The sequence below is a fragment of the Panthera onca genome, chromosome D4 (assembly GCF_046562875.1).
Source record: "Panthera onca isolate mPanOnc1 chromosome D4, mPanOnc1 haplotype 2, whole genome shotgun sequence".
In the NCBI taxonomy this organism is placed as follows: Eukaryota; Metazoa; Chordata; class Mammalia; order Carnivora; family Felidae; genus Panthera; species Panthera onca.
The window spans coordinates 58153901-58292244 of NC_138351.1; the positions used below are offsets into that span (position 1 = coordinate 58153901).

Below are 138344 nucleotides of genomic sequence, written 5' to 3' on the forward strand. Positions count from 1 at the left end.
TGAAATCTGGCTTCTTATAGCATCTCATTTTCCCCCTTAGTTCTGCTCTTTGAAATGATATGGAAGAAATCGACTTGTTTTTCAGTGCGGCACTCTTTAAAGATTTGAAAAGCGTTTGTTTTTTGTTAGCTGTTTGTCTAAGCTTTTTTCTTTAGCACTGTCTAATAGAACTTTCTGTGATGATAGAAATGTTCTCTACCTGTCTTGGCTAATCAGTAGCCACTAGTCACATGTGGCTTTTGAGCACTTGAAATATGGCTAGTGTGAGGAATGGAATTTTAAATTTTAATTTTTTTTTTTAACGTTTATTTACTTTTGAGACAGAGAGAGACAGAGCATGAACGGGGGAGGGTCAGAGAGAGAGAGGGAGACACAGAATCTGAAACAGGCTCCAGGCTCTGAGCTGTCAGCACAGAGCCCGACGCGGGGCTCGAACTCACTAGCCGTGAGATCATGACCTGAGCTGAAGTCCGATGCTTAACCGACTGAGCCACCCAGGCGCCCCTGGAATTTTAAATTTTAATTAATTTAAATGTAAATAGCCATATGAGGTGAGTGGCTGTTGTGTTAGTACAGCTCTAAACTCAGAGTTAGTATGTTGTCATATGGCTGTCTTTTGGCTACTCCATAAATCTTATGGTCATTTCAAAAAATGGTAAAAATGTGTGTAACTGGGCTCTTGGTCTGCCTAAAGGCCAGTCTTCTATGTTGTCACAGCTGAGAAACAACACAAACCCAAAGCCTTGATGAGTAATGTCAGTTTTTATTGAAGGGGTAAAAGATGAAGGTTAGAATCTCATCTCTCATATACCAAAAGCAATGCTTAAGAAAAAATTTCTCAGGGCGCCTGGGTGGCTTAGTTGGTTAAGCGTCCAACTCTTGATTTCAGCTCAGGTCACAATCTCACGTTTGTGAGATCAAGCCCTGCCCTGCGTCAGGCTCTGTTGCTGACAGCACAGTGTGGAACCTGCTTGGGATTCTTTCCCTCTTCCCCTCTGTCTGCCCCTCCCCTGCTTGTGCTTGCTCGCTCTCAAATAAACATTAAAAAAAAAAAGGGGAAGGGGGAGAAATCTGCATTTAATCTCTTCCCCAAAGAGGAAGAGTCCCTGAGGTCCCTCTCCCTCAAGTGGCTAACAAATCTCTCCCTTCTCTTCTCCCTTCTTTCCCCAAAACATATTTTCTCCTCCTCTTTGAACCTTACTCCTCTATTCTCTTTGAGTACCACCCTCTTCTCCTTTGAGGAGAGTTCTTAGCTGTGCTCCTCTTCAACTTCCCTTCCCTTCCCTTTTAGTATGTCTGCTTGGGAAAATCAAGCAACTTTCCCCCTACCTATCTTTCTAGGGGCAGGACTCGGGAATGAGAGATTAGGGCTATAGTGTCATAAATAATTTTTCTTTTCCTTTCTCACATAATTCCTGACCTCCTCCTAGGAGTCCTCCTGTTTTCTTATCATTGCTGAAGAGTTTCTATGTAGCATTCTTTTACATAAGAATCTCTGTTGTCTTCTTTCATTCCATGTCTATGCTTGACACATACTAATAAAGCTCCTTCTTCACAGTTCCTTTACCCATTTTCCTTTTTCTTTTTTCTTTCCTTCTTTCCTTCCTTCTTTCTTTTTTCTTCTTTTTAAAAGTATTTTTAATGTTTATTTATTTTTGAGACAGAGAGAGACAGAGCATGAGTAGGGGAGGGGCAGAGAGAATGGGAGACACAGAATCCGAAGCAGGCTCCAGGCTCCCAGCTGTCAGCACAGAGCCCAATGCAGGGCTCAAACTTGTCAACTGCAAGATCATGACCTGAGCCAAAGTCAGACACTCAACCGACTGAGCCACCCAGGTGCCTCCCCTCTTTTTTTTGACTTATGTTATTTTTAATAGATTTATCTTCTCTTTACCTGTCTTCTACATAGGGAGGGGCTGTATCCATTGAGGGAATGGCATTCCTTTCCCACTCTTGTCACCCAATGCCTTGTCCTCCCTTGATTTTTTCTTTGGCTTACCATCATTGTCCATACCTACCTCCGTCTCCTCCAATCTCCTCTTTATCCATATCTTTAATAACATTTACTATTTTTTAAAATGATTTTGGGGGTCTCATTTTTTCCAGAGGTCCTCACACAATTCTCTGTGCCGTGACCTAAAACTGTGTATGTAGCATTGATTTCTGTGGTTTGGAGGTGATGGGGTTGAGGGGCAGAATATCCTCAACCATGGCGCTGATGTTTTGGACTGGATAATCCTTTATTGTTGGGGGGCAATCCTGTGAACTGTGGGTTGTTTAGCAGCATCCCTGACCTCCACTGTGACCACCAGAAATATTTCCAGACATTGCCACATGTCCCCCTGGAGGGCAAAATCCACCACTACCCTCCCTGCCTATGTTGAGAACTACTATGCTGTAATATGGGCTTTCTGAAATGGATAGGTGGTTGTACTTTTTCTCTCCAGCTGCCAATTTGTTTGCTTAGCCTGGGTTTTCAAAAGTGCGGTCTTTGTCTTACTTGGTAGGAGGTAGCTTCTTAAAATTGCAGGTTTCTGAGCTCATCCTAGACCTATTGAATCGGAAACTCCATTGGAAGTGGAATCTGTAAATCTGATTTTTACAAGACGCTACCCCCTCTTCTCCCCTAACCAGGTAATTCTTTTGCCCTAGGCTTGACCCTCCTGTGGCATAACTGCTGCATTACCCACATTTTTTTCCTGCAAATCTTGCTGGTGCTCCAGCTTTGCTTCCGCTCTTGGCCCCATGATGCCAACACAAATAAGGAGGCCTCAGGTTACCAGGACAACTGGAGCACAGGAAACCGTAAAGACTCTGAGCTCCTACAAGCATCATGGACTGTGGCTATGCTGGCTTGATTTCTCTTGGGGGCTCAGTCATACTTTCTATTCCCCATTCCCAAACTACCCAGACTGGCAGATACCCAGGCCCAATCCACAGATCCTAATTATACAGACTGGGTGGTGGAATCTACAATCGGTGGAATGGAGAAGGGTAAATGAAGCTCTGTTACTCACACCATTGATATTCCGTGTCATGTTGGTGGTAATTGAATTTTTATACTGGTGAGAATTATATTCACCTGAGAGTTGATGTGATGACAGGCTTTGGAATCAGGATGCATAATACTATTTCTATTATTTATAGTTGCTTCAGTGAACCTTGAGTCTTGAATCTTTTTGGATCCCTGGATAGAGGTTTTCACAATTAGCTTTGGGTCAAAAGATTTAGCAATCTGATAAACTGAGAACAGCTAACGTTTAGCAAGAAAAGAATAGTTACCAGATAATGAGTTTGAGTTCTATTTACATTTCATTATAAAGCTAGTCTTTGTTTTAAGGTAGATCATCTGGTTTGATTAAGTCTCTAAAGCCATGAATAAATGAAAATTTGCTTGCACATTTGGGCACTTAGATGCCTAGAAAATGTTGAATTGATCCAGAGCTGGAGCAGGCCACCTCCATGGAGCATCATGGCAGGTGAGAGCAAGAGGAAATAAAGGGTGATAAGGTTGACTTGATAGCTCTTTTCAAATAGTTGAAGGATTCTCCTGTGGAGGAGGGGTCAGATTTACTTGCTTTAGTTCCAGAAGGTAGAATAAGCACCTTTATTTCAGATGACAGTGATAGAGGGACAGACTTTGGTTCAGTAAGGAAGAATGTTTGATTAATTGGCTGACCTCAGACTGGAATGAGCTGAACGGTTAGTGAATTATTTGTGATGGTATTGTTTATATGGAGGTTAGAGTACTGATTGCACAAGGTTTGGATGAGATTTGGGACGTTAAATTGAGTTTGGCCTGGAAGAAAAGCAGGCAAATTTATTGGAGGTCAATTTACCCTTTCTATTACATGATTCTGTGGCAACTCTTAAAGTCATTACTGTTTTCCTAGGCACCTCTGCCAAGTTTACCCCCCTGAGTCATTGAATATTAGAGTTGGTAGTAGAGTCTTTAGAAATTTCTCAAATGTTCTCTAGTCCTCTGGAGATATCTCAAGAATGTCACAGAGGTGGCTGAGAGAAGTGAGATGAAGGACAGCTGAGGCTCTGAGCCTTTTCCCAAGGCTTTAGCCAGAAGAGTCTTGCCTTTTTTCCCCCCAGAAAAAAAAAAGGGGGAGGGGGGTTCTACTGGAAAAAAATTGTAAAAGCCCTGATATCCTAAGTTCTTCATTTTACTGACAGAGAAACTAAGATACGGAGCAGAGAAGTGTCTTGCCAGAAGTCACACAGCCAATACATTTCAGGGTTGGAATTCAAATTTAGCTCTTCTAATTCCAGGCTTCAAATCTACTAGTCTAACTTCTTATAATTCAGTAATAAGTTTCTCTCCATTTCTCTGGCTCCACTATAAGCCAGAATTTTATTTCTTCAGATCTATCCCCTGTTAGCTGCTGAACAGGTCTCTCTGCTACCCAATCTCTCCTTCTTCTGGTCTATATTATATTCACAGCTGCCATGTTATACTTCTTGAAGCATTGTCTTTATCATGAGATTTCCCTGCTGAAGAACCTTCTCTGTATTGCCTAGAAGGACTTTTCAGCCTGACACATTGTTAGTATTCTTTAGGATCCTTATTGTTCAACTAGCTGAACTTTTGCCCAAGTCCATCCTGTTATGGGTAATTAAAGGGCTATATAGAATAGTGAGATTAACTGAGTCCCACCCTACTTATAGACACCACTTTTGGCAGGATTTTTGTGTGGAGAGTTTTAATCAGGCATGATGAAAAGATACAAAAGAAATAGAAGATTACAGCTCGTAAACGGCAAGTTGCACAACAATATGTATAATACCCAATTTATGTGACACATACAGTTATTTGTTTACAAACAATGAGATGTATAGAAAGCATCTGGAAGAAAATACACCAAACTGATAACAGAAATTTTTTTTAGTTTAATTTTTGAGAGACAGGGTAAGCAGGGGAGGGGCAGAGAGAGAGGGAGACAGAGAATCCCAAGCGGGCTCTGTACTGCCAGCGCGGAGCCTGATGGGGGACTGTGAGATCATTACCTGAGCTGAAACGAAGTTAGGCGCTCAATCAACTAAGTAAGCCACCAAGGCACCCCTATAACAGACATTGACTCTAAGGAGGGAGATTGAAAAACAATGGTGGAGAGCATAGGAAGAGGGGACTTAAAAGATTTATTTCTCCATTGAGGAGAGCCTCACAGGATGGAAGGGAGACCTAAGGAACCAGGCTTGGAACTGACAGAGAAAGAACTGCTCGACTATCTTGCTTGGTTTCAATGGAGGGAGGGAAAACTTGATTTTACTCTCCCAACAAACATGTACATAGAACGGGGGAGTTAATTGTCTGAAATGACATCAGAGTACTCTTAGGAAGTGAGCATGGATGCTGTGAACTAGAAATGACAAATGTCCACTGAATTCATCACCCCTACCCTCATTTCTTTTTTTTTTTTTTTTAAGTTTAGTTTGAGAGAGAGAGCACAAGTGGGGACGAACAGAGACAGAGAGAATCCAAAGCAGGCTCCACACTGTCAGCGCAGAGCATGATGTGGGGCTTGAATTCATGAACTGCAAGATCATAACCTGAGCCGGAATCAAGAGTCAGACTGTCTCGTAACCAACTGAGCCACCCAGGTGCCCCTCTCCACCTGCCCCCTCATTTGTTGGGGGGTGCCCCCTCCGCTTTCTTCTAAGCACAGGAAGGACACAAAGCAAAAATACAACCTGCCACTTCCCTCCCTACCTGCTCTATCTTGCAGTCTCTCATCCTCTTAACTCAATGCACCTCAGTCCCTAGTAAATGTTAAAACCACACCACAGGACTTGAACTAAGCCAGTAAAGAAAGGTCTAAGATGGAGGTGTAGATAAAAAATAGCTTTGGGGCACCTGGGTGACTCAGTTGGTTAAGTGTCCAACTTTGGCTCAGGCATGATCTCATGGTTTGTGGGTTCGAGCCCCACATTGGGCTCTGCACTGACAGCTTGGAGTCTGGAGCCTACTTCAGATTCTGTCTCTCTTTCTCTCTGCCTCACCCTGATTGTGCTGTCTCTCTCAAAAATAAATAAATAAACATAAAAAAATAGCTTTCTTCAGCTGTTATCCTTGCTTAGGCCTGATTTTTTATTTTTTATTTTTAATGAAATCTATTTTATTCCATTCATTCATTCATTCATTTAGAGAGAGGGCACAAGTGAGCAAGGGCAGAGAGAGAATCCCAGGAGGGACAGGCCTGATTTTTATTTTTATTTTTTTAAGTAAATCTGATTTTATTTTATTTTATTTTTTATTATTTATTTATTTAGAGGGCACAAGTGAGCAAGGGGCAGAGAGAGAGAGAGAGAGAATCCTAGGAGGGACAAAGAAGCAGGGCTCACTCAAAGAGGGACTCGTGCTCACCCAAAGTAGGGCTCGAGCTCACCTGATATGGGACTCAAAACTCATGAACTGTGAGATCATGTCCTGAGCCAAAGTCAGATGCTTATTGACTGAGCTACCCGGCACCCTAAGCCTGATTTTTCTTATTATTATTATCAAAAAACATTTTTTAATGTTTATTTTTGAGAGAAACAGCCCATGTGGGGGAGGGGCAGGGAGAGAGGGAGACACAGAATCTGAAGCAGGCTCCAGGCTCTGAGCTGTCAGCACAGAGTGGGGCTCAAATCCATGGACCATGAGATCATGACCTGAGTCAAAGTTGGAAGCTTAACCGACTGAGCCACCCAGACACCCCACCCTAAGCCTGATTTTTAAAAAATTAAACTAGGTTCATCAGGAGAGGATGTGCAAATTCACTAACTTCTGTGAATTAGAAAACAAATTCTAAGGTACTGCATTTCCACTGGACAGAACCCATTTCTCTGGTGTGTTTCAGAAGGCTGACCGGTAAAGGATAATTCTATACTATATATGGGCTGCTAAACCTCTGTAATGATTTGCTGGCCAGCCACTGTTGGTAATAAAAAAGACTTTAACTCCTTAACTGTTGCAAAATAATTATTTTTTCAACTTTACAGAAATATAATTTACAAGCAAGATGATGTATGTGTTTTCAAGTGTACAACGTAGATGTTTGCACTTATATAATCATCTTCCCAGACACTATAGTCATTTCTGTTACCCCCCGACACACACACACAAAGTCCCCCGTTACCCTTTGCGGTCTCCCCTCACCCCACCCCAGACATCCACTGATTATATTTCTATCACTGTAGATTAGTTTTACCTATTGTAGAGGTTGATATAAATGGAATCATACAGTATGTGTCCTGTTCTTAGCTTCTTTAATTCGGCATTACGTTTTTCATATCCATTCATGTTTTTGTGTATGTCAGTAATTTATCCCTTTTTATTGCTGAGTAGTATTTCATTGTTGGATATGCCACAATTACTTCCCCAGCATTTAATGATATTGAGTTTGTCCATTCATCTGCTGATGGACATTTAGGTTGCTTTCTACTTTTTAAAAAAAGTTTATTCATTTTGGGAGAGAGAAGGAGAAAGTGTGCGTGTGCGCGCATGCATACGTGTGCAAGTTAAGGGGGGACAGAGAGAGAAGAAGAGAGAGAATCCCAAGAAGGCTTTGTGCTGTCAGCACGGAGCTGACAGAGGGCTCAATTTCACCAGTTATGAGATCATGACCTGAGCCAAAAATCAGGAGTCGGGGGCGTAACTGACTGAGCCACCCAGGCACCCCTAGTATTGTCAGTGTTTAAAATCATTCTATTAAAAAATTTTTTTGATGTTTGTTTATTTTTGAGAGAATGTGTGTGCAAATGGGGGAGGGGCAGAGAGAGAGAGAGACAGAATGTAAAGCAGGCTCCGTGCTGTCAGTGCAGAGCCCAACATGGGGCTCAAACTCACAAACTGTGAGATCATGACCTGAGCCGAGGTCGGATGCTCAACCAATGGAGCCACCCAGGGGTTCCAAGGTTTGTAGTGATATCTCATTGTGGTTTTAATTTGCTTTTCCCTGGCAATTAATGATACTGGGCATCTTTTCATGTGCTTATTTGCCACCAGTATCTCATATTTGGTGAAGTCTATTTAAATCTTTTGCCTATTTAAAAAATTGGAATGTTGGTCTTATTGCTGTAAGAGTTCTTTATATATTCAAAATACAAGTGAGTATATGAATTGTGAGTATAGGTGAGTATATGAATTGAAAATATTCCCCCTGGTGAGTGACTTGCCATTTTTCCTTGTGTCTTTTGAACAGCAGAAGTTTTAAATTTTGGTGAAGGCTGATTTCTTACTTTTTTTTTTTCTTTTACAGTTAGTGCTCTTTGTGCCCTGCACAAGAAATCTTTGCTTACAACAAAGTCACAGATTTTCTCCTGTGTTTTCTTCTATATCTAGAAATCTTATAGTTTTAACTTTTATACCTAGGTCTTTTTTGTGCTAATTATCCATTTCGATCACTTCTTTAGCTTTTCTTCCCTGCATAACAAATACAGTAAGAAAGGAAGAATCTGAAATAAAGGTGATTACCTCTCAGAAAAGGATGTATTGTAGAATAGATTTTAAACATTTGTTGTGTGTACTGTTGTCTTCATGCAATATTCATTAATTTTTTATGTTTATTTTTGAGAGAGAGTGCATGCTTGCACGTGTGCGCACGAGTGGGGAAGGGACAGAGAGAGAGACAGAGGATCTGAAGTGGGCTCCATCCAGCTGCGTGCTGGCAGCACAGAGCCCGATGTGGGGCTCAAACTCACGAAATCATAGTAAGTGATCTCATGCTCCTGTCACTATTGAGATATAGTGATCAGACTTTGGTTTATACAAAACAGTTTGGTTTTGTCTCTAATCCTGTTTTTGGTAATATCTTTTTGCCAAAAGAGTTTGCTGTTAGTATCATCACGGAACTCCTAGTTCTCTTTCCTGATAACCAGAGAACTAGATATCTCCTATAACTAACCGATCATATGTTCCTTAAAGCCAGTCATACTTTATTTGTGTTAATGATACCACCATTCTACAAGCCACCTCAAGTATCAGTAATAAGTGTTATTTACTATTAACATTAATAAACTAGTACAAATGTTAATAACCAAATAACAAGTGGTGTTAATTCAGAGCAGGATGAGATCACTATGGCTGAGGATAACCTTCATAGAAGAAGTAAGGATTGAACTAGTTCTGAAAGATGAGTAAGATTTTGATATATACAAACAGGGCAGATTGATTTGGATTAATGGATTTGAGGAAGACGAGAGTAAGGATCAGTACATGCGTCATTCATGGTGTGACTCCCCTGTCTGTTTATAGTGGACATCATTAATCCATCATGGAACTCATTCTTGCTGGTAAAACTGGAACTAGATAGTAGGAAGAGAAATGTAGACATTAAATGGAGAGATATTGTAAAAGAGGCATCGGTGAGACTTTGTGAAAATGTCTGACCTAGGAGGTCAAGATATGGGGCATTTCCCAGGTGCAGTAGGGAAGTCCTCGGTGCAGAGACTATGAAGGGCTTCTGTTGCATCTGTGCTGAATGTACAAGCATCTGAGGGGTGTGGTGTGATAAGCATCATAACCAGACTCAGAAAAATAGCGCCAGGGGAAGACAGTGCAATGTAATCCATCCATTGCTCTGGAGATCTGGGAAGCCAGAGGCCCACTCGCTCAAGGAGTCCCAACTTTTTCTTGCTGCTACAAAGTCCCCTTCCCCCTCATACGTCCAAATTCATCTCAGAGAAGTGGGAGAGAGGTGACTCTCTAAGAGACCAAGCAATCTTTATTCAAGAGAGTCTGAGCAGTACCTTAAAGATTAAATTATCAGATCTATTTTAAATGGGTTGGGCACTTCTGAAGGATGTGGTATCAGCAACTGTGAAGATGTATAAAACCTTCATGTGAATAGAGGGTGCCAGTCAAGTCATCCACTACCTTTGATGAGGTAAGGCAGGACTGCATGTGGAATGATGCAGGCCTGTGTACCTGTTGCCAAGAGGGGCTGATTGGGCCCATCTAAGTAGGTTAGGATAGATGACAGAGGCATGTGGCCTACCTGATCAGGTAGCTCAGTGCACTTAGCTTCAGGGGGACTGTTTATCCATGTCTACCTGTCTCAGCACCACCCGTGTCCCAATGCTGGCTACACTCACTCATTGCCAAGAAAAGCATATGGTTGAACAGCTTCAAGAGAATAGGTGTTAACTCTTCCTTAAATGTTTGGTAGAATTCCCTGGAAAGCCATCTGGCCCCGGACTCTTGTTTTTTTGGGGGAGATTTTTTATTACTAATTTGATTTCTTGACTGGTTATGGGTCTGTTCAAAGTTTCTATTTCTTCCTGTTTCAGTTTGGGAAGAAAAGCGTATGGTTGAAACACATCTGTTACCCCTGGCCTTGTCAAACCTGTGAGGACAGATTCTTGTAGTCTGCTATTTCCCGCAGCATCCCTCTTTTATCTCTCCTCATCCTAAGGAACCCATTTTGTTTTTAAGAACCCATTTTTTGAGGAGCCATCCAAATTATCTCGATTTTGTCATTTACTCATTTTTTAAATTTATTCTGATGTTGAGAGTCTGTTATACCATACATTGTCCTAAGCACTGAGGATACAGCATTTTGTAGAGAAAATGGAATAAACACAAATAAATATGTATAATTAGGTTTGAACAATATTAAGTTTAAAAAACATTACAGAGCGGGGGTGGCTGGGTGGCTCAGTCAGTTCAGCATCCAACTCCTAATTTGGGGTCAGGTCATGATCTCACAGTTCGTGAGATTGAGCCCCCAGTGTGGAGCCTGCTTGGGATTCTCTCTTCCTCCCTCCCTCTCTCTCAAAATACATAAATAAACATTTAAAAAATATTCTGGAGAAAGAACAGAATATTATTGGACTATACATATTTGGGGGGAGACCTTGTCTGTAAAGGAAGTGGTGATGTTTACACAGTGATCTTACTGATTTTGAGGTGATTGTGTGGAAGGTGGGAAGTGTTTCAGATAGAGGGAACAGTATGTGCAAAGGTGAGACAATGGAAAGGAATGAAAGAAGTTCAGGGTATCTGGAGCATGAAGAGGGGGTGGGATGTGAGGTGAGATGAGGCTGAAGAGGTAGGCAGGGGCCAGATCAAGGAGCACCTTGAAATCCATGATAAGGTGTTTATAGTTCATCCTTTAAAGGGGAGGCCAATTGTGCCTGGGTGGCTCGGTCGGTTGAGCATCCAACACTTAGTTTCAGCTCAGGTCATGATCTCATGGTTTGTGAGATCCAGCCCTTCGTTGGGCTCCTTGCTGACAGTGTGGAGCCTGCTTGGGATTCTCTCTCCCCCTCTCTCTCTGCCCCTCCCCTGCTCGCTCACTCTGTCTCTCTCTCAAAAATAAATAAGCTTAAAAAAAATTAAGGGGGAGGCAAGTCAAGGGTTTTATGCAGAGGAGTGACTTGGCCAGCACTACATTTTGGCTGTTTTATAGACAGATTGGAGAGGATCAACACTAGAGTCTGGGAGACAAGTTAAAGGGCAGTTACATTGGTTCAGGTGAAAGATGATAGTGGTTTGCACTATATAGAGTAGGACAGTGGAGAATTGCATGGATTTGAGGGCATATTTTGGAGGTGTATCCAGCAAGACTTAGATGTGGACAGTGAGGGAGATGAGAATTCAGGGATGACTGAGGTTTTGGGCTTCAGCATGTAGATGGATGATGGTGCCAGTTACTGAGCAAGAGAACTTTGGGGTGGGAAGATATTTTGGGGGGAAATCATGTGTCTGATTTTGGACATTGAATTTGAAGTGCTTGCAACTCCATCAAGTGAAGAGGTCCAGTAGGCAATTGAATATATTAATTTGGAGGTGATGGAAATGGATTGGCAATCCATGCTTGACACATAGAAATAGTTATTGGAGTTATGCATGGGTATAGATATAATTATTGAGAGAGCTGAGTGGAGAAAAAAAGAATACTTAGAATAAAGCCTCAAGGAATACCAATCAACCCAAGGGACAGGTAGAGAAGGAAGAGTCAGTAAGAGACAGCTGCCAGGTGGTTTGGGAGAAAGCTACAGTATGGTGTCACAGAAGGTGTACTATTACAGCCTATTGTAGAGAGATGTCAGAGTGTTTGGCTGGACTCCTGGTGCTGCTGAAGTTACCTATAATATTTGATAGGGTGGGTGGGCTACAGAGGATCAGAGGAGCAGACCTGGAGCTCCCAGACCACTAATAACATGGCAGCCTTCTGCCTGTCAAATCTGAAGAAACTTGGACTCTAGGAGGTAGCAGGTGTTGAGAGGATGGAGAAGACTCCCATAGAGATGTGATACCGTCAGAGCTCTGCCTTTAACCTGGTGAGGTTCAGCAAGATGCAAGTGAATCCCAGTCTGTGGACCTGAGCCATCCTCCAAATTTGGTTACAGTCTTACCACTTCCTAGCAGCTCACCCTTTTTTTCTGTCTCTGCCACTCTGATTCTAATGCCTAACTCATTCCCCTTGGTTCTTGATCTTTGGTTTACTTTGGCTAGCTCTCCCTTTCCGAGCAGTAACTCCCATATATACATACTTCTAATAACCCCTCTGCATGGCTGGCAAGCTGCAAAAGCTGACTCTTTATGTACCTAATAAGCAGTCACCACAGAGTATGGCCCAGGATTATAGGCCTAGGTATCTAGAGGTGTTAGTGACTCTAAGCCTTAGAATTTTTGTTTTCCTCAGTCATCTCCTTTTCTCCTGTTTTGCTTGTCTGAGCGTTATTATTAGCTAGATGTTAAGGCTGGTTCTACCCTTCAGTGAATTTTGGGTTCTATTGCTTTTATTCTGAGCTGGTGGTATCTGGGCCTAGCCTTGCTTGTGGTCTTAAGGGTTTTGATGACCTTTCCTATGGAGTAATATTCTGTGGAACTTCCTACCATGTGCTTTCTTTCTTTCCTTCCTGCCAGGATTAGTAAAAAATTAATTTAAAAATTCTGTCTTCCTATTCTAAAAGCCTGTAACCTCTTTGCTCTGGGTATTGGGTCTGAGGAATGTCTGTAGCCCTTAGCCTATTTCAGGACCTATGATTAACATACCCTGGGTCTAAATAATGCATTTGCAAGACTCCTGTGGGTTACAGTTTCATATAGGAGAAGCTTAAGAGCAGGAATCTGATTGGAAGGGGAGGGAGGCAGTTAGAAGATTTGTCTTGAAGCTGAGTCCACAAGAGTAATTTGATCAGCTGACTAGGACTGACTACCAGAAAAATAATAAAACAAAGATGTGATTGATAAAAATGTGTGCTTTCTTCATTTAAGTGAGTTTTATAAATGTGGAACCTTAAAAAAATTCTTCTGTTGGCCAATTAATTCACTTACTTAGTTTATTCCTTCTCCAAACAAAGGTATGCCATTAACCTGCGAATTTTAAATACCTGATTTGCTGACTTTTTTTTCTATTTATGTATTTTTATTTGGTTTACTTTACGAGGTGGGGGAAAGAGTTCACCGTCATTAATGCCAACAACTCTTCCTCAAATCCTCCAAGCAATCTTTTCCTTGGTGAGTTGTGTAAAATTCTAATCATTACTGTTGTGCAATGCTAAAATACCTTATATATGTAACAGTGACAGCACACATGCCCGCACCCAGTGAAACAAGGTCATGTTCCAGCAGAAATTATCTACATTGAGGTGACAGGTGATGATGCCATGACTAGGGGTGAACTCACCAAGGATATGAGCATAGAAAGAAGAATGCAGAAAGCTGAGGACCAGGGCGTGGGGAGAGGGGAGGAAGCTCACAGTTCAGAGGAGGAAGAGGACCTTCACCACAGTGAGAGATTAGTAGACACTGAGATGGGAGCATGACTAGGCAAATGAGCCGTGGCAAAAGTCATGAGAGTTTCAAGAGCAAGGTAGTGGTTAGCAGGAACTTCTCTGTGTTTCTCTTCATCCTAATTACCTTCTTTAAATGTTTATTTATTTTAGAGAGAGAGAGAGCACGAGTGGGGGAGGAGCAGAGAGAGAAGGTGACACAGAATCCAAAGCAGGCTCCAAACTGTCAACACAGAACCCAACACGGGGCTTAAACTCATGAACCACAAGATCATGACCTGAGCTGAAGTCGGACACTTAACCAATGGAGCCACCCAGGCACCCCAACCTCATCCTAGTCATTTATAAAAATCTTACACTAGATAATTAAATTCAAAATTATTTATTGATCTGTACATGAACTGTGGTAGCATTGTATAAAAGAGGCATTAAGTGTTTTGAATAAATAAACTGGTAATTTATACATAAAAACTCCATCAATTTTGACTGGTATATTTGTTAAATGCAAACTGCAGACCTATTTCAGTGGGATTTTAAAAAATCTTTTGGGAGGGGTGCACCTGGATGGCTCAGCTGGTTAAGCATTGGACTCTATCTCAGTTCAGGTCTTGATCTCAGGGTTGTGAGTTCACACCCCGGATTGGGCTCTGTGCTGGGCGTGAAGGCTACTTAAAAAACAAAACAAACAAAACAAATCTTTTGGTATCCTTTCATCTCTTACATCGTTAAAAAAAAAAATTTTCGGGGCGCCTGGGTGGCTCAGTCGGTTGAGCGTCTGACTTCAGCTCAGGTCATGATCTCACAGCTCGTGGGTTTGAACCCCGCATCGGGCTCTGTGCTGACAGCTCGGAGCCTGGAGCCTGTTTTGGATTCTGTGTCTTCCTCTCTCTCTGCCCCTAAGCCACTCGCATTCTGTCTCTGTCTCTCTCAAAAATAAATAAACATTAAAAAAAAAATTTTTTTAATCTCAATTTTTTTCTTAATTACAAAAGTAATACATATCATTGAAAATACAGTGATATATAAAATTCTAAACCATACTATCTCCAAGAGATAGCCATTCTCAGCATTTGATTTATATTGTTCCAGGTTTCTACTCTGTGTGTGTGTGTATGTGTGTGTGTGTGTGTATTTAATGAAACTGGGCTCATGACATAGATGTTTCAACTTTCTGTTTTCACTTACCTATGTGCAGTGAGCAGTGTTTGATATCATACATCTCTGAAACAGTGTTTAATGGACTGATTTTAATGTATACGTAACATAATTTAATTATTCAATGCCCTATTAGAAATTTAGATCTTTCCTGATTTTCTATTATTATAAACATTGCTATGTTGGGCATCTTTGAAACTAAAGCTATGATTTTTTTTTTAAGTTTATTTATTTATTTTGAGAGCGAGAACGCCAGCAAAGGAGGGGCAGAGAGAGAGGGAAAGAGAATCTCAAGCGGGCTCCACATTGTCAGCACAGAGCCCTACATGGGGCTTGATCCCACGAACTGTGAGATCATGACCTGAGCTGAAATCAGGAGTTGGATGCTTAACTGACGGAGCCATCCAGGCACCCCTGGGTAACATTTTTTTTGGTTGAATGTAGTTGTGACTCTGAAGTAGTCATATCCCAGCTCTGTCACTTACTGGGTAGTCTTAGGCAATTGGTTAATATCTCTAGGCCTCAGTGTCTTTACCAAATGGGAACTATAATAGTACCAGCCTTAGAGGACTGTTAGGCAGATTAAATGAGATACTAGATGCAAAGTTCAGGCCCAGTAGTTGGCATATGGCACAAAATAAATATTAGCAATAATTATTGGTGAGACTGATTTTTTTTTTTTTTGAGACTGATTTTCTTGAGTGACTCTCAAACTGATTGCAGGCAGCATCAAAAGTGAAGTTTCAAGGGACACCTGGGGTGCCTGGGTGGCTCAGTCGGTTAAGCGTCCAACTTTGGCTCAGGTCGTGATCTTGTGGCTTGTGAGTCCGAGCCCCACGTCAGGCTCTGTGCTGACAGCTCAGAGCCTGGAGCCTGCTTCAGATTCTATGTCTCCCTCTCTCTCTGCCCCATCCCACCAAAAAAATAATAAAAAGCATTAAAAAAAATTTTTTTTAAGTGGAGTTTCAGGAACAGTTTTTAAAGGCATCATTTTAGGAGTAATCATCTAGACTCTGAAGGATAGTGTTCTATCAACAAGTACTATAGGTGCCAAGGAGATCCAAAAATGAATAAAGCATGTCTTCTGTTTTCTTTTAAATGTTTAAAAAAAAATTTTTTTTTATGTTTATTCATTTTTGAAAGAGAGAGACAGAGCACAAGCAGGGAAGGGGCAGAGAGAGAGGGGGACACAGAATCAGAAGCAGGCTCCAGGCTCTGAGCTGTCAGCACGGAGCCCGACACGAGGCTCAAACTCACGAACCGCGAGATCATGACCTGAGCCAAAGTCAGATGCTCAACCGACTGAGCCACCCAGGCATCCCTGTCTTCTGTTTTCAAGAAGCTTACTGCCTGGCAGGAGGAATGAGATATACCCATATTGCTTGTATATGAAGCAGAAAGTGAAAGCCTCCATGGTAGAGATGGATGTAACACCATGAAGGTTCAAGTGAAAGGCAGTTCTCTACAGAAGGCAGAACTTGAACCAGACCTTGAAGTGTTAGGATTCGAATATGCGAAATATGGGATAGGAGTGGAGATTGTATTGTTGGCAGAAGGAATCAATCACCTAAGCCTGAAGACAAGTAAAGCTGGACATGGAAATGTAGGCATTAATAACCTTAGACACTAGCTGAAATCATAAAGTGGATAAATACATAATCATGTAGTCACAGATTTGGAAATGCAGAGATTTTAGCTTTTGCTTTTACAACTGACATTTCCCCCCGCTGATAGAAGAAAACTTAATGTTGTACTTTTCAAGTATATTTGGTTCAATTCAGTGTGTGTAAACTATGATTCATGATTTAGAACTCCCAGGTCAATTCAAAGCTCCATCTCTGGGCTTCCTGCCTGTTCCCTGCCTTTTGGTTCTGTCAGAATTTGTACACAGCTCGCTCCTCATAGGGGAGGTTTGTACTCTTGTTATTGGTCTCATCTTAGTGGTTTCCTCTCTCTGCAATGGCTTGTCATGCTCTTCCCTCCTGCACAGGTGGTTCTAAGAAGATGATGGCCAGTGGTGGTTTTGATGGATGATGATTTTGATGGATGTGTATTAGCTTTTACCATACATGATAACCCCTTGGAAACACATCCACCGTAAACCTCACCACCAGGAGGTGACCCCTGCATTCTCTTGCTCTTTCAGAGACTCTTAGGGTTGGCATACTAGTTCACCTTCACTTCTAAATCCCACAGCTCCTCTGGGCCCATGTGAACCTAAGAGTCCCTTTTCTCCACTCCTGGGTCCTCAGGAGACTCCGCCTTCAACACCCTGCACCCACACAGAAACACATGCACCATCACCAAGAGGCTGGCCGCTGGAGCTTTGGACCAGGCAGGCTGCACTGGATGACCCAAAGGGCAGACTAATTGTGTGCTTCCTGTACCAGCAAAGCAGGGCCACCAAATAGAGGCTAGGATTTTGATATATTTTTTAAAATGTGAAAGTAGTTACTTTGGAAAAAAATAAGGATTTATTATACTTCTTTACACTTGAGGGGTGCTTGGGTGGCTCAGTCGGTTAAGTGTCTGACTTTGATTTCAGCTCAGGTCATGATCTCACGATTGTCGAGTTTGAGCCCCACATTGGGCTCTGCACTGGCAGTGTGGAACCTGCTTGTGATTCTCTCTCCCTCTCCCTCTGCCCCTCCCCTGTTCATGCTCTCTCTCTCTCTCTCACTCTCTCTCTCTCTCTCAAAATAAATAAATAAACTTAAAAAAATACACTTACGTTGTAAGTGTAAAGGATTGATCTTATTTATTTTGGCATGGGGAAGGAATACCATAATCTTTCAGTGTTTTGGGTTTCTAAAGGCCTTAGTCTGGCCCTGTACAGGTCCATTCTTTAATCCCAGGTTTTAAGGAGAGATTCAGTTTGGTCCTTATCAACATCCCCTTCTCCATATGATCCGGAGGACAGGCAAGTAAGAAATCCATAATGTTCTCTTCTCTCTCTTTACCCCAAACTCTTTTTCTCTCCTGTGTTCTTTTGGTAAAAGTAGAAAATCAATCTGTCTCTGCACTTCTCTGCATAACTCATCTGGACTCACACTGATAGTCGTCAACTTTGAATTTAGCAGATTTTGGAATCGGTCTTTGGTCTTAATACTAGTAAATTATTTTTTAAATTTTGTATTTAATGTTTATTTTTGAGCAAGAGACGTAACATAAGTGGGGGAGGGGCAGAGAGAGAGAGGGAAACAGAGAATCCAGGCAGGCTTCAGGCTCTGAACTGTCAGAACAGACCCAGACATGGGGCTCAAACTCAGGAACAGTGAGATCATGACCTGAGCAGAAGTCAGATGCTCAACCGATGGAGCCACCCAGACACGCACTAGTAAATTCACTTTTGATTTAGTTGCCACATTTAGGGTCCAGCTGGGAAAATGGAAATCACTCTAAATGCTGAAACCAGAGGGAATTTCATCCAGAGAGTTAGCTATAAAAGTGAAGGAGGAGCTGAGAAACCATTCAAGGGAAGGTGAGGCAATCCGGAGATTAACAACAGCCAGACTTTGCTGTCATCCCTAGGTTGAAGGAACAAGGAGAGGAACCCCAGAGGCCAGGATAAGTTAGAAGCTGAAACTTTGGAGGGCCAGCCTAGGGCAGTTGGGGTCATTAGCATGACACAGCTTCTGTCAGAGGTGCTGGCCGAGACAGGGAGAAGGGGAAGAAAATTTTGGCTTCCGACTTCCTTCTGATTCCATCTTTTCTGCCAGTGCCTCTCGTTGACTGAATTCAGCAGGGGCTCAATGCTGAGGACTCAATGTGTGAGTGCCAGCCTCACTGGAAAGGGAGAGGAGTGGATCTGATAAGAAACAGTGCGGACTGACTGGGGTTGCTGGCACATCCATTCCTACTTCACATAATCACTTTGCCACATAAATGGGTGTCTGTCTCTTCCTAGTTAGTATACTTCTTAAGGGTGGGTGAGGCGGGGAACTGCATTCTGACATAACTGTATCTTTTGAGGGCCCCTCAATAAATATGTGTTATATTGAACTGAATTTAACAGTTTCTGAACTCTTTTTAGTTATGTGTCACTGACTGGCTCCTCTTCTCATTCTTTTCAATGAAGAGAGAAAAAATTTGAAAACCTTTGCACAATGTTATAAAACAAACATACTCATTGTTTTAAAACATTTCACCTTCCAGAATATGACCTCAAACTGCCGATGGTGGGGGCTAGTTCATTATTTGGGTAGGAAATATCCCTAGTAATTATCATAATAATTAACACTTATACAGTGTTTTATAATTTACAAAGTACAATTTACATGTATTTTCCTTATAAGTAGGTTTTGATCTGGGGATTCTGGAATTTGTTTATTTGACTCCTGTCAGTTTAGTGTTAAAGTTTAGATTTGAAAGAAAAACATCAGGAGTGCCTGGGTAGCTCAGTCAGTTGAGCGTCCAACTTCAGCTCAGGTCACGATCTCACAGGTCTTGAGTTCAAGCCCTGCGTCGGGCTCTGTGCTGACAGCTCAGAGCCTGGAGCCTGCTTCAGATTCTGCGTTTCCCTCTCTCTCTGCCCCTCCCCCACTCATGCTCTGTCTCTATCTCAGAAATAAATAAACATTTAAAAAAATATGTTAAAAAGGAAAACATCAGGTTCTTTTCTTTTGAAACTTAGATGTTGGGCAACCTTCTGTGCCCTTTTTGTTAGACAGTTTTATTCTCAGAGTCGATGAGAGATGTTCTCAGCTGTCATTTGGTGGGAGAGGCTGGCATCACGTTACCACTCCATTTTTCTCTTTCAGGGACGTAGCAGGTGTTTGAGGACAATGACTGACTCATCTACTCATATGGAGGTCTTGCAGTCATACATATCACACTTGTCTTTAGAGCCCTAGTCTCATCCGACTGTGTATGTATGTATGTCTGTGTTTTAATAATCAGCCTCAGTCCTCAAGGAATAGTCTAAATCAGCCTTACAGTTCATCTTGTCCGGTGTTTGGTCAGGATTTGCTTTGTGGAAAATCAAATTGTTTTCATGACTTTATTCTTGGTCCAGAGATACCCCAACCGATCTTAGCTTTGTTTTTATCACATTATATGTGAAATTATCTAAATCATGTTTGGAGAGGTTTGTTTTTGTTTTTTTGTTTTTTTGTTTTTTTTTTTTTGATACCCATTCCTTATAAAATATTCTAGTTCTAACTGGTCTGCTCATCTTGGATTATACTTTCTATAATGTTTCATTATTATCTTTTTGTCCCAAATTGCTGGTTTTCAGGAAAAGCCTCTTAGCTCTTATCTCAGTTCATGCAGACTGCTATAATAAACTACCTTAGCCTGGTGACTTATAACCAACAAAAATTTACTTCTCACAGTTGTGGAGGCTGGGAAGTCCAAGATCAAGGTGCCAGCAGATTCCATGTCTGGTGAGGACCTGCTTCCTCATAGACAGTGGTCTTTTTGTTGTGTCCTCACATGGGTGAAGGAGCTTTTTGGGGTCTATTTTATAAAGACACTAATCCCACTCATGAGGGCTTACTCTCATGACCTCATCACCTGCCAAAGACCCCACCTCCTAATGCCATCACCTTGGAAGTTAGGATTTCAACGTATGAATTTGGGAGGACACAAACATTTAGTCCGTAGCAGCTCTGATGTCACCATTCCACCCTCTAATATTTAAAAAATTCCTAGTGCAGTGATGAGGGACTTATCATGTGGGTTTACCTATTTAAGGAAATGCCATCTTTCTCTTTGATGTCCCATTGCCTTCCTTTAAAACATCCAAAATATCAAGCAACCTATATCAATATTATATTTTTTATACTTGTTTATGAATTTTCAAGTAAAATTTTTGAATAATACTTGCACATGTTACAAAGTTAAAGAAGTACAAAATGGTAGATAATGAAAAAAAATCTCGTACCCATCTTGTCCCTTAGATACCTCATTACCCATAGGGAGATAATCAGTGTTATTAATTTCTAGTCCCATATCTATATCTTAAGGCATAATTAAATACTTGGCCCTTTTTCTGAACTCCCTCAATTATTTGTTATATTTACTATATAGAAGGCTATATCATGGCATGATACTGAAAAATAAGTTGAATTGTGTTAAATAATCAGAATAGTTCGGATTAAAATGCATTTAGAGGGGCGTCTGGGTGGCTCAGTAGGTTAAGTATCCACCTTTGGCTGAGGTCATGATCTCACAGTTCATGAGTTCAAGCCCTGCATCTGGCTCATGGCTGTCAGTGCAGAGCCCGCTTTGGATCCTCTGTCCACCCCTCCCCCCCACCCCGCCCGCCTCTCCCCCCACCCCCCACTGACACTCTCTCTCTCTCTCTCTCAAAAATAACTAAACATTTAAAAGAGGCATTTAGAAAACTGGCATCTGGCATGGACTGCTTCTGGGTGTCTGCATGTCCCTAAATGTCTGACCTTTAGTATTTGCCTAAATACCACTCCTTCCTACACATACAAACAATGAACTGTTACCTCCTTGCTTGGCTTTCTCTTAGCCTAAAACTTGTTAGTCTGGGGTCCTTTGGCTCCTTCGGATATTTTAGAAGAGCTGGGATCCATGTGCCCCTGAAATGTTATGCAAACTTTTGTGTGATATATGTGTATGTGCCCTTTTTTTTTTTTTTTTTTAATTGGGGAGAAATTATCCATGGCTTTTATCTGATGTTCTATCCACAGTCTGATTCTGTCTTCTTTATTCCACCTAGACTTTTAATTTCTGGTTCTTTCGCTCAGAAGATGACCTTGCCTCCTCTTTTTGGAATGCAGGTGAGCTGCTTTTTTTCATATAAGCTTTGGTTCATTTCAGCATATTGTAGAAGATACTGAGTTGAATCGTTATTTTTGCCCAGAATTGGTGACTAGGGTCCAAAGATGGGGACAAAGAAACACTAAGTAACACTCGTTCTAGAGAGAGTTGCTAATAATTGGGGTCAGTCACCCTCTCCAGGGCTTACAGAGAGGTAGCAAATCTGGCCCTGGTACTTCCAACCACTAACTCTACCCATTCCTTATCACCCCACCTCATTCGCAGTCTATGTTAAGATATAAGATGACTCAAGCGAGGGAGTCATGAGCCCAACAGGGTGTACTTAGCCCTCCTTTTGCCCCCAAACTAAGCAAGAAGGTATCAAAGAGAGTCTACATAAAGGAGAGACTGATTTCTCATTTCCTGTTTAGATTATCTGTTTGGACAGTGGATTTGTTCAGCTCTGCATATATTTGAGAAGCCTGTATTCCTTCTGTTTGGCTTAGCAAGGATATATGCGTTTCTTGTGGTCAAAGGGACCCTGAAAAGGATAGCTGGGCTTCAGCCATCTTACTGGTAGCCCATTCAAGAAGTTAGAAAGCTTAAAGGAAGTGACTTGGAAGAGGATTATCTACATTAGGGCACAGCTCAGTGGAAAGGCCTCACAGGACTTTATAAACAACTCAGACAGGGACACCTGGGTGGCTCAGTCGGTTGGGTGGCTGACTTCGGCTTAGGGTCACGATCTCGGGGCTCGTGGGTTTGAGCCCCATGTCGGGCTCTGTGCTGACAGCTTGGAGCCTGGAGTCTGCTTGGGATTCTCTGTCTCCCTCTCTCTCTGCCCCTCCCCCACTCACACTCTGTCTCTCTCTCAAAAATAAATAAACATTAAAAACATTTTTTTTTAGAGAATTTAGACAAGCTCCCCATAAGAGATGTGGCAGTTTGCTCTCTGCCGAACAGGCTGGAATGGCCTGTCACCCACAGCCAGCAGTGGTTTGCAATAACTACCTTGTTTAGTGTTCCTCTCTGCTCTCCTCCTGGTTCCCAGCCCCTGAAGAGCTAGAACCTTTCTAGAGAACCTTCTAGAGAACTAGCAGAGGAGAAGGAGAAACCATAGAAGGGACCATACTGTCCTCCCAGCTTCAGGTTCCTTAAGCCACAGCTCAAGCTTGGGCTGGAAGAAGGGAGGAGATGAGTTCTCATTGGACCTGAGATGGGCTTTTAAGCCAGTTAGCTTGGATTGAGTTTTTACAAAACTGGAGGGGACAGAGAGTTATAGAATCTGTCCATGCTGTTGAGTGGGAAGGAGACATTTGTCATGGCACAGATCAAGACTGTGATAGGGTGGGAGGTTATGTTTCTGCCCAAATGAGTTCGGTGCTCAACAAAGAAGTTAAATTTACCTATCACTGGTTCCAGTGTTTATAATAATAATAATAATAATAATAATAATAATAATAATAATATAATAATAATCCAATATTAGACATGATGGAATTCTTTACCTCATGGTAAAGATGTAAAGTCTAGTGCGACAGATAAAAGTAACTACTCACTTTAAAAACAATGTAGTAAGGGTTATAAAAAGTGGCCTGCAAGGCTTCAAAGGTGAGTGGTTAGTCAGAAAGCAAGGGAAGAGAAGACCTTTTAGCCTGTTGGAAAAACCAACTTAGGGAACTACAAATAGTTGTAGATAGATGTTAGACATCTAGTTTAGGCACTGTGGCCATACAGGAGGCTGGAAAGAAAAGCTGGGGCCAGGTCCTGATACGCTAATGAGCTTGTTCTCTAACCTGTAGGCCAGCAGTTCTGAATGGCAGTGGTACTGCTTGTGGAGGGGCATTCTGGACATTTGTGGGACATTTTTCATTGCCATGGTGATGGGAGGTTTTGTAGTTGGGCCACAGATGCTAGACTGCAGTGTGAGAACAGATACACGTAATTAGGAATATTATTTTAAAGTAGGTATTTACTTTTCTACCTGTCCTGTTAGGTTATGTATTCCACAAGAGAAAGAATTTTATCTTGTCAGTCTTTATACTTCAACACTGGCAATAAATTTTGTTTGTCAAAAGCCCTGAATTCTGCATGATTTAGATCTCCTGAGTTCAATGTGATTCTCAAATGTTCCATCAAACACTTGTATAGGGTATCCTATGTAAATAATTCGGTCTGTTATTACTTATCCTAACACTAGTGTTTAATCTACTTTTTTTTTTCATGGAATGGCTTCTGATCTTCTCTTAAATCCTAATTTACTCATTCCTTATAATTAGATGCAAACATCTGAGTGCTTCCTTGAGTCTTCTATCATAGTTATATCCAACTATTTGTGTGTTAAAATACCTATTATTTTACCACCAGCTATTGTCTTTTATTTCTGTTTTATATTATAGTTAGGACATTTTATTGATGTTTTGAAATTATGTGTATAGATAGCTTACATTATCTATGAATTTCATTTTAGTTAGTAAAGGTGCTGTTATTTAAAATATTTATTAACAGAAGGGATGGGGCACCAGGGTGGCTCAGTCAGTTAAACTTACTTCAGCAGGTCATGATCTTGCGGCTCGTGAGTTTGAGGTTCTCATCAGGCTCTGTACTGAGAGCTCAGAGCCTGGAGCCTAGAGCCTGCTTTGGATTCTGTGTCTCCCTCACTCTGTCCCCCACTCACACTCTGTCTCTGTCTCTCTCAAAATAAATAAACATTAAAAAATTAAAAAAAAATTGTTAGCAGAAGGGAGACTAACATCTGGTAGGATTGGGAGTCACTATGTAACCATTGATTTTCAAATGTTATTTTATTTTATTGTTTTTTATTTAATTTAAAAAAGTGTTTAAAGTTTATTTATTTTGAGAGACAGAGAGAATGCGAGCAGGGGAGGAGCAGAGAGAGAGGGAGAATCTCAAGCAGGCTCCACACTATCAGTGCAGAGCCTTACAGGGGGCTTGATCGAGCTCATGAAACTATGAGATAATGACCTGAGCTGAAATCAATAGTTGGATGCTCAACTGGAGCGCCTTTGACTCAGATCATGATCTCACTGCTTGTGAGTTCGAGCCTTGCATCAGGCTTTCTGCTGACAGCTCAGAGCCTGGAGCCTGCTTTGGATTCTGTGTCTCCCTCTCTTTCTGCCCCTTCCCGCTCGCACTCTTTCTCTCTCTCTCTCCTTAAAAATAAATAAATATTTAAAAAAAAAAAGAGTTTAACATTCAACTGACTGAGCCACCCTTTAATTTGTTTAAGTAGCTCTATGCCCAATGTGGGGCTTGAACTCACAACCCTGAGATCAAGAGTCACACATTCTACAGACTGGGCCAGCCAGGCACCCTTCAAAGTGTTATTTTGAGCCACAGACCTCCAACTTTTCTTTGCTCATGAGCTCCCTAAAATAATAATAACCTACTCACACAATTTTTTAAGTTGAAATCTCATATTTATGATCCAAGCTTCTCTCTCTCTTTAAGTTTATTTATTTATTTTGAGAGAGAGAGAGAGGGAGAGAGAGAGGGAGACAGTGTGAGTGGGAGGGGGCAGGAGAGAGAGGGAGAGAGAGAATCCCAAGCACTGCCAGCACGGAGCCTGATGTGGGGCTCAAACCCACGAACTGCAAGATCATCACCTGAGCTGAAGTTGGATGCTTAACTGACTGAGCCACCCAGGTGACTTTATGTATTGTTAATAGGAGATAGAATATATTGATCATTTTATAAGTTGGAATAAACTGAGGATTGACAGTAATTGGAACAAATATTTCATGATGATTTGTAAGTAAGATTTGTAGCTATCTTATAAATAAAGCACACTAAATACTAAATAAGTTACTTAACTTTATCCATGGTTTTTATTTAGTGTATTTGAATTTTTTTAATGTTTATGTATTTATTTTTGAAAGAGAGAGAGGGAGACAGAGAATCTGAAGCATACTCCATGCTGTCAGCACAGAGCCCAATGCAGGGCTTGAACTCACGAACTGTGAGATCATGACTGAGCCAAAATCAAGAGTTGGACACAACCAACTGAGCCACCCAGGTGCCCCTAGCGTATCTGAATTTTTTGGTGGCCTGCAGAACTTTCCAGCTACTTTTTTTGGTTTAAGTCAAGTTATTAGTGTATAATTTATATACAGTAAAATCTAGCTATTTTAAGTGTATTCCAGTTACTTTTAAGACAAAATAGGTCACTAATGTATCCTCCTTTGTCTGTGCTGATTGTAGAGAATCCCAGCATGGGCTAAATGTGCCATTTCCAATGTTGTTATGCCCTTAACAGAAATATGTATATGGTGGGAAAAGGCAGGAAGCCCTATTAGTTTAAGGCACCTTGATTAATCTTTAAAAGTTTGCCTAGATCAATATCTTTATTTATATATCCCTTTGCTTGGTGTCCCAGCAGTTTTCACACCCTAGAACAATTCATCATAATTAGATTTGGCATGAGCGAGGGACATGCCTGTCTTTTATAAAGCAGGAGGATTGTGTAAGCACAAGGTCATTCTTTGGCAGGTCCGTTTTAGGAAGGAAGACGGCGATCTGGAAATGGATTCCTTGAAACCATCTTACCTACGTACACTGTGGAAGATCTGTGCTCCCCCTGTCTGAAGGGTAGAGGTTCAGAGGCAGCCCGGTCTGAGAAGGCACTGAGGGCAGGGGTCACTGGTTTCTGGGCCTGCCACTACTACTTCATCTGGGCAGCTGGGCTTCGCTTCCGTTTTACATTTGCATTTTTATTTGAAGAAGGGTTTTGCTGCTAAAAATAACAGTTTGAAAAACACATTTTCCATGGGGAACCATTTAAGGATTTTAAGCAGGGAAGTGACATAATTAGGTTTTTGTTTCAAAAGGCCACTTTGGCATCCGAACACATTGTGGAGGATGGCTTGGAGGGAGGTGAGACGGGAGGCCCAGAGACTTGTCACAGAGGCTGTTCAAACAGTCCAGAGGGAAAACTGTAACAGCCGGCAGCTCTGGGCTCCAACCCAGGGTGGGGGCATCCACTTTAGTTGGAGCTGGGGTTTCATGGGGCTTCCTCCCCATTCAGCTGCTTCTCACATTGACATTTTGCACCTGGCCTTTGCCTGTGTGACCCCTGCCTTAGGGTAACCTTTGACTCCTTCCTCTTCATCCTGTAGACCTAGGCTGCCACCAAGTCCTGCTGTTTCTTCCTTCATATTTTCTCATATGTGTTTCTCTCTCTCCATTACTATTCCATCATCCTAGATAAGGCACTTAGCATTTCATGCTCCAGTTTCTCCAGGAGCCTCAGAATGGTCTTCCTGCTTTTAGTCTGCCTACATTGCCGCAGCTAGCTACTTCTTTGTTTTTTCATGACATATTGCAGCCATGCACAGAAAAGAGTACAGTTTGGTCAGATCTTGCTTCACATTTCTCCTCCTCTTCCCAGTCTGTGGCTTCTCTGGGAAATTCTAAATAGAGCAAAAGATTTAAGAAGTGATGAATACATTTCCATTCTCTAGAAGCTGTTGTGATCATCTTTCCTTTGCTTCTTTTTATGTGACATATTTGTGGGTGAGGGAAAATAGGCCTCTTTTTCTCAGTGAAAGATTCTGTGAAAAAAACGTAGACTTAAAAAAAATTTTTTTTTATGTTTATTTATTTTTGAGAGACAAAGAGAGACACAGCACAAGTGGGGGAGGGGCAGAGAGAGAATGACACACAGAACCCAAAGCAGGCTCCAGGCTCTGAACTGTCAGCACAGAGCTGGACATGGGGCTCGAACTCACAAACCGGTGAGATCATGACCTGAGCCAAAGTCTGATGCTTAACCAACTGAGCCACCCAGGCGCCCCCCAAAAAAGTAGAATTTTAAATGGAGTGGAGAAGGAAATATAAAAGAGAATATTCTATCTGAGACTTTAGGCTATCAGATACTCCCAAGGGGTGGTAAGTAATTACCGGGGTTGGTAATAATGGTGAAGGGTGGTATTAGGAACATAGAGAAGCAGTAAATGTACCTGGGAAATAGGCTAAGTGAGGAAGAACAATGGACACCACTGGTCATGCATACATGTGCTGGTCTAGGCTTTGATGGAGCAGACTAGTAAAAAAAAAAGGTTCACCTGGAACTTGAATCATACGCAGTTGCTTCTCCTGACGATTCTTCAACTTCTTTTTAGGAATCCATAGAATTACCCATGGACTGTCTTTTCACAAAACCAGTATTTCTGGCCCTCAGGGTATGGTCCAGTTCAACTTTCCAAATACATACATAGACAGGTAAGTTAGAAGCAGGGATCTGATCTGAAAATATTTTAAATTTAAAACCTTTTTAACTTATAGAAGAAAATGATGTGTGAACTCAAAGTATAAACCTTTGACCTTTTAAACAATAATAGCTCCTCTTTGAGGATATTGAATATTATGAGAAGGTGAACTGGAGTTTGACCTGTTTTCAGGATTCTGTCTCTCCCACTGGGGCTAAAAGAAATAATGCAGAATTTTTATAAACTCTTTCTTTGCTTCAATATGTTTCATTGTGTTTCTCTTTTTACACTGCTTCCTCCTTTCCCTTTACTGAAATGCTGCATATGAAATGTATCTTTTCTGCCTTATTTTATCTTGCTTTCCGTGGCTGTTCCCTGCCCTCTGTTGGCAGGTTCCTTTGGACCTGTCTGTCTTGTGTGCAAGAGAGAATCACATATAGTTAAAGTTCTTTTTTTTGCAGGTCAGATCAGTCAAGCAGAGAGAAGACTGGAAGGTGTGTGGGTTTTTTTGTTTTTTTGTTTTGCTTTTTGTTTCGCTGGAATCCTGTAGGTCTGGAGGCATGGTCTGGTGGGGGGCAAACCTGAGGGTTCAGAGTTAGCTGTGAAACCAGGTAAATTGTAAAACTGGTCAGTGCTGAACTAGAAGTCAGTTTGGAGCATCAGGCCCTGCCATGGAGTGGATTAGCATGAGCCTGGATCCCATGGGTGGTCCCAGAACCCAGCAAGGGTCTTGAGCCTCCTTTGGCCTGAGTGTGATTGGAGGTAGGACTTCTTTCCACTAAGGAACAGGGCAGCTTGGGAACCACAGCGGCTTATAGCAGCTAGCTGATTTGATGCTCAACAGTTTAGTTCTGGGTCAGAAATGAGGTGTTTGGGCTGGCCCTATCCTAGAAGAAATGATAAGTGGTGTCTGTGAAGTAGTAGGAGGCCATACCAACCCTACAGAGAGAAAGATGGACCCTACTGCATGCTGCTCAGGCCAGGAGGGTCTTTAGATTTCTCAGGTTTTGTATGAATTACAGTGGGGTCACCAAATACAGCCCAAATCTTATTGTCCACATCAATGAGAGCAGTGATTGCTTGGATAATGGGAATATATAGATAACCAAAGTTCTCATTTACATAGTACTTTCAGCCTACCCTCAAAAAGAAAAAACAAACAAAAACCTTTTACTGGATGTTAATACGAAACTACATTAAGTAATTAACTTTTATTTTCCTGCCCTTTCCCACTTTCTAGTATTAGTGGCCAGTTGGAAGGAGGAAGGAAAGGGCAAGATGATTGAAAGTTTAACCCCTAACATAACTTACAGTTGTCATTAATATTCAGAATAATGACATATCATGTACTTGAACTTGTCTGGGAGTCTGGGCAACAGTGGTGTTGGTCATTACTGGGGTCTGTAGGTGTTCCAGAGAGAACTGTCTGGGTCTTTGGTGGCCATTACCCTATAAGCACAGCTTCATGTGGTAAGTTCATGAGTTAGCAGGGTATTTGTACAGAGCCCCATCTTTGAGAATATCTGTACAGTGCCTTACTTGGATTCCAGTCTCTACTATTAAAAAGCCATTTAGGGTTGGGGGGGGGGAGTGGTCTCCCTCTCTGGGACTTAGTTTTCTGTTGTTGTTATTATTATTATTTTTTAGTAGGCTGTATAGCCAACATGGGGCTTGAACTCAGAACACCTAGATCAAGAGTCCTATGCTCTACTGACTGAGCTGGCCTTGGATGCCAGTTTCCAGTTATCTTTAAATGAGGGAATTGAACAATATATTTGTAAGATTCCTCATGTCCCTGAAATTCACAGATTCTGGCAGATATTGTGTCATTTTGGATTTGTTTCCCTTATTAAGCTGTGTGTAGTTGCTTACAACATATTATTTGGTTGACATGGTCTGAAGTTAGAACCATGTCTTTTCAGGTTATCCCCTTTTGACTTTTTTATCCTTTGCTTTCTTGCTCAGATAGGACAAAATCCCTTTTTACTAGCCGTTGGGAGCTGGAATTGAAATTACCATCCCTCTGTGTTGAAGAAGTCCTAAGGCTGCTATTTCTACTGGACTTGGGACAAAAGATGTTGTCGGGGTCTTGCCTTTGACATGGATTCCAGCTACATGCTCCTCAAAGGTAAGGGCTGTATTATTCACCTTTTCTTGTATTCACCCTTACAGCTGTGCAAGTCAGCCAGTGTTCAATAAAGAAATATCATACCTAAGAATAAAATGGCATTGTCCTTCATTTCCCCCCGAAACCACTAGGTGTCGCCTTCATCGCAGAGAAAGTAGGCCCCTCCTCTCTCCCTGCACACCTACACCCCTCCCTCTACTCTAGGAGCGCTCAGCTTCTAGGCACGGTGATTTCTGGAGAAGAGGCTTGAAGGGGGAGAGAAACTGTGGCTCTCTGAAGGAGAATGGGTTTATATGTATCTCCTTTATGATAGTTTGAGAGAAACTCCCCAGGGTCCCATAGCAGTCCCCTCCCAGCAACCATGGTATCATCCCTCTTAAACTATTCTCAGGATCAGATTGGCACGCCAGATACAGAGTATCTGGGGATAGCCTTCTAGGCTGGAGGCTTAGGAGCAGGGTGGAACCCAAGGGGGATACAATGGGCTTGCATTGCTGGGGGAATGTTCTGCTCAGTCAGTCCATGAGCTGTTATCAGGTGCAATCCTGGGCTGTGCAGGGAGACAGAAGAGAAGAGGCTGTTCCTGGGCTGGGTCCCTGGAGCAGATGGTGTGGTAGAGGCCCAGTGGGCTATGGTGGGCCTCTGAAGACATGGGAGGGCACAGAAGGGAGCATGGGGAAGGAAGAGAGAGGGTGGGGGGCTGAGTTCTAAGGAAGAAGGAGACCCATGGACTTTGTAAGGACTCAGGAAAAACCAGGCATTGGAGCCCCTTGGTCCTGGAGGGGCCAGTCTTCCAGGTGGCAGGCACCTCTTCCTGGTGAAGGAGTGAGAGGTTCCTGGCAATGGGAAGGGTGCTATGGTTTACTAGGTGGAGGACTAGTGAGGATACCAAATATTTGGGGATTCCTGACTGCTTCCCGGAGACTGGAGTGTTGGAGGGACTCAGGGGAGTTAAGAGAGTGGACCCTAAGAACAGCGGGATACCAAGCGGGGAGAGGAGAAGTTCTGGGCTCCTGGCAATGTGCAAAATGGAGAGACAGTGGCGGGGTGGGTCAGGGGCTTGGGGGAGACAGGGCTGGGCCCGTAAAGTGAGAGGACGACCAGGAACCTCACCGGCCTGAGAGCCCCTGGCGCGGAGCCCCCGAGTTGTCACTGGGTGGGTTTGAGACCTGGGATGTCCCTGGGCGCCAGGGTAGGGGGTGGGGGGAGACAGCAGGCGCCAGAGGGTGGGGCCTGAGGGGGAGGAGGAGGGGCCGCGGGGGAGGGGGCGGGGAAGGCGCGGGGCGGGGGCGGGGGCGGGCGGCCTGCCCGGGGAGTCACACTCGGCCGCCGCCGCCGGCGCAGCGAGCGGAGACGGGCCGGGCCGCGGCGACCTGACCTGGACAAGCGGCGCGCCCGGGGGCCCAGGCGGGGGGCGGGAGGAAGCGCCCGGCAGCGCCGGCCGCCCGGGCCCAGGAGGAGCGGAGCAGAGAGGAGCTGGGACACGGGCGGGGCCGCCGCAGCTCCGGATGGGACCAGCGCCCTGGGCCCGTTAGTCCAAGCAGGAGCTTCAGGAGAAGCCTTCACTGGGAGATTTACCCCTGCCTTTCCCTCTGCTCCAGCCCAGGCCTCGCTTCGCTCCCCGCCCGCCCATGGTCCCGGTCCTTCCGCGGCGCGGGCCCCCTCCCACCTTACCCCCTTGGTCCTCCTTTTCGCAGCTCTCAGCCCTCCTAGCCCCTTCAGCTGTGAGGTCCCCTCAGGCCTTTCCTTTGTACCAGCCTCCCCCCCGCCCCCACCCCATCCCAGTCTCGGATCCCCTTTTCCTTCCCAGCTAAAGCTCAAGATTCATCAGGCTCCTTCGCCTCTCACTGTCCCCATCCCAGTCACAGGCCCCCTTGGTCCCTACCTTCTCCTGCCACCCTACTCAGCCCTCAGTCCTTGCCCCAGACCGGTGGACCCACTCCTTACCCAACCCCCGGGGCTTCTTCCCATCTCTCTTCACCCGTCCCCACCACTTTCTGTGTCGCAGCCTGCCTAGCTTCTCCTCACTTCTCTCCCTGGCCATCTTCCCCAGGTTCCAGGCTGGGTGGTGCTTGTGCCTCCTCCGTAGGCCAGAGTGGCACCAGGTTCTGGGGGTGGTGGGGCCGCTGCTTTCTCCCTATGGCACTGCCATCACTCCTGCTGTTGGTGGCAGCCCTGGCAGGTGGGGTGCGTCCTCCGGGGGCGCGGAACCTGACTCTGGCGGTGGTGCTGCCAGAACACAACCTGAGCTATGCCTGGGCCTGGCCACGGGTGGGTCCTGCTGTGGCACTAGCTGTGGAGGCGCTGGGCCGGGCACTGCCTGTGGACCTGAGGTTTGTCAGCTCGGAACTAGATGGCGCCTGCTCTGAGTACCTGGCACCGCTGCGCGCTGTGGACCTCAAGCTGTACCACGACCCCGATCTTCTGTTGGGTCCCGGTTGCGTGTACCCCGCTGCCTCTGTGGCCCGCTTTGCCTCACATTGGCGCCTTCCCCTGCTGACTGCGGGTGCTGTGGCCTCTGGTTTTGCAGCTAAGAATGAGCATTATCGTACTCTGGTGCGCACTGGCCCCTCTGCTCCCAAGCTGGGTGAGTTTGTAGTGACATTACACGGGCACTTCAATTGGACTGCCCGTGCTGCCTTGCTGTATCTGGATGCTCGCACAGATGACCGGCCTCACTACTTCACCATCGAGGGCGTCTTTGAGGCCCTGCAGGGCAGCAACCTCAGTGTGCAGCACCAGGTGTATGCCCGTGAGCCAGGGGGCCCTGAGCAGGCCACCCACTTCATCCGGGCCAACGGGCGCAGTGAGTGTGGCCCAGGCTATCTTAGGGTCAGGGGAGGAGGGTCGCTGTATCCCTGCAGCTCAGCACTGGGAAACTGTGGATGGAGGTGGGCACTGAGATGTATGTGGTGGTTGGGGTCAAGAAGCACATGTGGAGAGAGCACCTGTGAGAAGGCTAAGCCATTGTATTAAGGGAGCTTGTGGACAGCATAGGCAGATGTAAACAAGGAATAAGGTAGCATGAGAGGTGGAGCCTGTGTCAGAGAAGAAGGTGGGATTGGGGGGAAACTGACTTTCGGGAGCAATACGAGTGCCCTAGAGTACTGGATGTGGTTGATGGCCACTCCAGAATGAGTGTCATCTGTGAGCAGAGACTTCTCAGACGGGGCACCAAGACAGGGCAGAAAAATAGTAAGGACTCCATAAATGGGCTTTTGGATTCAGCGCATTTGTTGGGGAAAGACAGAGTAACTAACTGCCACTGACAGTAATTCTGAGCAGTCAGTGCCTTTGAGCCTAGGGAGAGGCAGGGCTGAATGGGGCAGTGAGGAGGGCTGGGTGGGGCGCAGCAGTCAGAGCTCTGGGAAGAGGAGGGGCTTAAAGGCTGATAGCTCCCTTCCTCTGGGGTCTGGAGTCAGACTCTGACCTCTGCCAGATGGTCCATAAAGCCCCAAGGCACTTATGACATAGACTCCAAGGGGGAGGGATGGGGAGCATATGTTGGGTGGTTGATAGGTTAGGGTACTTTCTTCCTTGCTGAAGATGGAAATGCAGATGGTTCAGAGAGGGGGCTGCCTGGGGACTGGGGACTTTCTCAGAATGCTCCTCTGTTTTATACTTGTTCCCAGTTGTGTATATCTGTGGCCCTCTGGAGATGCTGCATGAGATCCTGCTCCAGGCCCAGAGGGAGAACCTGACCAATGGGGATTATGTCTTCTTTTACCTGGACGTCTTTGGGGAGAGTCTTCGTGCAGGCCCCACACGCTCCACAGGCCGGCCCTGGCAGGACAATCGCACCCGGGAACAGGCCCAGGCCCTCAGAGAGGCCTTTCAGGTATCATGCGCCAAACGTGGAGGAGGGGGAAAGGAAACTTCTTTGGAGATTCTCTGTCATAAGACCCACAGAAACCCCAGAAACAGGACAGGAATTATGAGCTACAAGAGTGAAATTAACAGAGGCTTTTTGAGTCTTCTATCATTCTTCCTTACTTCCCCACTTTTGTGACTCTTTTCTCATTACTAAGGCTACCTCCCAAGATCCTGGAACATTCTCTTAAGTCCCACTAGTAGACTTTACTGTGAGGGAGAAAAGTTCAGGAAAAGACCTGGTCCTGGGCCCTGGGAGGACTTCCATCCTTTCTGAATAGGCGAGGTATGATTGAAGTACACTTAGATACAAATACGAGAAAGAATATGATTATGTGTCCTGGAACAGACACTAAGAACTTGGGGTTCAGATGAGGGAGAGTCAATGTGAGCTGGGTTTAGGAAAGCTTTTTTATAAAGATGAGAATCTTTTGTGACTTGAAAGATAGATGCCACAGTCCTAGTCTCAGCAGGAGAGAGGATCTAGGCAGTCTGAGCAAAGAGATAAAAGATAGAAATGGACATGTTTGGGAAACCAAGAAGATACTGACCTGACAAGAAAGAAGGGTTGGCTTGAAGCAGATGTAGGAAATAATGTTGCAAAGATATAATCAGATTAAGGAGAGCTCTGAAGCTAAAATTAAGGCGCTTGGACTTGGATGTGGGGTCCTTGATATTTTTTTGTGAAGAGAAATATAAAGACAGAATTCAGGTTGGATAAGAAGAGGAGGAGGTTAGAGGCAGTGAGATCACCTGTATTCGGGTCAAATGGAGTGAGGTGATATAGGCTTCAAGGACAGTGGCAGTAGTAGGAATGGAAAGAAATGAATTTAGGAAACAACTTGCAGGGGAAATTGACATGACTGTTCATTTCACTCCTCTGCTCAAAACTTTCAATGACTAAATTCCTACAGAATAAAGTCCTGACTCCTTATCATGACATTTCAGACCTTCTACAGTCTGTGTTCAGCCCAGGTTTTCAGTCTTGCCTCCTAGTGCCCCTCATGCCCAGTACTCCAGCCAACCAGACCTCTCTCAGTTCCCCAACCCCTGGGCCTCCCTGCCCCCTTGCCGTTGTGCTCTTTGCTCTATTTTTCTGGAATGTTCTTTCTTCCCTCATGCCAAATCTCTGCCCCTGCAAATCACACCCATGAATTGTTCCCTGACTCTTCCACCAATTTTTTCACTATCTCTCCTTTTTCTGAAAAAAGGATTTTAAGTGGCATATAGGGTAACTTTAAAGTCTTTTCAACCCTGGGATTCTCTGAGTCTAAAATTCAGTAGATCTTTACAAGGGCTGGACTTGGGTGGTCATCTTCTCTAATGAGTAAAATTTTGTGTGACTGTAATTGTATATTTAGTGGTATCTGTGAATGACATGTCTGGTATGAGTCTGTGACTGTACCTGGGCACTTGAACCTGGGCAGTGGCAGGACAGGTTTTGTTTATGGTGTCACTTTTGCCTAAAACAACCTTCTCACCTTTGTCTGGATAATGTGTGTGTATTCTTTAAGGCTCAGATCAGTTATTTTTCCTTTGAGGAAACAATCCTTGAATCCCCAGGTTGAACTGAATTTCCTATTCTTGTGCTTAACTCCATCTCCTATAGAGCTTAACCACATTATCAGTCAATGTTTGAGTCATTTGAATATTGGCTCATTCTATTAGTGTCTGTTGAGCACCTATTATGTCCCAATCACTGTGCTAGGTACTGGTATGCAGTGGAGAACATAACAGATGTAGCTCCTGCCTGGAGCTTACATTTAGTAGGAGAGACAGACATTAAATGAGCAAATAAATACAAACATAGGACAACTTGCGGTGAGTGTTACTAAAAACCCCGTAAAAAATAAAACCAGGGGGAAAAAAAAGCGCTTCTCATGAAAAGGGAATGGCAAGGGAATTGTACTCTAGCTAGTGTGGTCAAGGTAGATCTCTGTGGCTCTCCTGGATGGGAGGACTCCATAGCTTTATGGGCTGTATTCTTTTTTGTGGAAGGAATATCTCTTTCTTGTCTGAGAATTCCTACCAGTCAACGGGCCCCAGCACTTAGCTTGGGGGGAAATGAGATCTAGTCAGCTAACAGATAAATTAATTCTCAGTTCTCCCACTTACTGCAGGCATTATTCAGAAAAACAAAGAGGGATTTTGCTATGACACAAAAGAAGGGGAAATAGGCAGTCAAGAATATGCTGAGGGGGAAATCAAGGCTTTGGGGTGGGATGAGGGTAAGGGAGTAATGAAGTGTTTTCTAGAAAAACTACTCATGTTGTTCCAGTGCTGAAGCAGGGCAAGGGGTAAGGGAAGTGGGCAGTCAGCTCCAGTCAAGGATGAAAGAGCAGAGAGCCCTTAACCAGAGATAACTGGTCTACTGGGGGAGAGGCTCAAAAATTGAGTATATTGATATGATTTTTCTCGCCCATTGAGCTATAGCTACTGGCGGGCAAGGATCATGCTCATCTTTGTATTCCATATGCCTAGCACATACTTGTTGAAGTGAATTACCGGGTGTGTTGGGGAGAAGCGGGGACACGACTTAAGAATTCGTCTGCAGAGGAGTAGAGCCGCCAGGTACTATAAACCAAGATGATCAGCCAGGACAGAGAATACGTAGACACAATGGAGCTAAATAAGCAAATGACCAGGCTCTATGGTCCCAGGCTGTGCCTTTGAGGACTACAGGGTCAAACCTAGGCAGAAGTCGCAACCTAGGTGACCAGCATGAGATTGCATTAGAGGAGACACCAGCAGCTAGAATGGAAGTCAGGGCTAGACCGAGGGCCGCGTAAGGCAGAATCTCTTCTGGAGACAATTTTTTGTCTGTTTAAGCCACTGCTGACAGCGCCTCCTGATGTGGCCGAGGGGGCCTCAAACGTAGGCCTCAAGGCACACCGCCAGTGCCTAGGTGTACATCTGGCTTCACTCACAGCTAAACCTGGTTTTGGCAGCCTTTGCTTGTTTTTTTTTTTCTCACCTGGAGTCCGCTGAAAAAAGGGACACCATTATCTACCTCCCTTCACCTGCTTCTCTCTAGCCCCTGAGCAAGCATAGAAATTCTTTGGACATTCTTCTTCTTTCTTGCTCTTTTTTTTAGTAGCTAGTAACCACAGCAAAACAGTCTAGCATAGCAGTTTTCAAAATGTGGTCTTGGAACCCTGGGGGTCACTGAAATCCTCTTAGAAGGACCATGAGGTCAAAACTATTTAAGAAATAATACTAAGATGTTTATTTGCGTCCTCACTCTTATTCCTCCACGATTGCACAGTGGAGTTTTCCAGAGGCTACATGACACGTGCTGCTGTTATCACTCTGGCAGCTGTAGAAGGGGTAGTTGAATATTCTTGTGTTTTAAAAGTTTGTCAGTTTTAATTTCTAAAACATAAATATTGATAGATGTAATCCAAACAATCAAAAGCTCTTTGTGGTCCTCAGTAATTTTTAGTGGTATAAAGAGGTCATGAGATCAAAAAGTTTGAGAACTGCTAGTCTAGCAAACATAAACCTAGAGAATTATGATGTGTTTAAAAAGTGTTAAAAACCTGTTATCAGCCTTTGTATTGAAATATAATTTGTGTTAAGCATGATCTTTTGGGGCTCTTTCCCTGATTTTTTTTTACATCGTTTGTCAACAATATCCTACCCTTCTATTTTTCTTTTATTCTTGAAACAGGTGTTACTGAACAAACCCTCCCAACTCCACCTCAGCCCCCTTCTTTTAAATTTTGCCCGAGGGTGGGAGAGTATTACAAGTATGTGATCAAGGATCCAAATGCCCCAGTAAGAATAATTACATTATGAAGCAAAGTCTAGTCTAATGTAATGAATACATATTAGAAACTGAATTTATTATTTCCTACCTAGAATGAATTTATATATAATAAATCATATGTGATTTATCTAGTATCTCTATGTCCACATGTACTTTCAATGACAGGAATTAACAGAACTGGTAGAAGTCCGTAGATGTTATGTTCACAAAGTCACACTTCATAAAATACATTGATCTGAAGTCTTTCCCTGAGGTTGCGATGCCAATTTCCTATCTGAGACAAAGGCTAGTCTCAGTGATTGGGTAGGCCTGAGGTGTAGGCAGAGGCCAGTGTGTCCATCAGCTAAGGAAGGGAGAATGTGTAAGGTCGGTGGGAGTCACATGGGCACCCCAGTGAGAGACAGAGATGTGCTGACTTAAGGCCAGTGAGATGTGGGTGTGGCTGAGATCACATATGTCGTTTGCTCATCTGTGAAATGTGTGTGGGCATATGACTACATGTTTTCTCTGTGACACATGTCTATTACTTAGTGACATATAGGACCATGCCACTATGCAGGACAGTGTTGCTGATGGTAGGTGTTCCACACGTTAAATGAATGGGTCCACAACTTTTCACAGATGGAATCATTGTCTCCAAGTATTTCCCCCAGTTGTCATAGAACCTGAAATCTCTTTTATTTACTAGATGGAGGCACCGTTCCAAGTGGCCCAAATGAAAATATAAACACTTCTTTTTTGAAAATATAAACATTTAACTGATAACATTAACAGTGATTAAGACCTCAGAGAGGAGCTGTTTTATCAGTGTTGTCCTTGATAGTGAATAGGAAGGGACAGAGCGAGCAGCTGTGAGTGCTGTGGCAGCCTGGCAGGGAGGCTTGGCTGGTGGAGAGGCTTGGGGATGGAGTTGATTTCATCTATTTCCTAGTCTCCACCTTCCCAGAACCATGCACCTTTCATGGAGGAGTGCCACTCACCTCTTCCCAGATGTATTGAACATATTCCATACATATATCACACACACAGGGGCACACACAACACAGAGTTTAGTTTCCTCTCAGCCTTCAGACTCACCCGTGTATATTTCATATCATGTGTATTTCACCAAGTTTCCCTATCCTGCTTCCTCTCTTCCCCAATGCCTATCTTGAATCCTTTTCATTCTCCCCCATGTGCTGTTGGTACAGACAGTATTGGTGATCACATACCGAGAACCCCCAAATCCTGAGTATCAGGAATTCCAGAATCGTCTGCTGATAAGAGCCCGGGAAGATTTTGGTGTGGAGCTAGCCCCCTCCCTGGTAAGTAGATCTCTCTTTCCTGAGAGTCAGGCCAGGCTTTGAGGAAAGGCTCTTCTCCCTAACTCAGCATTAAGCCTTGGCCGTGGAGCCAGCCATACATGGGAACCGTCTGCTTTTATACAGGATTTTTCTTTCTGCCCTTTTGTCAAGTGAGGTAGGGCTGGCACTTTAGGAATGAGAGGAAGGAAGGAAGCAAACCAGAAGAGAGAAGAGGTAGAGGGAGACCCCAGAGATGGGAAAGGGGGCTGGGGAGGGGCCTGGCAGTTCATTTGGAGAGCACTGCTGAAGTTACCACCCCTAGATGAACCTCATTGCTGGCTGCTTCTATGATGGGATCCTGCTATATGCTGAAGTCCTGAACGAGACAATACAGGAAGGAGGCACCCGGGAAGATGGACTTCGAATAGTGGAGAAGATGCAGGGCCGAAGATACCACGGTAATGAAGGAGGCCAGGAGGAGACCAGAGGGCTGCTCTCAGGCCTGGGAGTGGAGTAGGCAGAAGAAAATACAAGATACGAGGGGCAGGAGGAAGTTAGTGGGGAGGTCAGAGAAGGTGGGCGTGTATTAAGAACAGGGGCAGGGAGGGACTCTAAGGAATTAGAGGAATCAGGGCATAGGAGAGGGGCATAGAGTAGATCTCAAAGTAAGGGCTACTCTTTTCTATCTTAGGTGTAACTGGACTGGTTGTTATGGACAAGAACAATGACCGAGAGACTGATTTTGTCCTGTGGGCCATGGGAGATCTGGATTCTGGGGACTTCCAGGTGATGGGGGAAGAAGCAGGGAGGAGAATGTGGGCCCTGAATATCCAGCTTTCAGAGGTTCAGTGGGGCAGAACCAAAGGTAGTAGAGGCAGGGACTTACTTTCTCTGCTGGAGCTGCATGCTGGGTAGGTGGGAAGTTGGGGGAGAAAAGCAGCCAAATAGCTGGGGTCTGGGAGAGAGGCTGGTGGGAGCAGGCCTGTGGGCCCAGTTTTCTCCTTCCTCACAGCCTGCAGCTCACTACTCAGGAGCCGAGAAGCAGATTTGGTGGACAGGACGGCCTATCCCCTGGGTGAAGGGGGCCCCCCCCTTGGACAATCCCCCCTGTGCCTTTGACTTGGACGACCCATCCTGTGATAAAAGTGGGTGTGTGCAGGGGTTGGGAGTAATTCTTCCTCCCCTCCCTCCCATTCTTTCACCTCCCCTCCCTAACTCCCCACCCTTAGCTCTGTTTTCCTTGACTTGTATACTGTATACCCCTTCCTCACTTCTTTCCCTCCAGAAATCTGTCTGCTTCTCACACCCTGAGCACCACCCCCGCCCCATCCACAGCTCCACATAGTCTTTCTCAGGGTCCCCTCTCTCCTTCAGCTCCGCTTTCAACTCTGGCGATTGTGGCACTGGGCACAGGAATCACCTTCATCATGTTTGGTGTCTCCAGCTTCCTCATTTTCCGGTGAGTTCTGGCCTTCCCACCGACCTGCTCCCTCCCTCCCACTGCCCAGGCTTTCTGGGGGTTAGTGGGTATCTTTCGTTTGATGGCTACCTCTTAGGCCTAACGTCTTCCTCTTTAGCCTTTCTTGTTAAGCTGTCTTTTAGCCTAGGTGTTGTTTTCCCACTTTTGGTTCTAGACTGGGTGTCCTAACTAGGGATTTTGAGTGGGGTTTTATAGGGGCAAAGGTGAATTTTCCGTGAATGCTACCATTTTAAGAAAGAACTTTTACCTTCAGCCTCTGTGTTTTCAAGTGAGCATAGGGCATGTATCCCCTATGTAGAGAATGCATCCTTCTGTCTCAGTCCTGCAGCGAGTCCCGCCTCAGGTATAAAAGTTGTAGCATCGGGAGCTTCGGGGAAGCCGCTGAAACCCCACTGTTGGCTTACGGGGTGGTAGGATTGGGCTTGCCAGTCAACTGAGATGTGCAGTCCTTACAGAAAGCTGATGCTGGAGAAGGAGCTGGCTAGCATGTTGTGGCGCATTCGCTGGGAAGAACTGCAATTTGGCAATTCAGAACGATATCATAAAGGTGCAGGCAGTCGCCTCACACTGTCGCTGGTGAGCCCTTGTCTCAGCTGTCCCTCTGCTTCCCTCTGAGTTCCTGTCCTTTCGTACCCTGGACCTTTCCCAGCACATTGGCCTGTAATGATAGCCCCTGCACTGCCACCATCATCTAATGTTCCTTTCATCCTTCCGCCTCCATGTTGCCCTTGGCCCCAGCGGGGATCCAGTTACGGCTCGCTCATGACAGCCCATGGGAAATACCAGATCTTTGCCAACACCGGTCACTTCAAGGTGAACAGTCATCCGCTTGTTCTGGTCCCCACCATTTCATCCTGTCTCATCCCCATCTATCACCTCTTCCCACAAATCTCTGCCCCTCATAACCTTCCTTCCTGTGTCCAGCTGAGCTCCTGGATGTCCACAGTTCTCCAGTATTTCCCAGCACCCAGGAACTAATTTCCCTTTTCCTCTTTCACTCCTGCCATCAGGGAAATGTTGTTGCCATCAAACACGTGAATAAGAAGCGCATTGAGCTGACCCGGCAGGTTCTGTTTGAACTCAAACATGTATGTAATGGTGTGTGGGTTCAGGGTTCAGGGTAAAAAGGGATGGAGAAGAGGAAAGGGGGAAGAAGAGAGGGGAATAGTAAAATTGGCTAGCAGGTCAAGGGGTTTATTTATAAGTGATTTTAAGTTGCAGGTACAATTAAGAGAAAGGCTCTCTCATGCAGTGGTAGATTTCTGTATCTCTTTGAATTCTCTCCCCCGCCCCCTCACCTTTTGTTGTTATTGTTGTTAGATGAGAGATGTTCAGTTCAACCATCTCACTCGCTTCATTGGTGCCTGCATTGACCCTCCCAACATTTGCATTGTCACCGAGTATTGTCCTCGTGGGAGTTTACAGGTAAGGGAAAGGTGGAGATTCTAGGGGCAGGGGAGAAAGGCCTGTGATAGCTAGTGCTACTAGGATAGTCACATAATCTGTTCCATGTCACTACCAGGATATTCTGGAAAATGACAGCATCAACTTGGACTGGATGTTTCGTTATTCGCTCATTAATGACCTTGTTAAGGTGAGTCTTCCCCACTCTTCCTTAAGAGTTCATCTGCTTTCAAATGCCTTTGTTTCTTGATCTTTGCTTTCAGCTTCTCCTTCCTAGTCCTCTAAAAGTCCCATTTTCTCCAGTTCCCCTTATATCTCTGGTTGGGCAATAATGGGTAAATAAAAGGTCTGGAGTTTTTAATTGGGGGAGATGTATTGGCCACAATGAGTCCTGTACTTGTAAAGAAGTTTCGTGTTCCTGCCCTAAATATCTCTAATCTCTTGCCATCATCTTTTTTTGTTTGTTTGTTTTTAAACCTCCACGAGCTTATATTAAGATTTCTTGGCAGGAAAAAAATGAATGAGGTCATCAAACATAGAATCATGTATTCTCTGACCAATATTTGGCATATCTGCTCTTTTGTTCAGAAAAACTGAAATCTTATAAAGAATGTTTACTAGTAAAACTAAGAGAAACCAAGGAAAATTATACTAAACCTGTAGTATCTTCCCATATATTAGGTTTTCGCTATTTTCAAGTGACCCAGAGACCCGTGGGTATAGAGAGGTATGAATTTGAATCTTGCATGAGTTGGACAGGTGTTTAGAGCAAGTGCTGCAGCCAGTGAGTCAGCCCAGTGGGTCACTTGTACTGCACCTGAAGCTGGCTTTGGCTTTTCTGTTTAATTCTCATGAGGTTATTTAGAATTTGTGTGTGTGTGTGTGAAAGTTTGCCATTAAATGAGATAAAATATTAGGTAAAGTTGATGTGTTGGCTGTGACATTAAATATAAGAAAAATATGACTTTTGAGAGAACAATAATTTGATGGAAAAGTGATTTAGAACAAAGCCAGAAGCCTGATTAATCCTTTCTGTATTCACAAATTTGGTGACTCCCAAAGGTTTTGTTGATATCGAAAGGAATAAAAAGGAGGAGTTCACAGAGACTGGAATTATGAATTGTTTATGTCCAGAGCTAAATATTTAGACACAGTTGTTTTGGTTAGCATATAGAACACTGCATCCTTTTTCTGTTCCACCTGAACTGACGTGGGTGGGCTCCTAGGGTTTCATTTTGGGAAGCATCACTCTGCCTTCTTAGGACCTGCCTAATGGTCCCTCATACGCAAAGGTTTTCTCCTGTCTGGCCCCATGGGGCCAGAAGTGTCTGGTTTCTGTGTTGGCTTGGCAGCTGTCTCCTACTTTTGTCCATTTTCCAGGGTTTTACTAATTTACTATTTTCTCCACTTTCTCTCTGGCCCTTACTTTCTTCCTCCATCCCGACTTGCCTGCCTACACATGGTTATATGTTAAAGTTGACAACTGGTTAGTCTTGGTACATCTAGGTACTCTGGATAGCTGAGTCTCTAGCCTTCCTAGGTTTTCCTAGTGGTGGCCGTACATTTGAGGCCATCATGGGTGTCAGTCACATCAGTCTTAGAGTTCACCCTCCTAGTTCTGTTCACTACTCAGAAGACTGCTCTTTCTAGGGTAAATAACTGATAGCTCCCCTTGTCCTTCCCCTTAAACATTTCTTGTCCCTGGTGCCTAGGTGCCAATATACCGTTTATGGTACCAGGAAGGGATAACTGTCCTATTCAGCCTGCTTCTTTGGGTAGAAACTGCAAAGGATGCCTTCCAAAAGTAGCTTATGGTTTTTATGGTCCCAAGATCTTCAGACAGCTAGCTAATGCCCATCTCAGAGAGAGGGGGTATCCTAAGCCATATATGATCCAAACCCATGACTTGATCTGTATCCTGCAGGGCATGGCCTTTCTCCATAACAGCATTATTGCATCCCACGGGAGTCTCAAGTCCTCCAACTGTGTGGTGGATAGTCGTTTTGTGCTCAAAATCACAGACTATGGCCTGGCCAGCTTCCGATCAACTGCTGAACCTGATGACAGCCACGCCCTCTATGCCAGTGAGGCCTTCCCCCACAACTCACTTTTATATAGCTCCTCTGGCCTTGATCATTTCCACCTAGGGAGGGTGGGAGAGGGAGATGGAATGACAGGAACATGGGGAGTATTATGGGCTCTTTTTGAGGACCTGGCCAGCCTGTTCCTTCTTTTTAGAGAAGCTGTGGACTGCCCCAGAACTGCTTGGTGGGAACCCGTTGCCAACCACAGGCATGCAGAAGGCTGATGTCTATAGCTTTGGGATCATCTTACAGGAGATAGCACTTCGCAGTGGTCCTTTCTACTTGGAGGGCCTGGACCTCAGCCCCAAAGGTGAGAGTCAATCTACTACCCACAGACTGCTCTACCTGGGGGACCCTGTTCTTCATCCAAACCCTTTATCACCCTCAGAGATTGTCCAGAAGGTCCGAAATGGTCAACGGCCATATTTCCGGCCGAGCATTGACCGGACCCAACTGAATGAAGAGTTGGTTTTGCTGATGGAGCGATGTTGGGCCCAAGAACCAGCTGAGCGGCCAGACTTTGGACAAATTAAGGGGTTCATTCGCCGCTTTAACAAGTGAGAGGGCACTTAGGGGGCAAGGGCTCCCCAGGGATAGAAGCCTCATCAGTCTTGGTGGATGAGGCGTGTGGGGCTGGTGGGGCCAAGAAGGTGGGTTGGGTAGGAAGTCCTGGGAGTCTTGAGAATCTGGGAGCAGGTACCATATTCTGGCCTCCCCCCAGGGAGGGCGGCACGAGCATACTGGACAACCTGCTGTTGCGCATGGAGCAGTATGCCAATAACCTGGAGAAGCTGGTGGAGGAGCGCACACAGGCCTATCTGGAGGAGAAACGCAAGGCTGAGGCTCTGCTCTACCAAATTCTACCCCAGTGAGAATTTGTCACCCTTCCCCAACCTTCCCTTGATATTCTACTCTGTTGAGTTCTGCCTGATCAAGCTCCTGAGAACTCACTTCCCAACTCTTAGAATGCTGCTTTGTTATATCTTGACACAGTGAGCCTTTCTGGCTTTACACAGTGTGTTTTCATTTTCTCTTCAAATGAGCTTTGCTGCCTTCTCTCTGCTATCCCTTCTTCTTAGGACACTGCTCTACCATGCCTTTGCACCGGCAAGTGTATGTAGAACAATCCCAACTTGAGACACTTAGTGCCCATCCCTGGGGTCCCCTTCCAACCCCCACCACTTAAATGCTTTACTTGAGCTAGTCTGTAATGTCTTCCCAGCCACCTTCCTCGTCTTCTACCAGGCTTAGCTTTCATAACTCCTCTTCTGCTCAACCATATACCCCTTTTCTCTCCCCCTCTCATCCTCTTTCTCTCAGTTTGGCTCATACTGCACCCTTGCTTCCTAGTTCAGTGGCAGAGCAGTTAAAACGGGGAGAGACTGTACAGGCTGAGGCCTTTGACAGTGTTACCATCTACTTCAGTGACATTGTTGGCTTCACAGCTTTGTCAGCAGAGAGCACCCCCATGCAGGTGAGAGCCAAGGGTGAGAAGTAGGGGGTGGGATAGGGATCTGGGGAACTTCACTGGGGCATAGGAATCCTTGATAATAGGGGAGATTCCTTTGTTCTGGAGTTCCCATATTTTGTTCTAGCTTATGGGTTAAGAATTCTTAGAAAGTTAGGCACAGGTCTCAGGGGCTCTACTTTCCCATCCCTGTTAGGTGGTGACACTTCTTAATGACCTGTATACCTGCTTTGATGCCATAATTGACAACTTTGACGTCTACAAGGTGAGAGCCAGGGCTACCCTCCTACCGAGACCCCTTTAAAACCCAGTCTCCCCAAATCCTACATACCTACCTGCTCCATTGGCAGTTTGCCCTCCTGGGTCTCCAGCACCCTAGTACTGGGTACCCTTTGTAGACAGACGAGGCTCTGGCACTCTAATTGTACATCCTAGTCTAATTTCTTGTGAATCCTCAAGCTGCCCTAATCGGAACCATCACAGGATCTAGAGCCTATCTGCCACTTTTTGCCTAGGGGTATAAATATTGTCTATCGTCTTTTCTCTTCCCTCCATTCTCTCCAGACATGGACGAATCATATGGGATGTAGGTACAGAATGACTTATGGGGCTGAGGAACCTTGTAAAAAATTTTGTTGAAGTCATTGAGTTGGCACGGCGTGGGCCTTATTTACTGTGCCTGGCAGTAAAAATCATCAGGATTTAGGTGTTGACTTTGTGACTGTGTGGCCTTGGGCAAGTAACTGTAAAGCTCCTTGAGCCTCAGGTATTTTACCTAGAAGATGGGAATAATAGATTTATTGTGGAAATGTCTAACATTACACCAACAATACATATGTGTTCCTGTCCCTTTATTTGGACTTATTCTACCACGTCTGTTATTACTGTGACAATAAACCCTTTACTCAGATTGACCAATTATGCACACTTTACCCCCATTTGCTTTATTTTTTAAAAATGTATCTATTGACCTAATTACTTTTTGAACCATTTGAGAGTAAGTTGCAGGCATAGTGCCCCTTTATCCCTAAACAGTTCAGTGTCTAGTTCCTAAAAACAGGACATTCTTTTGGATACCTTCAGTACAATTAACACAGCCAAGCGTCTGCTTTCTTACCTTGGACAGTTCAGGCTGTCTGAGGCCTATTTCACTGGGCCTGCCTGACCTCACCAGCCTCTGTGCTCTTCAGGTTAGGCCTGTTTCCTTGCTTCCCACCTCCTGACAGCAGAGCCTATTTGTTCACATCTTGTTGCAGACAGGGTATCCATTCCCTCAGCAAATGGTTACTGAGTGTTCACCAGGTACAGGGGTGGTTGTGGGAGGATTTAAAGACGCCCGGAAACTCTGCCCGCGCCCCACCCCTGATTCTCAGCACCACAGCACTCATTTTCCAGTCGATGCTCTGGCCTCCCAGGCTGCTGGGATGACTCATAGTGGTGTCCAGCTTGTCTCTTTCTGCTCTTACCCATTCCCACTGATACACATAGAGGTGACCTTTTAAACCCCATCTCAATCAGGTAGAAACGATTGGAGATGCCTACATGGTGGTGTCTGGTCTCCCAGGCCGAAATGGTCAACGTCATGCCCCGGAAATTGCTCGTATGGCTCTAGCACTACTGGATGCAGTTTCTTCCTTCCGCATCCGCCACCGACCCCATGACCAGCTGAGGCTACGCATAGGGGTCCACACGGGTAAGGCTGACTCTCACTCCGTCCCTTGTATCTGCTTTTCCCAGGCTCTCCCAACCTGTTTCTTTTCACAGGGCCCGTCTGTGCTGGGGTTGTTGGCCTGAAGATGCCCCGCTATTGTCTCTTTGGAGACACGGTGAACACTGCCTCCCGAATGGAGTCTAATGGTCAAGGTAAAACAGTAGCCCTCAACCCCAGCCTCAGCCTCAATTTGTGGTGCCCTTTTCTTCTTTTCAGAGTTCTTCCAAATCTCTCAGTCTGAGAGACCACAGTTCCTGACCGCCCCATTCTTGGGCATATTTTGGTTCTAGCGCATGTGCCCTGGGAAGACTGAGAGCCTCCTGAGGGGTGGTGGTTTGGTAAAGCTCTCTCCAGTACTGCCAACTCTTCTATTGTCTTTTCTTTGATTCATTTTTCCACCATCCCGGCACCCCATCCCACCCCAGCCCTGAAGATCCATGTCTCCTCTACCACCAAGGATGCCCTGGATGAGCTAGGATGCTTCCAGCTAGAGCTTCGGGGGGATGTGGAGATGAAGGTGATGGCAGGCCATGGGGGAGGGGTCATGGAAAGGGAGGATGAAAACAATTATGGGGATCATGGGGAAAAGACAGAGATAAAAAGAATAACATAGAAGAATCTGAATTATCTTCACTCCCCCACTTCCAGGGAAAAGGAAAGATGCGAACTTACTGGCTCCTAGGAGAGCGGAAAGGCCCTGCTGGGCTCCTGTAAACCCTACTTCTTCCTAAGTGAGACAATCTCCTGCTGCCGGTACCTGGGTGGGCAGCAGTCACCATCTCTCTACACACCGGAAATGGACACTGTCATGTAAGATGGAAACCAACGTGCACAAAAACCCTACTTTGTAAGGAAGTTGTTGCCCTTTGCAGCTCAGCCTTGTACATATACCTGCCTCCCTCTGGCCTGGTTCCCTTCTTCCCTACCTTCTGTAAATATCTGTATCTAAACCAGAATATTTTGGCCAAATATAAAACAACAAAAAATGTCATGGTGTCAGAGTCTGGGTTAGGGGCAAATCCAAGGAACATGGTTACTCACAGAATCACTGAATTAGCAGTCTCAGGATGAGAGAGGACCCTTTATGAGAAGCCTCTTCACCTAGTACAGACAGAATTCACTTCCTTTCCACCTCTCCAGTACAGACAGAAATCGATTCCATAGTCCATATCCCTCTTCCCTCCTCAACCCTTAGATAGTAGTTCCACCCATTCCACCTCCCTGTCCTCCTCCCTGACAGACAAGGGAAGATATTTCTCCCAGTTGGTGGGAATAATTCTCAGGTTCATAGGGCAAAGGCTGCCCCAGAGACAGAGGCACTGGTGTTGAGAAGCTGCAGTTCTTCCGGAATGGCGTGTCCAGAGTCTTGATGCTACTGACACCCTGGAGGAAGGCCAGAATGAGGACAGATCCCGCTCTGCGCCAAGCCAGAACAGAACAGCCTCTTCCCCCTCCTTGTTTTCCCCGACTCCTAACACCCTCACACACCGGTAGCTGTGGTGCCCTCTGTATCCAGAAGGTTTCAGGTTGCTCCCGACGGTAGTCGTGAGGCTGGAAGGGAAAGATACTGAAAAACTCTTGGTTTGAAGCTCCCTCTCTTAACCTCTGCTGCTCTCCCACAGCCCATTATAGCCCAGCCGTACAAGCGCGGTGGGATAAGTTCTCACCTTGGTTGGGGCAGGAGGCCCGGCTTGCACCAGCTCCTTTCGGTAGTCATGGTGTGTCACAGACTCGACCTCAAACTGCTTCCTTGTGGCTTCCTGCTCTGCCTGCACCTCTTTACTGTATAGTCCTGGGGGCATCAAAGCCATTCTTCCCTGATTTTTGTCTTCCCCGCCTCCCCTTTACCCTTCGCCCAGCCTCTCACCAGATCTGGTGGCGCAGGAGCATCTCCAGCATGGCTTCACGCTTTCCTGTAGGAGGGCAGGGAGTGGAGAGAGTGGGAGAGTCTGGTTAACAAGCAGGCCCAAAGAAACAAATGTGAGAAAAGAAGGAAAATCATGGGGCTTTACCCTTGTACCCATTAAACAATCCATAGTCCCACTAGAAATTCCTTCCTCTCTTTTATCTCTGATTGCTCATTCTGGCCCATTCTCTCATGCTTCACACCTCGAGTTGGCTGATAGCAGTTTCGTGGGGGCTGGTATGAGTCTTTCTGAGTGGTGCTGAAGGACATGGGTGACTGTAGCTGCAGGGTCAGCAGTCCCTGGTGTCCATGTCGGAAGAAGAAACTCTCAGAGCCATCCTGCATGCTTGGGACTTGATCCAGGTGGTTGGTGGCTCTCTGTGGGCCCCAAGTTGAGTGACCAGGATGTCCTTTATGGCACCCACCCTCATCATAAACTACTGCCTCCCCCAGGAAATTGGGGACAGTCTTCAGGAAAAGGGAGCAGGTCAAAACCTTAATACCTCCTCCTCCCAGTTGTAGAGAAGGCTGTGGCCCCGTGGCAATGTTTCACTGGGAACCTTACACTTCCCTTCAACCTCAGGGGTCTTCCAATGCCCTCGGGCACCAGGTTCTGAGACTTGCAAAAATTTCCAGGGTTGTTTCCGAGGTTCCCAGTGACAGTAGTGATTCCAGGAGGCATAATTAGGGACCATATCTGCTTGGGGGGTTCTGAAACTTGGAAGATTGTGGGGGCTGGGCTCACGGTCATGGCCACGGCCTGGACTAGGCCCAGAGTCAGTAGCAGGACCAGGGCCAGAATCAGGACCAGTGTCTTGACCAGAGCCATGGCAGGGACCAGAACTGGAGCCAAGAACAGGGCCAGGACTAGAGCTAAGGTCTTTTGTAGTACAGGGATCCTGAGCAATATGGGAAACATAGATAGGCTCAATGCCAAGTTTCCCATGGCCAATGCTGTGGGTAAAGCTGGCTTCAGTGCAGGGATCCCCCAGAAGACTGTCAGAGGAGTGGTTCATGAGAAGATTCGGCTCAGAGTGGCACGCTGGGGTCTTTGCAGATAACACAGTCGCTTTGTCGGTGGAGGAGGCTGCAGCTGCTGTAGTTGCGGCTGCCAGGGCCGATATAGGATGCCCATCCGAAGAAAATGGTTCTGAAGTGGACCCTAGTCCTTCAGTGCCAGGCTGTACATCTAAAGATCTGAAAGAAAGCGAATGCGACAAAGTTGTCAAAAGCGGTGTTAAGTCCGCTGACCTTTCTCGTCCCCTTACACCAGCCGCCAAAGCTGCCGCTCTCACCGACATCTCGATCCCTTGGTAGACTGCGCGGTCTCCATCTTCGGTCTCCAGCTACCGGGTTGCCATAGAGACGGCAAATAATTCCAGGAGACTGCGCAGGACTAGAGTTGGGCGGAAGTGTTGGGTGGGGGTGGAGACAAATTCTCTGCGGGGCGGAAGTCTTAAACCTGGGGAAGTCTAGGAAGTTTGCTTTCCGTTCAGACTCCGTTCCGCCTCAGCCCAGCTCTTAAGGTTCCGCTAGTCTAGGGTTCTGGCTTCTACACTTAAGCATGATTCTGAGGCTTTCTAAGGTGGTTCTTTGTGTTGGAGACAAGCACAGGGCTGTAGTATCAGTGTACTTGTGTAGGGGCAACAGTTAACTTACCCGCAGTTCATTCTAAAAAATGGGGTGGGGCAGGGAGTCTTTTAAAAGTTTAAGGTTTAAAATACATCAGACAACTAAAAAGCAAAATGGTGAGACATGGGGATCAAAGAGTGGCAGCCTTTTTTTTTTTTTTTTTTTGGTGTGATTACTTCTCCTTCAGTAAAAGACCCTCACGTTGGCCATCCTCCTCCCAGACCACCCTAGAACTTGTCTTGGCATCTGAATAAGGGCCAGGATTGAGTGTCTCACCCCTGGGTTTCAGTCTTTCCCTACTCATATAGGCTTATTTCTATTTCTATTTTTCTAGAAGCTTGACCCAGGTGGACCATTTGTCATGAGGACCCACAAATCTATAGGCAAATGCTTCTTTCACTACAGGATGGGCCTCCTTAATGTCTCTCACTCAGACCATAGTCAAGACCATAATCTTTTTTTTTTTTTTTTTTTTTTAAGATTGTATTTTTAAGTAATCTCCACACCCAACGTGGGGCTCGAACTCAAGCCCAAGATCAAGAGTTGCATGCTCCAACAACTGAGCCAGCCAGGTACCACAGGATCATTATCTTTAATGTTTTCTTTTCTATTTGTGAGATAAATCTTTATATATTTAAAACAGTGATCCAAAATTGAGGGAGAACAAGTTTATTAGCATCATAGGGTTCCTTTTCCCCCACCCTCCAAGAATCCAGGTCTCAGGTTCTTGGTCAGTTGGAAGGTTCAACCTGGAGGCCACTGGAGCTGTCGGCCCCCAAGTACATGAATGTGCAGATGATACACGGACTGTGAGCCCAGCTTCCCATCATTGATCACTGAAATGGAGCTTGGGGTTAGGGGGTCAGGATCACGGGAAAGGTCAAAGAATAAAGATCATATTGAAGGGTAGGGATGAGAATTCATAGGCAAGGGGCTCAATGGCCAAAAGTCACTCACCAAGTCGGTATCCATCTCCCAGCCCCTCAGCCTTTGCTGTCTTCTTAGCCACAAGGAGAAGATGTCCTAGAAGCTAGAGGGAAAGGGAGGGAGATGGGTGGCTTCATTCACAGGGAGCAAAACCTCTAGCTGAGTCCAGGGTTCCCCCCAAAGCCAAACCTTGGCTCTATTCTTCCCACCTGCTGGTCTTCTTCTTCAGCCTGGCTAATCCGAGGAATGGGCTTCTTAGGAATGACCAGGAAGTGCACAGGAGCCTGAGGGGCCACATCACGGAATACGAGACACTGGAAGCAGTGAAAGGCCAGAGGCCACTTCGTTACTTCAACAGGCTGATGGTACCTATTAAATTCCCAAGGGGATGGGTCCTAAGGGCACCCCACCTGCTGGTCCTCATACAAAATGTCAGCTGGGAGGCTTCGATCCAGGATCCGGGAGAAGATAGTTGGGGCTGCTCCCTGAGGAGCTGCCTGCTGGGCCTTCGACACTTCATTTCCATCGGTCACACCTGCAGCTCCTCGGACCTGAAGGCGGGTCACACATACCCAAGGGAGGGGGTTGACAATACCTCTCCCATATAGTCAGGAGCTGGCAGAGGCCAGGCTCTGATAATCATTAACTTCACCCTTCTAAGAACCTATTAGTGGCTCCCATCCTAAGGAAAATTTCCTCAATTTCAGAGTGTCAGCAGTAGAGAGTAGGGTCAGATAGTGCTAAGCCTGGTTAGATACAATACAGGATTCAGTACTGCAATTAATTCCTGTTCCTAAAGTGTCTAGTAAATTTAGCACTGTTCAGGAGAAAGGACACAGGATGAGAACTGGAAACTTAAGATTTGGTTCCTCTTTTATCACGGAATTACCTTAGATAAATCCCTCCTCTTGGCTTCAAATATAAAGTTTTCTGCATCATCTTTTAAGACCATTGGAGCTCTTTCCCTGTACTCAAGCCCTGTTACTAAGTTTCCACTTATTTCCATTACTTGTTATCTAATCTCTAAGGTATTTTACCTGTTTTATTCAGGTTTTCACACAATTTCCCTCTTTGACACAAACATGTCTTGGTGTTACATCTGAGCTCTTTTGTGAATTTTAACTCCAGTTCCTTGAATCAGTGAAAGGAAGAGTTAAGTGAATTCAGCAACGACAGCCGCAGGGGACTGAGGGGAGGGATGCCCGTTTCCGGGGGCTCAGAGAAGGCTCAAGTCAGTGCTGTCACACTATGGGAGAAAGAGTTGGGATGAACCTGACCCCTCTGATAAATGGGGAAGATGAGAGATTAACACTTGTGTTCAGAAGGCCAGGGGTCTGAGGCGGGCAGGAGACTGGCTCCGAGAAGACAAACCTCACTTCCTGCAGGGGGCACTCAGGAGGCTGCCCGGAACAGGCGTTCGGTTTTAGGAGGCAGCAGCCAACGCACCGACCCTGTCGCAACCTGGGCGCCCGAGCCACCGCCGAGAGGCTGCTGCCGACTACCAGCCCGACCTCGCCAAGCGGCCTTGGAGCTTGCGCCTCCAGGAGAGGCAGCATTCCCTGCCAGACGCTCGGGGTCCGTCCCCGCGAGGCCAATGGGCTGCACGCGCCTGGGGGAGAACGCCGCCCCGGAGGGCAGCAGAGCCCGCGGGACGCCCTCCGCGCCCCCGCGGCCGCTCCTCACCTGCGCCCCCCGCGGCCCCACCAGCGCTACAGCCCCACGCGCCACGCGCAGCCCGGCGGCCACCACCAGGGCCGCCGCCATCTTGCCCTCAGCCGCCGAATCTCTCCTCCGGCCAGCAAGCAGGCGCCGCCGTCGCCCGAGGTGGGGGCCGCCACGGAGCCGGCAAACGACGGCCATTGGCTCCGCTGGAGGCCGCGAGCGAGCCCTGCTATCCCATTGGCCGCGCTCCTGGGCTTCTCTTGAGGTCCTTTGGACCAGAGGGTGGTGTCATTCACTCCACTGGCTCCGCCGCCACGGTGGAGGCGGAATCTTTTCATCCCATTGGCTGCTTCTGCCAGCTCGTGGGCTAGTTTTCCACTTCATTGGCTTCGACTTCTGGTCAGAGTGAAAGTTCCTTTGCCATTGGGCTCCCTAAGTGTTTCCCCAAGAGACTTTCTCACTCCATTGGAAGGATTAAGAGACGTGGGATTTTAACTCCGTTTGGCTCTGCTGCACAACATTGGTGCGGCGCCGAGCTTCTGACATCGTAGACCCTCTCCCCGCATTGGTCAGAAGGAGGGCGGGTTCTGAGGGCACTCGGCGCTGGCTGGCTCCGGGAATCACCGCAACCCCTGGAGGCCAAGGTTTTAGGAGTCCCGGAAGAAGGGGGCGGGAATGCCTGCCATGTGAGGCTGAAGGTGAACTGAGACCGGTCCTTTTATCTTTTTTTTTTTTTTTTCTTGTAATTTATTGTCAAGTTCGCTAGCATACACTGTATATACACAGTGTGCTCTTGGCTTCGGGAGTGGATTCCCATGATTCATTGCTTACATACAATACCCAGTGCTCATCCCAAGTGCCCTCCTCAATGCCAGTGATGGCCATTCCCACTTCCACCCCCAACCCCCATCAACCCTCAGTTCTCTGTATTTAACTGGAGGGATAAGATAGCCAGCGTTTTCCCCACGAGGGCATTTCAGACCCTTGAGCATTTCAAAGATTTTTAACTTACTCATCTAAGGGCAGTCCCTTGTTTATGTTCTTGTGTGCATACTCCAACATTGAAGATTCTGCAGTTCGTTTTCAGGACTTTTTTTTTTTTTTTTTTTTTTTTTGCTTTCTTCTTCCTCTTCTTCTCCTCCTCCTCTTCTTCCTCCTTCCCCCCTTCCCCTCCCCTCTCCCTCCCCGTCCCCTCCCCCCCCTCCTCCTCCTCCTCTTCTTCTTCTTTTTAACGGGAGGCGGCGATAGTGACCTGTCTTTGCACACAACTAACAAGCAAAGGAGTAGGTATCCAATGTTCTTTTCTAATCAGAAATGGTGTATGAAACAGCCTCGTACCTGGTATTTTCAGTTAGTCGGGTTTGAGGGACAACGGGAGTGTGTCATTGCTGGGTGAGAAGTATATTTCATTTTGTTGGAATATATATTTTTGACCTAAGGAACAGGGGTCACAAAATGCTAATATACTTACCCAACCAAGGTTTAGCCTGACAGTTAACACTTAGGAGAAAAGCCACCACTGTATCTTTAGGTGGTTTTTGTTGTTGTTGTTGTTGTTTTAGCACATCAGTGATTGTGGAATGAATAACATTTGGTGTTTCATTTCCGTTCATTATATCAAGTACATATGTATTGGATGTATATTCCTATTCTGCCCCTTACAATCAATTTTCCATATTATTATATAGTCTATGTAAATATACTTTGTAATGTCTGCATATTACTTCCTTGAATGAGTTTATTACAGTAACCATTCCTTTACTGTTGACTATTGAATTCGTTTCGGTGAATGGTCATTATGGCACTAATTGCATATCACCAGTCAAGAAGAACTCTACTTCTGGAGATAGGAATAATCTTTTGTATAGCCATATTATTGTTAGAAAGGCCTTTTTCCTCCAATGGGCAGAAATTTGACCCTGTAATTCCCCCTAGGAGTTCTAGCAGTCCAGATTGCATTCCTTCCTTTGGAAGGACAGATAGCTTCCCCAAATGTGGGGAAATGTAGACTGACTGGCCTTTTCTCTGTGCCCTAGAGGCTGTATGCAGTTCTCGTGGTGCCTCTGAGACAGCAGCAACCCCTAGAGCTGCTCTGGAGAAGTTCAAGAGATAAAAAGAGCTGGGATCTAGGAAGAGGAAGGAAACCAGCCAGGCAGGGTAGGTGACTACAAAGCACTTTGAAACTGGTTATTTCTTTAGGTTCTCAGGGAGAGCAAGTAGCACAGAGATTATTCCTCTTTTATAGATCCAGAAACTGAGGCCCAGAGAGGGAAAGTGATGATATGCCTAGGATCACAGAACCAATTAGTGCCAGAATCTCCCACTCCTCATAAAAATAATCTATGATTCACTGATTTTGGCCCCTGGCCTACAGTTTTTACTCCAAACTTTGTGATCCCTGGCAGCTGTTCTCACCTGAGAGCTGCAGCTCTCTGTAGGTTCTGACCACTGTCTCCTATACTTCGATCCCTACCACTACATCTGCTACTGCACCTTATTAGAGCGTTCTAGTCCTTTGACTGTTCCTTTATTTAATCTGTCAGTTGCTTCCTGGCTTCACTTTCTTTCCATTTGTACGGTCAGCTCTCTCCATATCCTCAAGCCTTCTTTTTTGCTTTATTTTCCTGATCATCCTCCCTGATACCTTCCATCACCAACCATCAATCTATTTTGTTTCTCTCTTCCTCTTTAACTAGATTCCTGCTTTCAGCTGTCCCTGAATCCTCAACTATCCCCTGATAGGTTTTTCTCCAGTTCCCCACCTTAGCCTTCCCACACCTTCGCCTCTGTCTTCCCATCTCCTACTCCCCACTCTTATCCCTCTCCTCCCCCACCAGCAACTGACCTTGTCTCCTACTTCGCAGGGGAACTTCAAGATCCTCCTCCCTGAAGCTCAGGGAAGTCCCCATCCTTTTCTTTCTTCCTTCCTCTTGGTCTTAGGAAGCGGTGTTTCTCCTGTCTAGAACAAATCTCTTCACCTCTGCCCTGACCTCATTCCCTCCCTCCATCTTTGGCATCTTGTCTCACCAGGTATCTCTGTTTTTCTTCTGCATCTTCAAAATCTTTTTCTCTGCTGGTCCCTTCCTTTTTTCCCTCCTAAAAAATGCTTCCTTGACTGCACATCTCCCTCTGGATATTGTCTGACTTCTCTCCTGCTCTTTTCATCCAAGCTTCTTAAAGAAACTCTTTCAAACTTACCACTTGGTTTCTACCTCCACTGCATCATTGAAACTACATTATCTGAAGACCTTCTAATTGTAAGATCCAATGGACACTTTTCAGTCTTTATCCTACTGGAGTCCCCAACTGCATCTAACATCAGTGTTTCCTCTATCCTTCTTAAACCCCCCTCCCTCCTTGGCTTCCTTGAAGCCACTCTCCTTCTGATGCCAGAGCTAGCAGCTTGAGTGTGGGTGTGGTGGAGGCAGATGCTTTGATCCAGCCTCTCTCCTGTGCGGTGCCCTCTCTTGTTCCCAACAGGTACCAACTCTAAGGTCCTAGGGTGTTTGTCACTGGGCTGGGTTCTGTCCACCCCATACAGAAGCAGGCCAGATTCCAGTGGCTTCCGCTTTCTTTATTGCTGATTTGAGCCAGGCTCAGAGAGGCTTGCGCCAGGTGTTGACAGCGTCTGTCCCTGGAGGAGGGAAAAGCAGAGGTGAAAGGGTCAGGTATGGGGGTCAAACTTAGGGCCAGGCCACAGGCTGTGTGGGCCAGGGAGCCCAGGAGGTCTGGGGTGGGTGCTGGGATGGCCGGAGGGCCCCTGTGTCTGTAAAGCCTCAGAGTCAGAATTCCTGACGATGGCTTCTCAGAGGGTAGGCATCTCTGCAAAAGGCACACAGTCTGCTCCTGGGGTTGGAGACCGGTGCAAGTGTGGGATGCAGGCGCTGAGAGGGTGAGGTAGTCCTGGATGGGATGACTGAGGGTGGGAGCACCTTCCTGCCTGGCTTTCTGACTATGGTCCTGGAATGGTCCCGTTCCAGGTTGCCCCCTGCCCCCTTACCGTGAGGCCTCCCTCCTCGTCGCCGGGTCTCCTCAGTCTCAAAGAAAGTCTCATGTTCCTCCCAGCGCCGGTCACAGGCCGCACAGAGGAAATTAGACTCAAAGCAGTTGCAGCAACAGCCTAGGGCAAGGGGGAAGCCAAGACAAGTATAGGGAATTGGCGCTTTCCCACGGGCTGACTACGTTCTCCTCTCTTCCTCACCAACCACAAACCCAAGTTTCTCCTACCAGTTCCCCCATCCTCATCCCCAAACCATGTGCATCCTACCCATGCCCACCCCTGTACTCCCCTCACCCTAGAAATTACCTTTCACCCTGCAGGAATGGGACCCAGTAGCTGCATGGTCTTCATGGCTGTGTTTGCAGCGACATTGGGCCCTCCAGGCCCTAGGGTCAAAGGTAGCTCGTCTTTTAAGCCAGAACTCACCCACCTCCTCTGGGCGTGATGGGATAAAGCAGAACATGAGGCAGCGGCACTGGCCCACATTGCAGGGCACAGATATGTCTATGGGAATGGGGATGGATGGGAGGATTAGACTGGCACCTAATAGGGCCTGGCCTTCCTGTGCCAGTCCCCCTCTCCCATACCAATACACACACACTTTCTCTCATACATCCCAACACATGGCCCGAGTATAGTTTTCCCTCCCCATGGACAGGGGCTGGTCAGTTCTCCCTACCTGAGACGATCTGGTGCTCTCTCAACAAGTGTCCACAAAAGCATTTGGATTCATCTCCAATTTGGAAACAGTCCCATAGATAATGGGGGCAGCGCCAGCCAATGTGGAGACCTGAGTGTGGAGGGATTAACAGGGAAGAGTGAGAAGGAAAAATAGCCTAAGCCCCCACCCCCTCCCCCCAGCCACTGTGGTCTCACCTCTTCCCCAGTGTATTCACTCCACCCATGATCTCCACCCTTTGAGACATTTTCCCCATCAGATTTTCTCAGTATCCCACAAGTGTTTCAGCTCCTTTCCCACCCCAGGATCTACTCCATTTCTGTTAGCCTGTCAGAAATGACTGAAGACAGTCTTCAGTTTCTGAAGTGGTTTCCGAGCAGGAAGATTCGAAATGAAATTTTGCTTGAAGACGAACATGAATCTTGCTGAGTTCCCTGTGGCTGTTAAGATTCTCATTTCCTCCCCTTCCCACACTAGAGCCTCACTTTGTTTTGTTTCCTTGAAGTGTCTAAGTTGAGGGAAAGGGAAGATGATTGGCCAGGTATAGAATAGATGGTGAGGACTGGCACCTAAGAAAATGTGGTTGTTAAAGGGACCAGAAGAGGAGGAGGAGGTTGGGCAGCTCTGGGACCAGGAGGAGGGTTTTCCTCACTTTTCCAGTTTGGCACCTTCCTATTTCCCTTTATGTTCCTGGTGTTCCTGAACTGATGCTATCTATGAACTTGAGAAGGGCTGCCTATAGTTTTCTAAGAATCAGGAGAAAGGGGTAGGCCAGAAGTCATGAGTGGTGAAGACCAAGAAACAGAAGCTTGTGAGGCTAGGAAGTATCCCTGAGAATAGGCACCAGCAAGATGCCACAACCCTTGAGAGCCTGGTTTCAGTAGTGGGATCTGAAATTGGCTTCATGGTCAATCTCACTACAAGGCAAGGGTGGAGCCATTTAAATGTGGGAGAACCAGAGAGCACATTCCACTCAGATTTTCTCACCCTTCATGAAACCTGAGACTACTCCAACTTCTAGGCAAGAATCCTGTATGAGTCCTTATGGAGTGGGACCTTCAGCTATGGGACTCATTCCCATTTAAAGGCTACAATGAAGTGTCACCTCCACCAAACAGTTGTCCCTGACTTTGTCTGCCTGTCTAGGGGCTCCTCCTCTTTGTTTCTCTGACTCCTTTGCTACTCCTCTCACAGTACAATGCATTATAATAGTGGACTTTTCACTTGTATGCCTCTTTGACTGTAGGTTTTCACCTATATTTCTGGTCCTCGTACAAGGCCTGGCCCAGAATAGGTGCTGAGAGAGCACAGACAGCTTGACTGACTAAATGAATCAGCAAATTCCTTCAGGACAGAAGAGAGACCCAGTATTCTAGGCTTAACACTGAAGTTCCATAAGGAGGGTGGGAAAGAGTTAGTGTCTTCTGGTCTTTGACTCTGGCCAGGGCCACAATCCACAATTCTGTGCCTAATTGTCAGTCTAGTTTTTCTTGCCTTACCCATGATCTTTCAGGGTCTAAAGCCTATCCAGGCGTGGCTTTTGGCTTTGCTACTTCTGTCTCGATCCTGACAGCCTGAAGTGTCAGTGCCCCATTATAGCAGTGAGGCTTTGTTGAAAGGGCAGGGTATATAGGCAGAGTCACAATGGAAGTGAGTGGGGGCCAGGATTCCACTAGCGGAATTCTGAACTCTGTCCAGAGCAGCAGGATACACTCGGTGAACAGATGAGAGGTGGAGGTGAACAGGGTCAGTGCCCACATATCAAGGTCCCACTTGAAAGACTGGGAGAGTCAAGTGCAAGCACTGATATGGGAGTCAGTGCCCCGCCTTTAGATGAAGCAGACTAGAGTTTAAACAGAGACTGGCAACTATACCTCAGACTCCATTATAAGTGTCAGTGCCCTTAAAGCCAGACAATTGACATCAGGCTATATAGTCCAGACTGGGACCCTCTACTCTCTGCTCTGATTCCAAACTGTCTTTCTGTTATAAGTGGACAAGGACTGGTAGGGGGAGGAGACATTATCTGGAATGCCATTTTGACGGTGTACCAGGTGGTTCTAGGTAGTTTCACCTTAAGAATCTGTGCTCCAAGCATTTTCACCGCAAACATTTCCACTGCATGATTAATTGGCCATAGGCAATTTTGCCACGAAAGATAAAATCACAATATATATATATTATAATATATATATATTATATATATATTATATATATATTATATATACACATAAATGGGAGCACTGTGTCAGTGGAGAAATGAAACCAAACTGCCAAACAGTGGATAAAACCAACAAACTGTCAAACCAAACTGTCAACTAGTTATTTTTTTTTTAATCTTTTATGGCAAATTGCCTTATGGTCAATTAACTTTGCAGAATAATATTTGTGGCAAAGAGGTCTACGGCACAGATGCTTACTGTGAAAATACCAGGCAAGGTACAACACAGTCAATTCCATGGTCACATACTCACATTTGCATGATAACATCTCTTTTTGCTTAGAATATCTCCATACAACATATGTCTTTTCATGAAGGATGCCTCTAGTCCAGACTTCTCTCCTGAGCTTCAGACCCATACAGCCAGTTGTCTACTGGACCCTTTTACCAGCATGTTCCACAAGCACTTCAAATGCAGTAAATTCAATTCTTCCTTCCGAACCTCACCCTCATCCTTTGTCCTCTGTTCATCCAACATGTACTTATGCATCTACTCTGTTTTAGGCATTCGTGAATGGCATCATCATCTAATCAGTCTCTTAAGCCAAACACCTAGATGTCATTCCAGGCATGTCCTTCTTTCTTATCCTACACATCCAAAGATCCAAAGGTCAGTTTTGTCTTCTCAGCGTTTCTTGAATCTACTTCATCCACCTATACCCATTCACTTCTTACCCAGACTGTTACCAGGGCCAAATGTAGTCTTCCTATGTCCAGTCGTATCTTTCTCCAGTCTATGCTACTGACACAGTGGTCTTTCAAAAACACAAATTTGGTCGTGTTGTTGTCCCATTTAAAATCTTGCAGTGACTCTCACGTGCCCTTAGGATATAGTCCCAACTCTTGACCTTTGCCACAGAAATGCCTGTACAATTCTCCCGGTCCAGAGCTGACCTCTGTCCAACATTGCTTGCAGTTTCCTCCTGGTGCCTTGCCCTGCATGTCTCACCTTACCTCACTTTTTACTTGGCCACCTCTTTTTACTCATCTTACAGATTTCAGCTGAGAAGTCATCCCTTCCAAGGCTTATTCCCTGAGCCCCCAAGATTGGGTGCCTCTTATCTCTGCTCATGCAGCACTCTGGGCTAACCTCAGTCACAGCAATTATTAGAATGAATTACAATTATCCTTTTACTTTTTGGTGTCTCTCATTAGAGTACAAATTATTTGAGGGATTTTGTTTTTGAAATCCCACCAACCACTACCTCCAAATCTAGCTCAATGCCTGACACATAGTTGGTGCTCAATAAATGCTGAATAAATAAAAGAAAAGCTTACACTTGCTCTTTCTCTACACAGAACATATATGGATTCTCTAGAGACCCAAATGAGATCATTGTGACTTTCTTGGCCCGGGGTGGAGGGGGAAGGGGCCCTGCATGAGAATGAGGAAAGCAAATTGCATGGAGGAGGGAGAAGGACATAGAATTACCTGGCTGTCTTTCTATCTTAGGCCCATCTAGTCTCAACATAACTCTCTTCCTATCATAAGGGGAAAGGAAGTATGAAAGACAAAAATAAATACAGTGATGTCTATCTAATTCAGTCTAGAAACCCCAGAATCTGCAGAGTGGGTCAGGGTGGCCTTCTTTCTGAAGGTATTCCCTGTAGACATGAAGTTCAGCAACACAGGTACACGTGCTCACACACCGGATGGCATATGTATACCTAGCACATCTGCACACCCTTTCTATGCTGACTAGATAAGCTAGCAAGCCACTAATGGGGCTGTGAAAAGTACTAATTCTGGGCTGAGACTTGGAATTGACAGGGCTGGGAGGTACAACTCTCCTTTTTGGTGGAGAGACTCATGGCTTTTGGGTACCAGGTGACTCTCGGTCTGGCATGCAGGGTGACAGCCTTTTAATGGAGTTCAACCAAGGGGACCAAGGCCTTTTGCCATGTCAGAGCACCAAGTCTCCTGGACTATCCAAGGTCTGGGCCATCTCTGCTTTAAGGTCTGTTTGGTGTAGGCTATTAGAGCCCTAGATGTGGGGTCAGCCTGTGGCCCTGCTTTTTTTTTTTTTTTAAACAACTTCATTTTAGCTGCCTGTCCCTACCTGGGTTTTATATGAATATCTTCACTTTTTTCCATTTCTACAAGGAGCAGCTCTCCATTGTTCAGGGCAGGTTCCCTGATATAGTTGGATTGGAGGTTGGCCATGGGCCTGTCACAGGCCTCTCAAGGGCTTCCTGGGCTCACCTGTCTGGATGGCATTCAGGGTTGCATTCTTCTCCCATTGGAAAAGATAATTTGCCTGAGCACTGAACTTCTTTCTGTGCATTGCCTTAGCCACTTCCACCATTTCTGTCTGCTGAGCGGGGACCTCTGGTTGGACCGCATAACCTGGGAAGGGAGAGGCTGAGTAATCAAAGGGAAGTAAGGAGTCCCTAAAACTAAAAGAAGGGGCCAGGTCAAAGAGTAACCCAATCCCCTCTTATTGGGACAGGTGTAAGACAGTGATGAGAATGGGGAAAAGTCCACAAAAGACTCTGAATAGCCAAAGTAATGTTGAAAAAGAAAACCAAAGCTGGAGGCATCACAATCCCGGACTTTAGCCTCTACTACAAAGCTGTAATCATCAAGACAGTATGGTATTGGCACAGACACATAGACTAATGGAATAGAATAGAGAACCCAGAATTGGACCCACAAATATATGGCCAACTAATCTTTGATAAAGCAGGGAAGCATATGCAATGGATAAAGCCTCTTTAGCAAATGGTGCTGGGAGAACTGGACGGCAATATGCAGAAGAATGAAACTAGACCACTTTCTTACACCATATACAAAGATAAATTCAAAATGGATGAAAGACCTAAATGTGAGACAGGAAACCATCAAAATCCTAGAAGAGAAAACAGGCAACAACCTCTTTGACCTCAGCCACAGCAACTTCTTACTTGACATGTTTCTGAAGGCAAGGGAAATAAAAGCAAAAATGAACTATTGGGACCTCATCAAGATAAGAAGATTCTTCAAAAAAAATTTTAAGTTCACTTATTTTTGAGAGAGAGAGAGAGAGAGAGAGCAGGGGAGGGGCAGAGAGAGAGGGGGGGGACACAGAATTTGAAGCAGGCTCCAGGTTCTGTGCTGTCAGCACAGAGCCTGATGCAGGGCTCAAACTCATGAACTGTGAGATGACGACCTGAGCCGAAGTCAGATGCTTAACTGACTGAGCCACCCAGGAGCTCCAAAGATAAAAAGCTTCTTCACAACAAAGGAAACAATCAACAAAACTAAAAGGCAACCAATGGAATGGAAGAAGATATTTGCAAATGACATATCAGATAAAGGATTAGTGTCCAAAATCTATTAAGAACTTAACGAACCCAACACCTGGAAAACAAATAATCCAGTGAAGAAATGGGCAGAAGACATGAAAAGACACTTTTCCAAGGAAGACATCTGAATGGCTGACAGACACATGAAAAGATGTTCAATGTCACTCATCATCAGGGAAATACAAATCAAAACCACATTGAGATACCATCTCACACTGGTCAGAGTAGCTAAAATTAACAATTCAGGGAATAATAGATGCTGGAGAGGACGTGGAGAAAGGGGAACCCTTTTGCATTGTTGGTGGGAATGCAAACTGATGCAGCCGCTCTGGAAAACAGTGTGGAGGTTCCTCAAAAAATTAAAAATAAAATTACCCTATGACCCAGCAATTGCACTACTAGGAATTTATCCAAAAGATACAGGAGTGCTGATTCATAGGGGCACATGTACCCCATGTACCCCAATGTTTATAGCAGCGCTTTCAACAAATTACGGAAAGCCAAATTATGGAAAGAGCCCAAATGTCCATCAACTGATGAATGGATAAAGAAGATGTGGTTTGCATCGGGCTCTGTGCTGACAGCTCAGAGCCTGGAGCCTGCTTCACAGTCTGGGTCTCCCTCTCTCTCTGCCCCTCCCCCACTCATGCTGCCTCTGTCTCTCAAAAATAAACATTAAAAAATAAAAAAAAAAAAAAAGAAGATGTGGTTTATATATACAATGGAATACTACTTGGCAATGAGAAAGAATGAAATCCTGCCATTTGCAACAACTTGGATGGAACTGGAGGGTATTATGCTAAAAAATAAGTCAGTCAGAGAAAGACAGATATCCTATGTTTTCACTCATATGTGGAACTTGAAGAGCTTAACAGAAGACCATGGGGGAAGGGAAAGAAAAAAATAGTTACAAACAGAGAGGGAGGCAAACCAAAAGAGACTCTAAAATACAGAGAACAAACTAAGGGTTGATGGGGTGGGGGGTTAGGGGGCAGGGAAAATGGGTGATGGGCATTGAGGAGGGCACTTGCTGGGATGAGCACTGGGTGTTGTATATAAGTGATGAACCACGGGAATCTACTCCCTAAGCCAAGAGTGCACTGTGTACACTGTATGTTAACTAATTTGACAATAAATTATATATATAATGGGGAATGGGGAAAAGTGCAGGCACAATTACGGCTAACTCCTTTCTTCCCCTTCTTCTTGCCCAGCTGGTGTCCAGGCTGAGCTGTGTGTGCGGTACTGTCAGTGGCATCCACCTGCTCCTTGTCCTCTCCTTCCTCTTCCTTCTCCTTTGCAGATGTGTCCAGGTGGACCTGGGCTGAAGGGCCTGAAAGGGAGTGCTTTTGAAGGATCTCAGACTCAGAGATCTGGGTAGACCTCCCTGTCTGTGAGACCTCACTGGAGGAATACTCAGAGAGGTCTTCCTTCAGAGTATTAGAGGAAGGTACAGTGATACGGCCTTGTGATGAGGTATGAAAAGAAAGGTGTTTCTCTGGGACCTTAAACATGTGAGTCTCCAATAGGGTCTCAGGGATAGGGGTTTCCAAAGGGATCTCAGAGACAGAGTATCCTGAAGAGGTCTCAGGGATGGAAGGCTCCAAAAGGGTTTCAGAGGTGTGGATCTCTAAAGGGGCCTGGGAAGCAGATGGTGTCATATGAGATTCAGAGGTGTGGGGCTCTAAGGGGGTCTCAGGGATGTAAGTTGCCAAAGGGGTTTCAGAGGTGTGGGTCTCTAAAAGGGCCTGGGAAGCAGATGGTGTCCTATGAGATTCAGAGATGTGGGGCTCTAAAGGGATCTCAGAGGTGTGGGGCTCTAACGGGGTCTCAGGGATGGAAGTCTCAAAGGATGTTTCAGGGCCAGGGGGCTCCTGTGAGTCCTTGGCAGAGGGGTCCTTTGAAGAGGGGTGTTCCTCTGCATCCATGGCGGTTTGAGGCTCTTCTGTGACCTCGTCTGCTTCCATCTAGTGGTAGAATAAGGTACAGGCTTCATTAGGTTGGGATTGGAGGTTGGAGGGTCTGCAAGTCAGAGTTCACGGGGGGATTATGGAATTAGGATAAAGTTTTCTGTGCACCTGAGATGTAAAGGGGAAGCAAGAGGAACTTTGGGTCAGGGTATGGTGCCAAGAGGTTCACCTGTGATGCCTAGATGCACCTAGATGCCATGTGGCATGTAGCTATGGGTTGTGAGGGAGCTTAAAGATAGAAAGGCTGAAGCAGTCAGAATCCCATCAGTAGATGGTAGCAGAGGACCATGCCCCAGGAAGAGCCTGAACATAGCAGCTTGGCTAGTCCAAGAGAGGGGCCTGAGCCTTAGGACCAGGATGTTCAGGCAGTGGAGTTCTAGAGACTGGGATACTACCAAGCCAAGGTGGGGGTTTGCTCTTAAGAGTGCAGGACAATGCCATGATGCATTAGGCAGGGCCCTGACTGCAGCCTGTTTTGTCTAGGGATCATAATCAAGCCTCCCTTGATGTCATTCATGTCCAAGGCTTCAATTACTTCCGGCTGGTATGCTGATGATTTCTAAATCCATAATTCCAGCTCAGACCTCTTTAAATCCCTGTACTTCACACTCAAACCCAATTGCTTGCTGGACATTGCTAAATGGATGTCCCACAGGGCATCAAAACTGAACTCTGGAAATTATTTTAGTCTTATCCTTTCCTCTCAGCCCTCATCTTCAAATAGGCACCAAGAACTGTGTTTCCTGTCTTCTAAATACTGTATTCCCAAAATCCATTCTCTCCTTTCTTTCCCCTCCAATTCTGTTCAAGTTCTCATAGTTTTCTACCTGGATTATGTAATAACTTTGCCCCTCTGCGACTTTCCCCAGCACATCAATCTACTCAGCCATTCTTTCATTGATTTATGTAACTTATACTTAAATTTTTTTTAACTTTTTTTTTTTTTTTTTTTTTTTTTTTTTTGAGACACAGAGCATGAGCAGGGGAGGAACAGAGAGAGGGAGACACAGAATCCAAAGCAGGCTCCAGGCTCTGAGCTGTCAGCACCAAGCCCGACACGGGGCTCAAACCCACGAACTGTGAGGTCATGACCTGAGCTGGAGTTGGAAGATTAACTGACTGAGCCACCCAGGTGCCCCTGTAAACTTATACTTTTTAAAGAGCCCAATCTTACACTTTCACCCAGGCACTGTGCTAAGTAAGCACTGGACTCTGAAAGAATCTGGGAAGGTGGACCAGGTTAACCCAATGACAATACAGATGAGTTGATGTTGTGCTGGGGTAAGCTCAGGATGCTGTGGGGAGTGAGGTGTGACTAATTTATCTTGGAGGGATGTCTAAAAGAAGTCAGCCCTCCTTAATGACCCACTGGAGATCGTTCTAAAATGCAAGCCTCACAATGCTGTTCCTTTGCTTGAAAACACTCAGTTGTCTCAGCTTAAAGATTAACTCCAAATTTCTGGACCTGACAATTCAAGGCCTGTCATTACTTGCAACACTGCCTAACTTTTCCAGCCTTAACTTTCTGTGCTCCCTAGTTTCCCCCTCATGCTCCAGATGGATTCATTACTTGTATTCATTAGTCTTTCCAAAGGGGAAGCTTGGGACAAGAAGTAGTGAGAGAGGTAGGTTAGGACGATGAGGGTGGAGAATCAGTCGGTGGGAGGAGAGGAAAGAGAAAAAGAAGGGGGAAGACGGAACTGGGTGGAGAAACGTGGTGGACGAGGAGGGTAAGGATGAAAAGTAGAGAATGGGAGAGGGTTGGACCAAGGTGGGAAGGGACAGAATATGTTAGGAGGGGAACGAGATGAGGACTTGGAGGAAGAGCCATTGGAGAAACTACATACCTCTGGGCCTGTCTTGGCTGTTACAAGTCCTTAGGTCAGGATCTCGTCTTAAGCTGGGAAGGGGAAATGTTAGCGAGGGATGGAAGGCTCTTGGATGAGACCTGGCTGTACTTGCTATGTAATGAGAGGCCTTGCCTTCAAGTCTACGACTTGGCGAGGGGACTTGGACACCTGCAGAAATTCGCAAAGGAGCTCTGGCCAGATCTGGGGAGGGGGACTTGGGGAGGGACGAGGGGTTCCGGGGCCGTTGAGGGAGGAGCTTGACTGAAACCTCTGGAACCCGGGCCAGGAGAGGAGGGATCCGTCACCAGAGCAATCGGAACGCCCGGTAGTCTCCGTGGCAACAACAGTCCGGTCTCCAGAGGAGGCTGCATTGGACCAAAGGGGACGAGTTTAGGGGGCTCACTTCTCTTAAAGGGGTTTGTTGGATCTCTGTGAGAGTGTTTGGGTAGTCTGCGGACATCTGTGGGGACGTCCGTAGGTGTCTGGGTTTGTGAGGGTCTCTGTAAGGTTCCTATGAGATGTGTGTGGCTCCATCAGTGGGGACTGTGAGGATCTGAGGTGGGCTTCGGGGCTCCCAGGATGGGGTGAGAAAGGCAGGGTTCAGGCAGCTGGGGCTGTGGCGGGAGTCTGTCCTCGGAGGCCCGCAGACTCAAGTTGGAGACCAATAGAATAGGGCATGGGGTGGGCTTTACTGATAAGAACCAATCGAATTGAGGAGGGGCGGAGTGTCGTACTACGTCAGGCTGAGGCCGCCGCCGCGGGGCCTGGTTATCGCCGGTCCAGCGCAGCCCGGAGTCGCCCAGGCCTGAACTCCTACCCAGGTCCCGGGCCTGGCCTCAGCCGGCCCGACCCCAGCCCCGGGCCCACAAGGACACCGAAAGCCACCCCCCGGGGGTGGGGAGCGGAGCCGTGGGTCAGCTCTGCGCGCGCCCCGCGCTGGCCGGTCCGGCCCCGCCCCCGCCCCGGGCCATGGCCCAGCCCTTGTCCCGGCCCCTCGTCCTATCCCCATCCAGCCCTTGGCCCCCAGCCCCGCCCTCGCCCCGCTTCCCAAATCGGTCCCAGCCCCGGCCTGAGTCCCAGCGAATGCCCAGATCCAGGTCCCGACCCAGGCCCCCGCTCCAGTCCCAGTCCCTGTGCCTTTCCTGGCCCCTAACCCCGCCTATGCCCGTGTTCCACCTTCTGTCACAAATCCCAGCCCATCCCCTGTCCCGACCCCATTCCCAGTGTTTGCTTAAGCCCCAGGCCCAAACCCTACCCTTGCTCCAGTCCCCATCACAGCCCCTCCTTCCATCCCTTTCCCTGCCCTTGTTCAAACCCCAGTGCCTAGCACAGCCCAATCCATTATCTCAGCCTTTGCCCTCGTCTCTGTGTTTACCCAAGTCTCTCCCACTACCCACCCCTCTCTCTCATACCGTGCCCCTCTCCCAGCCTCGACTCAGGTCTGGGCTCCAGCTGCCGCCCGCCTTATTGCTGCTGTTGCTGTTCTCTGTCCTTGGCCCAGGGGCTGGTGAGTGCAGAAGCAGGAAGCACCGAGGCAGGGATGGGGTTCTGGCAGGGAGGGATGGACTGGAGGGATTCAGGAGAGGTGGGACCTGGGCAGCTAGATCACTGGGGAAGAGGTGGGGAGAAATAGGGAGGAGAGAGGTCTTACACAACTGAGAGGAATTGGGAGGCTCAGAAGAGAGCAAATTGTGGGCTTGAGGCTCAGCAGGTGCCTAATAGTCCCCAGGACAGAGACTCCAAGGTTTTCTTTGCTGGTGTCCACTCTGACCCCACATTGACTCTTGCTTTTCCGAGGAAGAAAACTTGGAAACTTCTCCTGCAAGGGAAGTTTGATGGGGGAGACATGATCCTCCTACACCAGAGAGCCTTTAGTCCAGTGTGGGAAGATGTGGCCTAAACTTTGAGATATTGGGCATGCATTAAAACAGGGTTAAGAAAACAGTTTTGAGAACAACGTGTAGCAAACAGATGGACATGGGTTAGCCACCATTATAACGGGATTTGTTTTTGGTAATGAGCCTTGTTCCAGATAAACTTGACTTGCTTAGGAATAATTCCTGACACTTTTAGAGTAGTTTTGAAATACAGATGGGGCCATTTTACAGATGGGGAAACTGAGGCTCAGTTGGGGGGCAGTTTTCCCAAGGTCATACAAGCTTGTAAATGGTGGCACTGGGGCTAGAAAAAAGTTTCCTAATTCCTGTCCCATACTAGTGGTTTTTTTCACTGCAACATATACCTAATAGGAAAATTGACCCAGTTGGGAGAAGACTCAAAGCACAACCTGTCCTCTCCCCTGTCTTCCCAAAAGGAGGCTTAATCCACAAATTCTTCCTCATTTGCCGGTTGTCAGCCTACAGCCACCATTCAGGGAGGAAGTGATTCAGAGAGAGAGAGGTCCAACTTCTTAATGGGTAGAATGTGATAGGAGGAGGGGGTCGTGGCTGTAGGAGATATGCCATAAAGTTGGCCCTATCATAAGGAGATGACTGTGGTCTTCATGGCCTCAACCCCTGCCACCTCTGGTGGGTGGCACTGTAGATAGGATGGAGATGTGCCTAAGGGAGTCTTTGGCAATAACACCCGAGCAGCTGAGGGTCGGAGCTGGGTTTCGGTGAGCCCTGGGGGCCTAGTTCAGTGTACAAGCTTGAGGAGATCAATACATGCCAACGGTTGTGCCCCTGCAGAGATGTCCAAACTCTATGTGTATGTGCACTGGCATCTGGGCACTTAAGCATCTGTGTGTGTACCTTAGGGGTCCCTGGGAATGCTGGTCATGTCCGTGTATGTACATGCTTGTCTGTTGGTATGTTCTGTGGGGTGCATGTGAGCCCGTGTGTCCTCTGAGCGCCTATGTTATTACGTGAGGGGAAGAATACATGTTCCTCTTCAGGAGGAACATGCTTCTTGTATAGATGGATTACTGAAGTGTCACCTTCCAAATGGATTTCTTATTTGGAGGCAGTGTTTGGCAGTGTTTGGTCAGCCCTAGCCTGACTCTTTGGAGGAAGGAGCTCTAGAGGGGCTCAATGTTGATTACTGCTGCTGGCAGATTAGACACTCAGAGGAGGTAGCAGCCACACCAGTTTTTCAGTTCGGGCCAGGGAGAATCCATACTGTTGAGCCCAATTCATAGCTTCCATCCCTGCCACCATGACTTCTTTGTTCATGAGCCACAGAACTGTATAAAGCTAAAAGGTGTGGGTTAAAACACGATTGTCCAGAAGTGGGTTCAGGTGCTTTGGGGAGACTTGTAATGAAGTTGGAAAAGAGCACTGAATAGGCCCTACTTGGGGCAGAGTTGCCCTTAATGCTGTTAATAATCACTGCCTTGGTGGCCTGCCTGCAGGGGTGCTCTGTGACTAGTGGTGGTGATAGGTTTCACCAGAGGAGAGGCTGGCAGTGTCACAGGACCATCGTAGCACATCATAGCACATAGCATAGTCTTGATAAATGCTTATTATTGGCTTCAATCTCATTTCAGGAATGGAAGGTACCTCCTGGGTCTCCTGGTCCTACCCCAATCCTTGGATCTTTTCCTCCGCTGACTGTAGTTGCATAGCCCAGGTGTGCCTGCCCATTCCAGGAAGTGGCCTTTTGTTCTACCTAGTGCTATCACTAGCAGGGCCCGCCTCTGCCTGTATGCATGTGTGTCTGTATGTCTGTCTGTGTATGTGCATGTATGTTTCAGATGGTGGTAGAGAGTCACTCTAGCTTCATGTGGAGGTAGTGGAGCATCCAGGACAGCTTCATCTGAGCTTGACCAGGGCTTTACTCATGTTTCCTCTGGGCCACAGCTCTGTTGTGAAATGCCAAACCAGAGCTTGTGGTGATTGGGGCTGTGGATGCTCTCTCAAGCGTCTCCCCTCAGACCTTCTGGGTTCCTCCCACCATGTCAGGTTGCTGGACTTTTCCCACTCGCCCATTCCATGATCTCTATAGCCCCTGGCCACTTTTGGGGTGGCTTAACTAGTTCCCCGGTTCTCCTGGCCATGCCATGTTTCTTTGAATCACAAGGATTTTTGTATTTGTTTATCCACTGTTTCCCAAAACTCATTAGCTACTTTTCACCACCAGTTCTCTGAGAGTCCGCATTGGGGGCCTGGCCAACATTTCTTCCTAGCAGTAGCAATGGCCCATCTGTGACCCATCTCTGGTACCCGCTTTGGAGGAAGAGAGGCCCTCCCTCAACCCCAGCAGAGGGCGCTCCAGAGCTCTGCTTGCTTGTAACAATAGTATCCAAGCTTTTTAGCTCTTGGCTTTCTGCCTCCCTGTTAATCAGTGCTCAGCTTGCAAGGTGGCAGGTCTTCCTCGCTGACAGTTGAGACCAATCATGTGGTCTGAACTGGACTGACTAGTCCTTTGGTGTAACTGGCCTTTGAAGATGAGGATAGGCCAGTCTAGGGCCAGTGGCCTCTACATATTTAGGGCAGCTCTGGGTAGGGTGACCTTGAAGTTCACCGGTGTCCTCCTTACCTGTGCTCCCTCCTTCTGCAGACTGTCTTTCCCAGGTAGCTCTTTCTCTGTTGTATCATATACCTCATTTTTGGAGTTATAGCTCCCATTTCTGGAAGGGAGATTGTCAGACGGGGTAAGCCTTGCGGGTATTTCCTATTTGGCTGAAAACTCTCGTCCAGGGTCTCCCCTCCAGCCCCTGCTCTGTCCTGAAGCTGCTTGAGTTCCGAGCCTTCTCATCTGTCTTGGGGGCATCCTTCTGTGCTTTTCTGGGGCTGGTCTTAAATCTCTAGAGCAGTCAGATTCTCCAGAATTTTGCCTGCCATTTGGGACACCCTTCTATGCAGCTGAGCTACAGGTTATTTTCACAATTCTAGCAGTCATAGTGCCTGTGTGTTTGCCTGGCTAGCTGCTGCCACTAGACTTTTTTGCTCACCTTGGCTGTGCTCTGAACAACCATGATCAGGTATCTTGTAGCTTGGCACTTCAGTTAGAGATGACCAGTACCCCCCAGCCCCAAGTGTGAATATTTCCAAGTGGTTTGAGATTCCACTGAGTCATGAACTGACTGCCTCACTGGGTCTTCCTCTGGGGAAACGCCCTCTGGTTGTTCATTCTGAATCCTAGAGGGCCTGATGACTCCCTTCTCTCCTGGGAGTTCTCATGGTGTCTGCCAGCTCCTGTTCTTGCCTCTGCCACCCAAGCTGGTCCTTTGCATCCTCACCACATTTCCACCATACCCTCCCTCCTGCCCTGAGCCAGTATACAGACAGCTTTTGTGAGGCTTCTGAGGGTTTTCACTGCTCTTGGGACCACAGGGGAACAGAAAGGGGAAGAAAATAAACAAGGAAAGTTAGACAGTTCCTTGCTGACTTTGAAGCTCCACAGGTGGAGTTTAGCCTGCTCAGTGGCCCAAGAGCCCATGCCAACACACACACACACACACGCGCGCGCGCGCGCACACACACACACACACACACACACACACACACACAAGTGTGCCATTCACACATGTGTGTTATTAGGCTTGCTAAGAGGAGAACAATGGCTCCTAAGTCCTAAGTGAGGGGTCATATAAAGGGTCCTGGTTTGGGATGTAGATGGATGTAGGTTTGAAATCTCAGTTTGGTCTAGGCTTGAGCCTCAGTTTCCTTATCTGTAAAAACAGGTCATTTTCCCCAAGGCATTGTAAGGATTAAAGCAGATGATGGCTAGGGTAGCATGAGACCCAGCTCCTGGCTCAGAAGAGAATATTTGTTGAGTTTGTGCTATCGGTGAGGAAGATTGGTGTGCCTGTTGCTTAGCAGAAATGCCCTGAGTCCTACGCTGCTCCTTTTTCTCTTGCATGCTCCCCAGGAGGCCTCTTCCTGACTGACTACTCCACCTGCTCACCCCGCAAGCTGAGTCCCTTCCGCTCCTTTGCCAGCACCGAGCTCTTCCACTTCCACGTTCCCGAGGACACGTTCCTGGCTGTTTGGAACCTCATCATCTTCAAGGAGCAGGGGGGAACTTTTGGGGACCACTGTCCAGACCAAAGTGTGACTGTGTGAGTGTCCGAGTGTTAACATCCTGACCCCACCTCCAACCCCAGACCACTCTCCAAACTAAAGTGTGACTTTATGAGTATCTAAACTGACCTCCTGACCCTGATCCCTGACCCTTGTCCGGATTGAAGTATGACTGAGTGAGGGACAAGACCTTTGTCTCCTGACTACTTCCTGAGTACTGTTTGACTGTGTGAGAGTCTGAGCTGACCTTTTACTCTTTATGTCCTGACTCCTGACCTGGAACCACTTTGTTGTATGTATCAGTGTAGGGAATTCACTTGTGTTATTGGCGATGAGTTGACAGTTCTTCTTTTCCCCATTTCCTGTCTCCCACCCCATTGCCTATTGTCTTCCTCTCCTCATTCTGGTCCCCCAGGTATTTCCGGTCCGGGGCACCCCCTGTCATCAATCCCCTGCACACACACTTCCCGGGGGACACAGCTGTGCCTGGGGTTTTCTCACTGACCCTCAGCTGGACACTGCCCAACCGCACCTCAGGCATCTTTAACGTCAGCAGCCCCTTACCTGGGGACTGGTTCTTGGCTGCCCACCTTCCCCAGGCCCACGGCCACATCTCTGTCAAGGTGGGTTAACGCTGCCCAGGAAAGGAGGGGCCAAAGATGCTTCTCCATGTCTGCTGAATTCCCCCCACAGGCTACTTGACATGCTAATCTTGTGCCAGGGTGGGTAACAGCATAAGGGTGGCTAGGGTGGGGCATAGCTAGAGGGCAGAAGTTTACCTGGTGGGCCAGAGGTCTTGATCTGTAGGAGGCAATTTGGGAGCCTTAGGAGGATATAGTGGGTCCCAGGTTAGCTGAAGGGAGAGTCCAGAGTCCGGAATCAGTCAGATTCCTGGCACTGTGGAGTAGTGTCCCTATTAGAAGGTGCAAGGGTTATTCAAGGTGATCACAGAAGCTGCTGCAGAAGCCCAGGACTGGTCTGGTTCTACATCTTGATTGGTGGTAGCTATGCAGACTCTCATAGGCTTCAGCTCAGTCTTTGGTCCATCTAGGAGAATGCATTCCTCTTCTCTCATAATTTCAGCCCCCTATACCCTCTGGAAGACCATAGGAGAACACTTGGGGTCACGGAAGCCCTTTCCTGTTAAAAGGATGCTTTGGGAAGCTGGTGCCCATCCTGGCTGTTGTTTCCCTTTTCTCTAAATATCAGCACTGATTTCATAGAACGGAGATTTTTAAAGTCTAAAATGTAGGTTCAAAGGTCAGGACGCTTCTTCCTTCTGGTTTGGAGGGGAAAGAAATGCCACAAAGATTTCCTGCCACCTCCAGGTGCTGGGCAGGCCAGGTTTTCTCCTAGTAATAGGATCTATAGGTTTCTTATTCTTATCCATTGGCAGGAAGGGAGGGTATGATGAGCTGGCCATTGGCAGAGTGGGATGGTTATGTGTGTGGGGCCAGTGGTAAGGGTGAAGGACTGAGCACGAACGGAGCAAGAATTTAAAGAATAGGGTGCTGAAGAACATGAAATGTAGTGGGACTTGGCCATTGAGAATTGAAAGGGGCAGAAATTTCCAATTAGGTGAAGCTTTGACTCAGATATATCTCTCCAGGCTGAGTTCCTTGAGGGTTGTGGCTCTGTGATTGTATCAGGCTTGCCTTTCCTCCTTCTGCTATAGCTTGGTGTTCAGAGAAGGTCTTGTGAGGCTTTTGAATGAGTTGAGAATTGTACAGGGACAAGTGCACCGGCACTGCTGTTATCAGAGATGGGAACTAGGTCTGAGGTAGCTTCCTGAGGCCTCAGTGATAGGTCTGTTTTTCCTGAGAGTGATGTGCTAGAGAATTTCCTGTCAAGGCCTGGGAGTCCTCTGGATGACAGCATGTTAGTAACTCACCTGGAAATGCCTCTGGGTTCTGGGTGGATCTTGACTCTCTTCAGAACCAAGGGTTATTCTATTCTGAGGAATGTCTTAGGTCTTTGGCCAAATCCCAAAGAGCCCATTCCTGATCATAACTTTGATCCTTGACTCTCTTTGTGAGAACTGACAGGGAGAATTCTTCTGAAGCCCTGTTCTAGTTATCCAAAAACCTTTCTGGATGGGCAGGAGGAACCTGGGGCCTAGGCCTGGACTGGGATTATAGGAGCTAACACCTGGTTAGGAGAGGTCAGAACTAGCCTTGACATAGCCATTTGCATCTAGATATAGGAAGTAGAGTCTGGGGATTTGGAACTGCAGGCTGGAGGGTTAGCCAGCAGAACTTCTGGGATGTGGCAACATTAGAGACAAGAGGGCACGGTTATACCTTACCCAATGAATGGCAGCAGACCTGGATACCATGAGAGATGTAGGTCTTTAGACAAGGACTCTTCTAGAGGCTTCGGGGTGGGGATGGGCAAGGATCATCCTTTTGGTTCCCCTAAGAATTAGATTATCTTTTGGAATCTTACATGGGCCTTTAAGGATTCTTAAGTTCTCTGGGTAATTCCGTAAATTCAGTCCTGTGGATGAATTGTCCAGAGCATTCCTCCAGGGCTCCATCTTCTTGACTTGCTTTCTCCTTATACCATTGTCCTGACTTCCTGTGAGGCTTCGCCTCGGGTGAGGTCTGAAGAGTCCCAACCATAAGAAGGCAGCACTGTTTCTAGGGCCCTCCTCAGCTTTGGACCTATAGTCCTTGAGCACCTGCTTTGTCTCTGACCTTGGATTGGGTGTGAGGGACACAGATAAATAAGATGTATATTCGTGAGACACAGGAGATGTTTTAAGAGGACAAAGGAGAGATGGCTAACTCGGCTTGGTAGTATGGTGGAGGCGGTTTTAGGAAATAGGAAGTGAGGCCGGATGTCGAGAAAGTAAGGAAAGGCATTCCAGGTGGTGGGGGTAGCATGGGCTAAAGCACAGAAGGGAGAACTGAAGTGGTTCAGTGTGGAGTGGTTGTTGGAGTGGGTGAGAGAGCTGGAGGGGTGAGCAGAGCAGATGGTGAAGGACCTAGAAGCTTGAACTTTATCCTGAGAGTGATTGGGATCCTTAAGAGCTGGTAAAAGGGAAGTGAGTTATCTGGCCCTGGCCATTCTCCTGAGCTCTGTGGAGAGCTTCTGCGAGCTCCTGTGTCCATGCCATTCACTGCTGTATTCCTAGCACCCAGCACAGAGCCTGGCACGTAGTGAGGGCATGGCATATTTTTATTGTTCTTCTGCCATCTTCTCAAATTCATAGTGTCCAAAACTGATCTCACTTCTTTCCTTTTCCCCCTTTTCCTATCAACCTCTTCTGTCTTGACTCATGCCCTCCATCACCTTGTTTTCCCTGTCTCGGAGCATGTGCTCGTTCTGTGGTGCCCAGCCTGCACTGAGGGACCGGCCTTTGGATTGTAGATAACATCTGGCACCCACATGGCTCATTAGGGGAAAGTTTTCCAAATGTCTGGAGCAGAGTTCTCCTCAAATGCTTCCTCTTTCCAGCTCCAAGATTTGAAAGTAAATGAAAGCAGGTAAAATAATGAAAACAAGGATAGGAAAACAAAGAAACAGACTAGAGAAGAAAGGATTCGGCTGAATCCACCAACTAAGACCAAGCGAAGCTCTGTGTCTCAACTTGAAGAGATTAAAATCTACTAACAGTGCTCATTCTGCTCTTCCTCCTCCTTCTAAATTATTATATTTGTGTTTCAAATAGGTAATATATGCACCTGGTACAACATTCGAAAGGTACAAAAGGCATACAGTGAAAAGTAAGTCTTCCTTTCATCTCCTTCCGGTCCCCACTTCCCCTCTCCAGAGTTAAGTAGTAACTAGCTGTTAACTAGTTCCTTATATTACTCTTTCCTAACTGAAACACTTTTTCCTTTTGGCCATTGTGACTTTACAGAACTGTCCTTATTTTCCTCCTGTCCACCTCTTCCTCCTTCTCTGTGTCCTTTCTTGGTGTCTCCTCTGCCTGGTGCATATTGTGGGGCCCCAGTGCTAGGTCCTGAGACAGTTCCTTTTTTATTTCTCCATTCTCTTGTTAGGTGTCCCCAGAAGAATAGTTTTAAATACCACCTATAGGTTATGCCTTCCAAGTGTATTCCATGAGTCCTCATTTCTTTGAACTTCAGACTTTGTATTTAACTGCTTACTTGGTATCTCTGATTGGATGTCCAAGAAATGTCTCAAACTTAGCATGTACAAATCAAAACAAAGCCAAAAGTAAAAATCTCTTTGATTCCCATTTTACTTCTTCTAGGCTAAGCCTCTTCTCTCTCTTTTCTTCTCCATAAATTGGCACTGCTATTCACCATTTGTTCAAGCTCCAAATTTTGGTGTCATACTTGATTCTTCTTTTCCCTTTAACTCTCTATAGCTAGTCCATAAAGAAAAAATCTTGTTGACTCTACTTCTAAAGCATGCTCTGGAGGCATCCACTTCTCTCTTTCCACTCTGAGCATACCTTCCCTGAGCTTTGTCCTGGACCACTGCAGTAACCTCCCAGGCCTCTCCCTGCTTCCACTCTTGCCCCCTGCAGTCTGTCCAGCACTCTTCCATGTTGATTGGTGCTGACCGAATGTGGGCCAGGGATTGTGCTGGGTACTGGGATATCCCTACAGAGAAGGGCAAGTGTCTTTGGGCATCTTAGTCTGTAAGCCCTATCCAGAGTCTAGCTACCCTGCTCAGGCATTCCTTAGGAAACTCAGCCCAGCCATACTAGGACATCTAGAGTTCAGTTGAAGGCTTTTCTTCCCAGCTTCTTTCAGACTGGTTCACACTCTACTTCTCACTTTGGCCCTCCTGGTTTCTCAAGTGTCCTTGCTTTGGCCCTGTTCCTTACATGACTGCTGATGTTGGCTCAGTTTGGACTCTATCACCTGGCTCATGCCTTGGCAGCTCCTGAAGACCTGGCTTCTGGTGCCCTTTCTCTTGCCCTATCATAGGGCGAAGGCTGCTGTACCTCTGCACCTTCCCTGCTCTCCACCGATTGAGTGCTTCCTTCCACAATAAAGGAGGAGTGTTAGATGTGCCTATTATACGGTTTAAGGAAGGAATGCATTTTAACCATTGAGGTCATGTCCACTAATCCTTCAGTTAAGCCAACAGCAAGAAAGATGTGGAGGAAAGTATCTCTTCCCCTGCATTGTCCATCTTGCAAGGAAATGAGCCACCTCCCAAGTGTGAGCCTCCACCCTTGGGGCTTGCTTACTGCAAAGTTATTGTGGTGGTAATTCCTGCCCTAGGAAGTGGGGTTGATGAGGTGCCTTGTGTTAGTATTTCTGGGTCTTAGGGTTTGACACCAAAGATGAGGGATCTGCTTTGGATATCAGAGATGGAGGTCTCTGAGCAACTAGGTAGGTTGAAGAGCTCTATGAAAGGATCCTCTTTTTTAGCACCTAGTATTTGCCAGGTGGTGTGCTAGGCATTGAGGATGCAGTGCTGCAAAAGGCACAGAAGAATTCCAGGCGAAGTAGTGAGATCTTCTGGCCTGGCATCCGTCAAGGCCTTCTTCCAGCCTTGTGGAGTTTTGCTGGAAGTCAGTGCCTTGGCTGGCTTATTCCATGGTATGGAACTCGGTGGGATGTCAGAGCCTGCAACATTTGTCTGAATGAGGTTTAGAGGTTTGTGTTGGTCAGAATAACCACATAAATAAACAGTAGCCTCCAGTTTAGTGGGCCCACATAAGGCCATTTGTCCAGAATAACAGAGAAGCCTAATCAGGAACCCCATCCTCTGAATTGCTAGGATTGGTGGGCTTAGGTAGCTGCAGATGTTGCAGAAGAGGAACCAGAACAAAGGGACTGTGCCCACTGAAGAGTGAGGAGGCTGTGTGTGCTAGGTGGTGTGAACTGAGTCGACAAGGGTCAGGGATTTCACCCAGAAGAGCAGCTTAGATGTGACTGTTGTCCAGCAACGGAAGAAACCCAGCCTGATTCAGAAGAAGCAGATGAATCTGTGGGTCTCCTGAGGCAGAGCAGTGGGAGGGGAGACAGAAAACAGGCTTTGGCTTCATAAACATCAGAGCTGCCCCCAGCTGTGTTGATTGATTGATTGGTTCATATATTCAGCAGACATTCATCTGTGAGGTATGCACTTTATATTACGTTCCATATCTGGGGGAGCAAAAATAAAATAAGACAAGGTTCCTGTTTTCAAGTTGTTTACAGTCTGGAGGTTGCCTAGGAGGTAGAGTGGCCCTTCCCTGGAGGTGTTAAAGCAGAGGCTGGACAAGCTCTTGGGAGGGCAGGTGGGGGATAAAAGAAATTAAAGATTCAGATTAGTAGGCTCCGGTGGGTTTGGACTGGAGGCCTCAAGGAGCTTTCTAACCCCAAAAGAGAGCCGGTGTTCTAAGTTTTTGAGGGCTTGGAGGGGAAATGGGGTAGTTTGAAATTGCATCAAGGGATGGTCCAGGACTGCTCAGGAGGAGGAGTTAGAGTGGAGGAGGAGCGGGCCTGATTGTCGGGAAGGACTGGGTTTGAGTCCCCAAACAGCCAAGGCTGAGGATCACAGCAGATCCTAGAGACCTAGGAAAGACAGAGGTGCAGACAAGGCAGGAGGGACCTAGGGCCTAGAGAGACCTCAATCCTAGCCCTGGGGGCAAGAGGCCGGAGGAGCTTTGTCCCCGACCCCTCAGCAGATTCTGTTTGCCTTGCTTTAGTATCACCCTTGCTGTCTCTACCCTCCCACCACCCCTGCTTTTGTCTCAGGGTCTCCAGGATGAGTGTCAGTACCTCCTTCAGCCGCAGCTGATTGTCCGGCGTTTGCTGGATGTTGCTGTGCTGGTGCCTGGCCGTCCCTCAGAGCAAACCCTCTCCCCGCACAATCGCTCAGCCCTGTACAAGTAAGTCAGATACTCCCCCAAACCTGATCCTTTCCCTCTTCCTTTCCCTCTTCCTTCCCTGGCCTCAAACAGGCAATAGCGTTCTTTTGGCTTCTTTTCACCCTCTGGCCAACCTGGGCTGCTGGGCCACCCAAAGCCCTGAGGGTGGGTTGGACCCCTGCCTCCCTCTCTCTCAGCATGGACAGGAGGACCTGAAAAGGCCTCCTGTTATCCCCTGTCCCTTTCTGCTAACTTCTTCCTAGCATTTTCTTCATTCTGGTGTCCTTCTCACCCTCTCACCTGTCCTTTCTTACCCCCAACCTCCCCTCTGTCCAGGGTCTTTGTGCCCAGCTTTACTTACAGGGTTTCAGCACAGCTGGTATGTGTGGGGAGCCGCGGGGCATTGGTCTGCCCCCTGACACTGCGCCTACGTCCCAAGGCCCCACCCCTGCACAACTCAAGCTCTGTATCCTGTGGAGGTGCCTCGATGTGCCAGCTGGAGCTGGCACTCCCCCCCTGGGGGCACTGGGTCTACGTGCGTGTGGAGATACCATCCCGGGGTCCTGGCAGGACCATCCGCTTCCAGCTGTGTGTGCGGTTGCAAGGTCAGAAGCCCCACATCTGCCTCTGCCACTGCCACTCAGCCTGTGCTGATGTCTGTGGCTGGGAAGAGGCAGCGTGGTGGCTGTGTTCGTTGACCCTCTGCCATGTCCCTGTAGTCTGCTCAACTCCACCCAGGCTCCTTTACACTCTCAAAAGCCCTACCAACTTGGAGCTTCGATTTGTTGGAAGGCCTTCAGGTCATTATTTTGCACCGGATTTGGGGCTAACTAAGGGACCTCAATACTCTCCTTGGCTTAGTCTCTTTTTCAGTTTCCTAGGGTAGGCAGGGGCATCAAAAACCACCACCCTTGCCAAAGCCCATGCCAAACACTGAGAGGGCCCATCATCTGTTTCAACAGTGTCTTCACTGCCCTTAGGGAGGGACAGATGACTTGGACTCCCTCCACATGACATTACATTAGCTGTGACCACTAGGAACCCCCTGGGCCCGATCCTGTGACCCTGCATGCCCCATATTCCCGAGGGGCATTTGATTCTAGTTCTTGTCTCTCCCTACCCTTTGCTAATTCCTGTCTGGCTCAGATCTGGTTTGTGGTGGGGCTGCAGGGCTTGTGAGGGCAGCAGGCCCCAGCACTGATTTCCTCTGCCCACAGAGTGCCCGCAGCCCAGCCTGTCCCGTGTCCTGGTCCCTGGAGCTGCCATGAACATGCCCCAGTCACTGGGCAACCAACCACTGCCCCCAGAGCCACCATCCCTGGGGGCCTCTCCTGAGGGGCCTGGGGCCACATCTCCACCAGAGCACTGTTGGCCAGTGCGCCCAACGCTGCGTAATGAACTGGATACCTTCTCTGTCCACTTCTACATCTTCTTTGGCCCCAGCGTGGCCCTCCCCCCTGAGCGCCCGGCAGTGTTTGCCCTGAGGCTGCTGCCAGTACTGGACAGTGGGGGCGTCCTCAGCCTGGAGCTCCAGCTTAATGTGGTACTCTTGGTGGAAAGCAGCGGGGGTGGTGGGGGGAGGGGGGAGGTTGTCCTGGAGGGGAACTTCAAGGAGAAGGTGTCAGGGGTGTGGGGACTCTTAACTCCTTCTGGAAGCACATCTGGGTTCCTTTTGACCAACTTTATGATTAGCGACCATGTCTCAGCCCAATTCTGGTCAAAAAACATTCCCCTGAGTATTGACTTTACTACGGATGGGCTAGGTCAGCCAGGGCAACTCAGAGTGGGCTAAACTTATCCCAGTTTTATAGGCTAACCTTCCGCTTCCTAAGGGTCTCTATGGCAGGTGTTCACTTTTCTTGCAAATCTCCTGTGATGGGGAGTTCATTACCTCTTAAGGCCATGCAGTCCATATTTAGCTCTGATTGCTAAAGGCAGTCTTCACATTCCATGAAAATCTGCCTCCGTGGATTTCTACCCACCAATCTTTGTTTTGCCCCTGAAGCTATAGCCAGTAAATCTATCCTTGTCCTTTTTATTTTTTTTTAAATTAATAGACTTGGTTTTTCAGAGAAGTTTTAAGCTTATAGAAAAATTGAGCAGAAAGTAGAGAGTTCCTATATCCCCCCTCTTTTCCTGCACAGTTTCCTCTATTATTTACACCTTGTATCGGTGTGGTACAGTTGTTATATGCTATCTTATTTTAACAGTCCTTCATATGCCCCTCAATCTCCCCTAAGCTGAACAATCTCAGCATCTTAGACATCTCCCATCCTCTGCTGTCTCCTCTGGTCATGGTGTCTCTGAGATCAGTGATCCAAGGGGGTCTGACCAGGGTGGCAGGTGGTGTTTGTGCAGCCTGAGATCCAGTTCCCTCTTTCAGCTTCCACATCACACTGGGGAATCACCTGGGGCCGCGGTGAACTAACATCTTGAGGTCTTTTCCTTTTTCCTTTTTATTTTCTTCAAAACAGTTGTAGACACTTACTTTTTTATTATAAAAATAATAGGATCACATGTAAAAGTTTTGGAAAGTCGAAGACATAAAATTGTGTGTCCTCTCAGTCATTTTTCGTATTAACTTCTGTGTTTATCTACTTGCAACCAAGGGGCATACGCATTTTCATGCTCTGAGCCTGCCTGGCTCGTGTGAACTGCTGCCCATTCCTGTCTCATATTTTTGCAGTGAACTTTGTAACTTGAATGGAAGAATTCATGTCCATCTTTGAGCCATTGCCTAATACTAGTTTGGGCCTTGGGTCTTCCCTGCTTTATGTAATTCACACACTCAAAGAGCCAGGCTTCATTATTTTCAGCATTAAATAAGACTGGGCTGAGGGCAGAGTCCTATATCAGGACCTTAGTGACTGTCTTAGACTGGCATTGATCCAATAATTTATGTGCTGTTTCCCCAGCCAGGCTTTTAACTCTATTATTCCCCTGCTCCGGGGGCAGGCACCATTTTCCTATCAGCCAACCTGAGACCTGATCTGTGGCTAGATGTGGTCTTTTATGGCACATGGCTCAGAACTTTTTGTCCTTCTGCTGGTCAGGACAGAGCAGATTCTTCAACCTGAAGACATTCCTTATTTTCATACTTAAATTTGGACTCTTACTGCCTTTGGGCAGTGACAGTGAGGTCTTGATTTGACCTTGAAACTGTAGCACCCATTTCAGAGACCAGCACCACGCATACTTGTTCTTCCTCAGTGTCTTGAGAGTAGAAGGCCAGTGCCCCCACCCCCCATGGCTCCTCCCTGGCCCTTTCTGCATTCATCCGCTTATATTACACCCATCTATATGCCATGACATTTGTTACCCACTGCAAACAGTCCGTTATATTTATTCTGAAAGATGTTGGCTCATCTTCTATGCTTTTTCCCTCCAAGTATTTTGATTTTTTTCCCCTTGGAATCAAGAACTGAACATTTGGATCACAGAACTGCATACCTAGAGGACATTTTTCCTTTGGCTTCCCACTAGAATGATTTCTATGGAATACTCTGGCATATTACCCTGGCTTGCATTGAAGGAAGTTATAAGCAAGTTGTATGAAATTCACCCTTGTGGTTGAGGACAGGATGCATGACAGAACACAGTGCTTCTTTGATTAGAATTTTCCTGAGAACCACCCCTTTGGATGCTGTACTTTTGAGACTCTGATTAAATTTTATCTTATGGACTCATAAGATAAAATCTGGTAACTCATTATGTTTCCTTTTTTGCTTTGGTTGCTTGGAAGTCAGCATCAAATATATGGCTCACAGCTAGAGACAGACTTTATTTTCTTATCTTGATCTTTAAATTTCCCTCATGCATTTACTTCATCCTATTATATGCATTTAATAAGCTACCTCAAATCCTTCTTGAATGAGGTGAGCTTATGGCATCCTGTTACTTTTATTGTTGTAGACGCTCCTTACGTTTAGTCCTGTGGATATCTGGTTTCTTTAAATCCCAGACAGGTTGCTACATTAACCCCTCAGGCATTCTGTTACTGATATTTAGTACCTAGGATCACTTCACCTGAGGAAGAATACATTTCTTTACACGCCTCCTGCCTTCAGACCCAGGTGAAGATAAGAAGGTGACTGAAAACCTTACAGTTACCTTTGTTCACAACTAGTTTCTACATCCAGCAACAGTCCCCCTCCTATTCCCTCCAGCAAGCTAGACAGGACTGAAACAGGATGTTCTCCCTTGCCTAGACAGAGTTTAAACAATTCTGCTCAAAGACAACATTCAGAATTGGGCCTTTCCTTCTCATTAGTTTTTGAAAGATCTCTGCTGTGGAAGATCTGGTGTTCTCCAGTTTTTCTGTTCTAAGAATGGAGACGAGAGAGGGAGAAGGAGAGAAAAAGACGGGGAGAAGGAGAAAGGCAGGCTTTGATGTAGGAATGGAGACGAGAGAGGGAGGAGAGAAAAAGACGGGGAGAAGGAGAAAGGCAGGCTTTGATGTAGAGAGCACCTACAGGAATGGATGTCCAGTGAGCTCTTGGAGGGGTTTCTGGAGAAGGGTTAACAGGTGTAGGAGTCTGGGGGCTGTGGGGTGGTGGTAGGGCTTGGAGGGTGTGACTGCCTCTTCTTCATACCTGCCCTCCTCAGAGCTCCCTGCGCCAGGAAAACGTGACAGTGTTCGGATGCCTGACTCACGAGGTGCCCTTGAGCCTGGGGGATGCAGCAGTGACCTGTTCTAAAGGTGGGGGTGAGGAACGGGAGAAGCAGAGGAGGCTTTAAGTCTGGGGCTGGGGCAGTAGGGGATGGTATGGAGAAAGGATGGGCTAGGGAAGTAGGGTCAGGTGGGTGAAGGTTCTTTAGGTCTTGACCCCATACTGACTCCTCCTCCCTCTCACTGATATATGCCCTCTTCTCCCTTCTCTAAGAGTCCCTGGCTGGCTTCCTCCTCTCCGTCAGTGCCACTTCCAGAGTGGCCAGGCTGCGAATCCCCTTCCCACAGACCGGGACCTGGTTCCTGACCCTCCGCTCTCTGTGCGGCGTGGGGCCTCGGTGAGCGGAGCGGGGCGGGGCGGCGCAGGGCGGGGTTGGGACAGGGAAGTAGTGGCCGGGGCCGCAGGTGACCACGGCCCTCATGTGCGCAGGTATGTGCGGTGCCGGAACGCTACGGCTGAGGTGCGGCTGCGCACTTTCCTGTCCCCTTGCGTGGACGACTGCGGGCCCTATGGCCAGTGCAAGCTGCTGCGCACGCACAACTACCTGTACGCGGCCTGCGAGTGCAAGGCCGGTGAGCGGGCTGGGCTGGCGAGGGAGCCGCGCCGGTGGGCTCCTGGGTGGGGGGTGTGGGGGGATGGTCTGGACTGCGGGGCGGCAGCTGGAACTGAGAATGGGTTTGGAGAGAACTGGAGGGCTGAGCTAGGGTGAGACCACCCACTACTGGCTGTGACGTTGCGCCTGGCAAGAGGCCGCCAGCAGAAGTGTCTGCCCAACCCGAACCCAACCGTGGCTGCCTTGGGCCCTCTTCCACCTTCCACCTTGTGCTCTCCCCCCTCGCAGGGTGGAGGGGCTGGGGCTGCACTGACAGTGCAGATGCGCTCACTTATGGATTCCAGCTGCTGTCCACACTTCTGCTCTGCCTGAGCAACCTCATGTTTTTGCCACCCGTGGTCCTGGCCATTCGGAGCCGATATGTGCTGGAGGCTGCTGTCTACACCTTCACCATGTTCTTCTCCACGGTATGCGGTGCATCTGTGTCTTCACCAAGTCCTTATTTCATGGTGATGGGTGAGGGTCTGCATTTCCACCGTGTTTTCCACGGATGTGGGGATGTCTACACCTTCATCATATGAGGATGTCTCCTTTTCAACGGTGTCTTCTACAGCAGTGTCATGGCATGCGAAGACTATAGTGATTTTTGTAAGGCACATTGGGATAAATTAACAAGGCCGTTTGTAACTTAAGATAAGCAACAGCCACTAGAAACAGTGTGTGTTCTCCAGCTGTGTCACACCCCAGGGGCCAAGGAGACCTTTACTTAAACACCCTGGCTGTTTTATGGTATGGAACGGTGTCTACAGCTTCACCTTTCCACTCTGAACGGTGGCAAGGGATTTGCACTTTCTCCCATGTCTCTGTACGGAGTCTCCACTTCTCATGATGTGAGGGCTAGCTACACTGTGTTCATGTTCCTCATTGTCCTGGGGACTTCTGCATCTTCAACATGTTCTTATGGTATGAGAAGGTGTATCCCCATTTAGTCACCATGGCCTCCCTGATCTCTCATGAGAGCTTTTGGAAGACAGAGAGGATGTCTCTACCTGGGTGGTTTATAGAGCATTCTGGCTCTTGGGATCCTAAGAAATCTTATGGACTCAGCTACGTCCTGAGCCATCATGGGAAGTGGTGGTGTGACATAAAATTCCAGCTCAAAGGAGCATATTTTGATGAAGATTAGTATAGTTTTAAATCCTTATCCTCCCAGTACAGAATGTCCACAATCCCCTCTCTGTGTCTTCCCACTCCTCCACAAACAGAAAAGTTCATATTAGAGCAAGCATCACAGTGAAAGGAAAAGGTAGAGGAGTGAGCCTGCGACTGTGATGTAACCCCCATGTAGATTTTCCCCCTGAGATGCTTCATCTAGGGATCTTTTCAGCTCATCTCTGGACTCTTGGCATCTGGTGACATATAGCGCCTGCTTATGAGCACTGCAGAAATCTTAGATAGATTCAGACTTTCTTCTTGTCTTGGCAACAAGGATCACAAAAATCAATATGTGTTTCCGTTTTGTTCAGCATTAATAGATCACACATATGTCCAAATCACAAAAGTCCTACTTATCATTCAGGAGAAAGTAGGGGGTGAATTGAGGGGCATGCTGTAGGGTCCTCTAGGATGTTCATGCACAAATGAGGAAGAGGAGGCTATAACCATGCCCTGTAGAGAGACCTTGGCCTCTTCAGCTGGGTGAGAAGGGCACACTCCAATTTTGCTTGGCTGCCCCCCACCCCTTTTAGACCTGCTCTGACAGTGCCTCATTCTATTTTTATAGTAGAGAGTGTTTCTCTTTACTGCCAGATTCCCTTTATACTGTTGCTACCGAATCCTCTAGCAACAACTGTTCCACCAGCCCACTCCTGGATGCATGCAGATCTAATGGAATCCACAGTTAGTAAGAGTACCTGAGTGTGTTAGGAGCCTGGAGCATGTGGGGAGACTGTGTCCATTCTCTGCACTTTGCACGAACATCTGGGCATTGGCTCTAGAATGTTTAGTATACCAGATGACTCCTCATATTCTGGATACAGTGGCAAATTGTCCTTGACAGAAAAGGCCTTTTCCCCAGTTGGAACACCAGGGGAGCCTACAGTGACTGACATCACATACAGAGCTTCCACTTTCTTAAATGGGATAATAAGCAGAATGCCTGGCTGGCTCAGTCAGTAGACCAGGTGACTCTTGATCTCAGGGTTGTGAGTTCAAGCCCCATGTCAGGTGTGGAGCCTACTTACAAAAGAGAAACACACAGGATAATAAGCAAAAGATCAAGGAAAAGATCCTGGCCTCTGAGGTGTTGCCTGAAGTCTTGCTCTAACCCCTGTTCTTTTACCACATGGGCCAACATGTAGAGCTTCTAGTCATCCAGTTTTCCTGGGCAAGTTCCCATCTCTCTTCCTTTCCCATTCTTTACTTAGTCTAGACTTACTTCGTTCCTCCACAGTCTGCATTTAAGGACCCATTGATCATATTGCAGGTAACAGTCCCAGGGCAGTAGATGACAGTCTTCCCTATCTTCAAATTGAGGACAGTCTACACCTGGGAGTAGCGCATCGAGTCCTATCCAGGGCATGGGAGTAGACAGTAGGTTTGTTCTTTAGGAGTTCAAAGTGTAAATATGTAAAATATTTAAAATGCAAAATACATTACATAATATGTAAAATACATTAAAAGAAAAACAGGGCACAAATCCAGCACTTGATTTTGTATGTAGCAAGACCAGTTCAGATAACGGTAATAATAAAATAACATTTAGTGTGTCAGGCACTGCTAACCGAGTTCTCACAATAGCACTAGAGTAATAGATAAGTACTTTTTTTAAAAAGTTTATTTATTTTGAGAGAGAGAGAGAGTGCACATGTGCACAAGCAGGGGAGAGACAGAGAGAGGGGGAGAGAGAATCCCAAGCAGGCTTCAGGCTATCAGTGTAGAGCCTGACTCAGGCTCAATCCCACGAACTGTGAAATGATGACCTGAGCTGAAATCAAGAGTCTGATGCTTAACTGACTGAACCACCCAGGAACCCAAATAGGTGCCCTTATCATCCATTTTTGCAGATAAGGGCAGTTTACCTACTTTGTCTGAGGTGTAACATGAGTGGTAGAACCATAGATCCCTCACATGTAATCACTAAGCTATATTGTTCTCCAAGTACCAAGGCAGCGGGGCAATTGATACATTTCTAACCTGACTTCAGTTTTTCAGAAATCTGAAGTATGTAGAGAACCTTATGACCTCAGTTTAATAGTTCTCAAATTCTTTTTTCTCAAGGGGCACCTGGGTGGCTCAGTTGGTTAAGTGTCCGACTCTTGATTTTGGCACAAGACATGATCTCATGGTTATGAGATTGAGCTCTGCATTGGGCTCCACACTGATGGAGCCTGCTTGGGATTCTCTCTCTCCCTCTCTCTCTGCCCCTCTCCCATTTCACACACATACACACAAACACACATTCTCTCTCTCTCTCTCAAAATAAATAAATAAACATTAAAAAAATTAAAATAGTTCTCAAGTTCTTAAAAGGTAGGAACCAATGAAAAGGTCAGAAAATATAACCAAATACAAGAAGTCATCAAGGGAAATCTATCAATAATTGCAGTTGTGCAACTCTAACGCATGCCGTCCAAAGCCGTGAGCCCTTCACAGTGCTAGTCGGATCCTTACAATCCGCTCCCCAAAGACCCAGACAGAGCTGATGTCTGGGGCTTTCCTTGTTGACTGCTGACATCCTGGCTACAAGCCTGCCTTCTCATATCTCTTCTGTTCCTCATACCTCACAAGTAATTCTTAGTGGCCCTTGGCAAAATCCCATGATTTTTTCCAAGAGGAAATGGAAGCAGAACATAAAAGAGTAGCAGTAACTTCCATTATATCCTGAGTGCAAATATTCCAATCTTTGCACGGATTGAATATATCTGCATTTTCAGTTTTACATTCTATAGTGCCTGGATACTCCATTTTGAAGCGTTAGATGAACTCTACAGTTAGGTTATAAAAATGTAAAATTCCATAGAAAAAAAATTTACATTAATTTTCAAAAATTACCTCATAAGTAAAGAACTGTCCGAAGCCGAGGAAGTATCAAATTAAATTAGAATTATATTAACAAAAGCCAATTTGTAGTCTAAATTTTTTTTCTTAAATATTCCCTTATCTTCCTGTGTTATTTCTATCACTTCTTTTTATTGCTGCTAACATAAGGAATACCAATGTAAAAAATAGCCCATAATTTTCAGCGGATCAACGATATTACAAGTTTGTTTGTGTCTTTATTTCTGCATGGAGGAAAGTTTATTACAGTAGGGATGTGCTTTCATGAACATATATGGCATAAAGTATAAGATGACTAGAGCTTACTGAGCACATACTGGGAACCAAACATACAGGAGAGTACTCCAGACTTTTAGAGTAGAGTCTCCCAGGTGACACCATAACTAAGCCTTCAGGAGGCCATTCTGGTGTTTTGTTCAGCCGGTTGCTTCCAGGAGATGGGCAATATGTTTACACCAGTGAAGTCTGTGGTGGTGAGTGATTTGCTTTCCTTTGTTGACTACAAATTGTGTCTCCTGGTTAAAGATGGTAATAAATGGGGTACCACGGCAAGGGATAATGGATTCTGTTACACGAATAATAGAGCAGGTGGAAGCAAATATGTATATCCCAGAATATATAATGACAAGATGCTGTCTTCTCCAGGTTGAGGAGTTTCAATGAAGTAAGCTGACACAGGTTGTTGGCTGGTTTCCCTAGCAAATTGTGCCCCATGAAGGAGTCAGTGACGGGCTTTACTGATGGTGTTTTTAGACATTCAGCAGTAACTGTAGCCAGATCAGGATTGGTGTTCTCCTCACGCTGCAATTTTAATTTAACTCTACCCCCATGGGTTTCCTACAACCTTAAACAATCTCTCTGACCTTTTAGTATGCTTGGAGAATCATCAGCCATAGAATACTAGTGAAATGATTGCTCTCCAAACCTCTCTACTCCAGAGACAAGCCCTCCATTATCCCCTACTCTTTTTTTTCAGTGCAGAGAAATTCCTAGGAGAAACTCAGCCTTCAATTAATTATTCCTTTAGATGTGTCTTCACTATTAGGTGATTCGGCTTTACTTTTCTTCTGCTGATGTGTATCTTCTCTTATCTCAGATTGAAGGATTTATTACAAGTCCCTCTTCCAGAAAGGGCATTCCAGAAATGCCCAGTTTGGGCATTTCCTCCTAAATACTTGAAAGTCAGGCAGATAGGAGCAAGTGCTCAGTGAGGGCTGAAATGTAGAATTAATGTTTTAAAATGAAATCCAAATCAGAAAACAGTATTGGGTAATTTAGTAGCTGTAGAACTTATATCTGGTCTTAGAGGTAGAGAATAATCAATATCCAATAGCTAAAATAGCAAAAGACCAAAATATTGATTTGATTAGGAACCAGAATTAACTCTCAATTAATTAGGACATACAAGAGAAAGAAAAAATTGATAAAATAAATCTTTTAGGTGTGTTCAAACACTAATATTAATGCAGATGCGGACTCCCATGAAAAGTCTCTCAGAGTTTCCCAGTAAGAACTCACTTTCTCAGTTTAATAATATGTAAGAGGGAGCCATGTTCCCAAACTTAAAAGCCTGGGATACTCAAAACGTGATCATTCCAAAGCAATCTCTTTCTGAAGGGACAGCATTTTTACCTCCAAAGTGAAGGGAAAGACAGAAGACAGATACATAAGCTTAGGACTTTAAAATTTGGAGGAATCAAACCCAAGGTTTCCCAATGCCAATTAATACACCTAAGTTTTCTTTTTCATTTTTTTTCTTTTTCTAAACTCCTAGCTCCTCCCTATTCTTACATTATTCACATTTCTTCCTTTGTCACAGGTGCAAATTTTACAATTTGAATAACTGGATGAAATCTTCAACAAGCTAAAAAGAAACTTAGCAATTTCTTTCTCATCCTTTGTTTCTAGAGACTGAACTTTCGAGTCTGTTTTCCCACTCTATTGTCGGCAGCTCTGCACCTGGATGGGATTCTTCTAGTTTTCACAACAGACCTGCTTCTGTTTTCCATCTGCTTTTTTCTACAGGGGATACTGTTTGATTAAGGCTGGGGTGTCATGGTTTGTCATTTGAGGTCAGGATAGAATGTTTTTTTCCTGAACTCTTCTTCCTGACTTCCACCTTCTCATTCTCAACTCTAATGCAGTCAAGCAGGAGACCAGGTTCTCCCACTTCCATTCTTCCCAGAAGCGACAGAGACCCATTGCTGCCAGAACGGAATGACTTGTGATATTACTCAGCCACCTCTTATCTCACCTGTGGACTGGATATCCCTGCCCTCCACCCACAGCCAAGGTTATGCCTGTGGAAGGCTGGGCTACCTCTCTCACTGAGGTCTGTAAGGCCACCTCTCTTGGGACTCAGAGAGTCCTTGTGATGTAGGGTTGCCTTTCAATAGAATGATGAAGAAGTTGATCTGGGCTGCAAGTTGTACCTAAAGGGTCCCTTCAGTCAGTGATGAAGCTGCTTCAAAGGCCACCTTTGGGTGGTACAACACAGCTTTCCTGCCCCAGCTTCAGTTCAGCCTGATGTATTTCATTCCAACCCTGGCAATGACACCAGCTTGTTTCTCTGATCAAGAGATGCCCTTGGTAGCCATGGCTCCCTGAGGACCTGGGGTGACATGCAGGGGACAGAGATCAAGCATACTGTTTCACAGAATCTTAAGAAATTTTTTTGATCCCCTAAAATCTGCTAGTATGTCTCAAGGTCAGCTCCAATGAGTAGATTTTCATCGTTTATATAGGTCAAAAACCTTTTTTCTCCCATTATAGCATTTAAATTTTCTTCTTTCATCACCATAAGGATCTAGTCTTCCTGACCCAGAGCAGGGACAGTATCAGGTGATGGGGGAGTGAGCATGCCACCATGATGTTCGTTTTCAGTCTGGAGCTGTTTGTCCTCATAGGTCCTGTTTTGTCTTTGGGTGGGCTCATAGCACATGACACAGAGGGATATATGTTCCCGTCATTTTTGCACCAAAGATAGTCCTAAAACCATACATGTGATTAGTGTTTGATACCAATCAATAAATCACATAAATTCTACATGGAAGTTCAGAGAGAGGTGACAGTAAATGTTCTAAGGCAAAGAGAACTCAGGTTATTCCTGGGTAGCCCTTTTTACAAATAAGGGAACACAGGATGCCAGAGGCATTGTCCAGAGAGGCAGAGGAGTTGGGACCACAGACCAAGGACGGCTGACTGCAGACCTTGGTTCCTTAATGGGGGTGCCCAGTATAGTCTGATCCAGTTCCACCTGTGTCCTCTGCACCCCCTTTGAAGCTCCTGAATACTCTCCTCTTTACCATCTTTCCCACGGTGGAGGACAGGTGGACACTGTCCCTTCCCTACATTCTTTTCCGTGGTGTAAAGTGACATGCTCTTATCCATGGCCTAGGGACTGCCTTTTTCCTTACTGTTTCATCTCTCCGCCCATGACATCGGGTGGGAGGGGATGAAGAGGGCCAGGTAATGTAAGCCTGAAGATGAATGCATCTGAAGATGAGGCTGAGCTATCAGGGGAGACTGGGATATGCAGGGGTGGCTTAGGGTCTGGGTTGGCCACAAGATCAGAGTCCAGCCCCACAGCTTGGGCCAGGGGTGGGGATTATAGGTGGGACCCATGGCGAGCATGAGAAGTAGGGAAGGATTGGCCTCAGTTTGACAGACCTGGATCCCCTGCCTGCCTGGTGCTCACCACAGTACATTCCAGAAGCAGAAAGATTAGGAGGGTGAGGCTGCCAGATACATACAGCTTGTGAAGCAGACCAGGCCTCCCTACCACATTCTTCTCAGAAGCAGGGAGTCAGTCAGGCATTTCCCAGTTCTGCTCAGTCTGTGATCTCTGACCTCTGCTTTTCTGACAGCAGTATACTACCCTCATGGTCTCTTTCTCCAGTTTCACGGACCTGGACTACTGCCCCAGGTTCTCTCAATGCCTGTCATTTCTTCCTCCAGTTTTACCATGCCTGTGACCAGCCAGGCATTGTGGTTTTCTGCATCATGGACTACGATGTGCTGCAGTTCTGTGATTTCCTGGGCTCCTTAATGTCGGTGTGGGTCACTGTCATTGCCATGGCTCGTTTACAGCCTGTGGTCAAGCAGGTCAGTCCAGAGTGGGCCCTGGGGGACAACCGTAGGCAAAGTCTACTTGAAATTCACTCCCAACCTCTCCCTGGGGGCATTGCCAAGTGCCCCTCTCCCACCCGGCCCAGCCCCCGGAGTCCTCTTTCTCCAGGTGCTGTATTTGCTGGGGGCTATGCTGCTGTCTATGGCTCTACAGCTTGATCGGCATGGACTCTGGAACCTGCTCGGACCCAGTCTCTTCGCCCTGGGGATCTTGGCCACAGCCTGGGTAAGGTTGGGAGGGCTAGGGGAGGGGGGAGTCCCAGAAGGACCTGGGTGCAGGGCCCTGAGTGTCTGGTCCTCAATGTAAGATTGGGCTTGGACCCGGTCATCATCATGGCGCTGCTCGTGGTGCCCACTCCAGTCTTGGCAGGTGCCTTCAGTTCGCGACCAGAGCTCCAGGGAAGCCTGAGAATGACCAGTTCTGGCTCGGGTTCCAAGGCCTTGTATTCCTGAGTCCCACTTCTCTGCTTCCCCCAGACAGTACGCAGCGTCCGCCGCCGGCATTGCTACCCACCCACGTGGCGCCGCTGGCTTTTCTACCTGTGCCCGGGCAGCCTTATTGCAGGCAGTGCTGTCCTACTCTATGCTTTTGTGGAGACCCGAGACAACTACTTCTACATTCACAGCATTTGGCATATGCTCATCGCTGGCAGTGTGGGCTTCTTGCTGCCCCCACGTGCCAAGACTGACCACCGGGTCCCATCTGGAGCCCGGGCCCGGGGCTGCGGTTACCAGCTGTGCATCAATGAGCAGGAGGAGCTGGGCCTTGTGGGCCCAGGAGGGGCCACTGTCAGCAGCATCTGTGCCAGCTGAGGGGGGGTCTTTGGGCCTGCCCTTGGGGAATATGAACCCTTCCTAGGGGCAGAGAGCCCTTCCTGGGAATGTGGAGCCGTCCCAGGGATAAGAGACAGGTTGTGTTTCTAGAGGCCACGGAGTCTTTCTTGAGGACATGGAGCTCTTCTAGGGGCCTGGCGCACTTCCTGAAGGCTTGGAGTCTTCCTGCATCCATGGAGTCCTTCTTAAGGACTGGAGCCTGTACAGGGCCACAGAGCCCCTCAGGACCAAGGAGTCACTCCTAGGGGTGTGGAGTCCTTCCCAGGGAATGGAGCCCTCCTAAGGACATGGATTCCTTCCCCGGGAGACAAAGCCCTCTCAGAACATGGCATCATTCCCGAGGAAATGGAGTCCATCTTGGGGAAACCGAGTCTCCAGATCTTCCCAGCAGCTCAGCAACTCTGGCCTCAGGCTTCCTTCCCAAGGCAGCATCTGGGCTGTGCCATGCTGTCTTATGCTGGGTGGGGCATTGCAGGACAGATGGGGCTGGGGCTGGGGCGGCTGGTATTCTGAGTTGATGCAGGTGGAGTCTGGTGTGTCTCCAATGAAGTATTTGCTGGTTCTGTGCTGCCTTCTTTCCTGGGGCCAAGGGTGTGGGGAGGAGAGGGTAAGAGAGGGTCTGAGGCAATCAGCAGGGGTGGCGGGAACCCAGCCAGAATGAGCTGCTGGAGCTTTTGCCTGAGGCTTTTGCCCTCTCATCCTCTCATGGCTGGCTGCATTCACTGGGAGTAGGGAGTTATGAGTGAGTGTGTGTGTGTGTGTGTGTGTGTGTGTGTGTGTGTGTGTGTATGTGCTGACATGATTTAAATTAGTGAGACAGACCTTCCTTGTGGTGCCCACACCCAACAGGAAAGGAAGCTGAGGTCTCAGGAAATTGGATTAGCAGGTACAAGTCACAAACGTGCAAGAAATATCACGGTACATAACTTCTATTTTGAGTCCCCATTTTGCCTGAGAAACATCCTTCGTCAGTTTGGGATTTCTTCTCTTTCCACAAGGGTCACAGCTGAGTCTTAAGGGTCTTATATAATGCAGAGATGTTGGGAGAGAGTTTTCTGGTCACCGGGGTCCACACTGCACCCATCCCCTGAGCGTTCCCACATTCCACCTGGTCCCCAGGCAGCAGTGCAGGCAGGCCATCCCCGAGCGCTTTCCTGTGCCATCTGCATAACCCTTTTCAGTGCTGAGGCTCTCCTGACTTCTGTGCCACATGCAAAGACCTGTGAGGTCTCGGCTGCCCTCGAAGCCATTTCTCCTCTGGGGGACTACTTGGAGTTTTACTTGACCAGCAAGGCATGAGTTACTCCATCCTTCAGATCCTGGAACCTTGTCCAGGGGTTTGTCCTCGGGATTGGGGCCCAGGGCCTCTTCCTTTTGGACCCTTCTGTGCCAGTGCCCTTGCTGCATCCTCTCCTCTCTCTTCCTTCTCCCTAGCTTAGGGAATCTTTTAATAATCTGGAGGTGGAGAAGTCTCCCTTTTCAGTTTTTCTCCCTAATCTTTTGTCTATGCCTTAAGACTCTTCTGTTAAGACTTTAGAGCCTAGGAAGCTCAAAAGCCAGGAAAAGTCCCTTTGTTCTCTGCTTTCTGCATTCTCTTTTCCTTGGGGCGCTGAGCAGAGTGATGTGGCTGACTGAATGGTGAGCCAAGAGATGTGGGCTAGGTGTCTGTTGCCATATCAGAAATACATTTTCTTCATATTAGGTTGTACAGACTCAGGTCATTAGGTTGCATGAACCCAAATAGCTGGGATTCAGAACAGAGTCTGCAGAGTACAGAAGGCACTGAAGAGGGACACAGAGCTGGGACAGACCCCACCCAGCTAGGAGGAGTCAGAGGGGTTTTCAGGAAGAGGGGGGAAGATTTGAGTGAGGGCTGAATGATTCCGTAATGCCGAGGTGTTGGGAGAGGGTTCTCTCTGGTCACCAGTGTCCATATTGCATTCCTCCACTGAGATTTCTGTCATTCCAAATGGTCCCCAGTGAGTAAAGCACTTAGGACACAGTATTGTGCCTCGCTTGGTCTGTGATGAGTGGCCAGTAGATGTTAGCTAAAGGTCAAGAAGTGTCTGGACACAGGAAGGAAGAGCAAGGGGGAGACACAGAGGCAGGGCAGACTGATAGTTGTTGGGGAACTGGGAATAGTTTGGCTGGGCCTGGGCCCAGAGAGTGTGTGTGGGCGGAGTGGGGCTGAGGCAAGCAGCCAGTATGAGGTTGGATGGAGAGGTGGGGTCTGGTTTTTATCCCATGGGAAATGAGCCACTGGGGGGATTTAAGCAGGAGAGTAGCATGATCAGTTTGGTGTTTTTGTTTTTGTTTGGGTTTTTTTGAATGGGCATTAGCTAGTGCAGAGGAAGGATTTTGAAGAGAGTTTGGAGGACAAAAATATGGTGACACAGCTGTTGTGATACTTGAGAGAGAGATAGTGAAGGTTTTTTGAGGCAATGTCATTGAAAGGAAGGGACCCATTTAGGAGCTCTTAGGAGGTGGATTTTCTCAACTTAGTGACTAATTCGATGTGTGGGGTTGTGATGGTCAGAGAAAAGGAAGGCACGTCTCTAGTGGCTCTTGGGTTGACTGTAGGATGGCGTGGCAACCGTTAGGCTATTCACAGATTTCTCAGTCTTCCCGCTCCTTCCAGACACATGGCGAGTGTGTTTCGCCTCCCCCTTGATGTTAGCCATGGCATGTGCTTGCATTGGTGGATAAAGTGGAAGTGAAGCTTGAAGAGCCAGCCAGGCTTTGTCATGGTGACTAGCAATGTTCCAGGTGGTAGCTGCGTTATCATCCTGATACCCTGAGGGATGAAAACAATGGTCAGAGCAGACCCGCCCGCCCAGTCTACTGCTGATGACCTGCCGCAAGAGTAAGAAACAAACCCTGTGGGTTTCAGCCACTGCGATTTGAAGTCATTACCATGACGGACCTAGCTGTCTTGCGTGACACAGTTGAAGAGCAACAGGGAAGGTGGGACAATTTCCTGGAGAGCAGGTCTCCCCAGAGCAGGGCTAGGACAGCAGATTTCACCTCTGCATTCCTCAGGCTGTAGATGATGGGGTTTAGTGAGGGCGTCACGACCCCATAGAACAATGCAATAATCTTATCCAGGTTGGGGTCCTCGGCCTTGGGCTTGAAGTACATGAAGGAGATGGTCCCGTAGAAAACCACCACAACTGTGAGGTGGGCAGAGCAGGTGGAGAAGGCTTTGCACCGGCCTGCGGCAGAGGGCACCCTAAGGATGGCAGCAAGGATGAGAATGTAGGACAGGCAGATGAAGAGGAGTGGGGCCAGCGTCAGGACAGCCGTGACCATGATTAATAGCAGTGCATTGAGAGAGATGTCCCCACAGGACAGTTTCAGCACTGCCAAGATCTCACAGAAGAAGTGATTGATGATATTGTGGCCACAGAAGGGGAGGCTCCAGGTGAGAAGGGACTGCAGCAGTGAAATGGCAAAACCTGTCCCCCAGCTCAGCACTGCCATCCACAAGCACGTCCACCTACTCATGATCTCTGGGTACCTAAGCGGCTGGCAGATAGCCACATAACGGTCATATGCCATCACAGCCAGGAGCAGGCACTCCGTGGAGCCCAGCGCCAGGGTCAGGTACATCTGCAGGGCACAACCAAGGAAGGAGATGGTCCTTTGGGCTCCCAGGAAGTTGGTCAGCATGAGAGGCACAAAGGAGGATGTGCCACAGATGTCCATGAGGGAGAGGTTGCTGAGAAAGAAGTACATGGGGCTGTGCAGGCGGGGGTCCAGCATGTTCAGCCCGATGAGGAGGGAGTTCCCCAGCATATTCATGGAGTAGATGCCCAGGCAGAGCACAAACAGGACCATCTCTAGGTTAGGGTGCTCGTGTAGCCCCAGCAAGATGTATTCTGTCACAGCCGTCTGGTTTGCCATCTCATTCTCCCTCCTTCCCTGTCTGGACCACAGAGCTCTCAGAAAAATCTCTTGCTGACCTGGGAGCCAAGCAGCCTGCATGTGTGCACTGGGGGCAGGTCAGCCCTGCCGCTGCAATTTAGTTTCATCATCTGATGAGAGGATTGGACTAAAGGCCTGTAAGCTGGCCCTCAGCTCTGCCTCAAGTTGTGATGTAACTTAGGGAGATGAGGCACATTCTAGACCCTAGACTCTTTGTTGTTCTCCCCAGGGTGGGTGCAGGGGAGACAAGGGTAGGATTCATGTTTGGCACACTCCATTGTAATATAAAGAGTCCTTGGCTGTTAAGGGAAGCATCTTTTTTAGGTTATGACTCCATATGGTTGAATTTTGCTCATGGTATTTCAGATTCATTCATTTGCTGCATGGGTTTTGAATACTTATTCTGTGCTAGGTCTTGTTTAGGTGCTGTGGGTACATCAGTAAGAAAAATAAATGGACAGAAACATACCACACCTATCATAAGGTTGCCCCCTTTCTTCCCTGAATTAGGTGAGATGAACTTTGGAAGGCCTGTGGGTGATGGGTGATGGGCTCATCTAGTGTTCCTTTGGGCATTAAGGGTCAAACATTTCCACTCCACAAGATGTGTAAGCCTGATGTGTGGTCATCTGTCTTTAAGGAATGATAGGCCATCCATCAATTTTTTTTTCCTTCCCTCATCCATTGATTTTTAGAAGATCATATAAGAACATAAAATTCCAGTAGAGCCACTGGTCACAGGATCTAACCCTGGTCATGCAAGCCAAGTGACTCACTTCTTGGCCTCCATGTTGCCTTATAGAATAAATTATATTGACAATGATGTCTCAGGAGGAGGGAACACCAAGCTCTAATCTGTCAGGGGCGTTGTCTTTCAGTGACTAGTTTTAAAAGGGAGGGGTAGGCAGAGGTGGCAGTTCTCTCTCAGGTGGCTTTCGTTGCTCTTCTGAGCTGGTCTCATTGCCTCCTTGGGAAATGCCAGTGTCAGGAGGGAGCCCTAATGTCCCTAAGGTACAGCAGTCTTGTTAGGCAGGAAGGCTGTCTTATGGCCCAGGTAACCCCTGGTTTAAAGCAGAAACAGGAGCTGAGTGTGACATTTAACATACAGAAGATATAGTCACCTCACTCCTGGATTGACTGTGAGGCCATTGTCCTGTGACAGCACTGGAGTTCCGTTTGTCTGTCAGGGCTGGATTTTTTCCCCTCATTCCTCTTCCTCATTGCATCTAGCATTTGTAGGAGCTGACGGGTCATCCTCTGCTGAATGAATCTTGTCTTTTCCCAGGGCTACATCTTGCCCAAGAAGTTTCCTTTTATTTTATTTTTTTATATTTATCTATTTTTAAGTAGGCTTCATGCCCATTGTGGGGCCCAACACGGGGCATGAACTCACAACCCTGAGATCAAGACCTGAGCTGAGATCAAGAATCAGATGCTTAATTGACAGCCATCCAGGCATTCCCTTTTAGAGGCAGGTCCTCCCTCCCTTCCCCAGTGGGGGCTTCCTGCTCATCCTTCAGAGCCCTGTTTGTTCTCTCTGTCTCTCTTCTCCCTGCTCCATGAGGGGTTACATGCTCCCTTCTTGTGGTCCCTCCACCTTTGGTTGTCCCTCTGTTCTACAGTGTGCTGTGCACCCGTCCCCTCTACTAGAGAGCAGGACCCCATTTCCTTCCTTCACACACCTCCTACAGTGAGTGATGCCAAGAGCAGTCACTCAACAGATATTCAATGCATGATTCAAAAAACCTAGCTTTGCACCCCAGCGTCACTCGGCACTAATTAGCTGCGTGAGATTGACCAAGTCACATGGCTTATCTGAGACTCAGAATCCCTCTGAAAAATGGAGGTGCTGTGTAGCTCAGATGAGGCAGACCCGCAAAGGTGCTAGTGTGCTGCCTAGTGCTACATGTTGTATGAGGATCCAGATCAAAGGCTGCATCTTCAGTCACAGAGCACCTGCTGGATCTGTGCTCGCCACCTCCTGACAAGGGTTCCAGCGTCTGTCATGACCCCCGGCATCCCCAGAGCCAGTGCCACTGTTCCCTTCTCTGGCCTGAATTAGGGTGACTGTTAAGGGTGTTTCTGGAGATACAGAGGCAGCTGATTAATCTGGGTCATCGCTGGACCTTACATCTTATCCACATGAACAATTAAGGGCAGGGTTTCTCTTGCTGAGGTTTGGCAAAAAGATAAAGAATTGCCTGAGTATGATGGTGGCTCATTCATTCACTCATTTAACAGATAACTGTGGAGCAGTTACTATATGCCAGGCCCTGTGCTAGGAGCTGAGAATACAGCAGAGGCTGGTGTGGCTTCCGTCCGAATACTTTACACTCATTCCCTCATGCTAGGTGACCTTGGGCACGTCCCTTCCTCTCTCTGGGCTTTAGAAACCTCTGAGATTCTCTTTGAGTCTAGGATGTAAAGACAAAGTAAAACTTGAAATCTGTAAAGAAGTTAAAAGGAAGCACCTTTCCTAGGTTATCACTTCATGGATTATACCCACAACATTTCAGATGCAAGAATAAGGGCTTGGTCTGTACTCGGTGTGTTTTTACAAATTGAGCTATGTTAACCTCAAATTCTGATACCTGACACGGGTGTGTGTGTGTATGGACGCATGGTGGGCGGGGGGTTCCCAAGTAGGTGAAAGGTGGGAAACCACCTGTCCCCACATTTCTCTTCCTCACCCTCCTCTCTAACAAAAAGACCAAGTGGGAATGGCAGAGGCATTTGAGGGCTTTTGAAAACAGGCTGTGGCCTGCCCGCTTGCCCCATCTCCCCTACACACACACCTGCTCCAGCCTCACCAGACCACTCCCCATTAATGGACAAACCCCACACACTCCTATCACATCCCTCTTCATACTCTTTCTTCAGCCTGGAGAGGCCTTTCTCTTCCACTCATCCTTCAAGGCTCTGCTCTCACACCCCTCCTCTGCACAGCCCGCTCTGATGCCTTCCTAGAACTGACCATCCCAACAACATGATGCTTACCGCTATAAGCACAGGTTAATTGCATTCTGCCCTGCATTGTAGTGTGTTGTCCCTCTCTCAAGTGACTGTGAGCTATTTTAATCAAAGGGTCATGTCCGATTCATCATTGTTACCCTCGGTGCCTGCACCCAGGCAGTGTCGATGATTGCCATTTGAGATCTGGTGCTATTCCGCTGCTCCAAACCCTCGTCCCAGATGTCTCACTTTGAGATCACCTCCCCCACCAACACACACACAGCAACAGAGGATGCGACCGTTGTGATTGCTGGGAGAAGAACTTTGGGGGTGCCAGTCTTCTCCCTGTCACGGCTCCTGCTCTTTCTGAAGAGCTAAGTCAGAGAGTAGTGGGTTTCCTCACAATTTAGGAGTCTGATCATAATACATTCATGGAAATTAGAACCAGCTCATGGGGTGACAGACTTATGGCCCCAAAGAAATAGGTCTGTATCTAGAAAATGCCATGTGTCCAGGTAACCGACAGCTTTGACTCTGCTCCATGGCCACAAGATGGGACACCAGAGAGCGGCTGCTGTTCCCCGGGTGCATCAGTTAAGATGAGCTAGGTTTTGCTGCAGTAACACATAATCTTAGTGGCTTACCATGACAAAGGTTTACTTCTTTCTCATGCTACATGTCCTTTGTAGGTCTTTAGGGGGTTCTGTTCCATGTTGTCTTCCTCAGAGATCCTGGCTGATGGAGGCTCCACCATCTGGACATCACAGGTTGTGATGGCTGGGGAAGGACACACTAGGGCATTCACACCAGCAGTTACATGCTCCGCCCCAGAAGTGACATGTGTCACATCTGCCCACACTTCACTGGCCCTGTGTAATCCTACCACATTCTGGGAGGAGGAGAACCTGAAATATTGCTGAGTATTTGGGTACGATATTATCTCACAGTACACTCAGAAAACCACTCTGGCATCTATCTGCCAATGTCTCACGCTCTGTCATGTTCTGGAAAATCAGATTCACACAGAGATAGCAAACCGAGTGTCTGAGAACAATTGTCTAATTCCACGCCCTAGATTTAGACCTCCTGAGAGTCAAGGTGATGCCATAAGCTAGGACTGGGAGCCCTGGGACAGGAGCGATTGTTGCCTTTGTTCTGATTCTGCTGTATGACCTTCATCAAATTTCTCCTTCTGTGAATGGAAGCACTCAATTAGGTGACTTCTAGTACTCTGTAACCCCTGAAACATTTCCTCACTCTGTCTAGCAACTTCCAACCCTGAGGTCTGACAGACCCAGGGTTACTTTGCAAGGTAAAAATTGTATCAATTTCATTGACTGGCGACTAGTTTGAACCATTTGATATTTTATTTTAGGCTTCACAAATTATTTTAAAAGAAAGGTGATGGGAATAAGAGGACCAAAGCTTCCGTTACGAGTTCCCTGACATGACTGGATCTAGGATTCCTGCTTCACTACTTCCTCGCTGGATGGCAGAGCAGGTGAGTGTGGGCTTTGGAGTCAGACCAACCAGGGCCCAAGTCCCAGACCTGCCACTTGCTCACAGTTTCCCGAGCCTCACCTTCCTCACCTGTAAAGTGGAGATAAGAATAGTGTTCCCTTGTGGGGTAGTTTTGAGGATCCAGCGAGACAAGGCATGCAGAGCTCTTAGCACAGAGCCTGGCGCATGATAAGTAATCAGTAAGTGGTAGCCAATATTACTAGTATCATTACGTCCTCTTTCACAAGCAAATATTCCGGTTTTCATACACTGAAAAAAGGTTTCATGAGAACAGCCCACATGCTAGATCGATTGTCCTTACCTCACACCTACTGCCCAGTGACATTAGCACCTGCAGGTAGCTGGAGCAGGCTGCCAGGTGTTCTGACCCGAGGCTTGGGAGACAGAGCCGGCAAGTGCTGAGCTCGTTACAAGCAGACACACTGTTCTGGGATGGGCCAGGGCCAAGGCCTCCAAGACCAGCTCTTGGTCCCCTGCCACACAGCTCTCCTGCTCTGGGCCCCGGGGGACCTCTCAGTCCCTGCCCAATTTAAAGTTCAAACTCTGGAACCACACAAGTTTGAGGGTTTGGGAGCTGTGGGGCTTGGACACCCCAGGATTCTTGTGCTTTCCCAGGAGGGCCTGGTTGCAGTGAGGTGGGCACAGGAGACACACGGGACAGATTCTGACTGAGTCTCATTGCTGTCCTGCCCCTTGGATCTGAGGACTGGAGTTTGTGACCCCCTGCCGCAGGCCTGCGTGTCTTGGTCTGTGAAAAGGGGCACTTCATTCAGGAATGTTGTGAGGATGGGGACTCGTGAAAGTTTAGCAAAGTGAATCGCTGTCTAGAGTATGAGGCCCTGAGCACTTGTGAGGGAGATTAAGTCAGGGATTTAATCACGGGTCTCTATAGGTTTCCTTTCCCTTCTCTTCCCTTCCTATCTCCTTATGTTTCCTTTCCTTTCCATTTCCTTCACTTAAAATTTTTTAAGTGTATGTCTTTTGAGAAAGAGAGAAAGAGAGAGAGCATGCAGGGGAGGGGCAGAGAGAGAGGGGAAAGAGAATCCCAAGCAGGCTCTGCACTGTCAGCATAGAGCCCGATGTGGGGCTCGAACTCGAACTGTGAGATCATGACCTGAGACAAAACCAAGAATTGGACTCTTAACCGACTGAGCCACCCAGGTGCCCCTCCCTTTCCTTCATAGTAAAGAATAACAACTTGACGCAGTTTAGGAACTACAACACAGCCTTCACTAAAACAGTGGCAGCTACAGATTTTCCCGTGATACTATGTCTTGTCTTTTGGAATTTTTATCAAGATCACAGGTCAAAGTAAAACATTCGAAGATTGGTACTATTTGTTTTCTACATGGTCATGGACCAGTGCCCTCTTGCTGCCCATGGACACCTGGAACGCAACACCATCCCCTCACTGCTCTCATTTTCTCCATCTCTGTCTCAAGGGGCAGCAGCGCTACCCACCCAAATAAGCCTGAAACCCAAGCTTCAACCCACAAAGCCATTCTCTCTCTCGTCCACCTCTGTAGTCATCTGTAGATCCCAAATATTTCCCAGCTGCCCTCTCTCCGCTTGGTTGCCCGCCTGGTCAGGCCTCATGAGAGCCTGGCTTATGGATTATGGCAACAGCTTCCTCACTGCATGCCCCTCAGGCTGGAGGCCTTCTCATCTGTGCTCTACTCTGGAGCCAGGAGATCATCCATTTCTTAAAAATGAATCACCTTATTTTTAAGTTCTAAGTCACGTTCATGTTATAAATATTGGAAATATTGGAATTAGTTAAATAAAGAAACAATCCTTATCTAACCTATCAATCCTATCTAACCCCACCACCCAGTGGAAACTCTTAATATTTTGTCATAGTTTCCCAGAATCTTTTGCATTTATACTTATTCATAAATCCATAACAAAAATACTTAAACAAATAATATTGGGATCACAGTGAATACAAAGTTGTGAATTCTGCTTTTTTTCTATTTAACTACATTGGGAGCATTTTCCATTATCAAATATTCTTCAGAAAATAAGAATTTTTTGAAGGCTGCATCATATTCTATTATTGGACACCACCAAGATTTATTTGGACATTCTTCTATGATTAGATGTTAAGATTCTTACAACTTCCTGTTACTATAAATAATGCTGTGATTAATGTCCATATATATATATATATATATATATATATATATATCCTTATTCATAGATCTTTGCACCTCTAATGATCATATTAGACTAATTCCTATAAGTAGACGTGTTAGGTCACAGAGTCCAGCAATTTTTAAGTCTTTTGATTCATACTTCTGACTGATTTTTTTTTTTTTACATTTATTTATTTTTGAGAGACAGAGACAGCGCGAGCAGGGGAGGGGTAGAGAGAGAGGGAGACACAGAATCTGAAGCAGGTTCCAGGCTGCCAGCTGTCAGCACAGAGCCCGACGCGGGGCTCGAAATCACAAACCATGAGATCATGATCTGAGCCAAAGTTGGACGCTCAACCGACTGAGCCACCCAGGCGCCCCCATACTTCTGGCTGATTTTGCCAGGAATTTGTATTAACTTATTCCCACCCTCACCAGCAGTGGATGACATTACTTCTTCACTGTACCTTCATTACCAACGGACAGTAAAAAAGTTCTTCACCAATTTCATCGGTGAAAATGATATCTAATCACTAATCTAAAAGTAAATGTGATTTTAACACCCCCAATGCCCACCTGATAACATCCAGATTCTTGTCCTGGCATCAAAGCTGGGCATCTTTGTGGGCAGCCTTCACTCTGGCCTGGTCAGAAAGGGCTGAGCTTCAGCGAGCAGGCTGTGCTTCTTTCCTCCGTGCCTCTGTTCTGACCGACATGGGAAGCAGAAAGAGGGACTGGAGGGGAACAGAGGGCTCAAGCAAGGATTCTGCTTTCCTGCAGTGGGGGGCAGGCAGGAGAGCTGGACTGCTTCCTGGAGGCCAAGGCTAGCTTCCCCATCACGCAGACAGTACCACTGAGGCCAGAGGGGGGCAGGGAAGGGAGATGCCCTGTGAATTTGCATCCATTTCTGCTGTGTGCTCACTGAGTTCTCAGAAAGGAAAGCTGAGAAGAGGCTGAGCACCAGGAAGGGGCAGTTCTGGCAGGATCCCTGCAATGAGGTAAGGAAGGATAGAGCAAGTCTCCCCAAAGCCAGGTGAGGCCTGGATGCTGGGCTGGGAGGCATGGAAGAGGCTGCTTTTCGTGCTCAAGAGAGACATCGGGAACACAGGCCCTGGGCTGTTCAGGGTGATGGGTGCCCTGGTGGCCAGACGGGTCTGGAAATCATGGATTCTGGGCCTCATCACTTCCTCTACTGTCACCTCCCTGGGTACCATGCCTGTCATCTCTGAACTTAGCTCCGCTCAGATTCAGGAAGGACCCCAGGCTCTGCCACTATCACCCCTACACTGATGTGTTCGTGAATGTATTTAAGAAACCTATGGGAGGCCTAGGGTTGGGCAGGGCTGGGCTGTGGGCCAGAGTGGCTTCTTACCCTCTCTGCTCTTATAGTAACGCTGAAAATAAAGCACGAGGAGCTCAGGGAGGGGCAAAGCTTTGTGGGGGAGGTGGCATTCGAGCTGGCCCTTGACAGGCCATCCTTTTACATGTGGAGTTGTGCTGCCTCGTGGGAAGAGCCAAAAGAGCACAGAGCTGGGCAGTGCTGGCCAATCCCGGGGCTCACACCTGGCTGGCACGTGTGGCTGTCAGGAGGGGGAATGTGGGGCAGGAGCCCAGGGGTTAGTCAGGACTAGCAGGGCCGGCTTGTGAGGGCCCTGAATGCCCCACTGAGAAGCTTATGCTTTGTTCTGAGGGCAGTGGGCAGCCACTGGGTTTCAGTCAGGAGAGGGTGTGATCGGATGTGCTTTTCAAAAAGGCCCCTGTATCTAGAGGCCCCTCTATCTATCCCCCAGGGAGGATAGAGTGGAAGGAGACTGAGAGTGAAGTCTTGAGGCCAGCCAGGAGCCGCTGTAGAGGTGCAGGCGGTGGTGCCGAGAGCTGGCCAGGCCATGCCATGCCAGGGGAGGAACCAAGCGATGCTTTGTGAGCACTGTGAGCACTTTGTGAGCACTGTGGCGGCCCCAGTGGGACTCGATGCTGCTTTCTGGGGTGAAGATTCCAGCCACACAGCCCTGCACCACACCTGTCCTCCCTCTACCCACTACCCTAAAGAGCCCAGGTGTCCCTCACTTGGAGGTCCAACTTCTACCCCACACTTTCCTGGCAGCCTCCTTCACTTCCGTGTTCCTCAAGCTGTAGATGACAGGGTTCAGCATGGGTGTGACCACAGCATAGAGGACCGTGAAGACCTCGTCAGAGACGCGTGCCTCCTTGCTCTTGGGTTTCATGTACATGAATATTACGGTGCCATAGAAAAGCATCACCACAGCCAGGTGTGCCGAGCAGGTGGAGAAGGCTTTGCGGCGCCCAGCGGCTGAAGGCACCCTCAGGATGGTGGCCAGAATAAGTATGTAGGACAGGCAGATGAATGCCAGGGGTACAGGCAGCAGCAGAATGGCGCCCACCAGCAGGAAGACTTCACTGACTGACGTGTCGCCGCATGCCAGCTTCAGCACTGCCAGGATCTCACAGGTGAAGTGACTAACAACTTGGCGGCCACAGAAGGGCAACCTCATGGCAATGACCGTCTCAGTCACCGACTTGAAGAGGCAGAGGACCCAGGCGGTTCCCGCCAGGAATAAGCAGAGCCGGTGGCTCATGAGCACGGGGTACCTGAGTGGCCGGCAAATGGCCAGGTAGCGATCGTAGGCCATGATAGCGAGCAGTAGACACTCTGTGGAGCCTGCGGACAGGCTCAGACACATCTGGACTGCACAGCCAATAAAGGAGATGGTCTTCTGAGCTGACAGGAGGTGGACCAGCATCAGAGGCACAAAGGTGGACGTGTAGCAGATGTCCAGGATGGAGAGGTTGCCCAGGAAGAAGTACATGGGCGTGTGCAGGCGGACATCTAAGACGCTCACTGCCAGGATGGCAGTGTTTCCCAGCAGGGTCACTAGGTACATGGCTGAGCACACAGGGAAGAGCAGGTGCTCCAGGGCCGGGTAGCCAGAAAACCCTTTCAGAAAGAACTCAGAGATCTCTGTCCTATTGACCAGCCCCATACTGCAGTGCTTAAGGGGGCACACAGCTGGGATGGAGGGAAAGAGGGTGTACGGTGGTGGAGAGCCCACAGAACCTCTTTTGGGTTGGGGTGCCTGGGTGGTTCAGTCAGTCGAGCATCCGACTTTGGCTCAGGTCAGGACTTTACAGTCCGTGAGTTCAAGCCCTGTGTTGGGCTCTGTGCTCTCATTGCAGAACCTGTTTTAGATCCTCTGTCTCCCTCTCTCTCTCTGCCCTTCCCCTGCTCGTGCTCTCTCTCTCTCTCAAAAATAAACATTAAAAAAAAGAACATCTTTTGGGTTGAAGTATATTGCTTGGGACTTTTCCAGCTTTTATGCACAGTCTGTCCTCGAGTTTGGACAATTTGCACACCTCTAGGCCGCAATTCATCCACGTGAAAAGTGAGCATTGATCTGGATCAGCATTTCCCTAAGAGAGTGTTAATGGAAATGTTAGTAGGCAATCTGAAAAATTAATTTGAGATACCACTAGATTAAGTGAAAGTAAATAAAGTTCTTTACTGCAGGACTTCTCAGAGCCTTATATGCCAATGTGATTTGTAACTTTCCAAAAGTGGTACAGGGCATGTAGTTCCCAAACTTATTTGACCATGGGTATCATTCTTTTTACATTAATCTATAGCACATAAATATTCTATTAACATAGTTTGGAAAAAAGTATACTGGATCAGAGGTCTTCAAATTAATGTGTACTAGAATCACCTGGAAAGTTTGTTAAAATACAGATTGTGGAGTTCCATCCGCAGAGTTTCTCACTCAGTTTGTCTGGGTGATGCTGCTTCTGTTGGCCACAGTGCCACACTTGAGAATCACTGGGCTAGATGGTTCCTGAGGTTCCTCTTGGCTTTAAGGAACCTCTGAGCTGCTTTATACTGTTCCCACTGTTGGGAATGCCCTTTTCCCTTATTTCTCAGCCTGCAGAAATCTGATCTGTGTCTTCAGGTTAGCTCTGGTCTCCATGCATGAAGCATACATTGTGCCTCACATTGGAGGGGCTGCTGATCTCTGAGCTTATCAGTTGGCTCATCCAACCTGTCCTTCCACAGGGCCTGTTTGTCAGCTACTGTGTGTGGATTGACCTTCAGAATCTGCCTTCATCACAGGCTTTTGAGCTGAAATTTGAAGGACTAGTTGGCCTGGCCCCAAACCTCCTATTTTCTCTGGGCCTGAGCTAGAGCTGCTTTGACTTCATGAATTCCTAAGGCATCTGCATGGAAAACTCCCTGAGAGGTGAATCCATTGGATCTCATTGCACAGGTAGGAAGCTGAGGTCATATTGTAAGCCTCTGGCAAGGTGGGCCTAGAATCTAGTCCTCCCAAACGCATGGCACTGACATCATGCTCACGGCAGAGATTTGCTTCTGTCGAGCACCAAATGTTGGTTGTTCTTTAATCACAATGGATGAACATCTTTCTCCCACATTCTCCCCTCAGTCTTCTTACCAGGTAATGAGCATGTGTCAACATGTCCCATGGACATACTTAGTGTTTCAGACACTTGCAAGATGTCAATAAACCCATGGGACACGCTGTCCAAGCCCGGATCTAGAGTGAGCACCAGTTCCTGTCCGTGCCTCACTTGCATGAGAGTTTCCTTCTTTTACTCCTCCTGTGTTTATCCATTCCAGAATGAAGGAGAGATTGAGCTCCTATTACAGTCATCATGCTAGGCATTAGGGGAACAAATATGCTCCCAGGCCACTAAATTCAAACCATTTCTATGCAGAAATCATCTCCAATTTCCATGCCTAGCTTCATCCTGCTTCTGTTTGCGGGCCTCTAGTGACAGGAAGCCTACTTCTCCCATGGACATACTTCTTCCTTTTTTTTCTCTCTCTTTCTGTTAAGCCATGCTAAGGGTCACAAAAATCCTTCCCAGTATGGAGTCTCTGGGTGTTACTGGGCCTGCACCACCCAGCAAAGTTCAAGGCGAGTGGTCCCTGTGGACGCTTTCCTCTCACACAGAATAAACACAGGGTCCAGGGCTCTGGGTCCTACTGCAGGAACGAAGGGCCTCTTCTGCATCAGGGAGAGCTCTGCCCTAGTCTTGGGACCTCAAATAGAAGGTCTTGCCTTTTCTTGACTGTGTCTAGACACATTGTGGGGTAGAGGAGTGTGATCCGCAAGCTCCCTCCAAGATTCGGCCGGGAAAACCTGAGACAGGGCTCATGGAGGGGCACCTCTATTTAACAGAGTGTCAATAGCAGCAGGCGCTGTGCCAGGGCTGTGGGCAGCATAGAGGGGGCACTGTGCTTTCCTGAAGCCCCAGTAGTTGGGCCATGCCATAGCTTCCTTAATCTATCCCCTAAAGTCACTAACAAACATAAGCAGCTGTTGGCTCTCTATTGCAATATACATACACCCACGTAATGTCCCCATATATGCCCCCAACTCCATGTGTGGGTACAAACAACTGTTTGACCCCCCCCCCCTGTATGCACATACGTGCCTGTGCGTGTATATGCCACACATGGGCTCATGTATGTGCCTGTATGGTCATCCACGTGAGTGTATGCATATGTGTAGCAGGCACTCTCTCATGGGCTCTCTCTCTCTCTCTCTTACACACACACACACACACACACACACACACACACCTGGTAGTACGGATCCTTTGACTTGTGGCCAGGGCTTCAGAGGACCAAGCAGGACTACTAGGATGAATGGAGACCAAGCTGCGACCCTGGACATGTCAGTAGAGAAGGAACAGCCCTTGGGGTAGGGAGCAAACTTTGCCTGGACTGAACCAGGAAGACAGAGAAACATCAGAGCAGGGACATGGTCACCAAACCAGCTCTAATGTCTTGTCTGCTTTCCAGCCTGTGTGCTGAGTTGCTGTCTCTCCCTGCTCTTTTGTCTTCCCTTTAGCTGGGGGATGAGGGCCTCTGGGAAGAGGGGCCAAGAAGGGATGTGTATGGATGCTATGGAACTCTGGTTCTCTAAGCAGGGCTAGGAAGCTTTGTCTGCAGAGCCTACAGTGTCCTTTCTGCCTCTGCCTTACTCCTGGCCATCTGCTACCTAAAAACCAGTTCAGATGCTAACCCCACCAGGGAGCCTTCCTTTGTTTCTCCCGGGCCACCTTGAGCCCTCTCTCCTTTGTGCACAGCCCTGCTGGCATTTTCAAGGGGGCACTCACCTCTCTCACTCACTTCTCGCTTGTTGCCTACCCTGCCAGCCCACAAGGGTGGCATCTCCTCCCCCAGGTTCTGAAGGCCAAGTTGAAGCCATCAACTTCTTCCTGTCTTGATGTGACTTCATGGAACTAAGACAAATTGGGAGTGAGCAGCTGGGTGACAAACATGAGCTGTTCTTAATCTGGAGGACAGCCTGGCAGAACTGGAAGAGTCTCACAGCTCACGTAGACCAACCCCTTTTTACATATGGGGAGACTGAGGTCCAGAGAGAGAAGGGCTTGCCCAGCATCATTACACACTGAGTTGGAAGGGGAAGCCAAGGTTCCAGTAATTCCTTGGAGGTCCTGACTCCTAGCCAAGTCCCCTTCATCTGCCCCCATATCTCCATTTTTTTACTTACCTTGAGGCTTTTTCAGATTCATGTCCCTTGTTCCCTGGAATATACTTTAGACACCAGGAACCTTCTTTGGCTGCAGCTAGGAGAACACAGTTCAAAGAAGTGGGCCCAAGCCTCCTTTACACAGCGAACCCTGGTGAGCAGGACATGGGGTTTCACACTGACTCAGCTTTCCCAACTAAGAACACATGCCTAGACTTTTGCAAAATTCAGTGAAGTGTTTACAACTCAATAGAATTAAATAGAGCTTTTAGAATTGGGTGGAATTAGGTAAAGTACTCAAAATTCAGTGGGAGGTTCTCTGAAGAGTATCATACTTGTTGGAATTAGGAAATTCTGATGGGCTCAAGGCTGAACAGGGCACTCAGTAGCTTACTGCGACCTCCCAGGGACTCCCTGACCTGGGTGGCTCCCGGCTCCATTGTGGCCGACAGCCTCCCAGGGAGCAGGCAGGTCAAATGGAGTAGGCACCTTTCAGAGCTCCCTACGTGCCAAGGGACTGTGCAATCCCCAAGGCAATTTAGAGGGAGAAGGGAAAATGTACCCAGCGTAGAAACTTTGGGGTGCTTCAGGGATGATGTCCCAAAGACCCAATTACACAGAGTCTATTTGGAAATCTTAATTGGTGTGAAAAAGTTGGAGAAAGTGACTCAGGGTCGGGATCCGCACTCACAGATCAGTCCCCAGCCAGTGTGACCCAAGCATGTTTATAGAATGAGTAAATGAGTGAGTGGATGAGCAGTTAAATAAATGCATAAAGAGCTCTCAGCGAATAAATTTAAACATTAATGAATGGTGAGTACACAAATGATAGGCAGGGGTGCTTTCCAGGAGAGTTAGAGGTCCTGGTTCAACTGTCATAAGGATCTCAAGAAAATGCAAAATCTGGAAAGAGTGTAACGAGGAGGGAACTAGATGAAAAGAGACAAACAGAATTACAGAATATCAGAGCAAGGAGTCCATATTTACCATCCTGGCCCACCCTCATTGTAGAGACAAGGAAACTGCTCTAGAGAGGAAGGAGCTGGCTCAGTGTCTGGGGTTTGCTCTGTGACGCTGATTTGTCTGCCCTGGAATGCATCTCCCTCAGTGCAAAGCAGGTCTGCCCAGGTCAGGCAGTGACTGGGTGCCTCTCACTGCACCCGGCTCCTCTTCTCCAACCTCAAAACAGGCATCTTGATGGTTGCTCCTTGAGGTTCCTTTTAGTTCTCAGAGTCCATGCCTCTGTGGGCTGGAGGGCCTCTTTATCAAATAGGGTCGTTTTAGAGCTGGCTATTGTTATTGTTGTTGGATTTTTATTTAACTATTTTAAAATACAAGTGACTTTATTAGCTTTTTATGTATTTATACAAGCTATACATATAGAACATTCTTTTATTTTATTATTTTACTTTTTTTTTTTTAACATTTATTCATTTTTTGAGACACTGAGAGAGGCAGTATAAGCGGGGGAAGGACAGAGAAGGGGGAGACACAGAATTGGAAGCAGGGTCCGGGCTCTGAGCTGTCAGTACAGAGCCCATCATGGGGCTCGAACTCATGAACGGTGAGACCATGACCTGAGCTGAAGTGGGACACTTAACCGACTGAGCCACCCAGGTACCCCCAGAACATTCTTTTAAAAAAACATGAAGAGGGGCGCCTGCGTGGCTCACTCAGTTAAGCGTCCGACTCTTGATCTCAGCTCAGGTCAAGATCTCATGATTTGTGAGTTTGAGCCCCACATCGGACTCCATGCTGACAGCACAGAACCTGCTTGGGATTCTGTCTCTCCCACTCTCTCTGCCCCTCCCCCACTTGTTCTCTCTCTGTCTCTCTCAAAATAAATAAATAAGCTTAAAAAAAAAAGATGCAAAGAATACAAAAGTGTATGATGTAAAAGTTATACTCCTTCATGCTCCCTCTCCCTGACTCCCCAAAGGTAGCCAGTGTTCTAATTTTATGTGTGTCTATCTACATATTTTTCTGGTCCTTTACATATGCATATCTACATAGAAAGATCAATTTTGTAATCATGTGTAAATATGGCTTTAAAGCATGCTTTCTTGTTCTAGTCTTATTAACGATAAGTGATGTACAATTGCTTATATTTAAATCATGTAATCTGATGAATTTTAACATAAGCGTATAGTCATGAAGCCATCAGCACAATCAAGACTGAGAATTTATCTGTCATCCCACAGTTTCCTCATGTTCCTGGGTAATCCATTCCTCCCTCCCTAAACCAGGATATCTGTTCACTAGATTACATGCATTTTTCTAGCATTATATTTGTTGCAACACTGTTTACCAATACTAATTTTTCATATATTTATGGATCTCTTTCTAGACATAATATTATGTTTTAAATAAATTTTATTGTCTCTTACAGTCCTCATACCACACTGTTTTAATTACTGTAGATTACTAGTCTATATTGATATCTTCTAGGTCAAATTCCTTTTTACTAGCCTTTTTCAATAGTATCTTGGTTTTTCTAGCACATTTCCTTTTCCAGAAACATTTTGCAGTCATTTTGACAAATTTCATGAAATCTCTTCTGAGATTTTGCCTTTAATTTATTAACTAATTTGGGAGGCAGTATTGACATCATTATAAAATCAAATTTTCTCATCCAGGAATATTGTTTGTTTCTCCATTAATCCAGATCTTTTACTGTATCCATCATGATCATAGAGCTCTTCTCCTTCTAATATGTTAATGAAGTGATTTCCATCAATATATATTTTTTCCCAAGGTCAAACTCTTCTTATATTTCTGGGATAAGCCCTTCTGCCTCTTGGTGTTTTATTCTTGTCAGAGATGCAAGATTGATTTGGGGGTGAGCTGATGGCCTCTAGCTTCTGGGCTCCACCTGGTGGACATCAGGCCAATCTTGATGATCTTTGGGAGGACGTGGTTGGAACAGCTATGAAGCCCTGAATTCCAAGGCTCAGGCCTAGGGAGATCACAATGGTGGCAGGATGACAGATCAAGGAATCCGGTGGGCATAAAATCTGTGTGCCCCAGTTATGTGGCTGTGCCCCCTGTCACCTTGGGCTCTACTAGCTTCTAACTGAGGGAAGAGACCAAATGTGTATTAAAAGAATCTATTCTCAGGGCACCTGGGTGGGTCAATCTGTTAAGCTTCTGACTTCGGCTTAGGTCATGATCTAACTGTTCGTGAGTTCAAGCCCTGAATGGGGCCCTGCACTGACAGTTCAGAGCCTGGGCCCTGCTTGGGATTCTGTGTCTCCCTCTCCCTCTGCCCTTCCCCAGCTCATGCTCTGGTCTCTCAAAAATAAATAAACGTTAAAAGAATCTATTCTCTCAGAATCCAGCAGTCTATTCACTAATACGTCCTTTCTCTAAGCTTTATAATTATCTTTATGTCATTTTCAATGAGGCCAAAACCTCAAATATACCTTTACTTTTATGAATCTGGATGCCTTTCATATCAATAAACTTACAAATCAGAAAAGTATATATCAACTTTGGTCCAGAAAGTAAGATCTTGAATCCTTGGCACCAGCCAAGTTTGGAAACTCAACACTTGTATGGATGGCTTCCCCAAAAGTTGTAGAAGATAAAACTTTTACATGTTTAAATGAAAATAAATTCTTAACAGCACCGAAAAATCAGAGACAGTGCTACCGGCAGACCAGAAATGTCGAGGAATTGCTGGAAATGGTAAGCAAATGAGATTGGATTGTTAGAAGAAACCACAGCCAAAAAAATAAGGGAGGGATTACTACAGTAAGGACAGTGGTTTTGGGGGTTCTCAGCTCAGAGGCAACAGTTACCAGGAACAGGGGGAAGGGCCTGAGGCAACCGTCAGGATGACTGGTTAGGGACTCTAACTCGGCAGCAAGCAGGCAGGTTCAGGTAGTTGGGCATCAGAGATGCTTGCCTTCCAACTGAGTCAGTAATTGTCAATGCTTGAACCAGAGACTCACAGAAGAGTCCCAGGAGGAATGGGGAGCCACCAAGCCCAGCTGAAATCCTCTCAGTAACTCCTTCAGCTCCTGTATCATCATTCCTGGAGATAGTAAATGGAAACTGAATTCATAGACAAGGCAATAGGGAATTGTAAATAAGATGAGCCTACTATGTGGAATCATATGGTACTTGTCTTTTTGTGACTGGCTTATTTCAATTAGCATAATGCCTTCAAGGTTCATCCTTATTGTAGACATTGCAGAATCTCTTCCTTTTTTAAGACTAACAAATAGTCCATTGTATGTATATATACATTTTGCTTATCCATTCATCAGTTGATGGAAACTTGGGTTGCTCCCATGTTTTAGCTGCTGTGAACAATGCTGCTATGCTAATATTAACCCTGCTTTTGATTTTTGTGGGTATATACCCAAAGTGGAATTGCTGGATGATATGGCGATTCTTTAAAAAAATTTTTTTGAGGAAGCTTTGTACTATTTTCTACAGTGGCTGTACTATTTTGCTTTCCCATCAACAGCATGCAAGAGTTCTAATTTCTCCACATCCTTGCCAAAACTTGTTAATTTCTGTTTTCTTTCTTAATAATAGCCATTGTAATGGGCATGAGGTAGTAACTTATTGTGGTTTTCAATTCCATTTCCATAATGATGAGTGATATTGAGCATCTTTTCATGTACTTATTGACCATTCATATATCATTTTGGAGAAATGTTGACACAAATCTTATTCCCACTTTTGAATTAAATTGTTTTTTTTGTTGTTGTTGTCAAGTTTTAGAGGTTCTCTATAGATTCTGGATATTAATCTCTTATCAAATATATGATTTGCAAATATTTTCTCCTATTTTGTAGGTTGCCTTTATATTCTATAGATAGTATTTTTTGATACACAAAGTTTAAAATTTTTCATTAGGTCCGGTTTGTCTAATGTTTTTTTGTTACTTATGTCCTTGGTGTCATATCTAAGAAGTCATTGCCAGATCTAATGTTATAAGACTTGTGTCTTGTGCTTTCTTCTAAGAGTTTTATTGTTTCAGGTCTTACATTTAGGTCTTTAATCCATGTTGAGTTAATTTGGGGGTATGGGATCCCTTTAGGTAAGGGTTTAACTTCATTCTTTTCATGTGGATACCCAGTTTTTCCAGTGCCATTTGTTGCAAAGACTGTCCTTTCCCCATTGAATGGTCTTGGCACCCTTGTCAATAATCATTTGACCATATGTGTGGGAGTTTATTTCTGGGCTATTTTATTCTATTGGTTTATAGATCTCTCTCTCTCTCTCTCTCTCCCCCCCCCCCTCTTTTGCCAATGCCACACCGTTCTGATTGCTGTAACTTTGTAGGGAGTTTTGGAATCAGGAAGTGTGAGTCCTCCAGTTTTGCTCTTCTTTTACAAGATTGTTTTTGGCTGCTCAGTATCCTTTGAGATTCCATTGAATTTTAGGATGAGTTTTTCTATTTCTGCAAAACATGTCCTCGGGATTTTCATAGGGATTGCACTGAATCTGTAGGTCACTTTGGGTAGTTTTGATATTTAAAGGATGGTAAGTCTTCCAATCCAGGAGCATAGGAAGTGTTTCTATTTATTTATGCCTGTTTAAATTTCTTTCAGCAATATTTGTATTTTTTTATTGTACAAGTCTTTCAGTTCTTTGGTTAATTCCTAAGTCTTTTATTCTTTATGGTGCTATTGTACATGGACTTATTTTTGTTATTTATTTTTCAGATTGTTCATTGTTCATGTATAGAAATGCAGCTGATTTTTGTGTGTTGACTTTTGTGTGTAGTATCTTGCTATGTTGCTGAGTTCATTTATTATCATTAACAGCTTTTTTTGTGAAGTCTTTAGAGTTTTCTAAATATCAGATTTTCTTCAAATAGAGATAACTTTACTTATTTATTTCCAATTAGGTTGCCTTTATTTCTTTTTCTTTCCTAATTTCTCTGGCTAGAACTTTCAGTACTACGTTGAAAGGGGGGCATCCTTGCTTTGTTCCTGATCTTAGAGGAAAAGCTTTCAGTCTTTCACCTTTGAGTATGATGTTTGCTGTGTGTTTTTCATATATGAGTTTTATTATGTTGGAGTAGTTTTCTTCTATTTTTATTTTGTTGAGTGTTTTTATAGTTAAATAGTGTTGAATTTTGTCAAATGCTTCTCCTGCATCAGTTGAGATGTTCATGTGTTTTTTGTTCTTCATTTTGTTGATGTGGTGTCTTACATTGATTGATTGTTGTATGTTGAACCATCCTTGCATTCCAGGAATAAATCTGACTTGTTGTGCTATATAATCCTCTTAATATGTTTTTAAATTCAGTTTTATAAAATTTTTACTGAGGATTTTTGCATGTAAGTTCATCAAAGATATTAGCTTGTTAGTTTAGATATTAGTTAGATAGTAAGATAGAGATTAGTTAGATATTAGCTTGTTAGTTAGATATTAGATATTAGTTTTGTTTTGTTTTGTTTTTTTCCCTTGTGGCAGCTGTGTTTCCATTTGGTATCAAGGTGATGCTAGCCTCATAAAATGAGTTGCAAGTGTTCTCTCTTGTTCTGTGTTTTTTTTTTTTTTCTTTTTCTTTTTTTGGTTTTAATTTTTCTTTGGGTGTTTGGTAGAATTCACACGTGAAGCCATCTGGTCCTAGTGTGTCTTTGGTGGGAGGTTTTGGGTTATTGATTCAATCTCCTTATTTGTTATTGGTCTGTTCATTTCTTTTCAGTTCAGTTTTCATAGGTTATGGGTTTCTAAGAATTTATCCATTTCTTCTAGATTATGCAATATGTTGGTGTATAATTGTTCATAGTAATTCCTTATGTTCTTTTTAATTTCTCTGTCATTTGTTGTAGTGTCTCCTCTTTCGTTTCTGATTCTATTTATTTGAGTCTTTTCACTTTTTTCTATTAGTCTAGCTCAGGATTTGTTGATTGTAGTTTTTTCAAAAACTTACTCTAGATTTTGTTGATTTTTCCCTATTGTTTCTCTATTTGCTATTTGATTTATATCCACTCTAATTTTATTATTTTCTTCCTTCTACTCACTTTGGCTTTCTTCTCAATTTTTAAGCTTGTTAAATTTCAGAGTTTATTTTTCCTAATAGAAATACTCCCTTAATTTCACTCTACGTATTTTGATATGTGCTATTTCTCTCTTGTTCTCAATAATTTGTAATTTCCACTATTATTTCTTTTATTATAATTATTATAGAAGTGTGTTTCTTAATTTCCAAACAAATGGAGGTCATTGGGTAAACCTTAAATTTTTAAAATTTATCTCAGCTTGATTTCTAATTTAATTTCACTGTAGTCAAAAAATATGGTCTGTAGGATACCCATCCTTTAAAATTTGTTGAGACTTGCCTTACGACCTACTTTCTGGCAATTTTTCATCAATAGCATCTGTGTACTTGAAAAGAATGTGTCTTCTCTGCTGAGGGCAGTGTTTCTATATATGTCCATTTTATCAAGCTTCACAGTTACTTTATTTGAATCTAAATTCTTACTGATTGTTTTGTCTGCTTGGTCTCTCAATAATGAAAAGATATGTGTTAGAATCCTTTTCTTCATTGTGAATTTACCAATTTCTCCTTATAGTTCTATAAAGTTCTGTAAAGTCTAAAATAGCGACCGTATGAGACAGTACTAGAAAACTCTATTGTACCACTTCACTGAGTATTAGGAGCATGCAACATTATAACTGGTGTATCCTGCTGGTGAAAATAATCCTTTGTGTTTGTATATGGATCCTGTTTATCTCTAGAATTTTTTCTGCCCTAAAATTTACTTTATCTATTATTAACATTATACCAGTTTTCTTTTGCTTAGTATTTGCTTGACATATCTTTTCTATCTTTTTGCTTTCAACTTTTCTATCACTGCTTTTTAGACTTTTGTAGTAAATAGCACATAGCTTAAAAAAATTTTTAATGTTAACAGAAAGGAAAAGGAATGAGGTCTAAGGAGGGTCACTTCAGGTATCTAGTTGGCTAGAGGCTCATGGCTCATGACACCAGGCACTGAAACGGAGAATCAATCTCAAACTATCCCACTCCACCCCCATTCCTGACCCTAATCACTCTCTCCTTCACAGAAACATCATTCCATGAGTCACCTCTCTCCCTTGGTGATTCCCATGGAATATAGGGCTCAATCTTCTTGCACCTTTAAAATAAAACCTTCTTTGACATAATTTCCTCCTGCAGCTGCTGCCTCATCTTTCCTCTCCCCTTCACTGACCAGTTTCTCAAGAAGTTATTCCTGCCTGTTCTACTATTCAGTTGTTCATTCCAGATCCCTAGACTTATACTTGGCTTCTACTTCTTAATTCTCCTCATCAGATGTGTCAGAAAGTTGTCTTACTTCCATCTCAATAATATATTTTAAGTTTGTTCTACCTGCTTTTCTCCCAGATACCATTGTGATGCATACACCTATCATCTCTTGCTTGGACCACTGCACCTTGTTCTAGGAAGGGATTTCTGATCCTTTCACAGGCTAGCAGTGATACTCATCTATCTCTGAGTTCTTATATATTTACCTGTTGCTCAGCTAAGGCCTTCTGGGGATCTAGTTTGGGGACTTGTCCTTCAGCTGAAGTGATGTGGCACACCCACCCACACTCCTCATCTCCCATAGCTCTGGCCCCCAGAGATCAGACCAGAGGGATGGCTCATTTTCACTGGGTACCACCTCCAGAAGTGGTCTGTCCCTGTGGCATTTTAGAGCCTAATGCTGGAGAGTGGTGCCCTGAGCTCTGGGTACAGGCTCCCAGATGGTTAACTAGGCTGGGCTAATTGAACACTGCCTTTGGCAGTCTTCATAATCAGACGGGTTTCCTACTGGGAGCTGAACCCTTGGGTGTCCCTAACTGTCCCAGGGTAATTTTCCTACCTTTCAGGAGATACAGAATTGTGTTATGAGATTCAGTACCCCAGGAAACTCCTTGTTCTTGCCTCCACAGAAATAATGGTGCTACCTCAGTGTGGGTTGGTTAACAGGCCTCAGAGTCCTTATCCAGAGGGTAGAAACAGGTATGTCATTCTTCCTCTACTGGATTTCTCAACAGGTACACTACTGGTGTTTTGGACAAGATATTTCTTCCTCGTATGGGACTGTCCTCAATGTGGAATGTTCACCTTCCCTAGTTCTTGCATATGAAATGCTGACCCCAAATGCTGACCACTTCAAACACCCCACATATTTCTAAATGTACTCTAGAAAGATTCTGTCCTCAGTCTAAAACAAAAAGAAAAAGAAAAAGAAAAAAGGCTTCATGTGGATACTCATAAGCAAGGAAGTTACAGAGATTACCTAGATACTGAAATCCTATAGTGTTTTCAAGTCTGTCTTGGCTTGTCTCCAGGACCTAGACCTTCAGCTCTCTGAGGCTGTGACTATGATTCATCCCTGCCTGCCCTGGCACAGGATGTGATCCAGAGCAGGTGTGAGTGAGCAAAGGAATAGGATCTGTGGTGACTGGATGCTCTAGGTGACACTGTTCAGTAGAAATGCTACACATTGTGCACGCATAAGTTAAATGTGTAGCTTTAAAAAAAGTAAAAAGCAGCAGGTGAAATTAATTTAAATAATATATTTTAGGGGCACCTGGGTGGCTCAGTTGGTTAAGCATCCAACTCTTGATTTCGGCTTAGGTCATGATCTCATGGTTTGTGAGATTAAGTCTCAAGTAGGGCTCTGTGCTGACAGCATGGAGTCTGCTTGCGATTCTCTCTCTCTCTCTCTCTCTCTCTCTCTCTCTTTCTGCCCCTCCCCTGCTCTCTCTCTCTCTCAAAATAAACTTTAAATATATATTCTTATTTAATCCAACATAAAAATTATTATTTCAACCTGTGAATAGGATAAAAATTATTGATGAGATATTTTCCATTCTTTTGTGTAAGTTTTTGAAATCTGAAGTCTATATCACATATACAGACTCTCTCAACCCAGACTAGCCACATTTCATGTGTTCAACTGCCATGTGGCTAATAGCTACCAAGTGAGACAGAACTAGAAAACTCTATTTTCCTACTTCCCTGCCCAACTATTGCTTATTTCCCCCTGCCTACAACATTGTGTGTGTGTGTGTGTGTGTGTGTGTGTGTGTGTGTAAATTTTCAAATATATATATAGGTTATAAAAACTGTAGTGTGAATAGGCATATACTTAAAATCTAATTTCAACTATTGTTAACCATTTGCCACATTTGCTTTATCACATATGAATTCATCTATCCAACCATCTTATTTTTTTTATTATTGTCTATTTTTTTATTTTTTATTTTTATTTTTTTAGTGAAGGATAGGTTAGAAAGCCACTCAGGAATCTATTATCTCTTTGGATGTTCTACATAAGCCTAAATCAGGAGTTTTTCAAATTTTTAGGGCAAAAGTCTTGAAAGACTCTTCCCTTTTTCTATCCATTATCCTCCCATATTCTCTTTTTCCTCTCCTGTGGATTCTCAAAGACATGGCTTCTCTTTCCAAGGATGGCATCATGTCTCATTCAGTTCCATCTCTCAGTCCAGGACTGGGTTAGAGGTAGACTTTGGGGGCAGGCAGGCCTGGGCTCAATTCTGGCCCTGCCACTTCCTGGCTGTGTGCCTCATATGTAACATGAGAATAACAGGGTTGTGGGAGGTTCAAGTCAGATCAATTTGTAAAGTATAATTATTTTAGCAATTATTAAAATAGGAGGTTGGGGAGAAAAGGGAAAGAAGTTTATTACTTATGAATGGCCCTTTCTTTTGCACTTTGCTGGGGCCTTGTGAACACTTAGGTCCCAGAATTTACCTGGTACATTGTAATCATTTCTATATCGGTCTCCTATTCAAGGTAAAAAGCTCCTGGAGGGCAAGGACTATATCTTTCTTCTCCCTAGCCTTAGCATTGAATTCAGGGCTTGATTAAATAGATATTAGTTAAATAAACGAATAGAATTTTAAGGGTCACAATTATCTTTCAGTGGTGGTTTCAGAAAGTTACAGAGACTCGAGAAGTCAGGAAGGAAAAAAAACTTAGACTGTACAGATTCAGTCTGTCCCCAGTCTTTCTCTCATAGTGCGTAAGGGGAAACGGAGGCTCAAGAAAATTTACTGTTTATCTGCACATTCACGTCTAAATGCTCATGGGCATACCATCCAGGAGAGCTGGGGAAGAGCATTCCCCTTGTATTAATCAGCTCCCACACATTTCTGAGGACAGACAATCTGGTATACTTCTTACGCTTTTTGGCATATTTAAGCTGGCACCAATAGAGTTTATGATTCTGGAGTCTGACTGCTCTTTGGTGAATGAGGTAGATTGCTTGGCTGGTATTCAGAGCTATTCTATTTGGGTGGGCATGGTTTCTGAATATTTTTTCTAAAGCTATAACTTTTGTTGCTTTTATTGTTACACAAGGTAGATGTTTATTGTTGAAATTTAAAAAATATAGATTGCCAGAATAAAAATCAATCACTGGTAACCTCACCACTCAGAGAGAAGCACTGTTAACATCACATTGTATAGCTCTCCAGACTTGTCTGTGCATATATTTAGGGTTACAACGCAAACATTCCCAGCGCTAACTGCCCTATACGCACAGATAAGGTCACATTTTTATGTTCCCAGATTTTGTAGACTGTATTTTCCTTTCAAGTAATGTCAGTGTTTCCATATACTCATCTCTAACCCCATCTTCCCACAGTCTCACCACTTATTTTTGGAACTCCCTGGGGGCTACCTCACATATTTCATACTTCATTCCTCCTCCTTCTGTCTCTTTTCTCTTTTCCATCACCACGTGGGGCCAGAAGAGACCAGTATTCCCCTGGCCCTGGATATCACGGCTCCCATCTACCTTAGAGCTTCAAACCTCTGCTACTCGGCTGTCATGTGTGGAAGTGGGTAGCTTTCTACAATGTGGGGGACCTCCGTGGCCTGGGTCCTCAGCTTGATTCCTGATTCAATAGGTTGAAAGGGGGAGAAAAAGGAACTTAGAAAACCTTCTCCAAATAATGGCTTGACTTACAAGGAAAAGGGCCGTTTTGAATGTCAAAGATTGCCCATTAATTCCTTTTCTTTGTATTCTTTCTGTAATAATTCAGATTCTTCTTCAGACAGATACCCTGGGCTTCCTAGGAAGAAGCTCACATATTTCCTTCCTCAGCAGAATGTTTCATTTCTTCCTTGCCCCACCATTAGTATTCTTGCTTAATTTATTCCTTTTTAAAAAATGTTTTGTTTATTTTTGAGAGAGAGAGAGACAGAGTACAAATGAGGGAGGGACAGAGAGAGAGGGACACACAGAATCCGAAGGAGGCTCTAAGCTCTGAGCTGTCAGCCCAGAGCCGGACGTGGGGCTCAAATTCGTGAACTGCGAGATCATGACCTGAGCCAAAGTCGAACCCTTAACCAACTGAGCTACCCAGGTGTCCCTGTATTTTTATTTTTAAATAATCTTATTTATTAACCTCTTATTTGTGAATAGTTTTTAGCAAAATCATTTAAATTTTCTAGGTATGCAATTATATAATTCATGATCTCTGCCTTTTATTTTATGCTCTTTTTAAAATTTATTTTATTTTATTTTTTAAATGTTTATTTATTTATTTATTTTATTTTTTATTTTATTTTATTTTTGGGACAGAGAGAGACAGAGCATGAACGGGGGAGGGGCAGAGAGAGAGGGAGACACAGAATCGGAAACAGGCTCCAGGCTCCGAGCCATCAGCCCAGAGCCTGACGCGGGGCTCGAACTCACGGACCGCGAGATCGTGACCTGGCTGAAGTCGGACGCTTAACCGACTGCGCCACCCAGGCGCCCCAAATGTTTATTTATTTTTGAGAGAGAGAGAGAGCAGGGGAGGGGCAAAGGACCTGAGGCTCCTGCCTCTGTGCTGACAGCAGAGAGCCCCATGTGGGGCTTAAACTCATGAATCATGAGATCATGACCTGAGCCAAAGTCAGACGCTTAACCAACTGAGCCACCCAGGCACCCTTATGCTCTTTTTTTTTTAATAAAATGTTTATTTATTTATTTTGAGGGAGAGAGAGTGTGTGAGTAGGGGGAGGGGCAGAGAGAGAGGGAGAGAGAATCCCAAGCTGGCTTCGTGCTGTCAGCACAGAGCCTACACGGGGCTTGATCTTATGAACCAACTGGGAGATCATGACCTGAGCCAAAATCAAGAGTCAGACGCTGAACTGACTGAGCCACCCAGATGTTTCTCTTACCACTTTTACTTAACACAGTTAAAAAAGAGCATAGGAGCACCTGGGTGGCTCAGTCAGTTCAGCAGCGTCCCACTCTTGATTTTTGGCTCAGGTCATGATCTCATGGTTGGTTCATGAGATTGAGTTCCAAGTTGGACTCCATGCTGTGTATGGAGCCTGATTAAGATTCTCTCCCTCCCTCTCCCTTTGCTCCTCCCCTGCCTGTGTGTGTGTATGCTCTCTCTTTCTCTCAAAATAATAATAAATAGATACAAATAAATTAAAAATAAAAGTAATTTTTTTAAAGTGGTGAGTGTGAACATTCTTTTTTTATTTTATTTTATTTTATTTATTTATTTTTCAATATATGAAATTTATTGTTAAATTGGTTTCCATACAACACCCAGTGCTCATCCCAAAAGGTGCCCTCCTCAATACCCACCACCCCCCTCCCTCCCACCCCCCATCAACCCTCAGTTTGTGAGTGTGAACATTCTTAATTATTTCTGATTTTCATGAGAACATCTGTGTTTTTTTTTTTTACCAACAGTCATGATGTTGGCTACTGTTTGAGATATTTTTCTTTTTAATCATATTAAGAGAGTATCCTTCTAATACTACACTTCTATTTTTTTGTTCATTTGTATATTTATCAGGAATGAATAGTGAATTTTATCAAATGTCTTTCTGCCATCTATTGAGGTGATTGTATGGTTTTACTCCTTTTACACTATTTATATAATTAATTACAACAATAGATTTCTAAAAATATCAAACCACCCTCACATTCCTAGAATAAACTGTATTTGCTTATGGAGTATTAGTCTTTCAGTATTCTGCTAGGGATACAAACATGGTATTCATTTTTTAGAATTTTGATATTTGTCTATAGTGTTTTCATGCTATAGTTGTCAGGGTTGGTATCAGGATTATTAAAAAATTTTTTTTAATGTTTATTTATTTTTGAGAGAGAGAGAGACAGAGTGTTGAGTGGGGGAGAGGCAGAGAGAGAGGGAGACACAGAAGCAGAAGCAGGCTCCAGGTCCTGAGCTGTTAGCACAGAGCCTGACGTGGGGCTCAAACTCATGAGCTGTGAGATCATGACCTGAGTCGAAGTTGGACGTTCAACTGACTGAGCCACCCAGGCGCCCCTGGTATCAGGATTATTATGCTAGTTTTATAAAGTAAATTTTTTTTTTTTTCAAAATGAGCTGGCTCTTTTCTTTCTTTCTTTCTTTCTTTCTTTCTTTCTTTCTTTCTTTCTTTAATTTTTTAATGTTTATTTATTTTTGAGACAGAGAGAGACACAGCATGATCAGGGAAGGGGCAGAGAGAGAGAGGGAGACACAGAATCCGAAACAGGCTCCAGGCTCTGAGCTGTCAGCACAGAGCCCAACGCGGGGCTCGAACTCACGAACCGTGAGATCATGACCTGAGCCGAAGTCGGACGCCCAACCGACTGAGCCACCCAGGCGCCCCTAAAGTAAATTTTATAGATTAAAAAAGGAAAGTTTCTTTCTCTATTCTTTGAGACAGTTTGAACAGCTCCTGTTATTTGTAGGATCATTTTTTTTATTAAATTTTTTTTAATGTTTATTTATTTTTGAGAGAGAGAGAGAGAGAGAGCCAGAGTGTGAGAAAGGGAGGGGGCAGGGAGAGAGAGGGAGACACCGAATCAGAAGCAGGCTCCAGGCTCTGAGCTGTCAGCACAGAGCCCAACGTGGGGCTCGAACTCACAAACCATGAAATCATGACCTGCGGCAAAGTCGGACACTTAACTGAGCCACCCAGGCGCCCCTCCTTTCCCTTTTTTAAAATAGACTATTTTTTTTAGAGCAGTTTTAGGTGCACAGCAAAACTGAGTGGAATGTACAGAAATCTCCCACATACTTCCTGTCTCCACATATGCACAGACTTCACCACTGTCAACATTTGGCACCATGGTGGTACATTTGTTATAATCAATGAACCTGCATCCATATATCAGAGTCACCCAAAGTACATAGTCTACATTAGGGTTAACTCTTGGTGTTGTACATTGTAAGGGCTTTCCTGATGTATAATGACATGTACCCACCAGGATAGTGCCTGCGAAATAGTTTCACTGCCCTAAACACTGGCAATGGCACTGTTGCCTCTGTGCTCCGCCTATTCATTCCTCTCTCCTCTCTAGCTGCTGGCAGCCACTGATTCTTTTGTCTCCATAGTTTGGCCTTTTCCAGAATATCATATAGTTGGAATCATACAGTATGTGGCCTTTTCAGATTGTCTTCTTTCTCTTACTAAAATGCATTTAAGATTTCCTCCGTGTCTTTTAATGGCTTGATAGCTTATTTCTTCTTAGTGCTGAATAATAGTCCACTGTTTCAATATACCTTAGTTTACTTATTCATTCACCTACTGAAGGACATCTTGGTTGCTTCTAAGTTTTGGCAATTAAGAATAAAGTTGCTGGGGTGCCTGGGTGGCTCAGTCAGCCAAGCATCCAACTTCATATCAGATCATGATCTTATAGTTTGTGGGTTTGAGTCCTGTGTCGGGCTCTGAGCTGTCTCAGAGCCTGCAGCCGCCTTCAGATTCTGTGTCTCCATCTCTCTCTCTGCCCCTCCACCTGCTTGTGCTCTCTCTCGAAAATAAATAAACACAAAAAAAAGAATAAAGCTGCTATAAACATCTGTATGCAGGTTTTGTGTGAACATAAGTTTTAAATTACTTTGTGTTAATACCAAGAGGTGTGATTGCTGGATCATATGGTAACATGTGTTTAGTTTTGTAAGAAACTGCCAGACTATTTACATAATGACTGTAACATTTGAGTTCCTTTATATATATTTTTTACATCACATTTTTAATGTCAAAATTTCACCTGGGTGTACCTAGATGGCTTGCTCTGGCTTCTTCAAATAGTCTGCCTAGTACTCAGGGTAACTTTTCATCTAAAGATGGAATTCTTCAGCTCAGGGAAGTTTTTTTTAAGTTTATTTATCTTGAGAGGGGATGGGGGGAGGGACGGAGAGAGAGGGAGAGAGAGAGAATCCCAAGAAGGCTCTGCACTGTCAGCACAGAGTTCAACGCAGGGCTCATACTCATGAACTGTGAGAACATGACCTGAGCCAAAATCAAGAGTTGGATGCTTAACCAACTGAGCCACCCAGGTGCCCTTCTTTATTTCTTTAATGATCATTTCTCCATGGGCTCTGTTCTCTACTTCTAGAATGTCTGCTATATAAGCATATTTGATTTCCTGGCCATTTCTTCCCTCTCTTTCTCTCTTTATTCCTTTTTTTCCCCTGAGACTTATGAGGATGGTTCTCAAAGCAATCTTTCCTGATTTGATTTTTAATCTGAGAGTAAATTTCCTGCTTTGAGTATTTTCCCAAATTCATGTATGGATTGGCTTTTGAATATTATTTAGAATATAAATTTTGGGATTTTACTATTTCTCCATTTTTTAGATTCTAGTAACCTTGGTAATAAGGTACAATACTTGATATCTTTTTTCATATATCTAGCAATTTTCTCTATTTGCTCACTTTATTCATTTATTTTTAAAGTTTATTTATTTTGAGAGAGAGAGTGCGCATACATGTGAGTGGGGCAGGGGCAGAGAGAGAGGAAGAGAGAGAATCCCAAGCAGGCTCTGCACTATTAGTGAGACATAGGGCTTGATCCCCACAAACTGTGAGATCATGACCTGAGCCAAAATCAAGAGTCGGATGCTTGTCTGACTGAGCCACCCAGGTGACCCTATTTGCTTGCTTTAAAGAGGGACCTAGACTGATGTTTGTTTGGTATTGTAATTGAAATAGTTCTATAAAAATTCTGTAGCTTATTTTCAAGCATGTTGGTGTAAGGCAAATGGAGAAAGAAGAAAAAAGAGCCTGGTTGTTTATGATTTAGTTTTTTAGATTGGGGTTGGGGGTGGTCTACTTGACCATGATTAGGGCAGGGAGAGCTCCTGAGAAGAGGAGAAAGGTTTGCTGCTGTTCTTGGCAACTTCTTTTCAGTATTTACTAAGGCCACCCACGGTTAGGCAGAGGAGTATCTCCCTTCTCTAACTGGCACGAGCAAGCCAAGTTAGGAACATGCTGGCCAATATCCCTGCTTTTTGTGCAGAACAAAAGATGAGCTGAGTCTTGGCCTTTCTTCTGAGAGCAGCCACTCGTGCAATACCTAAAGTCACTCAACTTGTTTTTTGCCAGTGCCCACCTCACCCTCATTCCTAGTCTTGGCTGTCTATCATAGGTCTTAGGGGAGGCTCTGCTGGGGCATAACCTTCATTACCTCCCAGAGACACCCTTCCTTAGTCAGTGCCTCCATCAATATGGTTTCATTTGTACTATATCTTGTGGAAATTCCTTAAAATTTCCAGACCAGAATCTGGAACAGAGAGGAGTTAAGTAAATGGATTCAAATTATGATCTATAAACAAAGATCAGAATACAAAACTGATTTTTTTACAGTTTCACCACTAGGTGGTGCTACCAAGCGCTGAAAACAATGGTTGCTCTCTTGGGACAGCCAAGAACCACTTGTATCTTGTACACGCAGGAGTTTGTGAGCTTGTATGGAACTTGTATGCACTCATGCATATGTGCATGAATATGTGCCTGAGTATGTGTACACACACAATTCTCGGTGCATGAGTTTACCTACAGAGCAATTTACAAGGGTGCACAGATATGTGAGTGAATGCATAAATCTGTGCACTCTGGAAAGAATGGGCATGAAGCTAAATGATAGGAACTCCAAAAGGCTGATCTTTCAGCTGTATAGTCTGAAACTCCAGTCCCTCAGCTAGGAAGGTAGCTTGTGCGGGGTGCAGAAGTCCAAACCCCATGAGAGAAATACAACCATAGTGCTACACAAGAGCTTTTCTGACACAGTCTCACGTTCCTCTAAAGCCATCAGCCCTGCAAACCCTTGTGTTCAGTTGGGACTCCAAGAAGGTCTCAGTTACTTCTGCAGTCCCAGAGGACTGTGGTCTCTATACCTTCCCCCGAGTGCTCAGCATCTAATCAAACACCCACTCTGGGATCCTATCTTCTGTCCAGATGGGAAGTGACCCTGCACTTAAGAAAACAAATGTCACGTGTGTGTGTGAGAGAGTGAGGGAGGGAGGGAGGGAGGGAGAGAGAGAGAAAGAGAGAGAGAGATAGAGAGGTGGGGAGTTCAGATTCATTCACATCTGTATAGCCCTTTCCCGGTTATCTCTGTAGAAGATCACCAGCTGATCTCAGACTCTCACTCTGGATGCCCCCCTCACTCTAGGAATAGTGCTGTCTTGATTACCTGCTGTACAGAATAGCCCACAAAGCTGGGAAAACTTAAGCAAGTCACTTCCCTTCTCTGGCCTCAATTTCTCTAACTCTCAGTGAGGGCTGGGTCTGGGTGATTCCAAGAGTGCTTTGTGCTGACTGAAGCTCTGCATGTCTGCAGTTTGCAGGGTCCTGCCCCATCTGTGGCTGGTGTGGAGTGGGAATCTCCTTAGAGAAGGAGAAAGTTCTGTTGCCTTCCTCCTCCTCCTTCCAGCAGACTTCCTTCCTTAATAGGCCCCGAGGGAAGGCAGCTGGGCCCCCAGGGCCCTGGAAGCCATAGGAAGGAGCTCTCACTCCAGCATCATTAAAAGTTGAATTGGCTTTCACTCTGAGGGCAAAAGCCCCAGGACTCATTAGACCTGCTGCCCCCTGAGCCCAATTTGGTTGAAGGGAATGTTTGACGTTTTCATCCAGAGAGGGTTTTCACTAAGGGTTTGAGGCCTCCCTGAGAGAGCTCATCTCATTGAGGTCTGAGAGGGAAAGTCCCCGGAGGTCACCTTTTGCCTTGGAACTTTTCCAGAGGAGGAACCGGGCTGGGTCAGGGGACGGGCTTGTGTAAGGTCACACAGAGGCTGGCTGCTGAAAACACTCCTCCAGGTGGTAGAGAGATGAGCACACAGCAGGGAAGGATAGAAACGGTGGGGGCGCTCACTGTGGAGGGTCCCTGGACATCTGTGGTCTCATAGGGTGAGACAGAGAGCCTCATGTGAAAAGGAGCTTTGAGGACAGCTTGACAAACCCACAGCAGAAAGGGCTCCCCAGGGAGATAGCGGGTGCCCAGCCCTGAGGCACGTGAGCCAAATGGACAGTACTTGTTTAGGATGAACAGAGGGGATTTGGGACCAGGAGGGGTAGGGGAGTCTGCGGCTGTTCAGGTCCGGCCTGCTCTGTAAATTCTCCACCAGTAAGGAATGGTATGTCACTTCTGCTGCTCAGAAGGTATGGGACGGAGCCAGAAGCCTGCCATTTATGGCCAGTCAAGACTGTTGAATGGGGAACCAGGAGGCTGGGATGGCGCCTGGCCTTTCTGAGCTCAGCAGCCCCCTCCCTGCCTCCTGCAGCATGGGTAACTCCCAGACTGGGTACCGAGGACCTAGAGACAGCGTCTGGCTCTCTCAGTGATGAATCTGCCCGCAGTGCCTCACTGAGCTCTGGAAGTACAGGACAATTCATTGCACAGGGCCCGCCCCTGTCCTGGAGGACTCCAGCAGCAGGACAGAGAGCCAGAGGCGCTCAAATGCTGAGGTCTCCCCAGCCCAAACTCCACTGCGATATTGATGGCAAACATGTGTCAGGGACTGGTTTAAGTGCTTTATAATCTTAACTGCTCAAATCCTTAGAAAACCATATGTATGGGGGAAGGTACTCTTTTTCTTTCTTTTCTTTTTTAATCTGAGAGAGAGAGAGAGAGTGCAAGAGAACATAAGCAGGAGAGAGGGGCAGAGGGAGAGAGAGTCTCAAGCAGACTCCACACTCAGCACAGAGCCTGACTTGGGGCTCAATCCCATGACCCTGGGATCATGACCTGGGCCAAAGGCAAGAGCCTCAACCGACCGAGCCGCTCAGGTGCCCCAGAAAGTTACTCTTATTAGCCATCTTACAGATGAGGAAACGGAGGCACAAAGAGGTCAAGTAACTTGTGTATAGTCATAGAACTAGTGCGTTGTGTTGTTCCAGAACCTATGTTCTTACTTGCTATGCTGTCCTGTCTAAAAGAGGAGGGAGCGGAGGCCAGGGAGGGGAAGGGGCCGGTTTGGTCGCTTGGCCAGGTGACAGGCATGGGGGGGCCGGGACCTCTTGTCTTCAGCCTCAGGGTTCTTCCTTCCACAGCCCCTCCTGACAGTTCCTCTGTCCCCACCCAGCCTCCCCATGGACCTCCCCAGAGTTAACAGTCGCCTGGCCTCTTACTTGGCGGGCAGCTCCAGCCCAAAGAGGCGGCACCCACATTCCCTGGCTGCTCTCCAGACCGCAGGAGCTGAGGCAACAAAGTCCAGTGAGTGTGAGGGCTGAGCAGAGGCCGCCGAAGGGGAGGCAGCAGCAGGGAGCTGCCGAGAGGAAGGACTGTCCAGCTTCCAGATGCTAGGCCTCCTGGGAAGCACGACCCTCGCGGGCTTGATCACAGGCATTGCCATGGCTCTTCTGCTCTTGGTGCTGCTGCTGGCCACCTGCCTGTACCACGGACAGCGGGACCATGATGTGGAGAGGAACCGCCCGGCCGCGAGGAGAAACCGAGTCCGGTGGGCCCAGCCTTGGCTCCTCCCGGGCAGGGGCCACCCGGGGCACACTCACTGTTTCCGTCATCCTGGCCACGTGTCTCACACGCACCACGTGGGCCTCCACCACCATCGCCTCCACCGACACCTCTACCACCAAGCCCACCACCAAGCCCACCTCCATGCCCACCGAGGCCACCACTGACGTCTGTGAATGGCAGCCACTGCCTGCCCTCCCGTGGACCCCCATGCTCCTGTGCAGAAGGGCGCCTCTCTGTGGTAAACACTGAGTACTGTGCCCTGGGTCCTGCTTGGCTTCTTTTGCATACTACCCCCCCCCCCGCCCCCCCAGGGTACTATAAGGAGAGAAGCGAGGAGCACAGGGGTGGCCCTGCGCACACTGGAAGATAACAAGTTGAGAGCAGAGATGGTCCTTTGGGGATGGACCCTGCCTGTGACTGTAACTCCCAGGGGACACCAGTGCATGTGGATGCACAGAGGATGTACCGTGCTCTCTGAAGTGCTGTCCTCTGATTTACTCAGGCCCTGGCCAGGGGCGTAGCTGGGAGGGGACAGCAATGCTTGTGTTTGGAGAAGACAGTATGAGGCTGCAAGGTCAATTCACTGGTGCCTTAATACAAGAAAATAAAAACTACGAGGAAGCTTTTGTGAAGAGGCTCTTGATCGTACAGCTCGAGTGGGAGAGAAGGATCGAGCCGCCAGGCATGTGTCTGCAATGCCCTGGGAACATCCTTCTCTGATGAGAAGTGAGTGCCTGGCACGGGCAGCTTCTGCCTGCTGCTTGAGGGCTGGCCGTGCCCTGGGGGAAACTGGGCAGGCCCTGTGGTGCTCCAAGGGCAGTAGGAGAGAAAAGCTTGGGGCCTAAGCTCTGAGGGAGGACGTGGGGTTTGCACGCAGCCCTGCCTAGAGAGGGCTCTCTGTGTACCAGGGGGGCTTTGGGCTTCTGTGGGACAGTCCAGGGGCTCAGAGAAGAGGGGTGAGGCCACGCTCACCCAGCCTGGTCACCAAGGGCTCTTTCTCCAGTGCTCTTTCCAGTGCATCTCCAGGGCAGACTGAACCCTGGGACCTGCAGAAGCCCCAGTCTGTGAGCTGTGTTGAATTCAGTGTGTCCTTGATAACTCGATCAGGGTTTCTTATCCAAGCCTTGAGGCTCCAGCTCCCGGACCCACTGGTGCCTGTGTATAGCAGAGGGGCTGGGAGGTTCTTTAAACTGGAGGAGGTGGTGCTGGGTGGCCTTGGGAGAGTGCTTGTCTCCCCAGGATCTCAGTTTCCTCTTCCCTAAAATGGATCGATAGCAGAGACCTCTTCTTGCCAAAGTCTGGAGGCATGTTCCGCATACCCCATGAATAGCTGGCACAATTCCACAGGGAGGAAGGAAATCTTGTCCTGAGGCCTTCAGCCTGGGTTTGGGTGGGAAGCAGAGAGAGGAGAGCCTTAGGGGCCAGGAGAGGTGGTGGGGAGGGGCTCGAGAACGGGCCAGAAAGTCAGGGGCCTGGTGACTCATTGGAACAGAACATCCTGTTTCTTTTCTAGTTCCTGGTGGATTCTCTGTGAGGGTTGGAGGTGTAAGGGGGAGAGGGAGGCAAATCCACACTGACAGCCGTGCTAGGTTTCTGGGCTGGGAAAGTAGGTCACGGGTCACCACGTACTGCTGATTTTATCTCTGCAGTGTCCTTCAAATCTGCCTCCCCTCCAGCATTCCCGAGTCTGTCCTAGCTTGTCCTCCCCCGACCCCGCCAATCTGGACTCCTGCCCACGTCCAGCCCTGTCCCTTTTTGAAGCATCTCTGCACCGTGGCCTGTAGGATCTGCCGAAACTCCTTTATAGCCCTAGGGGTGAAGTCCCTGCCTCCCGGTTGGTTATTAAAGGCCCCTGATCTGGTCCCTGTCCCTTGCTCCTTTTGTCCTATCCACACTGCTCTGGTCATTGGCCCCAGAAAACACCTCGTACTTTCCCCTCTCTGTGTCTTTGCCCAAGAAGAATTTGTTGCTCCCTCCTATGGGTTTCCAATTTGTTATTCATATTTATTTTTATATTTCTGGTGGAACACTGAACACATCTGTCTCTTCCCCAGAGATTTATGGCAGGATTCAAGGGCCCCTGCCCTCATGCATCTAAGAAACTTTGAGGGCTCCCTGCCCCCAGTGCAGAACCAGCCCACACAACAGATGCTCAGGAAAAATTCTCAGAACGTCATGCTCTCTGGGAAAGTAAATATGATCAGAATAACCGCTGCCAGAAGTTTGGGGCTTGAGGGACACCAAGTATGGCAGTAGGACCTTGAGGGGATTAGGCCTCTGAGCTCCTGGGGCCCTTGCTGAGGGGGCCTGTGCTCCCCCTCCATCCCCAGTGTTGGGGGCCTGAAAAGTGGGAAACATTTAACAGATGGACATGGGTGGGCCTGCTGGCTTGGACGTCCCCTCTCCTCCCTCATCTCTTTATGTAGCCCTGTGTCAGTCTCGGATGGCCTGCCTTTCCTAAATGTGGCCTGGAGTCTCTGGGGGAGCTCTATTCTCTCTGCTTTAGGATGTCTGCCATCATCTTTGCCCTTCTAATGTAAGGGAAAGTAAGGGATGTGTCTTTTTCTGATCAGTTGATGATGGTAGCTGTGGGCGACACATATGTATCTAAATGGTAGTTATCTTGGGAAGTCCCACGGCATCTGGGGTCCATGGTCAGGGGCTGTATATCACAGGATTACAAAGTCACAAGAGGAGAAGATACCCAGAAAAAAGCCCTTAGCACAAACGTCTCTGAGCAGTAGTAAACATGTATGGCTGTCTTGATCTTTCCAACTCGCCTGATAATGCTGCTGCCACTTAAATCACGGGACAGGGCTGTTGGGGGATAGTTGAAGGCAAGGACCCTGAACTGAGTGGGCATTGTGGTGAAAGTAAGTGCACCCTGTCCATCTTCATCAAGGATGGCTCCTTGTGCCCTGGGCTTGAGATGCCGTGTTGGTCATTCCATGTTGCAGACTGCGGGTGTGACATCATATGCAACCCTGAGGAGCCTTCGCAGCAGACTGGACCTGTCCTCACAATATCCCTGGCGCCCTCTCATTGCGCCACACAGCCTGTGTTCAACTATTGAATGTCTGTTGTCAGAATGGATCAGAAGGCCTAGTTTACTGGCGAATCAGAGAAGGGGCCCCAATCTCAGAAACAGATAAGGAAACCCATCCAAGGCAGAAGACAAGAGGGCTGAGCAATTGTCCTTTATTCCAGTTTTAAAATGCTGAAAAACACACATCTACAATGGGTGGCCTCCAACTACATGCGTCCACAAAGAACAGGCAAACGAGAATTCAAAGAAACAAATAATTCAGTTTGAAACCGGATTCCTCTGGTGCCCTCTGTCTCCTGAACTGGCGAGTTGATTTTGGTGATTCAGTCTGAAACCATGTGCCCCAGACTGGTGCATCGTGTTTCCTTTCTGCTCTGGCTGCCCTACTTAACACAAATAATCTGAGGTGTCCAGGTTTGCCATGGGCCCGGCTTGCCCAATGCTGTTCATGCAGAGGAAGAGCCCGGAGCTCATCCTGGAAAAGGGAAGAGTGAGAACATGACAGGCCTCATTTAGTCCAAATAGTTGCTCTCTCATCCTGCACTTAGCAACTTCCTAAAACTGGTACTAAAGAAAATTCACTGGGGCCTTGGAGAACTCTCAAGAAACCCTGTGCCTGGTACCTGGAAGCATTGTTCCTCACTGCTCTGTTTCTCAGAGTTTGGGTCAAGTGGGACCGGCAATCCAGCCTCCTTTCTGGAAGTGGGGTCGTCTCAGGCGGTTAGCTGTGGAAGAGCCAGGACCGGGTGGCGGTCAGGAGGCAGCCCTTCTGGCAGACTTCCTGGGTGGCCTGGCCTGGCTGGCCCCTCACCCGGATGGGCTAAGTGGAGAGCCTGCCTCGTCGGGCTGCAATGGTGTGGGTGTGTGGGGGGGTGGGGTAAGTGCAGTCACGGAGGGGGCAGGCAGCTGTGCAGGTCCTGGGCCCACACTCACAATTGGAGGAAGGAATCCAGGAAGTTCTCAGAGCTGCTCAGACATCTCGGAGCCTTGTCCCAAGCAGGACCAAGGCTGCAGCGCCCAGGGATGAGTGTGCCGTGGCCTGGCCCCTGGGGTGGCCCCCAGGTCAGGAGGCCATGGCACCACTGCCGGCTCTGTCGCTTGGAGAAGCCCAGGGTAAGTTTTCACAGCATCCGAGTGTGAGCAGGCAGCAAGGAGGGTTGGGGAGGGGGGAGGCCATGCAGAAGACGGCTTCTCCTGGAACAGGAACCACAGGGTGAAGGAGCCCCATAGTGAATCACTGAAGGGGTTTGGATCCTGCCCTATCTAGAAAGCGCTCTCCCACCCCATGCAGATAAGGATGCCAAGTGAAAGGGACCACAGCCCCCTGCCAAAGGCCCCACGGCCCTTGTGGCGACCTGGCAGTGCCTCCGCCCCGACCTGGCACAGAGCCTTCCTCCCCACCTGCGTTCCTGCCCCTGCTCAGGTCCAGGAGCTCAGGAGGCATCGGATAGGCTGATTCAAGGACTGGCCCAAGGTTCTTCTAGGGGCGGAGCCCAGGCTCATCCGGGGTCCCCAGGTCTTTTGTCTGAGAAGACAAACTCTCTTGAAATCTGTAGGCGTCACCAGGGGGCAGGGTTGGCAATGTTCCCTCTGAGCGAAGTCTTCTGTTCCTTCTTTCCAGCCCCTCCAAGTCCAGGAAGTCTTGTGCTCACATCTTTCAGGACAGCTCTTCTTCCAGAAGTCGCCAGCGGAGTTGACCACGGTTCTTGGAATCCAGACCAGAGGCTTAGAAAACAATAACAGAGACCCACCGAGGTCTGAGTAGCACCATGCGGGGTGCCCCATGGCCCAGAAGGGCCGTGACCCAGGGCCTCAGACCAGCATCCGCTTAGGAGACCACAAGGAGAGCGGCTGGAAGGGCAGAGTGCCTGCCACCACCAAGGGCACCCTGTTTTGGATGGGGAGCTAGGGCTCAGCCGGTCATCTGCCACGTGGGGCCATGGAAACAGCAGTGATCGGAGTGGTGGCCGTGCTGTTTGTGGTCACCGTAGCCATCACCTGCATCCTGTGCTGCTTCAGCTGTGACTCAAGGACCCAGGATCCTCAGGGGGGCCCCGGCCACAGCTTTACAGTGGCCACGTTTTGCCAGGAGGCTTCTTTCTTCACGGGGCCAGGTCACCATGCCCAACCAGTGGTGGGTGCCCGGGACTTCTGGACCTTCATGTGAGGCCTGACAGTCCCCAGGATTTGTTCTGCTGGTGGGTCAGATTCACTCGTCACCCAGCGAGCCTTCCCCGGTGTCCTACTCCTCCAATGCTGCATTCCTGTCCTTCCCTGCCTCTATTCTGCAAGCTCCCCGTCCCATCCCATCTCACTTTGCTGTGCCCTCCAGCCTGGGAGATCCGCAGCAGTGGGACCAGACGGAATTCAGCTTGGACCCCTGAGAGCTCAGCCGGACCCTTCCCACAGGATGGGGCTTAGGAGAGGCCTGAAGAGTGACTGCTGGGCAGTGTCAGATTGCACGGTGAGCCAGCTCTTCTGATTTACATGGGGGACTGAGATGTCACTGGAATTTATTGTAAACAGAGTGCTGGTTCACTCAGGTTACCCCGGGATGCCTGTGACACTGGTTCTCTTGCCACCAGAAGAAACAGTGAGCTCAAGTAGACATTTTTATGTTTTTATCTCCCTTCTGATTGAGTCATTTTGTTACTTGCAAGTGCACATTGCAAAGAACCTGATGCCGAGAATTGTCTCCTGCCAGTTGCCTGAATCAGCCCTGAGATCCTGAAACCAAAGGGCTGCTTCCTGGGAACACATGATTTATTTTATGATTGAAAATGTATACCCCTTCATAGACGTCTCAAGAATCAACAGAAAAGAATCAAGGTTAAGAATCAAGAGGAAAAAGAAAGTCACAGCAAGTACAAGATGTTTTCTTAACAGCAACGCCAGAAAGACTTTGAAACATACTTTGAGACTTTCTTACTATATTCTTATAGGTCACTTCTATTCTCAGAGAATGTAAGTGACTTCCATCACTTAGGAATGATAGAAAAATCATGAGCTTCAAGATAATTCCAAATACGTTAAAATGTTGTGTTACATTGAGAGCATGTAACAAAGCTCTTGTTTTCATCACAAATAAAGACATGCTCAGTTTTCATTAATAGAAAATCTGTTTTCTCTGTAGCAGGAAATGAAGGCTGTGCCAGGTTTAGAATATGGTTTGAAGGACGCAAACTTCTGGCTCTCCTGGCTCATATGTCTCCATCCTGACTTGAATGGATGCCTCTCCTAGGACCTGCTTATTGAGGAGGGAAAAACTGACCCTGACAGGGGTCTGGCCTCTACGGGTACCTAGACAGGCCATCTTGGCCTTGTGGCTGCCGCAGGAAGGGCTCTCAGAGAGAGG

The 138344-nt window shown here is 46.5% G+C and overlaps 9 protein-coding genes and 2 long non-coding RNA genes across 26 annotated transcripts in view; 6 read left to right on the forward strand and 5 right to left on the reverse strand.

Moving 5' to 3' along the window:
• Window positions 1-14653, forward strand: part of LOC132663229 (uncharacterized) — a 17986-nt gene extending 3333 nt beyond the window's left edge. Inside the window, exons 1-2 of the long non-coding RNA XR_009602990.3 lie at window positions 1-8453; window positions 8564-14653. The exon at window positions 1-8453 is cut by the window's left edge and continues 3333 nt beyond it. This is a non-coding gene — a long non-coding RNA (uncharacterized LOC132663229). The remainder of the gene's footprint in view (window positions 8454-8563) is intronic.
• Window positions 14654-31269: 16616 nt separating this feature from the next.
• NPR2 (natriuretic peptide receptor 2) lies at window positions 31270-48028 on the forward strand. 4 transcript variants are annotated; one of them, XM_060609325.3, is made up of 22 exons: window positions 31271-32776; window positions 33603-33808; window positions 38800-38913; window positions 39215-39350; window positions 39584-39678; window positions 39905-40037; window positions 40267-40351; window positions 40819-40948; window positions 41111-41185; window positions 41383-41460; window positions 41693-41797; window positions 41895-41966; window positions 43701-43860; window positions 44015-44170; window positions 44249-44417; window positions 44582-44728; window positions 45211-45334; window positions 45525-45593; window positions 46847-47021; window positions 47093-47191; window positions 47465-47556; window positions 47688-48028. In XM_060609325.3, the coding sequence occupies exons 1-22, from the start codon at window positions 32110-32112 to the stop codon at window positions 47751-47753; spliced, it is 3153 nt and encodes a 1050-aa protein (XP_060465308.1). In that variant the 5' UTR covers window positions 31271-32109; the 3' UTR covers window positions 47754-48028. The 4 variants fall into 4 exon arrangements, with proteins under 4 accessions (XP_060465310.1, XP_060465308.1, XP_060465309.1 ...); XM_060609326.3 differs by having other exon boundaries at window positions 40828-40948; XM_060609327.3 differs by lacking the exon at window positions 41111-41185 and having other exon boundaries at window positions 31270-32776.
• Window positions 48029-48101: 73 nt separating this feature from the next.
• Window positions 48102-50965, reverse strand: SPAG8 (sperm associated antigen 8). Of its 2 annotated transcripts, XM_060609338.3 has the most exons (7): window positions 50241-50964; window positions 49449-50142; window positions 49149-49323; window positions 48907-48952; window positions 48707-48821; window positions 48528-48590; window positions 48102-48422 (listed from the first exon to the last, which is right to left on the reverse strand). In XM_060609338.3, the coding sequence occupies exons 1-7, from the start codon at window positions 50276-50278 to the stop codon at window positions 48231-48233; spliced, it is 1323 nt and encodes a 440-aa protein (XP_060465321.1). In that variant the 5' UTR covers window positions 50279-50964; the 3' UTR covers window positions 48102-48230. The 2 variants fall into 2 exon arrangements, with proteins under 2 accessions (XP_060465321.1, XP_060465320.1); XM_060609337.3 differs by having other exon boundaries at window positions 48102-48590; window positions 50241-50965.
• A 265-nt stretch (window positions 50966-51230) lies between these two features.
• On the reverse strand, window positions 51231-53436 carry HINT2 (histidine triad nucleotide binding protein 2). Of its 2 annotated transcripts, none has more exons than XM_060609343.2 (5): window positions 53188-53436; window positions 51915-52055; window positions 51714-51818; window positions 51535-51607; window positions 51231-51424 (listed from the first exon to the last, which is right to left on the reverse strand). In XM_060609343.2, exons 1-5 carry the CDS (start codon window positions 53362-53364, stop codon window positions 51411-51413), a joined length of 510 nt encoding a protein of 169 aa, XP_060465326.1. In that variant the 5' UTR covers window positions 53365-53436; the 3' UTR covers window positions 51231-51410. The 2 variants fall into 2 exon arrangements, with proteins under 2 accessions (XP_060465326.1, XP_060465325.1); XM_060609342.2 differs by having other exon boundaries at window positions 51231-51413; window positions 53188-53434.
• A 959-nt stretch (window positions 53437-54395) lies between these two features.
• On the forward strand, window positions 54396-62829 carry LOC132663224 (uncharacterized). Its single transcript, XR_013551739.2, has 3 exons — window positions 54396-54449; window positions 55203-55323; window positions 62517-62829. It is a non-coding gene; the product is annotated as an uncharacterized LOC132663224 (long non-coding RNA).
• On the reverse strand, window positions 56726-67273 carry FAM221B (family with sequence similarity 221 member B). 2 transcript variants are annotated; one of them, XM_060609339.3, is made up of 7 exons: window positions 67169-67273; window positions 64532-65318; window positions 62270-62413; window positions 57846-57956; window positions 57473-57670; window positions 57167-57286; window positions 56726-56800 (listed from the first exon to the last, which is right to left on the reverse strand). In XM_060609339.3, exons 2-7 carry the CDS (start codon window positions 65316-65318, stop codon window positions 56763-56765), a joined length of 1398 nt encoding a protein of 465 aa, XP_060465322.3. In that variant the 5' UTR covers window positions 67169-67273; the 3' UTR covers window positions 56726-56762. The 2 variants fall into 2 exon arrangements, with proteins under 2 accessions (XP_060465322.3, XP_060465324.1); XM_060609341.1 differs by lacking the exon at window positions 62270-62413.
• Window positions 67274-67778: 505 nt separating this feature from the next.
• On the forward strand, window positions 67779-102503 carry TMEM8B (transmembrane protein 8B). 9 transcript variants are annotated; one of them, XM_060609336.3, is made up of 14 exons: window positions 67779-68084; window positions 68600-68678; window positions 72986-73175; window positions 73553-73760; window positions 79809-79942; window positions 80258-80526; window positions 81139-81464; window positions 84527-84620; window positions 84805-84928; window positions 85021-85163; window positions 85433-85611; window positions 93161-93307; window positions 93418-93557; window positions 93809-94728. In XM_060609336.3, the coding sequence occupies exons 1-14, from the start codon at window positions 67848-67850 to the stop codon at window positions 94188-94190; spliced, it is 2652 nt and encodes an 883-aa protein (XP_060465319.1). In that variant the 5' UTR covers window positions 67779-67847; the 3' UTR covers window positions 94191-94728. The 9 variants fall into 9 exon arrangements, with proteins under 9 accessions (XP_060465319.1, XP_078292819.1, XP_078292820.1 ...); XM_078436693.1 differs by lacking the exon at window positions 93809-94728 and adding an exon at window positions 102417-102503 and having other exon boundaries at window positions 67968-68678; XM_078436694.1 differs by lacking the exon at window positions 93809-94728 and adding an exon at window positions 102417-102503 and having other exon boundaries at window positions 67968-68678; window positions 93441-93557.
• LOC132663830 (olfactory receptor 13C7-like) lies at window positions 97052-98148 on the reverse strand. The gene has a single exon (XM_060610406.2). The coding sequence runs from the start codon at window positions 98066-98068 to the stop codon at window positions 97052-97054; it is 1017 nt and encodes a 338-aa protein (XP_060466389.1). The 5' UTR covers window positions 98069-98148.
• Window positions 102504-106760: 4257 nt separating the features above from the next.
• Window positions 106761-107717, reverse strand: LOC132663221 (olfactory receptor 13J1). The gene has a single exon (XM_060609345.2). It carries the CDS (start codon window positions 107697-107699, stop codon window positions 106761-106763), a length of 939 nt encoding a protein of 312 aa, XP_060465328.1. The 5' UTR covers window positions 107700-107717.
• A 24039-nt stretch (window positions 107718-131756) lies between these two features.
• On the forward strand, window positions 131757-136724 carry HRCT1 (histidine rich carboxyl terminus 1). 2 transcript variants are annotated; one of them, XM_078436696.2, is made up of 2 exons: window positions 131757-132669; window positions 136611-136724. In XM_078436696.2, exon 1 carries the CDS (start codon window positions 131766-131768, stop codon window positions 132105-132107), a length of 342 nt encoding a protein of 113 aa, XP_078292822.1. In that variant the 5' UTR covers window positions 131757-131765; the 3' UTR covers window positions 132108-132669; window positions 136611-136724. The 2 variants fall into 2 exon arrangements, with proteins under 2 accessions (XP_078292822.1, XP_078292823.1); XM_078436697.2 differs by having other exon boundaries at window positions 131757-132181; window positions 136611-136702.
• Window positions 136725-136928: 204 nt separating this feature from the next.
• On the forward strand, window positions 136929-138095 carry SPAAR (small regulatory polypeptide of amino acid response). The gene has a single exon (XM_060609347.3). The coding sequence runs from the start codon at window positions 136929-136931 to the stop codon at window positions 137154-137156; it is 228 nt and encodes a 75-aa protein (XP_060465330.3). The 3' UTR covers window positions 137157-138095.
• Window positions 138096-138344: the final 249 nt, after the last annotated feature.

What these genes read in the sequence shown, in the direction of transcription:
- NPR2 (XM_060609325.3), top strand. Translation starts at nt 32,110, where the DNA reads ATGGCACTGCCATCACTCCTGCTGTTGGTGGCAGCCCTGGCAGGTGGG. An exon ending in CAGCCACGCCCTCTATGCCA is followed by an intron (nt 43,861 to 44,014) that starts GTGAGGCCTTCC and finishes CCTTCTTTTTAG; the next exon opens with AGAAGCTGTGGACTGCCCCA. An exon ending in AATGGAGTCTAATGGTCAAG is followed by an intron (nt 47,192 to 47,464) that starts GTAAAACAGTAG and finishes ATCCCACCCCAG; the next exon opens with CCCTGAAGATCCATGTCTCC.
- SPAG8 (XM_060609337.3), bottom strand. Translation starts at nt 50,278, where the DNA reads ATGGAGACCGCGCAGTCTACCAAGGGATCGAGATGTCG. An exon ending in CTCCTGCGCCACCAGATCTG is followed by an intron (nt 48,822 to 48,906) that starts GTGAGAGGCTGG and finishes AGGACTATACAG; the next exon opens with TAAAGAGGTGCAGGCAGAGC. An exon ending in GGCCTCCTGCCCCAACCAAG is followed by an intron (nt 48,591 to 48,706) that starts GTGAGAACTTAT and finishes TTTCCCTTCCAG; the next exon opens with CCTCACGACTACCGTCGGGA.
- HINT2 (XM_060609342.2), bottom strand. Translation starts at nt 53,364, where the DNA reads ATGGCCGTCGTTTGCCGGCTCCGTGGCGGCCCCCACCTCGGGCGACGG. An exon ending in TGGGGCCGCGGGGGGCGCAG is followed by an intron (nt 52,056 to 53,187) that starts GTGAGGAGCGGC and finishes ACCCGCCTTCAG; the next exon opens with GTCCGAGGAGCTGCAGGTGT. An exon ending in GGGAGATGGATACCGACTTG is followed by an intron (nt 51,414 to 51,534) that starts GTGAGTGACTTT and finishes GCTCCATTTCAG; the next exon opens with TGATCAATGATGGGAAGCTG.
- FAM221B (XM_060609339.3), bottom strand. Translation starts at nt 65,318, where the DNA reads ATGGAAGCAGACGAGGTCACAGAAGAGCCTCAAACCGCCATGGATGCA. An exon ending in GGGGAAGAAAGGAGTTAGCC is followed by an intron (nt 62,414 to 64,531) that starts GTAATTGTGCCT and finishes CTCCCTTCCCAG; the next exon opens with GTTATGCGGTCCAACCAGAG. An exon ending in ACGAGGAGGGAGGCCTCACG is followed by an intron (nt 56,801 to 57,166) that starts GTAAGGGGGCAG and finishes TCCCTCCTCCAG; the next exon opens with GGACAGACGCTGTCAACACC.
- TMEM8B (XM_060609329.2), top strand. Translation starts at nt 68,141, where the DNA reads ATGGCCCAGCCCTTGTCCCGGCCCCTCGTCCTATCCCCATCCAGCCCT. An exon ending in ACGGCCACATCTCTGTCAAG is followed by an intron (nt 73,761 to 79,808) that starts GTGGGTTAACGC and finishes CTTTTGTCTCAG; the next exon opens with GGTCTCCAGGATGAGTGTCA. An exon ending in TCACCATGTTCTTCTCCACG is followed by an intron (nt 85,612 to 93,160) that starts GTATGCGGTGCA and finishes TTCTTCCTCCAG; the next exon opens with TTTTACCATGCCTGTGACCA.
- LOC132663830 (XM_060610406.2), bottom strand. Translation starts at nt 98,068, where the DNA reads ATGGCAAACCAGACGGCTGTGACAGAATACATCTTGCTGGGGCTACAC.
- LOC132663221 (XM_060609345.2), bottom strand. Translation starts at nt 107,699, where the DNA reads ATGGGGCTGGTCAATAGGACAGAGATCTCTGAGTTCTTTCTGAAAGGG.
- HRCT1 (XM_078436696.2), top strand. Translation starts at nt 131,766, where the DNA reads ATGCTAGGCCTCCTGGGAAGCACGACCCTCGCGGGCTTGATCACAGGC.
- SPAAR (XM_060609347.3), top strand. Translation starts at nt 136,929, where the DNA reads ATGGAAACAGCAGTGATCGGAGTGGTGGCCGTGCTGTTTGTGGTCACC.